Raw genomic sequence first — 143,339 nt, 5'->3', positions numbered from 1 at the left:
GGCTTGGGAGTCAGAGTTCGTGGGTTCGAATCCCTGTTCTGACACCTGTCAACTGTGTGACTATGGGCAAGTCACTTCACTTCTCTGTGGCTCAGTTACCTCATCTGTAAAATGAGGATGAAGACTGAGCCTCACATGGGACAAACTGATTACTCTGTATCTAACCCAGCGCATAGAAGAGTGTGCTGCACATAGTAAGCACTTAACAAATACCAACATCGTTATTGTAGGAAAGCAGTAAGACGAGGTGGGTGAGTAAATATTTAAAGCCAACAGAAAGGAGTTTCAGTTTAATGTGGAGGTGGATGGGCAACCACTGGAGGGTCTTGAGAAGTGGGGTAACATGGACTGAATGTTTCTGTAGAAAAATCATCTGGATAGCAAAATGAAGAATGGACTGACGGGGGAGAGACAGGAGGCAGGGGTGTCAGCGAGGAGGCTGATTCAATAATCTAAGTAGAATAGGATGCATGCCTAGACTATAAGTAGCAGTTCAGATGGTGAGGAGAGGGTGGAGTTTAGTGATGTTGTGAAGGTTGACCAGAAAGGATTTAGTGACAGACTGAATACATGACAGATAAGAAAGATACAAAAAAGAGAGTAAAGGAGGAAAAGGAGGCCCTAGATGTAAGGGTCACTGCCATCCATAGAAGCAGCGTGGCTCAGTGGAAAGAGCACGGGCATTGGAATCAGAGGTCATGGGTTCGAATCCCAGCTCTGCCACTTGCCAGCTGTGTGACTGTGGGCAAGTCACTTAACTTCTCTGTGCCTCAATTACCTCATCTGTAAAATGGGGATTAAGACTGTGAGCCCCATGTGGGACAACTTGATTCCCCTATGTCTCATTGTATCACAATAACCCTGATAATTCCAGCCTCATTTACCCATCCCTGTTTTTCTACCTCAAATCATTCTTCACTTTCACCCTTTGTTTTGTAAACACTTCATTTGCTTATGCTCTAAGTGGATCTTATAATTTTAGAATGCTTGCATAGATCCATTTTTATAGAGCCCAATGTACAGCTGTCTCATTGCTTTTTCTAGCCATGGATGGAAAGCTCCTGAAGGAGATGGTTTCTATCTTAAGGTGGTCCAAGGTGGAAGGCAATTTAATAGTTACTTCAAGCTTTCTGATTCTTGTCGTAAATATTCCTTATATGCCAACCAATATCCTCCTGAAATGCCCGGCTGCAACAAAAAAGAATAACAGGAAATACTTTTTGGTTTGTTCCTGGTTCCATCTAGAATTTTCTGAAACTTCTGGCGTCCTATTATTGGATTGGACTGTCTCGGAAAGGCTCCGATGCACCCTGGCTATGGGAGGACAGATCTAATCTCTCCCGTGACCTGTGAGTTCACGTCTTCTGTGGTGGTATGTTACTGGCTCTTCCCTATGGGTTGCTCTTCTAGTGGAATAGAAGAGAAAGGCAACACATTAAACTCAGAATTCAGAAACCAGCATAAGCTTGTTGTGGGCAGGGAACGTGTCTGCTAATTACACTGTATTGTACTCTACCGAGCACTTCATAAACTGCTGTCCGCATAAAAAATGCTCAATAAATAACACTGATGGACTGAATGTTGTAACATAATAGCTTTAGTACAATCCCACCCTTCTGGTTAGAGTCTTACAAATAAAGAAAGACCCAGTGTCTGTGTCCGTCCTGCTATGAGGGAGGTCTCACCTTTACCTCTTTGACTTTCTCTCATTTTCTGTGACTATACTAAGACAGAAACTTCTCGAACATTCACTGGTTGTGTTTTAATAATTATAATAATAATAATGTTGGTATTTATTGAACACTTACTATGTGCACAGCATTGTTCTAAGCTCTGGGGTAGATACAAGGTAATCAGGCTATCCCACGTGAGGTTCACAGTCTTCATCCCCATTTTACAGATGAGCTAACTGAGGCACGGAGAAGTTGAGTGACTTGCCCACAGTCACCCAGCTGACAAGGGGCAGAGCCAGGATTCGAACCCATGACCTCTGACTCCGAAGCCCGTGTTCTTTCCACTGATCCATGCTGCTTTAGTGTTTATCTGTTGGAAAATATGTGAGAAAATGGACCTCTCTAGTTTCTCATTACAAAATCAGGGATGTTAGGGTCAGTCTCTAGGTTAACCACAGATCATGAGACTTTAACTCATAATAAGATCTCAACGTTATTTAATTAGCTTTGGCAGGGACTCTCAAACCGCCTTAAAAGGCCAAAGATGATGCCTTCACATCATCTTGTGAAAGGTTCCTACATTTGATACAACCAATTTTTTTCTTGGAATAATTTGCCTTCTTCTCTCTTTAATGATTAAAATGGATTCGAAGGATTCAGAAAATGCCTCCTAACCCATACCCAAATATGATCCTATTTCATAAAAATTTCCTCTGATCCAACAAGTAATAAGAAAATTAGATGCCGGAACACAGAGAAAAACATCCATAGCACATGATGGTTAGAAACTAAGATTAGAAATTCAATATTCTGGCCTCCGCTCTAGTTTTCCTTACACATTCTTTCCTGTCGACCGTGTCTCTATTTCCATATTTAGAAGGTTATGTCGCTTTATGCCATCTCAAATGTATTTGAAAAGGGCTTGTAGATATGATGTCTCTTTCTTCACAGGTCTGTGCAATACATTTTCTCTAATGGACGGTGTGTGAATTATTTTCCATGGCGAGAAGAATTTCTACCTGAAAATTGCCTCCAGTCATTGTTTTATATTTGTGAGCTAAAAGCTATATAGACTTAAAAATGCTTAACTTGAAATAATGTTATGAAACAATCACATTTCAGGACATCCTATAAGGTTTCAAAAGCATGCCTGCTTTTCCTTGAAGTGTATATTTTAGAGAATCACGTGCAGGTCAGTGGACTATTACTGTACAGAGATGGGAGAAAGAGAAGTTATTCCCATGGAGGAACAACTGAGAGGACCTGCTAAATTACCCACTGCTGGTGTTATTCTCCAGCTAACGAGAGCTTCCTCTGAAATGCTGCCGCCTGCAACTTTATTCATGAAGAATATATGTAAATTATTATTACACTGATATCATATTAAACAGGAAAATGGACAAACTTCTTGAGAGTTCACTAGTTCTTTGCAAATAATAATACTAATATCATATAAGTGCTTAGTATGTGCCAAACATTTTACTAAGCAATGAGGTAGCTACAGGTAATTAGGTTCAGCATAGTCCCTCTCCCCCATGGGGCCCACTCTCTAAGGGGGAGGGAGAACAGTATTCAATCCCCATTTTGCAGGTGAGGAAACTGAGACCCAGAGGAGTTAAGTAGCTTTCCCAAAGTCACACATCAGACAGGTGATGAAGCCAGGACTAGGACACAGATTTCCTGACTCACAAGGCCTTTGTTCTTTCCCCCTGGTTATACTTCTACCTTATAAGATGGAGTAAATTTATAAACCTTTAACTAAGATCCCAAGAAAATGGAAAGTACATCTGTGTAGGTGGGCCAAATTTATAACTTGGAGTCCACTTCCATTAAACTCCTGTCATTTCCTTCAAGAAGCCACAAGCAAAATCGCAGGCAGGCCTGTAAACAAATTCCACATCTCAACACCAGTCGTGGCACTCGAACCTCTGAGACCTGGAACTACCATGGAAGACACATCCAGTTTCAGGAAGAAAGCCATCAGCATCACCTCCACACCACAGCCTGCCTCATATGAGATGACAAGATTACAAGCCGTGGCCTGCGATTCACTACCAGCCATTCACCTTCTGTGCAGAGGATCGCTAAGAAGCACAGATGACAGCCGATTAGCTAAAGAACGACTGAAGGGGCCACTCAAAAATGGCACGTTCAAGCCATATGAAGGAAATCACAACAAAAAGAATTATTAAAACACAACCTCCAACAACGGCATAAGAATGGACCAACAGAGAAGTGGAAAGTTCAGACCGTGGCAGCAAGAAGGAAGGATTTGCCCTTCCGCAGCAGAGGCTTTGGGAATACGAGAACCCGAGAGGCAGCCTCAAAGACAGGGCCCAATTGTCCAAGCAGCAACCACGTGATCGTAGGAAGGGACTCTATTGAAATTACTTTCCTTGCTCACCGTGGCTTCTTTTAGTGAAACAGGCAGTTAGTTGTTACATCAATCTTGGATGCCATCAATTCTGGGGAAGTGACCAGCCAGTGGAGCTGATTCACAAGGAGCACAATTATACCACCATGTAGGAGGCCAGGATGGGCTCCAATAAACTGTTGGTCGAGATTTGGTTCTGCTTTGCACTAGGCAACAAAGCACACAAAGGGAGACTCCACTCGATTGCAGAAAAACTGCACTCACCAGGCCCACAGTACACACCCGGCCCAGGGAACTCAAAAAATCATGGTGTTGCAATGGAGAAAGTGAGGTAGACATCTTTAAAATAGCAGAAATAAGAATCCACCACATTTCTGGTCCAGGAACGGCATATTTTGTATACCCTTACTAGAAATGGTATGCGGATGTTGAGAAGCATCATGTCCTAGAGGATAAAGCACAGGCCCTGAAGTCAGAAATGCCTGGTTTCTAACCCCAGCTCCATCACTTGTCTGTCGTGGTACCTTGCACGAGTGAATTCACTTCACTGTGCCCCAGTTCCCTCCTGTGCAAAATGTGGATTGAGACTGTGAGGCCACATGGGACAGGGACTGCGTCGCTTTGCTTGTACACCTCCCAGCAATTAGTACAGTGCCTGGCACAGAGTAAGTACTTCAAAAATACAATAATAATGTCTAGTATTATTATTATTGATAATAATGAAATGGGGACTAAGATTGTTAGTCCCATGTGGGACATAGACTGGTTAACTTGAATCTCCCTCATCACTCAACCCAGTCCGAGGCACATAGTGAGTGCCTGACAGACACCATTAAAAAAATAATACTGGGAAATGACTGGACTCCAGACCTCTTCTGAAGACAGTTTCACAGAACCTCTCCATTATCAACATCTGCCATTAGACAGTTATCATGAAGTCAGTAGCTCAGGGAGATGAAAGACCCTTGAGCGTCGAGCGAATACAGTAGATAGACTACACTTCAAACCAGTTACAGTGTGAGGGCTTCCTGTGTGTTCCATTTGGAGGTTTGTGCAGTGAAGATATTTTCTGCCCTCAGCTCATTCTGAACGACTGTTATCGACTCACCAGATCTGCAGTGTTTCTCACTGAGTTTCTCCCTGGGTGACATAGAGTTGGTTGGCTTCTTCAGTTTCTCATCCCTCTCTTGGTCTCCAGGCCCTGCATCCTCCGCTAAAGACGCTGGAAAATCACTTCCCGGAACAGGTATTTGCCTTTTTTCATTGATCTCTCAGTTTGAGAAAAGAGGGGAAAATTTAAATTAAAGGCCTGTTCAAATCTAGGCCAAGTTTTCACCAGGCTTGTCTATTATGGGATTAGAGATGGATTGTTTAGGAATGTTTGGGATGGTAATAATAATAATAATTATAATAATGATGTTAGTATTTGTTAAGCACTTACTATGTGTCAAGCACTTTTCTAAGTCCTGGGGTAAATACAAGGTAATTGGTTGGTCCCACATAGGGCTCACAGTCTTCATCCCCATTTTACAGATGAGGTAACTGAGGCAAAGAGAGGTTAAGTGAATTGCCCAAGGTCACACAGCTGACAAGTGGCAGAACTGGGAGTAGAACCCATTAGAACCTCTGACTCTCAAGCCCAGGCTCTTTCCACTGAGCCATTTGCTTGTATCTATCCCAGCGCTAAGAACAGTGCCTGGCACATAGTGAGCTCTTAACAAATACCATAATTATTATGTTCATTATTATTGTTGGCATTCAGTACTCTGTACTAGGTGTATTTAACATCACGACTTCTATCTCACTGATATCCTGGATACTCAGCAGTATGAAAAATGTCATTTTCTGCAAGGTTATTTACTTCCAGCTCCTTATATCTCAAATATACTTAAAGTCTCTCAAATTTTTTTCTATTCCTTGTTCCTAATCTGTATTCATAATCCCTTGACTAATCAGAGCTGCTTTCAAATTTCTCCCAAGACCACAACCCATACCTTTCAATCAATGGTATTTATTGGACTCTTACAGTTAGCAGAGCACTTAAATAATAATAATAATGATGGCAATGAAGTAATAATAATAATAATAATAATGTTGGTATTTGTTAAGTGCTTACTATGTGCCGAGCACTGTTCTAAGCGCTGGGGTAGACACAGGGGAATCAGATTGTCCCACTTGGGGCTCACAATCTTAATCCCCATTTTACAGATGAGGTAACTGAGGCACCGAGAAGTTAAGTGACTTGCCCAAAGTCACACAGCTGACAAGTGGCCGAGCAGGGATTCGAACCCATGACCTCTGATTACAATGCCCGTGCTCTTTCCACTGAGTCACGCTGCTTCTCTAAGTGCTTACTATGTGCCAAGCACTGTTCTCGGGAATGTAGGGGACAGAATGTAATCAGGTTGTCCCACTTGGTGCTCACAGCCTTAGTCCCCATTTTCCAGATGAGGTAACTGAGGCACAGAGAAGTTGCCCAAAGTCACACAGCTGACAAGCGGCGGAGCTGGGATTAGAACCCATGACCTCTGACTCTCAAGCCCGGGCTCTTTTCACTGAGTCACGCTCCTTCTCTCAGTACTTTACTATGCTCTTGTTATACAGTACAACACATTCATTCCCCACTCATGGTGAATTTATAGGTTTGGTGGGGAGAGGACACGAATAGACAACAATAAATTATGGCTGGGTACACAAGTGCTGTTGGGCTGAGAGTGGAGAGAATACCAAGGGCACAAAGAATGTAGATTTAGTTAATAAAAAAAGGAACACCACTTCATTATTTCTACATTTCAATTATCCATTCAATTAATATTTCAGACCATTTCACTGGAAGTATTTTTAAGTTCCAGAGCGAAAACTCTGCACGCAAGTGATGTGTCTCTTTCTTTTGTTGTACTTTCCCAGAGGTTTAGACCCATTCATTAGATCTAGTGAGTAGCAAACCGTGTTTAATTCCTACCGTGGTTTGGGGGAACAGCTAAGGAGAGTTGTCAGCAGCAGGCTAATTTTAGCTCCCCGTGCCGCCTAAGTGGGTCACTGTGTCTTGAGAGCGTATTGAAAAAATTGAGAAAATTTGATATGGTAGAGGGCAGGGAGGAAATCCTTTCCTGGAAATGCCATTTTAACATTGATTCTTAACCAGTGGATTTCAATTTTGAAGTGAAACCTCTCAAAAATGTATTGTTATAAACTGTTGGATTGACTAGTGATTTACCAATCAATTCATTCATTCATTCGTTCAACCATCATTAAATGCTCACTGTGTGCAGAACACTGCATTAAACACTTTGAAAAGTACAATACAGCTATAAAGAGTGACAGTGAGCTCACACTCCCAAAGAGGGGAGACAGACATCAGTACAAATAGACATCAATATCAAAAATATTACAATCAATCAATGGTCTTTATTGAACATTTACTATGCTCAGAGTATTGAACTAAGCAAAAAAGAGAGTAAAATGCAACAGAATCCATGGACATGTTCCCTGCCCATATTGAGCCTGTTGTGGGATGGCACTGTCTCTCTTTATTGTTGTTTTGTACTTTCCAAGCATTTAGTACGGTGCTCTCAACGCAGAAGGCACCCAATAGATGGAAATAAATGAATGAAGAAATGAGCATACAGTCTCAATCATATTTATTGAGTGCTTACTGATCACACAGCACTGTTCTAAGCGCTGGGGAGAGTTAGAAGACATAGTAATTGGTATAACCGTACCCTCTCCAAGATAAGCTTGTAGTCTAAGGTGAAGATCGACATTAATGTGAATAGATGAATTGCGGTTGTGAACCTAATCAATTAATCTTATTTAATTACTGTGTGCAGAGCACTGTACTAAGCACTTGGAAGACTACAATACAATAGAGTTTGCAGACATATTACCTGCCCATAGTGAGTTTAGCGTCTGGGGGCCGTGGGATGGGGGGCAGACATCGTTAGAGCTGAATATTTTACAGATATGTACCTAGGTCCTGTGGGGGAGAGGGAGGGGTGAAGAAAGGGAGCAAATCTGAGTATAAGGGTGATGCAGGAGTAGCAAAGGAAGTTATGAAGGCTTAATCAGGGAAGGCCTCTTGGAGGGGTCGTGTTTTCAGTAAAACTTTGAAGGTGTAGAGAGAGGTCATTTGTTGGATATGAAGAGGGAGAACATTCCAGTCTGGAAGCGGCAAGTGGGTGAGGAGAAAGTGGTGAGAGAGATAGACGAGTCTGAGGTACCGTGAGTATGTTGGCATGAGAGGAGCAGCGTGTGCACATTGGCTTATAGCAGGAAAGTAGTGAGGTAGGGTGGCAAGGGGCAAGGTGATTGAATGTTTTAAATCCTGTGGTAAAGTGTTCTTTTGAGGCATAGGTTGGATGGGTAACCAACCTAGGGAAGTTGTTGAAGTGTAGGGAGATGTTCCTGAAGTGTAGGGCAATGTGGATTGGACCATTTTATAGAAAAGTGATCAGGGCAGCTGAGTGAAGTTTGGGCTGGAGTGTAGAGAGACAGGAGGCAGGAATATCAGCAAGGGGCCGATTCAGTAATCAAGGGAGTACAGGATAAGCGCTTGGATTAAGGTGGTAGCAATTTGGATGGAGAGAATTACTGACTATATGAAAGTTGAATGAAAGATACGAGTCGAGGATAACCTCGAGATATGGGTTTGGGGGACACGGAGTATGGCGGTGCTGTCTAACGTGATGGAAAAGTCAAGCTGGGGGAAGGGGTTTGGGTGGGAATACGAGTTCTGTTTTGGACATGATAGGTTTGAGATGGGAGGGATACCTGAGTATTAATGATGTGAAGGCAGGAGGAAATACAAGACTGTAGAGAAGAAGAGAGATCAAAGCTGGGGGTGTAGATTGGGGAATCATCCACATTGAGGCGGTAGTTGAAGCGCCGTAGGTATAAATGAGTTCTGCAAGGGAGTGGGTGTTTATGGAGAATAGAAGGGGACTCAGAACCAAACCCTGAGGGACTTTCACAGTTAGTGGGTTGGAGGCAGAGGAGGAGCATGTGAAAGAGGCAGAATATGAGCGGCTGGAGTGACAGGAGCAGACTAAGGAAAAGACAGTGTCAGTGAAGAAACACCGCATTAGGTTTCCAGGAGAACGGGGTGGCTAACAGTGTTGAAGGCAGCTGAGAGATCGAGGTTGCTTAAAGGCCATTGTATCTGGCAAGAAGGAGACCGCTGTTAACCTTGGAGAGGGCGATTTTGGTGGAGTGAAGTGAGTTGAAAACAAGAGAGAAAATTGGAGGAGAGGCAGTAGAGGCAGGTGTAGACAATTCTCAAGGAGTTGGTAGAGGAACGGTAGGCGGGAGAAGGGACGATGACTCAAAGGAGCTGTAAGGTCAAGGGACGGTTTTTTAGGATAGGGGAGACATGAGCATGTTTGAAAGCAGTGGGGAAGAAACCACCGGAGAGTGAAGATAGTGAAGACAGTGGTCAGGGAAGGAGCAAGAGTTTTGGTAAGATGCAGAGGGATGAGGTCAGAGGCAGAGATGGAAGGGCTGGATTTTGAGAGGAGGCAGGCGATTTCCTCATGAGATACTGCTGGGAAATATCGGAGGGACAGTCGAAGAGGGGACAAGAGGAGAGAGGGCCTGGAGAGGAACCAGGGAGATTGTAGGGAGGTCACGGTGGAGGTGTCAGTTTTCTCAATAAAGTATGTCGCCAGGTTATTACGTGGTCGGGGGAGTGAGGAGTGAGTTAAACCTCTGAATAATAGTAAAATTAATGATGCTATTTGTTAAGCACTTACTATGTGCCAGGCACTGTTCCAAGTCCTGAAGTAGATTAAAGGTACTAATCAGAGTCCCCTCTGATGCTCAGAGTCCCCGGCCCATGTGGGGCTCACTTTCTTAATCCCCATTTTACAGATGAGGTAACTGAGGCCCGGAGATGTGAAGTCACACAGCAGATAAGTGGCAGATCAGAACCTGTGACCTTCTGACTGCCAGGCCTGTGCTCTATACAACCTGCCAGGCTGCTTCTCTACTGGCCAGGGCAATATGCCAGGGCGTTACTCATTCATTCTTTCTGTCAGTCATACTAAGAGTTTACAGTGTGCAGAGCACTGTGCTAAGCGCTTGGCAGAGCACACTATGGCAATAAACGGACACATTCCCTTCCCACCACAAGATTACAATCTAGAGTATGGGGAGACAGACGTTAATATGAATATATAAATAAAAGATACATACTAAGTCCTGTGAGACTTGGAGAGGGAAAGGACAAAACGGACGAGTCAGGGCGACGCAGAAGGGAGAGGGAGGTTTAGCCAAGGAAGGCCTCTTGGATGAGGAATTCCTTCAGTAAGGGTTTGAAGTGGGGGGAGAATAACTGTCTGTTGTATTTGAGGAGGGAAGAAGTTCCAGGCCAGAAGTAGGACATGGGCAAAGGGCGATGTGGTGAGAGAGGTGAGATCACGGCACGGTAATGAGATTAGCATTAAGGGAGCGAAGTGTGTGGGCAAGGTTGTAGTGGGAGAGTAGTGAGGTGAGGTAGGAGGGGGAAAGATGATTGAGGGCTCTAAAGCCAGCGGTGAGAAGTTTCTATTTGATGCAGAGGTGGATGGGTCACCACTGGGTTCTTTGAGGAGTGGGGTGAATGTGTTCGGAGAAAAATGATCCAAGAAGCAGAGTGAAGGATGGACTGGAGTGGAAAGAGGCAGGAGGCCAGTGAGGAGGTTGAGAGAGTAACTGAGGAGGGATAGGACAAGGGATGGTTAATGTGAGAGTCTGGATGGAGAGGAGAGGGAGGATTGTGGCAATGTTGTGAAGATGCAACGGGTCAGTCACTACCAGATCTACTTGTTTGTGCTGGTTTGCCTGCCTCTTAGATTTTTCAAAATAACCCCCCCCCCCCACCACCAACCACCACATGCTCACCAAGATTATTTCCTATTTCAGACACCTGTCACTGGCAGAGCTGAGTGAGCAGCATGTGGCCTATAAAAAATGAAACTGTATCAGGAGTCGAAGGGTAGACATATAAGTGCCAAGAAAGAAGGTCTAGCCCATTGCAAACCTATGATAATAGAGATGATTAGACTGATTAGAATGATTAGAGAAGCAGCGTGGCTAGAGAAGCAGCGTGGTTCAGTGGCAAGAGCCTGGGCTTGGGAGTCAGAGGTCATGAGTTCTAATCCCAGCTCTGCCACTTGTCAGCTGTGTGACTGTGGGCAAGTCCCTTAATTTCTCTGTGCCTCAGTTACCTCATCTGTAAAATAGGGATTAAGACTGTGAGCATCACAAGGGACAACCTGACTACTCTGTATCTACCCCAGCCCTTACAACAGTGCTCTTCACATAGTAAGCGCTTAACAAATACCAGCATTATTATAATTGTAATAATTGTGATACTAGTTTAAGTGCTCATTACATTCCAAACACTTAGTACACTGCTCTGCACATAGTAAATGTTTAATAAATACCATCGAATGAATGAACGAATCCCTATCACTCTGCCATTCACTAGGCTAGTCCTTGCCCACATGGGGTCACAAGTCTAAGTTGGGAGAGTAAGAACAGGTATTCAATCCCCATTTTACAGATGAGGATACTGAGCCATAGAGAAGTTCAGTGATTTGCTCAAGTTTGCACAGCATGCGAGTGGCGGGGCTGGGATTGGAACCCAGGTCTCCCGATTTCCAGGTCCATGCTCTTTAGACTAAGACGTATGGCAAATACTTTGACTGTGGATCTATATATTCCTGATATCTTAGTGATATTAAATTCATCATGCAATTGTTCCTCATGCCACTGAATTCCGTGGGCATTATCAATGAACTGAGCGGAGGGGAGAACAAAGTTCATAAACATTCCAAATGGTACTTTGTCTTAAAAAGTACATTTGGCTACTGGCTCCCTGGAAAGTCAGGCTTTCTCAGTGGCATAATATTCCAAGAATCCTTGCTGGATTCTCATCAGTATATATTATCGATCCCTAAATCCCAGCTCAAGGTGTCCTCTGTCCTTGAGGGGGCACTGAAGTTGATATTCATGGAATATCTCAGCAAGTCCCAAAGAGTAAATCAACCTATCTGTGGAAGGAGAGTGGAGAAGAGAATAAGAGGCTCCAGGTTTGTGAAAACCTCACTGTCGTCCCTAATGGGTGATGCCTGCCATTTTGGGCCCAGTGAAGAGGTAGGATGCCACCTTCTTCCTCTCCCTTTATTTACCATGTCCCTTTTCCTTTTTGTCAGATTCCATGTCTACTTCCTGGCGGCTCCTGGCCGGGACTCTGGGTGCCCTGGCCCTGGCCCTCTTAGCGTCTGTGTTAGCACTGGGGATCCTCATGACAAACTGTAAGTAACATCTGGATGAACCAAAATAACGTCCTGCTCCGGAATAGGTCTATGAAACAGCTACTTTTTCCCCCTCTGAAATAACAGGTAGATTAATTTATTCATTCAATTAGATTTACTGAGCTCCCAGAGTGGGCAAAGCACTGTACTAAACACTTGGGAGAGTATAATATACCAATGAACAGGAATATTCCCTACCCACAGTGAGCTCACATTCTAGAGACAGATGATCCCTTTTATCCACTTTCTCCTCATCCTATTTTCATTATCCCTTTAGGAATAATGAAGGTAAGTTATAAAATCTTGGTCATGTTTTTAGACTCTTCTGGCCAAGGATCCGAGAGCCCTTTTTCAGTTCCCAACACCACAACCCAAAAAGGTAAGTGATACAACCTTCTCTTCTCTCATTTTCCAACTGAAGTAGAGAAACTTTCAAATTAAATCCACATTTTTTATCCTTGACCAGATATGCCAGAGCAACTATGAAATAGAAACTAATCTCCTGGAGGAGATTCTATTGGCCTCACATTTTGAAACAAGAAATGCATTAATAGAGCTAAAATCAAACCAACAGAGATGACCAATGCTTCTGTGCCTTTTCTGGTCCCAGGGTTGAAGCCCATCCCTTATATGTAGGCAGGGAGTTGAAGGAAAGGAGATCAAAATATTGTGGCTGTGTAGCAAGAGATGTACAGATGGTGTGGAAGAAAATGATGGTCATGAATCTTTTCTACTACAAGATCTGCCCAAATGTTTAGGATCCCATCATCGGTAGTATCATATTTGAAAAAGAAGGGTCAATGTAAATGACAATGATCATTCAACATAATAAAAGCATGTCCGGAAGTCAGTAGCCAAAATTTCTGGTCCCCATTCTGACACTGGCTATGGTGTGTCCTGGGGAAAATTACTTAATTCATTCAATTGTATTTATTAAACACTTACTGTGTGCAGAACACTGAACAAAGATCTTTGGAAAGTTCACTACAACAATAAAGAGTGACGATCCCTGTCTGCAATAAAATCCCAGTCTGGGGGTCAGCGGAGATAGTCATCAACAGAAATAAATGAAATTACAATATATGCATAATTGTTGTGGGGCTGGGAGAGGGGTGAAGAGCAAAGGGAGAATGTCAGGGCAACACGGAGGGAAGTGGGAGATGAGGAAAAGAGAGACTTTTCGAATTTTAGATGAGATTGTTTGAGTGATTGTATTAACGTGGTAGTACAGATTGAGAGGAAAGGGAGGGGTTTTGGGATGTTGTGAAGGTGGGACTGACAGGATTTGGTGACAGATTGAATTTGTGGATTAAATTAGAGAGAGGAATCATAGATGATGCCCAAGTTATGGCCTTGTGAGACAGGAAGGATGGTGGTATGATCTACAGTAATGGGAAATTCAGGGAGAGGTCAGGGTTCGGCTCTTGACCCCACTTCCCCCTCCAGTTAACGCCCTATCTCCCTACTACCCTTCCTTTCCAAAATCCTAGAATGAGTCGTCTACAATCGATGCTTAGCATTCCTTAACTCCCATTCTCTCCTGGACCCCCTCCAATCTGGCTTCCGCCCCCTCCACTCTACCGAGACTGCTCTCTCTAAGGTCACCCGTGACCTCCTTCTTGCCAAATCCAATGGCTCCTACTCCAGTCTAATCCTCCTTGACCTCTCTGCTGCCTTTGACACTGTCGACCATCCCCTCCTCCTCCATACCTTATCTCACCTTAGCTTCACGGACTCCATCCTCTCCTGGTTCTCCTCTTACCTCTCTGGCCGGTCATTCTTGGTCTCCTTCGCTGGCGCCTCCTCCCCCTCCCATCCTTTAACTGTTGGAGTTCCTCAAGGGTCAGTTCTTGGCCCTCTTCTGTTCTCCATTTAAACTCACTCCCTTGGTGAACTCATTCGCTCTCACAGCTTTGACTACCATCTCTATGCAGATGACAGGCAGATCTACATCTCTGCCCCTGTCCTCTCCCCCTCCCTTCAGGCTCGCATCTCCTCCTGCCTCCAGGATGTCTCCATCTGGATGTCGGCCCGCCACCTAAAACTCAACATGAGCAAGACTGAGTTCCTCATCTTCCCTCCCAAACCCGGTCCTCTCTCAGACTTCCCTATCACCGTGGATGGCACGACCATCCTTCCCGTCTCTCGGGCCCACAATCTCGGTGTCATCCTTGACTCGTCTCTCTCGTTCACCCCACACATCCTATCCGTTACCAAGACCTGCCGGTTTCACCTTTAGAATATCGCCAAGATCCGCCCTTTCCTCTCCACCCAAACGGCTACCTTACTGCTACAGGCTCTCGTTATATCCCGGCTAGACTACTGTGTCAGCCTTCCCTCTGATCTCCCTTCCTCCTCTCTCGCCCCGCTCCAGTCTATTCTTCACTCCGCTGCCCGGCTCATCTTCCTGCAGAAACGATCTGGGCATGTCATTACCCTTCTTAAACAACTCCAGTGGTTGCCTATCAACCTCCGCTCCAAACAAAAACTCCTCACTCTAGGCTTTAAGGCTCTACATCACCTTGCCCCTTCCTACCTCTCCTCCTTTCTCTCTTTCTACCGCCCACCCCGCATGCTCCACTCCTCTGCCGCCCACCTCCTCACTGTCCCTCGGTCTCGTCTATCCCGCCGTCGACCCCCGGGCCACATCCTCCCGCGGTCCTGGAATGCCCTCCCTCCTCACCTCCGCCAAACTGATTCTCTTCCCCTCTTCAAAACCCTACTTAAAACTCACCTCCTCCAAGAGGCCTTCCCAGACTGAGCTCCTCTTCTCCCTCTACTCCCTCTACCACTCCCCTTCACCTCTCCGCAGCTTAACCCTCTTTTCCCCCCATTTCCCTCTGCCCCTCTCCCTCTCCCTTCCCATCCCCTCAGCACTGTACTTGTCCGCTCAACTGTATATATTTTCGTTACGCTATTTATTTTGTTAATGAAATGTACATCGCCTCGATTCTATTTAGTTGCCATTGTTTTTACGAGATGTTCTTCCCCTTGACTCTATTTATTGCCATTGTTCTTGTCTGTCCGTCTCTCCCGATTAGACTGTAAGCCCGTCCAACAGCAGGGACTGTCTCTATCTGTTGCCGACTTGTTCATTCCAAGCGCTTAGCACAGTGCTCTGCACATAGTGAGCGTTCAATAAATACTATTGAATGAATGAAAGATAGGGAGCTCTGTTTTGGTCATGTTAAGTTTGAGGTGATGGGAGGACAAGCCAAGCAAAGATGGCTGGCTTGAAGAAAGGAGGAGACACGACTCTGGAGAGAGATCAGGGGAGGAGATAAAATCCTATTATGCTGCTCTTACTTCATCAATAAAATGGGGATAATAATCCCTGCCTCTCCCCTCATTTGCAGGGATGCTGCCAGGGCCTAAGAACCAAATTGAAATGGAAGGCTTGGAAATATGTACCTGCTATGAAATTGCAAAATGGAGTTACCTGGTGGATAATTTCCTCTTTACTATTTCTAGGCTGCTACACTGGCTCTTGTCCAGAGAACTGGATCTGGAACAGAGGGAACTGTTACTACCTTTCTAGAGAAAACAAGAATTGGTCAGAGAGTCAAACTGCCTGCAGGAGTATGAATTCCAGTCTCCTGATGATAGAAGACAGGGAGGAGCTGCAAGTGCGTTCTCTCATATTTGAATTTCTAATAGTTATTTTGGAGGGTAAAATAATGGATACTTATGTTGTTTGTTGCAATAATCTTAGTAGTAGTATAACAGTACTTGTTAAATTCTTGCTATATGCAAAGCACTGTTCTAAGCATTGTGGTAGATATAAATTTAAAAAGTTGCACTTGTCCCACATGGGGCTCACACTCTTAATTCCCATTTTACGGACAAGGCAGCTGAGGACCAGAGAAGTTAAGTCATTTGCCCAAGGTCACACAAGGGACATGTGGTGGAGCCTGGATTAGAGCCTAGGTCTTTCCGACTGGGAGGCCCATGTTCTATCCACTAAACCACTCTGTTTTTCATAATAATAATAATGATGGTATTTATCAAGCACTTACTATGTGCCAAGCACTGTTCTAAGCGCTGGGGTAGATACAAGGTTACCAGGTTGTCCCACGTGGGGCTCACAGTCTTAGTCCCCATTTTACAGATGAGTTAACTGAGGCACAGAGAAGTAAGGTGACTTGCCCAAAGTCACACAGTGGCAGAGCTGGAAATTGAACCCATGACATCTGACTCCCAAGCCCGTACTCTTGCCACTAGGCCATGCTAGGCACAATGCTTTACCGAGCGCTTACAGTGCTTGGAACACTACACTAAGCTCTTGGGAGAAAAAAATATAACAATGTGACAGAGACATTCTCAATTTTTGACACTTCCTATCCTTCCGCTGAGAAGCAGATCAAAAGTGGGTCGGTTCATAAAACTACCAAGAAGGTGTCAGTTCCCAGGTAAAGAAAGAGAGAGAAATCTTTGTCCTTCATCCATAACAGAGGGATAGTCTAAGAATCAATAAAACAATGGAAAGGGTGACTTAATTCACATTAATCTTCCCGTACACAAGGCTGGCTTTGCCGGCAATAATTGTGAGGCCCTGAAGATATTGGCCTAAAAACTTGGAGCATGATGAGAACCGAAGACTACTCACATTGATGATCAGACTTGGCTATACTTCTTCCTTCTGCTCCTACTAATTGTCAATATGGTTTGTGTGCCTACTGCATACAACAGGTTAAAGAACATACACATTATTTCCCTTTTACTCAAGAGCTTATTATAGATCTCTCTATTAGTAATATTTAATAAATACCACGGATTGACTGATGAATGGAGAATCACTGTGAAGCGTAGCCTAGGGACCAAGAGTGTAGGGGGTCTGATAAACCCTGGGGAAACCAAGGGTCAGACTAAGAGCAGAACCTGAGGATGATACTGTGAAACTGTATTCCTCCTCCTCCTCCTAATAATCATCATTATTATTATCATAATACTAATAAAAAGAATTATAGTGTTTATTGAGCATTTACTATGTGTGAAGCCCCATATGAAGAGTTAGGGTATATACTAAGAGAAGGAGAGTGGCTTAGTGGAAGGAGCATAGGATTGGGAGTCAGAGGACCTGGGCTCTAATCCCAGCTCCACTACTTGTCTGCTGTGTGAACTTGGGCAAGCCACTTCACTGCTCTGTGCTTCAGTTACCTCATCTGGAAAATGGAAATTGAAACTGTGAGCTCTATGAGGAAAGGGACTGCGTCTAATCTGACTATTTTGTATCTACCCCAGCCTGGCACCTAGAAAGCACTAAACAGATGCCATAATCGTCATCATTATTATAACGGACGCACAGAGAAGTTAAAAGACTTGCCCAAGATCATTCAGCAAACCTATGGCGGATCTGGCTTAATACCCAAGTTCTTCTTACTCCCAGGCCTGAGATCCATCCACTAGGCCACACTACTTATCAGTGATTCTTAGTGAAGTTGCTATCTTTATAAGACATATAAGATTACTATTTGTTCTGCCCAAAGTATGTCTGTGTCATTGCTTTTCTCAACATGAATGGAAAGTTCCTGAAGGAGATGGTTTGTGTCTTCAGTTGTCCAAGGCAGAAGACAATTTGGTGGTTATATAGAGCTTTTACCCAACCGATATCCTCCTGAAATGTCCTGCTGCCAGGATAGAGAATAACTGGAAATATTTCTCCATGGTTTGGTTGTGGTTCCACCCAGGATTTTCTGAAACTTTTGAAGTCTTATTACTGGATTGGACTGTCTCGGACTGGCTCTGCTGGACCCTGGCTGTGGGAGGACGGATCTGGTCTCTCCCATGACCTGTAAGTTTATGTCCTTTGTGGCGATTTGTCACTTACTCTGCTCTATGGGCCACTCTCCCATCTGAAAAAAGGAGGAGGGCAGGAACCTAAATTCAGAATTTAGGAACTTTGATATGAGTGTAGCAGGATAACAACTTCGAGTCCAACCCTCCACTTTCCATCTGTGTCACAGAAAGAGAAAAGACTATGTTTCTTTTTACTCAGCTATGAGAGAGGACACATCTTATCTCTTGGGTTTTCTCTCATTTCCCTGGACTTCAGTAAAAAAGCAACTTCTTGTCCATTCATTGGTTGTGTTTTAGTATTTATCTGATAGAAAATATGTGGGAAAATGGACAGTTTCAGATGCTTATTACAAATTCAAGGTTATAACAGTCTTTAATTGCACAGACCTCTCACCATAGATCTTGTGACTTTAACTCAAAACAAAATTTCAGTGTTTTTTAATCAGTTTAGACCGGGACTTCCAATCCCCCTAATAAACATCTGACATGCATCATCTTGTGAAAATGGACATATCTTTAATCCAACCAATACATTTTGGGGGAATCACTTACCTTCCTCTGTTGGAAAATATGTGAGAAAATGGACCTCTAGATTCTCATTACAAAATCAGGGATGGCATGGTCAGTCTCTCGGTTACTTAGCCCGCTAACCACAGATCTTGCTACTTTAACTTGTAATAAGATTTCAATGTTATTTAATTAGTTTTGGCCAGGACTCTCAACCAATTAGAAAGTCAAAGAAAATGCCTTCGCATCATCTTGTGAAAGGGTTTGTACATTTGATCCAACCAACCTTTTTCTTAGAATAATTTGCCTTTTTCTCTCATTAATGATTTAAAATGAAGTCCACAGATTCAGGAAACGCATCCTAATCCATACCCAAATACGATCCTATTTCATAAACATTTCCTCAGATCCATCAACTAATAAGAAAATTAGATGCTGTTATACAGGTAAAAACATCCCTAGTGCATAGTGGTTAGAAACGAAGATTAGAAATTCAATATTCTGGCCTCCGCTCCGGTTTTCCTTACAAATTATTTACTGTCAACTGTGCCTCTATCTCCATATTTCGAAGGTTATGTAGCTTTACGCGGCTCAGATGTATTTGAAAAGGGCTTGTAGATATGTTGTCTCTTTCTTCACAGGTCTGTGAAAGACATTTTCTCTAATGGATGGTGTGCGAATTATCAACCAGGACAAGATGAATTTTCATCTGAAGACTGTCTCTGGTCATTGCTTTATATTTGTGAGCTAAGAGCTATGTAGACTTAAAAATGCTTACCTTAAAATAATGTTATGAAGCAATCACATTTCAGTATATGCTATAAAGTTTCAAAGCATGCCTGCTTTTCTTGAAGTGTATATTTTAGAGAATCATGTGCAGGTCACTGGACTATTACTATACAGAGATGGGAGAAAGAGAAGTTATTCCCATGGAGGAACGACTGAGAGGACCTGCCAAATTACCCACTGCTGGAGTTATTCTCCAGCTAAAGAGACCTTCCTCTGAAATGCTATCGCCTGCAACTGTATTCATGAAGAATGTATGTAAATTATTATTATGTTGATATAATAAACAGGAAAATGGATACACTTCTTTAGAGTTCATTAGTTCTTTGCAAATAATAATAATGATAATACTAATGAATATCATCTGTTAAGTGCTTAGTAGCTCACTCAGGGGGAGGGCTCACTCACTCAGGGGGAGGGAGAATACTATTCAATCCCCATTTTACAGATGAGGAAACTGAGATCCCAAGGAGTTAAGTGACTTGACAAAAGTCACACAACAGATAGGTGATGGATCCAGGATTAGGACACAGGTTTTCTGACCCACAAGGCCTTTGTTCTTTCCACCTGGTTATACATCTACCCTATAAGATGGAGTAAATTTATAAACCTTTGACTAAGATCCCAAGAAAATGGAAAATACATTTGTGTACATGGGCCAAAATTATAACTTGGAGTCCACTTCCACTAAACTCCTGTCGTTTCCTTCAAGAAGACACAAGCAAAACTGCGGGCAGGCCTGTAAACAAATTCCACATACCAATACCAGTCGTGGCACTCGAAACTCTGAAACCTGGATCTACTATGGAAGACAGAACCAGTTTCAGGAAGAAAGCCATCAGCATCACCTCCAAACCACAGCCCACCTCTTATGAGATGACAAAATTACAATCCGTGGCCTGCGATATGATTCATTATCAGCCATTCACCTTCTGTGCACGGGATCTCTAAGAAGCACAGATGACAGCCGGTTAGCTAAAGAACGGCTGAAGGGGCCACTCAAAAACGGCACCCTCAAGCCATATGAAGGAAATCACAACCAAAAGAATTACTAAAGCACAATCTCTAACAACAGCTTAAGAAGGGACCAAGAGAGAAGTGGAAAGTTCAGACCTTGGGCAGCAAGAGGGAAAGGATTTGCCCTTCTCCTGTAAAGGCTTTGGGAATAAGAGAACCCGAGAGGCAGCCTCAAAGACAGGGAAAGATTGTCCAAGCAGAAACCACATGGTCACAGGAAGGGACTCTATTGAAATTACTTTCCTTGTGCACCGTGGTTTCTTTCAGTGAAACAGGCAGTTAGTTGTTACATCAGTCTTGGATGCCATCCATTCTGGGGACGTGACCAGCCAGTGGAGCTGATTCACAATTAGCACAATTACACCACCATGTAGGAGACCAGGATGGGCTCCAAAAAACTGTTATTGATGCTTTGGTTCTGCTTTGTGCTAGGCAACAAGGCACACACAGGGAGACACCCCTCGATTGCAGAAAAACTCACTCCCCAGGCACAGAGAACACACCCGGCCCAGAGAACCCAAAAAATAATGATGTTCCGACAGAGAAAGTGATCTAGACATCTTTAAAATAGCAGAAATAAGAATCCATCATGGTTCTGGTCCAGGAACAGCATATTTTGCATATTCTTACTAGAAATGGTATGCAGACATTGAGAAGCTTCATGGCCTAGAGGATAAAGCACAGGCCTGGAAGTCAGAATTACCTGGTTTCTAATCCCAGCTCGATCACTTGTCTGTTGTGGGACCTTGCCCGAGTGAATTCACTTCACCGTGCCTCAGTTCCCTCCTGTGTAAAATGTGGATTGAGATTGTGAGCCCCCCATGGGACAGGGACTGTGTCCCTCCCAATTTGCTTGTATCCCTCCCAGCAATTAGTACAGTGCCTGCCACAGAGTGAGTACTTCAAAAATACAATAATAATATCTATTATTATTATTACTGATAATAATAAAATGGGGATTATAATTGTTAGTCCCATGTGGGACATAGACTGATTAACTTGAATCTCCCCCATCACTTAACGCAGTCTGTGGCACACAGTGAGTGGCTAACACACACCATTAAAAAATAATGTTTGGAAACGACTGGACTTCAGACCTCTTCTGAAGATGGTTTCACAAAACCTCTCCATTATCAACATCTCCTGTTAGACAATTGCCATGAAGTCAGTAGCTCAGAGAGATGAAAGACCCTTGAGCATTGAGCAAATACTGTGGATAGACTACACTTCAAACCAGTTACAGTGTGAGGCTTCCTTTGTGTTCCTTTTGGAGATTTGTGCAGTGAAGTTATGTTCCACCCTCAGCTTCTTCTGAACGACTGTTATCAACTCACCAGATCTGCAGTGTTTCTCATTGAGTTTCTCCCGGGGTGACATAGAGTTGGTTGGTTTCTTCAGTTTCTCATCCCTCTCTTGGTCTCCAGGCCATGCATCCTCCGCCAAAGACGCTGAAAAATCGTTTCCCCGAACAGGTTTTTTCATTTCTCTCTCATTTTGAGAAAAGAAGGGAAAATCTAATTTAAAGGCCTGTTTAAATCTAGGCAAAGTTTTCACCAGGCCTGTCTATTATGGGATTAGAGACAGGTCATTTAGGATGCATTGTTTAGGAATGTTTGGGATGGTAATAATAATAATAATAATGTTGGTACTTGTTAAGTGCTTACTATGTGCCAAGCACTATTCTAAGCCCTGTGGTAGATACAAGGTAATCGGGTGATCCCACAGAGGGCTTGCAATCTTCATCCCCATTTTACAGATGAGGTAACTGAGGCACAACGAGGTTAAGTGATTTGCCCAAGGTCACACAGCAGACAAGCGGCGATGCCGAGATTAGAATACATCACCTCTGACTCCCAAATCCAGGCTCTTTCCACTGAGCCATTTGCTTGTATTTATTCCATTGCTTGGAACAGTGCCTGACACATAGTAAGCGCTTAACAAATATCATAGTTATTATTTTTTACTATTATTGTTGGCATTCAGCACTTAGTACTAAGTGTATTCAACATCACGACATCTATCACACTGATATTCTGGATACTCTGCAGCATGAAAAATTTATTTTCTACAAGGTTAATTATTTCCAGTTCCTAATATCTCAAATATACTTAAAGTCGCTCATATTTTTTTCTATTCTTTACTCCTCATCTGTATTCATAATCCCACGACTAATCAGAGCTCCTTTCAAATTTCTCCCAAGACCACAACCCATACCGATCAATCCATGGTATTCATTGAACTCTTACAGTTAGCAGAGCAATTTAATAATAATAATGATGATGGCATTTAAGTGCTTACTATGTGCCAAGCACTGTTCTAAGCTCTGTAGGAGATAGAATGTAATCAGCTTGTTCCACATGCCACTCACAGCCTTAGTCCCCATTTTCCAGATGAGGTAAATGAGGCACAGAGAAGTTAAGTGACTTGCCCAAAGTCACGCAGCTGACAAGTGTCAGAGCTGGGATTAGAACCCATGACCTCTGACTCCCAACCTCGGGCTCTTTCACTGAGTCACACTCCTTCTCTTAGTACTTTATTAAGCTCTTGTTCTACAGTACAGCGCTTTCATTCCCCGCTCACAGTGATTTTATAGGTTTGGTGGGGAGAAAGACATGAATAGACAACAATAAATTATGCTTGGGTACACAAGTGCTGTTGAGCTGAGGGTGGAGAGAATACCAAGGGCTCAAAGAATGTAGATTTAAGTTCATAGAAAAAGGAACACCACTTCATTATTTATTTCTACATTTCACTCATGCATTCAATTAATTTTTCAGATCATTTCAGTGGAAGTATTTTTAAGTTCCAGAGTGAAAACTCTGCAGGCAGGTGATGTGTCTCTTTCTTTTGTTGTACTTCCCCAAAGGTTTAGACCCATGCATTAGATCTAGTGAGTAGCAAAACGTGTTTAATTCCTACCTTGGTTTGGGGGAACAGCTAAGGAGAGTTGTCAGAAGCAGGCTAATTTTAGCTCCCTGTGCCTCGTAAGTGGGTCACTGTGCCTTGAGAGCGTATTGAAAAAACTGAGAAAATGTGATATGATAGAGGGTAGGGAGGAAAACCTTTCCTGGAAATGCCATTTTAACATTGATTCTTACCCAGTGGATTTCATTTTTGAACTGGAATTTCTCAAAAATGTATTGTTATAAACTGTTGGATTGACTAGTGATTTACCAATCAACCCATTCATTCAATCGTTCAGCCGTCTTTATTAAGTGCTCACTGTGTGCCGAGCACTGCATTGAACACTTGGGAAAGTACAATACAGCTATAAAGAGTTATCGTCAGCTCACACTCCCAAAGAGGGGAGACAGACATCAATACAAATAGACATCAATATTAAAAAATTACAATCAATCATTGGTTTTATTGAGCATTTACTATGCTCAGAGTACTGTACTAAGCAAAAAAGAGAGTAAAATACAACAGAATCTATGGACACGTTCCCTGCCCATATTGAGTCTGTTGTGGGATGACGTTGTCTCTTTTTATTGCTGTTTTGTACTTTCCAAGTATTTGGTACAGTGCTCTGAACACAGAAAGCACCCAATAGATGGAAATGAATGAATGAATAAATGAGCATACAGTCTCAATCATATTTATTGAGTGCTTACTGATCACACGATGCTGTCCTAAGCGCTGGGGAGAGTTGAAAGACATGGTAGTTGGTATAACCGTCCCCTGCCCACGATAAGCTTATAGTCTGAGTTGAAGATCGACATTAATGTGAATAGATGAATTGCAGTTATGAACCTAATCAGTTAATCTTATTTAATGTGCACTTACTGTACTATACAGAGCACTGTACTAAGCACTTGGAAGACTACAATACAATAGAGTTTGCAGACGTTAAACCTGCCCATAGTGAGTTTAGCAACTGCGGGCCGTGGGGTGGAGGGCAGAAGTGGTTATAGCTGAATATTTTACAGATATATACCTAGGTCCTGTGGGGGAGAGGGTGAAGTGAAGAAAGGGAGCAAATCTGAGTATAAGGTTGATGCAGAAGGGAGTAGGAAAAGAAGTTATGAAGGACAAATCAGGGACGGCCTCTTGGAGGGGGCATGCTTTTAGTAAAGCTTTGAAGGTGGAGAGAGAGGTCGTCTGCTGGATATGAAGAGGGAGAACATTCCAGTCCAGAGGTGGCCAGTGGGCGAGGAGAAGGTGGTGAGAGAGATAGACGAGTCTGAGGTATCGTGAGTAGGTTGGCATGAGAGGAGCAGAGTTTGCATGTTAGTTAGTAGCAGGAAAGTAGTGAGGTAGGGTGGCAAGGGGCAAGGTGATTGAATGTTTTAAATCCTGTGGTAAAGTGTTCTTCTTATGAGGCATAGGTTGGATGGGCAACCAACCTATGGAAGTTTTTGAAGTGTAGGGAGAAGTTCCTGAAGTGTAGGGTAATGTGGATTGAACCATTTTGTAGAAAAGTGATCAGGGCAGCTGAGTAAAGGTTGGGATGGAGTGTAGAGAGACAGGATGCAGGAAGATCAGCAAGGGGCTGATTCAGTAATTAAGGGAGTACTGGATAAGTGCTTGGATTAAGCAGGTAACAATTTGGATGGAGAGAATTACTGACTATATGAGAGTTGAATGAAAGACACAAGTCGAGGATAATATCGAGATTATGGGTTTGGGGGACATGGAGGATTGTGGTGCTTGTCTACCATGATTGAAAAGTCAAGCCCGGGGATGGGGTTTGGGTGGGAATACGAGTTCTGTTTTGGACATGATACGTTTGAGATGGGAGGGACACCCGAGTATTAATGTTGTGAAGGCAGGAGGAAATACAAGACTGTAGAGAAGAAGAGAGCCTAAAACTCAACATGGCCAAAACTGAGCTCCTCATCTTCCCTCCCAAGCCCTGTCCTCTTCCTGACTTCCCTATCGGTGGATGGTACGAGCATCCTTCCCGTCTCTCAGGCCCACAACCTCGGTGTCCTCTATGACTCGGCTCTCTCGTTCACCCCACACATCCAATCTGTAACCAAAACCTGCCAGTCTCACCTTTATAATATCGCTAAGATCCGCCCTTTCCACTGCACCCAAATGGCTATCTTACTGTTACAGGCTTTCGTAATATCCCAGCTAGATTACTGTGTCAACCTCCTTTCTGATCTACCTTCCTCCTCTCTCTCCCCACTCCAGTCTATTCTTCAGTCCGCTGCCCAGCTCATCTATCTGCAGAAACGCTCTGGGCATGTCACTCCCCTTCTTAAAAACCTCCAGTGGCTGCCTATCAACCGCCGCACAAAACAAAAACTTCTCACTCTGGGCTTCAAGGCTCTCCATCACCTTGCCCCCTCCTACCTCTCCTCCTTTCTCTCTTTCTACTGCCCACCCCACATGCTCTGCTCCTCTGCCACCCACCTCCTCACCGTCCCCCGTTCTCGCCTATCCGGCCATTGACCCCTCAGCCATGCCCTCCAACCAACTTGGAATGCCCTCCCTCCTCACCTCCGCCAAACTAATTCTCTTCCCCTCTTCAAAATCCCACTTAAAGCTCACCTCCTCCAAGAGGCCTTCCCAGACTGAGCTTCCCCTTTTCCCTCTGCTCCCTCTGCTCCCCCTCTGCCCCTCTTCACCTCTCCTCAGCTAAGCCCTCTTTTCCCCTCTTTCCCTCTGCTCCTCCCCCTCTCCCTTCCCCTCCCCTCAGCACTGTACTCGTCCACCCAACTGTATATATTTTCATTAACCTATTTATTTTGTTAATGAGATGTTCATCCCCTTGATTCTATTTATTGCCATTGTTCTTGTCTGTCTCCCCCGATTAGGCTGTAAGCCCATCGAATGGCAGGGACTGTCTATCCTTTGCCAATTTGTACATTCCAAGTGATTAGTACAGTGCTCTGCACATAGTAAGCGCACAATAAATACTATTGAATGAATGAATGAAAAGAGAGATCAAGGCTGGGGGTGTAGAGTGGGGAATCATCCACATGGAGGTGGTAGTTGGAGCACCGTGAGAATAAATGAGTTCTGCAAGAGACTGGGCGTTTATGGAGAATAGAAGGGGACCCAGAAGCGAACCCCGAGGGACTTTCACAGTTAGTGGGTTGGAGGCAGAGGAGGAGCACGTGAAAGAGGCGGAATATGAATATTGAAGTGATGGGAGCAGACTAAGAAAAAGACAGCGTCATTGAAGAAACACCGGATTAGGTTTCCAGGAGAATGGGGTGGTTGACAGTGTTGAAGGCAGCTGAGAGGTCAAGGTTGATTAAAGGCCGTTGGATCTGGCAAGAAGGAGACCACTGTTATCCTTAGGATGATTTTGGTGGAGTGAAGTGAGTGGAAAACAGAGAGAAAATCAGAGGAGAGCAAGTAGAGGCAGGTGTAGACAAATCTCAAGGAGTTGGAAGAGGAACAGTAGGGGGGAAATGGGACGATAATTGGGAGGAACTGTAAGGTCAAGGGAGGGTTGTTTAGGATAGGGGAGACATAAGCATGTTTGAAAGCAGTGGGGAAGAAACCACTGGAGAGTGAAGATAGAGAAGACAGTGGTCAGTGAAGGAGCAAGTGTTTTGGTAAGATGCAGAAGGATGGGGTCAGAGGCAGAGATGGAAGGGGTGGATTTTGAGAGGAGGCAGGTGATTTCCTCATGAGATACTGCTGGGAAAGATGGGAGGGACAGTCGAAGAGGGGACAAGAGGAGAGAGGGCCCGGAGAGGAGCCGGGAAGATTGTAGGGAGATCATGACGGGGGTTTTAGTTTTCTCAATAAAGTATGTGGTCAGGTTAGTACGTGGTCAGGGGAGTGAGGAGTGAGTTAAACCGCTGAATAATAGTCATATTAATGATGCTATGTATTAAGCACTTACTCTGTGCCAGGCACTGTTCTAAGTGCTGGGGTAGATAAAAGGTAATCAGGTTGCTCGAAGTCCCCAGCCCACATGGGGCTCACTTTCTTAATCCCCATTTTACAGATGAGGTAACTGAGGCGCGGAGATGTGAAGTCACACAGCAGTTAAGTGGCAGATTAGAACCTGCGACCTTCTGCCTGCCAGGCCCGTGATCTATCCACCCTGCCAGGCTGCTTCTCTACTGGTGTGGGCAGTATGCCTGGGCATTATTCATTCATTCTTTCTGTCAGTCATATTGAGAGTTTACAGTGTTCAGAGCACTATGCTAAGCACTTGGCAGAGTGCACTACGACAATAAACAGACACTTTGCTTTCCCACAACAAGATTACAGTCTGGGTTGGGGGGGGTGTGGAGACAGACGTTAATATGAATATATACATAAATGACAGATACATACTAAGTCCTGAGGGATTTGGAGAGGGAAAGGACAAAATGGGCGAGTCAGAGCAATGCAGAAGGGAGAGGGAGGCTTAGTCAAGGAAGGCCTCTTGGAGGAGGAATTCCTTCAGTAAGGGTTTGAAGTGGGGGGAGAGTAAGCACCTGTTGGATTTGAGGAGGCATCTCTCCTCACCTTGCCGCCCTGTCCTCTCTTCCCACTCTCGACGATCAGGTCTCCGCTCTCAACTCCACCCTCTCTACTCATCTCGACTCTCTCGCCCCCCTTTCCCTCCACCGCTCTCGCTCCACTAACCCACAGCCCTGGATCACCTCCTCCGTCCGCCTCCTACGCTCCTATGCTCTAGCTGCTGAGCGCTGCTGGCGAAAGTCCAAGCACCAAGCCGACCTTTCACACTTCAAATTTATCCTTTCCTGCCTTAACTCTGCCCTCTCCTCCGCCAGACAAAGCTTCTTCTCCTCCCTCATCGACACCCATGCCCGTCACCTCCGCCGATTGTTCCGGACCTTTAACTCTCTCCTTAGGCCCCTGTTCCTCCCCCTCCCCCATCTCTCACCCCCAGTGATCTGGCCACCTATTTCCTCACGAAAATCAACACGATCAGGTCTGAGCTCCCCAAAGTCACCCCTCCGCCTCTCCCCTCCCCCCCACCAACCCCCTCCCCTACTTTCCCATCCTTCCCTGCAGTATCCTCAGAGGAGATCTCCTCCCTCCTCGCAAGTGCCACCCCCTCCACCTGCGCCTCGGACCCCATTCCCTCTCACCTCCTTAAAACCATCGCCCCTGCCCTCCTACCCTCCTTAACTTCTATCTTTAACCACTCAATCTCCAAGGGCTCCTTCCCCTCTGCCTTCAAACATGCCCACGTCTCCCCCATCCTAAAAAAACCCGCTCTTGACCCCACTTCCCCCTCCAGTTATCGTCCTATCTCCCTACTACCCTTCCTTTCCAAAATCCTAGAACGAGTCGTCTACAATCGATGCCTAGAATTCCTTAACTCCCATTCTCTCCTGGACCCCCTCCAATCTGGCTTCCGTCCCCTCCACTCTACCGAGACTGCTCTCTGTAAGGTCACCCATGACCTCCTTCTTGCCAAATCCAATGGCTCCTACTCCATTCTAATCCTCCTCGACCTCTCTGCTGCCTTTGACACTGTCGACCATCCCCTCCTCCTCCATACCTTATCTCACCTTGGCTTCACGGACTCCGTCCTCTCCTGGTTCTCCTCTTACCTCTCTGGCCAGTCATTCTCGGTCTCCTTCGCTGGAGCCTCCTCCCCCTCCCATCCTTGAACTGTTGGAGTTCCTCAAGGGTCAGTTCTTGGCCCTCTTCTGTTCTCCATTTACACTCACTCCCTCGGTGAACTCATTCGCTCTCACGGCTTTGACTACCATCTCTACGCAGATGACACGCAGATCTACATCTCCGCCCCTGTCCTCTCCCCCTCCCTTCAGGCTCGCATCTCCTCCTGCCTCCAGGACGTCTCCACCTGGATGTCGGCCCGCCACCTAAAACTCAACATGAGCAAGACTGAGCTCCTCATCTTCCCTCCCAAACCCGGTCCTCTCCCAGACTTCTCTATCACCGTGGATGGCACGACCATCCTTCCTGTCTCTCAGGCCCGCAATCTCGGTGTCATCCTTGACTCATCCCTCTCGTTCACCCCACACATCCTATCCGTTACCAAGACCTGCCGGTTTCACCTCTACAATATCGCCAAGATCCGCCCTTTCCTCTCCACCCAAACGGCTACCTTACTGTTACGGGCTCTCGTTATATCCCGGCTAGACTACTGTGTCAGCCTTCTCTCTGACCTCCCTTCCTCCTCTCTCGCCCTGCTCCGGTCTATTCTTCACTCCGCTGCCCGGCTCATCTTCCTGCAGAAACGATCTGGGCATGTCACTCCCCTTCTTAAACAACTCCAGTGGTTGCCTATCGACCTCCGCTCCAAACAGAAACTCCTCACTCTAGGCTTCAAGGCTCTCCATCACCTTGCCCCTTCCTACCTCTCCTCCCTTCTCTCTTTCTACCGCCCACCCCGCACGCTCCGCTCCTCTGCCGCCCACCTCCTCACTGTCCCTCCGTCTCGCCTATCCCGCCGTCGACCCCTGGGTCACGTCCTCCCGCGGTCCTGGAACGCCCTCCCTCCTCACCTCCGCCAAACTGATTCTCTTTCCCTCTTCAAAACCCTACTTAAAAATCACCTCCTCCAAGAGGCGTTCCCAGACTGAACTCCTCTTCCCCCTCTACTCCCTCTGCCATCCCCCCTTTACCTCTCCGCAGCTAAAGCCTCATTTTCCCCTTTTCCCTCTGCTCCTCCACCTCTCCCTTCCCATCCCCACAGCACTGTATTCGTCCGCTCAACTGTATATATTTTCGTTCCCCTATTTATTTTGTTAATGAACTGTACATCACCTTGATTCTATTTAGTTGCCATTGTTTTTACGAGATGTACTTCCCCTTGATGCTGTTTATTGCCATTGTTCTTGTCTGTCCGTCTCCCCCAATTAGACTGTAAGCCCGTCAAACGGCAGGAACTGTCTCTATCTGTTGCCGACTTGTTCATCCCAAGCGCTTAGTACAGTGCTCTGTACATAGTAAGCGCTCAATAAATACTATTGAATGAATGAATGAATGAATTCCAGGACGTGGCAAAGGACGTGGGCAAAGGGCGATGTGGTGAGGAAGGAGAGATTGTGGCACGGTAATAAGGTTAGCATTAGAGGAGCGAAGTGTGTGGGCAGGGTTGTAGTGAGAGAGTAGTGAGGTGAGGTAGGAGGAGGGAAGGTGAGTGAGGGCTCTAAAGCCAGCGGTGAGAAGTTTCTGTTTGATGAGGAGGTGGATGGGCCGCCACTGGGGTTCTTTGAGGAATGGGGTGACATGTCCTGAACGTTTTTGTAGAAAAATCATCCAGCAGCAGAGTGAAGGATGGACTGGAGTGGAGCGAGACAGGAGGCTGGGAGGTCAGTGAGGAGGCTGAGAGAGTAACTTAGGAGGGACAGGACAAGGGATGGTAATGTGATAGTCTGGATGGAGAGGAGAGGGAGGATTTTAGCAATGTTGTGAAGGTGCACGGGTCACTACCAGGTCTACTTGTCTGTGCTGGGTCTTAGATTTTTCAAATTATTCCCCCCCACCACATACGCACCAAGATTATTTTCTATTTCAGACACCTGTCACTGGCAGAGCTGAGCGAGCAGCATGTGACCCATAAAAATGAAACCGTATCAGGAGTTGAAAGATAGACGTATATGTGTGAAGAAAGGTCTAGCCTGTTGCAAGCTTATGATAATGGAGATGATAAGATTGATTAGAATGATTAGAGAAACAACGTGGCTAGAGAAGCAGCATGGCTCAGTGGAAAGAGCCCAGGATAAGGAGTCAGAGGTCATGGATTCGAATTCCATATCTGCCACTTGTCAGCTGTGTGATTGTGGGTAAGTCCCTTAAATTCTCTGTCCCTCAGTTCCCTCATCAATAAAATGGGGATAAGACTGTGAGCCCCAAGTGGGACAACCTGACTACTCTGTATCTACCCCAGCCCTTACAACAGTGCTCTTCACATAGTAAGCGCTCATCAAATACCAACATTATCATAATGACAATAACTGTGATATTAGTTAAGTACTCATTACATTCCAAACGCTTAGTACAGTGCTCTGCACATAGTAAGTGCTCAATAAATGCTTCTGAATGAATGAACGAATCCCTATCACTCTGCCATTCACTAAGATAGTCCTTGCCCACACAGGGTTACAAGTCTAAGTTGGGAGAGGGAGAACAGGTATTCAATTCCCATTTTACAGATAAGGATACTGAGCCACAGAGAAGTTCACTGAGTTCCCACAGTTCTCACAGCATGCAAGTGGTGGGGTTGGGATTGGAACCCAGGTCTCCCGATTTCCAGGTCCGTGCTCTTTAGACTCAGACGTATGGCCAGGACTTTGACTCCGGATCTATATATTCCTGATATCTTAGTGATACTAAATTCATCATGCAATCATTCCTCATGCCACTGACTTTCTTGGGCATTATAAATGAATTGAGCGGAGGGGAGAACAAAGTTGATAAACATTCCAAATGGTACTTTGTCTTAAAAATTACATTTGGCTACTGGCTCCCTCGATAGGCTTTCTCAACGGCATAAGATTCCAAGAATCCTTGCTGGATTCCCATCAGTACATATTATCGGTCCCTAAATCCCACTTCAGGGTGTCCTTTGTCCTTGAGGGGGCATTGAGGTTGGTAATCATGGAATGTCTCAGCAAGCCCCAAAGAGCAACAACAACCTATCGGTGGAAGGAGAGTGGAGAAGAGAATAAGAGGCTTCAGGTTTGTGAAACCCTCACTGTCGTCCCTAATGGGTGATGCCTGCCATTTTGGGCCCAGTGAAGAGGAAGGGTGCCACCTTCTTCCTCTCCCTCTGTTTACCGTGTCCCTTTCCTTTTTTGCCAGATTCCATGTCTACTTCCTGGTGGCTCCTGGCCGGGACTCTGGGTGCCCTGGCCCTGGCTCTCTTAGCGTCTGTGCTAGCACTGGGGATCCTCATGACAAATTGTAAGTAACATCTGGATGAACCAAAATAACGTCCTGCTCCGGAATAGGTCTATGAAACAGCTACTTTTCTCCCCTCTGAAATAGCAGTAGATTAATTCGTTCTTTCAATTAGATTTATTGAGCTCCTACAGTGGGCAACGCACTGTACTAAACACTAGGAAGAATATAATAGACCAATAAACAGGAACGTTCCCTACCTGCAGTGAGCTCACATTCTAGAGATAGATGATGCCGTTTATCCACTTTCTCCTCATCCTATTTTCATTATTCTTATAGGAACAATGATGGTAAGTAATAAAATCTTGGTCATGTTTTTAGACCCTTCTGGCCAAGGACCCGAGAGCCCTTTTTCAGTTTCCAACACCACAACCCAAATAGGTAGGTGATACAACCTTCTCTTCTCTCATTTTCCAACTGAAATAGAGAAACTTTCAAATTAAACCCACATTTTTCATCCTTGACCAGATCTGCCAGAGCAATTGTGAAAAGGAAACTAATCTCCTGGAGGAGATTCTATTGGCCTCACATCCTGAAACAAGAAATACACTAATAGAGCAAAAAGCAAGCAAATGTAGACAAATAATGCTTCTGTGCCACTTCTGGTCCCAGGGTTGAAACCCATCCCATATATGTAGGCAGGGAGGCGAAGGCAAGAAGATCGAAAAGCTGTGGGCATGTAGCAAGATACATACAGATGGTGTGGAAGGGAATGATGGTCATGAAACCTTTTAACTACAAGAGCTGCCCAAATGTTTAGGATCCCATCAACAGTAGCATCATATTTGAAAAAGAAGGTTCAATGAAAATGACAATGATCATTCAGCCTAATAAAAGCGTGTCTGGAAATCAGTAGCCATGATTTCTGCTCCCGATTCTGACACTGGTTTTGGTGTGTCCTTGGGAAAATTACTTAATTCATTCAATTGTATTTATGAAACGTTTACTGTGTGCAGAGCACTGAACCTTAGTTTGGGAAAGTACAACAATAAAGAGTGACGATCCCCGCCTGCAATAAAAACCCAGTCTGGGGGTCAGGGGAGACAGACTTCAGTAGAAATAAATGAAATTACAGATACATGCATAAGCACTGTGGGGCTGGGAGTGGGGTGAAGAGCAAAGGGAGAATGTCAGGGCAACACAGAGGGGAGTTGGAGATGAGGAAAAGTGGGACTTTTGAAATTTTAGGTGGGATTGGTTGAGTGATTGTATTAACGTGGTAGAATGGATTGAGAGGAAAGGACGGGTTTTGTGATGTTGTGAAGGTAGGACTGACAGGATTTGGTGACGGATTGAATTTGTAGATTAAATGAGAGGGAGGAGTCATAGATAATGCCGAAGTTACAAGCTTGTGAGACAGGAAGGATGGTGTTATGATCTCAAGTGATGGGAAAGTCAGGGAGAGGTCAGGGTTTGCGAGGGAAGATAAGGAGCTCTGTTTTGGACATGTTAAGTTTGAGGTGACGGGAGGACAACCAAGCAAAGATGGCTTGAAGAAAGGAGGAGACACGAGCCTGGAGAGAGGGAGAGAGATCACGGGAGGAGATGTAATCCTATAATGTTGCAGTTTCTTCTTCAATAAAATGGGGATAATTATCCCTGCCTCTCCCCTCATTTGCAGGGATGTTGCCAGGGCATAAGAACCAAATTGAAATGGAGGGCTTGGAAATATGGACCTGCTATGAAATTGCAAAATGGAGTTACCTAGTTGATAATTTCCTCCTTTGTATTTCTAGGCTGCTACTCTGGCTCTTGCCCAGAGAACTGGATCTGGAACAGAGGGAATTGTTATTATCTTTCTAGAGAAGACAGGAATTGGTCAGAGAGTCAAACTGCCTGCAGGAGTATGAATTCCAGTCTCCTGAAGATAGAAGACAGGGAGGAGCTGCAAGTGCGTTCTCTCATATTTGAATTTCTAATAGTTATTTTTTTGGGGGGTAAAATAGTGGAATCTTATCCTGTTTGTTGCAGTAATCTTAGTAGTAGTGGTAGTATGGTACTTGTTAAGTCCTTGCTATGCTAAGCACTGTTCTAAGTGTTGAGGTAGATACATATTTAAAAGGTTGCACTTGTACCACATGGGGCTCACACTCTTAATCCCCATTTTACAGACAAGGCAACTGAGGCCCAGAGAAGTTAAGTCATTTGCCCAAGGTCAAACAGGAGACATGGTGGAGCCTCAATTAGAGCCCGGGTCTTTCTGACTGGGAGGCCCATGCTCTATCCACTAACCATTCTGATTTTCATAATAATAATAATAATGATGGTATTTATCAGGCACTTACTATGTGTCAAGCACTGTTCTAAGAGCTGGGGTGGATAAAATGTTACCAGTTTATCCCACCTGGGGCTCACAATCTTAGTCCCCATTTTACAGATGAGTTAACTGAGGCACAAAGAGGTGAGGTGACTTGCCCAAAGTCACACAGTGGCAGAGCTGGAATTTGAACCCATGACCTCTGACTCACAAGCCCGGGCTCTTGCCACTGGGCCATGCTAGGCACAATGCTTTACTGAGCGCTTACAGTGCGCAGTACACTACACTAAACTCTCTGGAGAAAAAATTATAACAGTGTGACGGAGACATTCTCAATTTTTGAAACTTCCGATACTTCCATTTATAAGCAGATCAACAGTGGGTCAGTTCATAAAACTACCAAGAAGTTTCCAGTACTCAGGTAAAGAATGAGAGAGAAATCTTTGTCCTTCATCCCTAACAGAGGGATAGTCTAAGAATCAATGAAACAATGGAAAGGGTGATTTAATTCACATTAATTTTCCCATACGAAAGCCTGGCTTTGTCAGCAATAATTGTGAGGCACTGAAGACATTGCCCTAAAAACATGGAGCATGATGAGAAGCGAAGACTACTCACATCGATGAGGAGACTTGACTATCCTTCTTCTTTCTGCTCCTACTCTCAAGAAGGTTTGTATGCCTACTGCATACAACAGGTACAAGAACATAACCATTATTTCCCTTTTACTCAAGGAATTATTATAGATCTCTCTATTGGTAATATACAATAAATACCACAGATTGACTGTTGAATGGAGAATCACTCCCAAGTGTAGCCCGGGGTCCAAGAGTGTAGGGGGTCTGATATACCCTGTGGAAACCAAGGGTCAGGCTAAGAGCAGAACCTGATGATGATACTGTGAAACTGCATTCCTCCTCCTCCTCCTCCTCCTCCTCCTAATAATCATTATCATTATTATTATGATGATAATACTAATAAAAAGAATTATATTGTTTATTGAGCATTACTATGTGTGAAGCCCCATATGAAGGGTTAGGGTATAAACTAAGAGAAGAAGCGTGGCTTAGTGGAAAGAGCACAGGATTGGGAGTCAGAGGACCTGGGTTCTAATCCCGGCTCCACCACTTGTCCACTGTGTGACTCTGGGCAAGCCACTTCACTGCTCTGTGCCTCAGTTACCTCATCTGGAAAATGGAAATTCAAACTGTGAGCCCTGTGAGGGACAGCGACTGCATCTAATCTGATTATTTTGTATCTACCCTCGTCTGGCACCTAGAAAGCGCTAAACAGATGCCATAATCATTATCATTATAACGGAGGCACAGAGAAGTTTAAAGACTTGTCCAAGATAATTCGGCAAACCTATGGTGGAACTGGCTTAATACCCAAGTTCTTCTGACTCCTAGGCCTGGGATCCATCCACTAGGTCACACTACTTCTCAGTGATTCTTAGTGAAGTTGCTATCTTTATAAGCCTTATATAAGATTACTTTTTGTTCTGCCCAAAGTATGTCTATGTCATTGCCTTTTCTCGCCATGGATGGAAAGTTTCTGAAGGAGATGGTTTGTGTCTTCAGTTGTCCATGACTGAAGGTATTTGGTGGTTATTTAGAGATTTTACCCAACCTATATCCTCTTGAAATGTCCTGCTTCCATGAAAGAAAATAACAGCAAATATGTCTCCATGGTTTGGTTGTGGTTCCACCCAGGATTTTCTGAAACATTTGAAGTCTTATTACTGGATTGGACTGTCTCAGAATGGCTCTGATGGACCTTGGCTGTGGGAGGATGGATCTGGTCTCTCCCATGACCTGTAAGTTTATGTCCTTTGTGGTGATCTGTCACTGATTCTGCTCTATGGGCCACTGTCCCATCTGAATAAAGGAGAAGGGCAGGAACCTAAATCTAGAATTTAGGGACTTTGATATGAGTGTAGCAGGATAACAACTTCGAGTCCAACCCTCCACTTTCCATCTGGGTCACAGAAAGAGAAAAGACTACATTTCTGTTTACTGAGCTATGAGGGAGGACACATCTTACCTCTTGGATTTTCTCTGATTTCCCTGGACTTCAGTAATAAAGCGACTTCTAGTCTATTCATTGGTTGTGTTTTAGTATTTATCTGATAGAAAATATGTGGGAAGATGGAAGTCCCAGATGCTTATTACAAATTCAAGGTTATAACAGTATCTAGTTGCACAGACCTCTCACCAAAGATCATGTGACTTTAACTCGAAACAAGATTTCAGTGTTATTTAATCAGTTTAGACTGGGACTTCCAATCCCCCCAATAAACATCTGACTTATGCATCATCTTGTGAAAATAGACATATCTTTTATCCAACCAGTACTGTTTGGGGCATCACTCACCTTCTTCTATGATTAATAATTTCAAAGCTTTCCTTGGATTCATGAATCTCATTCCCTTCAATTATTCAAATGTGACCCTGTTTCAAAAACATGAGCTATTCACTGCCAGAACACGGAGAAACACATCTATGTATCCATGTGAGAAAATAAAATTGGAAATTCAATATTCTGACCTCCTCTCTTGCCTTCTTTATAAATTCTTTCCTGTTGACTTGGCCTCTATTTCCATATTTAGAACGTTACACTGCTTTACTCAGCTCAAATGTATTTGGAAAGGGCTTATAGATATGATGACTCTTTCTTCACAGGTTACCTGTGCAAGACCGTGGAAGCTGTGTGTCTTATGGATTGAAAGACAAATTTTCATCTGAAGACTGTTTCCATTCAACACTGTATATTTGTGAGCGAACAGCTATTTAGGTTTAAGTATGTTATACTAGAAATGATGTAATTAAACATTCTTGTTTAAAGATTTCCTATAAAGTTAAAGGTAATGGATATGCTTATTGTTCTATTGTACTCTCCCCAATGCTTAGTACAGTGCTCTGCATGCAGTAAGCACTCAATAAATATGATGGAATGAATGAAAACACCTCTGGTGGTCACTTGGAATGTAAATGGGTTAGAATCATATGCAGACCAGTGGATTGTTGCTGTTCAGAGATTTGAGAATGACAAGTATTCACATGGAAGAACAACTGACTTGATGCATCAAATTACCCACAGTTAGAGTTTAGGTAACTGCATTCATGAAGAATTTATGTAACTTATGTGTGGCTCAGTGGAAAGAGCATGGGCTTTGGAGTCAGAGGTCATGAGTTCGAATTCCGGCTCTGCCACTTGTCAGTTGTGTGACTGTGGACAAATCACTTAACTTCTCTGTGCCTCAGTTACCTCATCTTTAAAACGGGGATTAAGACTGTGAGCCCCACGTGGGACAACCTGATTCCCCTGTGTCTACCCCAGCACTTAGAACAGTGCTCTGCACTGCACTGCATAGTAAGCGCTTAACAAATACAACATTATTATTATTATTATCGATAGCATTCTAATAAAATGTACATACTTTACTAGATTTCATTTGTTCGCTGCAAATATTATAATAATAAAGACAATAATAAAAACTAGTACTTAAGTGCTTACTATGTGCCAAGCACTTGCTGAGCACTGAGGTAGATATAAGATGATGAGATTGGGCATGGACCCATTCCCCCATGGGCTCACAGTCTAAGGGAGGGGGGGGAGAACAGAATTCAATTCCTTTTTACAGATGAGGAAACTGAGACACAGAGGAGTTAAGTGGTTTGCCCAAAGTCACACAATGGATAGGTGATGGAACCAGGGTTAGAAGACAGATCTTCTGACACCTCAGGCCTGTGTTCTTTCCACTTGGCCATGGTGCTACCCTATAACATAGAGGAAATTTATAAACTTTTGAATAAGATCCAAAGAAAATGGAAAATACATATGTGTACGTGGGACAAAATTTATTTCTTGGAGTTGAGAGGAATATGACAAAAGGGCTCCATCCACTAAACTCCTATCCTTTCCCTCAAGAGGCCACAATAATAATAATAATAATTATGGTATTTGTTAAGCGCTTACTATGTGCTGAGCACTGTACTAAGCACCTGGGTAGATACAGGGAAATCAGATTGTCCCATGTGGGGATCACATTTTTTAATCCCCATTTTTACAGATGAGGAAGCTGAGGCACTGAGAAGTGAAGAGACTTGTCCAAAGTCACACAGCAGACAAGCGGCAGAGCTGGGATTAGAACTAACGACCCCTCATTTCCAAGCCCGTATTCTTTCCACTGAGCCACGCTGCTTCTCTACCCACAATCAAAACCGTGGGTAGACCTGTAATCAAATTCTATCTCCCAACATCAGATGTGGCACTTAGACTTCTCTCTGACTGTGAGACGAAGATCTATTGCAGGAGACATACCCAGTTTCAAGAAGAGAGTCATCAGCAACCCCTACAAACCATGATCTACCACATATGAAATGGCAAGATTATTAGCAAGGGCCTGGAATGCGGTTACCTACCAGCCCTTCACCTTCTCTGCATGGGATCAATAAGAAGCATAGATAACAGCAGATTAGCCAAACAGCTGCTGAATGGGCAATTGAAAATGGTACCCCCATGATGGGGGTCAAAAAGTATCCTCATTCACACACACTATCTCTTTCTTCTCCTATAGGCTCCTTTTAGCCAGTTAATCAGTTTTTCCCAATGATGCGACTATTCCTCTTCACATTTAGGCTCTGGAAAAGGAGTTGAAAAGGCTTTGTACTATACTTATCACTATACTAAACACACTGGAGGGTACTGTACAATATAAAGAGCTTACAGTCTGGAATAGGAGAAAACACATTAAAATTAATTCCTGGAGAAGAAGCGTGGCTTATTGGATAGAGCACAGGCCTGGGAGTCAGAACAACCTGGGTTCTAATCCCAGCTCCACCACAGGTCTACTGTGTGACCTCAGGCAAGTCGTTTAACTTCTCTGTGCCGCAGTTACTTCATCAGTAAAATGGGGACTAAGATTCTGAGCCCTGTGTGGAACGGGGACTGGGTCCAACCTGTTTATCTGGAAACTACCCTGATAATTAGTCTAATACCCGGAACATTATAAGTGCTTAACAAGCAGCGTGGCTCAGTGGAAAGAGCACAGGCTTGAGAGTCAGAGGTCATGAGTTCGAATCCCTGCTCTGCCACTTATCAGCTGTGTGACTGTGGGCAAGTCACAACTTCCTTGTGCCTCAGTTACCTCATCTGTAAAATGGGGATTAAGGCTGTAAACCTCACGTGGGACAATCTGATTACCCTGTATCTACCCCAGAGCTTAGAACAGTGCTCTACACAGAGTAAGCGCTTAACAAATAACAACATTATTATTAATATTAACAAATAACATAAAAAAGTGTATATAAGTGCTGCAGGGAAGTGTCAGTGAATATTCAGTTCTTGAAGGGTACAGATCCCATTTCATAGGCAACAAGAAAGGAGAGGGAGTAAGGGAGATGAGGGCTTCATCGAGGAAGATCTCTTGGAGGACATGAGGTAGCTGAGACACTGAGAAGTTAAGTGACTTGCCCAAGGTCACACGGGAGATGTGATTTTAACAAGGCTTTGAAGGTGGGGAGAGTGATGGTCTGTGGTATAGGGTCAGGACTTTAACTTCTGATCTCCTGATCATTTGCCTGATATTTTAGTGATATTAAATTCATCACGCCCTTATTCATTATACCATTGATTTCTTCAGTCATTATGAATGAAATGAATGATATGAGGGAGGGCAGAACAATTTTGATAGACCTTCTAAATGGAACTTGGTTTTAAAAAATAAATTTTGCTACTTGTTTCCTGGAAAGTCAGGCTTTCTCAATGGCATAGGATTCCAAGAACAACCTCTTTGCATCAATATGTATTATCAGTTCCTAATCCTGAGAATATTAAGGACTGTTAATATTATCAATATAAGGGACTGATAATATTGGCTTATTGGAAGGAGCATGGGCCTGGGAGTGAGAAGATCATGGGTTCTAATCCTGACTCTGCTACATGTCTGCTGTGTGACCTTGGGTGAGTGACTTAACTTCTCTGCGCCTCAGTTCCCTTATCTCTAAAATGGAAATTAAGACTGTGAGCCTTATGTGGGACAGGTACTGGGTCTAATCCGACTATCTTGCATCTACTCCAGCGCTTAGAACGGTGCCTGGCACATAGTAAGCGCTTAACAAATACCATAATAATAATTATTATTATTATAACCGAGGCACAGAGAAGTTAAAAGACTTGCTCAAGGTCATACAGCAGACATGTGGTAGAACTGGGTATAGAAACCAAGCCCTTCTGACTCCCAGGCTCGTGATTCATCCACTAAGCCATATTATTTCTCAGTGATTCTTAGTGAAGTTGGTATCTTTACAAGGCTTATACAAGATTTATTTTTATGCATCCAAAATATGTCTGTATCACTGTTTTTTTGAGCCTCAGTTACCTCATCTGTAAAATGGGGATTAAGAGTATGAGCTCTATGTGGGGTAGGTACTATGCCCAACCTGATTAGTTTGTATCTACCCCAGCACTTAGAATAGTGCTTGGCACATACTAAGTGCTTAAATACCATTATTATTATTATTGTTATGGTATTTAAGCATTTGCTATGTGCCAAGCACTGTTCTAAGCACTGGGGTAGATACAAGCTAACCAGATTGTCCCACAAGGGCCTCACAGTCTTAATCCCCATTTTACAGATGAGGTAACAGAGGCACAAAGAGGAGTTAAATGACTTGCCCAGAGTCACACAGCTGACAAGTTGGGGATCAGGATTAGAACTCTCGACCTCTGACTCCCAAGCCCGTTCTCTTTCCACTAAGCCACGCGGCTTCTAATAACCAGGTCAGGGTGTCTTTAGGATTTAGTCTGTAGAGGATAAGAGAAAGAGAGTGGAGGAGAGAAGAAGGAGGGGAAGCAGCGTGGTTCAGTGTAAAGAGCCTGGGCTTCGGAGTCAGAAGTCATAGGTTCGACTCCCTGCTCTGCCACTTGTCGGCTGTGTGACTGTGGGCACGTCACTTAACCTCTCTGTGTCTCAGTTACCTCATCTGTAAAATGGGGATTAACTGTGAGCCTCACGTGGGACGACCTGATTACCCTGCATCTCCCCCAGCGCTTAGAACAGTGCTCTGCACATAGTAAGCACTTAACAAATACCAACATTATTATTATTAAGAAGGGGTTCCAGGTTTGTGGAAATTTGTAGGCTGGGGTGATTGTCATTCCTAAGGGGTAACGTCTGCCATTTCTAGCCCAGTGAAAAGAACAGGTGGCTCATTCTTCCCATCCCTCTGTTTACCGTGTCCCTTTCCCTCTTTGCCAGATTCCATGTCTACTCCCTGGCGGCTCCTGGCTGGGATTCTGGGGGTCCTGGCCCTGGCCCTCAAGGCATCCGTGCTAGCACTGGGAGTCCTCATGGTAAATTGTAAGTAACATCTAGATGAACCAAAATAACGATTTGCTTCAGAACAGGTCAATGAAATAGCTATTTTTTTCCCTCTGAAATAGCAGAGCGATGATACAGTTTATCCCTTTTGTCCTGATTCTATTTGAATTATCATTTTAGGAATAATAATGATGTTATATTCACTGATCATATCTTTAGACTCTTCTGACCCAGCAACTGAGAGCCCTTTTAGAGTTCCCAACACCACATCTCTAAGAGGTAGGTGGGACTAACTTTTCTCATTTTCAACTTGAAGGAGAGCAAGTTTCCAAATTCATTGCACATTTCAGATCTTTGGCCAGATTTGCCAGAGAAATTGTGTAAAGCAAGCCAATCTCCTGGAGAAGACTATATTAGTCTCACATTCTGAAATGAGAATTGCACTGGTAAACACCAAACAAAACTGACAACCCATGCATCTCTACCTTTTCTGGTCCCAGGAATGAAGCCCATTCCTAATATGGAGGCAGGAAGGTCCTGGAAAGGTGATTCAAAAGCTTTGGGTGGTTAGATATGAAGAAATGGGGTGGAAGGATATGTTGTTCATACATAAATCCACCTTTTCTGACTGGCCTCTCCAAATGTTTAGGATCCCATCATCACTCATGTCATAATGGAAAAAGAAGGACCAATATATATAGTGATGATCATTCAACATTAAGAAAGAGATGACTGTAAGTCAGTAGTAATGTTTGTCTCTCTTGATTGCTGAATTGTACTTTCTAAGCGCTTAGTACAGTGCTCTGCATGGAGTAAGCACTCAAGAATAATAATAATGATGGCATTTGTTAAGTGCTTACTATGTGCAAAGCACTGTTCTAAGCACCGGGGTGGATACAAGGTAATCAGGTCGGCCCATGTGGGGCTCACAGTCTTCCTCTCCATTTTACAGATGAGGGAACTGAGGCACAGAGAAGTGAAGTGACTTGTCCAAAGTCACACAGCTGACAAGCGGCTGAGCTGGGATTTGAACCCATGACCTCTGGCTCCCAAGCCCGGGCTCTTTCCACTGAGATGACTGAATGATTGAATTTCTAGTTGCAATTCTGTCACTGCTTTTCAGTGTGTTCTTGAGCAAGTTACTCAATCCTATTATGCCTCAATTCCCTCATTTGTAAAACGGGGATAATAATCCCTGCCCATCCCCTACTTTTCAGCAATGTCACCAGGACATAGGGACCTAACTGAAATGAAAAGCTACTGACTGTCAAATTGCAAAATGGAATGATCTGAGCCATAATTGTCTCTTGTCTCTTGGTAGGATGCTACTCTGGCTCTTGCCCAGAGAACTGGGCGTGGAACAGAGGGAACTGTTATTACATTTCTACAGAAGCCAAACCTTGGCTAGAGAGTCAAACTGCCTGTAGAAGCATGAATTCCAGTCTCCTGAAGATAGAAGGCAGGGAGGAGTTACAAGTTCGTTCTCTCATATTTGCATTTCGAATAATTATTCTGGAGTTATTAACACTTCTGATTCTTCCACTGAGGGCTTGATTTACAACGGGTTCTTAGCCTTAGCTCTCACTGGAAAGAGCACGGGCTTTGGAGTCAGAGGTCATGGGTTCGAACCCTGGCTCTGCCACTTGCCAGCTGTGTGACTTTGGGCAAGTCACTTAACTTCTCGGTGCCTCAGTTCCCTCATCTGTAAAATGGGGATTAAGACTGTGAGCCCCACGTGGAACAACCTGATTCCCCTGTGTCTACCCCAGCGCTTAGAACAGTGCTCGGCACATAGTAAGCGCTTAACAAATACCAACATTATTTATTATTATTATTAACCCCACCAAAAAATGTTTGACCCTTCTGAGTGAGAAGCAGCATGGCTTAGAGGATAGAGCATGGGCCCGGGAGTCAGGAGGGCATGAGTTCTAATCCTGCCTCCACCATTTGTCTCCTGTGTGGATCTTGGGCAAGTCACTTCACTTCTCTGCACCTGTATTTCCTCATCTGTAAAGTGGGGATTGAGACTGTGACCCTCACATGGGACAAAGATTGTGTCCAACCTGACTTGCTTGTTACAGATTTGCTTATCCATCCTAGTTCTTAGTACAGAGCCTGATGCATTGTAAGTGCTTAAAAATACCACAGTTATTATCATTCTACTGAAAGGCTGATTTACAATGGTTTTATGAGACTACCAAGAATGTGCCACTTTGAAAAAGGGAGAGGAATCTGGGTCTTTTATCTCTATTATAGGGCTATTGTAAGAATCAATCAGACAACAGCAATAGCAACTTAATTTACATGAATCTTCCCATAGTGAAATGCTAAATTTTCCAGTAATTATTGTGAGGAAGTGGAGATATTTTCCTAAAAACACAGAGTATGAGGTATGAAGACCTGTACTAAGGGCTGGGCGATGTACAACGTAACCTGATTTGACGAAGTCCATGACATATGTGGGGCTCACATTCTAAGGAGAAAGAGTATAGTCCCCATTTTACAGATGAGGAAACTGAGGCATAGAGATTTTAAATGACCAGTCCAAGGTTGCACATCATCCAGTTATGGAGTTTGGATTAGAACCTGAGATTTCTGACAGCCGATCCCTCTCTTTCACTAAGCCAGGCTTCTTCTCAAAAGTAGTGGTAACATTCTCTCACACAGTCACCATACCTGGTTGAATTTAGTTTCCATGCCCTCTCTATTTCCACATCTAGTAGAGGTGCACCCTGCTTTGTAAACCAGGAGAAAGAAGAAGACTTAAAAAGGATTTATAATATCTGCATTATTCTTAGTTTAATCTTGAAGACATGTGACTAGGTCTTAATCTCACTTTATCCCCAGAAACCCACCAAAATCCAGCTTCATTCTTCCTAGTGCTGTTTTTCTCTTAAAACTAATTCTTCACTCTTCACTTTAACCCTTCATTTTGTAAACACTTCATCTGCTTACAGCCTGTTTTTCCTTGTTGTTGTTTTAGGGGTTTTTTAATGATATTTGTTAAGTGCTTACTACATGCCAGGCATTTAAATAAGCACTGGGCTAGATTCAAGCTTACCAAGTGAGACATAGTCTCTACCCCACAAGGGGATCACAGTCTTAATCCCCATTTCACATATGAGATAACTGAGGCCCAGAGAAGTTAAATGACTTGCACAAGGTCTCACAGCAGGTATGTGGTGGAGCTGGGATTAGAAGCCATGTCCTGCTTTCAGGCCCGTGCTTTCTCCAGTAAGCAACATTGCTTCTCAATGATTCTTAATGAAGTTGGTATCTTCATAAGGATCGTTTAAGATACATTTTTGTACAGCCAAAATAGGTCTGTATCCTTGCTTTTTCTAGCTATGCTTGGAAAGTTCCTGAAGGAGATGGTTTGTATTTTAAGGTGTCCAAGGTGGAAGGTAATATGTCGGTTATTTACAGCTTTCTATTTCTGGTAATAGATATCGTTTATCTGTCGGCCAATATCCTGCTAAAATGCTCTGCTGCCATTAAAGAGAATAACAGGAAATGTGTTTTCATGGTTTGGTTGTGGTTCCATCCAGGATTTTCTGAAACGTTTGAAGACTTATTACTGGACTGGACTGTCTCGGGTTGGCCCTGATGAACCCTGGCTGTGGCTGCATGGATCTGGTCTCTCCCATGACCTGTAAGTTTATCTCCTTTGTGGAAGTTCCCCACTGACTCTGCTCTATGAGCTTCTCTCCCAGATGAATAAAGGAGAAGTCCAGGACCCTAAATTCAGAATTCATGGAGTCTTGTATGAGAAGAGCAGCAAAACAACTTGAGTCAAATTCTGCATTTCCCATTTGTATTACAGAAAAATAAGACTACATTTCTGTGTAAAACCAGCTACGAGAGAGGATTGCGCTTTACCTTCTTGATTTTCTCTCCTTTCCTGGGACACGAATAATAGAGCAACTTCTTGTTCATTCACTCACCGTATTTTAGAGGTCATCTGAGAGAAAATTTACAAAAATGGACTTCTACAGACCCTCATTACAAATTCAGGGATATTATAGTCTTTAGTTGCATAGAACACTCACCACAGATGATATGACTTGAACTTTCAACAAGATTTCAGTGTTGCTTAGTTTAGACTGGAACTTTCAAACACTCTAACAAAACTATTCATTCATTCATTCAATAGTATTTATTGAGCGCTTACTATGTGCAGAGCACTGTACTAAGCGCTTGGGATGAACAGGTCGGCAACAGATAGAGACAGTCCCTGCCGTTTGACGGGCTTACAGTCTAATCGGGGGAGACGGACAGACGAGAACAATGGCACTAAACAGCGTCAAGGGGAAGAACATCTCGTAAAAACAATGGCAACTAAATAGAATCAAGGCGATGTACAATTCATTAACAAAATAAATAGGGTAACGAAAATATATACAGTTGAGCGGACGAGTACAGTGCTGTGGGGATGGGAAGGGAGAGGTGGAGGAGCAGAGGGAAAAGGGGAAAATGAGGCTTTAGCTGCGGAGAGGTAAAGGGGGGATGGCAGAGGGAGTAGAGGGGGAAGAGGAGCTCAGTCTGGGAAGGCCTCTTGGAGGAGGTGATTTTTAAGTAAGGTTTTGAAGAGGGAAAGAGAATCAGTTTGGCGGAGGTGAGGAGGGAGGGCGTTCCAGGACCGCGGGAGGACGTGACCCAGGGGTCGACGGCGGGATAGGCGAGACCGAGGGACGGTGAGGAGGTGGGCGGCAGAGGAGCGGAGCGTGCGGGGTGGGCGGTAGAAAGAGAGAAGGGAGGAGAGGTAGGAAGGGGCAAGGTGATGGAGAGCCTTGAAGCCTAGAGTGAGGAGTTTTTGTTTGGAGCGGAGGTCGATAGGCAACCACTGGAGTTGTTTAAGAAGGGGAGTGACATGCCCAGATCGTTTCTGCAGGAAGATGAGCCGGGCAGCGGAGTGAAGAATAGACCGGAGCAGGGCGAGAGAGGAGGAAGGGAGGTCAGAGAGAAGGCTGACACAGTAGTCTAGCCGGGATATAACGAGAGCCCGTAATAGTAAGGTAGCCGTTTGGGTGGAGAGGAAAGGGCAGATCTTGGTGATATTGTAGAGGTGAAACCGGCAGGTCTTGGTAACGGATAGGATGTGTGGGGTGAACGAGAGGGACGAGTCAAGGATGACACCGAGATTGCGGGCCTGCGGGACGGGAAGGATGGTCGTGCCATCCACGGTGATGGAGAAGTCTGGGAGCGGACCGGGCTTGGGAGGGAAGATGAGGAGCTCAGTCTTGCTCATGTTGAGTTTTAGGTGGCGGGCCGACATCCAGGTGGAGACGTCCCGGAGGCAGGAGGAGATGCGAGCCTGAAGGGAGGGGGAGAGGACAGGGGCGGAGATGTAGATCTGTGTGTCATCTGCGTAGAGATGGTAGTCAAAGCCGTGAGAGCGGATGAGTTCACCGAGGGAGTGAGTGTAAATGGAGAACAGAAGAGGGCCAAGAACTGACCCTTGAGGAACTCCAACAGTTAAAGGATGGGAGGGGGAGGAGGCTCCAGCGTAGGAGACCGAGAATGATCGGCCAGAGAGGTAAGAGGAGAACCAGGAGAGGACAGAGTCCGTGAAGCCAAGGTGAGATAAGGTATGGAGGAGGAGGGGATGGTCGACAGTGTCAAAGGCAGCAGAGAGGTCAAGGAGGATCAGAATGGAGTAGGAGCCATTGGATTTGGCAAGAAGGAGGTCATGGGTGACCTTAGAGAGAGCAGTCTCGGTAGAGTGGAGGGGACGGAAGCCAGATTGGAGGGGGTCTAGGAGAGAATGGGAGTTAAGGAATTCTAGGCATCGATTGTAGACGACTCGTTCTAGGATTTTGGAAAAGAAGGGTAGTAGGGAGATAGGACGATAACTGGAGGGGGAAGTGGGGTCAAGAGCGGGTTTTTTTAGGATGGGGGAGACGTGGGCATGTTTGAAGGCAGAGGGGAAGGAGCCCTTGGAGATTGAGTGGTTAGGAGCCCTTGGAGATTGAGTGGTTAACTCAACTACTTTATACATCCAAAGTGGACATATCTTGAATCCAACCAATCCTTTTCTGGGGTTCACTTGTCTTCTTCACTGATTAATGATTTTCAAATCTTTCACAAACATGAGCTATTTACTGCCATAACATCCAGAAGCAGTGTTGCTTCATGAATAGAGAAGGGGCCTGGGAGTCTGAAAGTCATGGGCTCTAATTCTACCTCCATCACGTCTGTGTGACCTTGGTCAACTCACTTCACTTCTCTGGGCCTCAATTACCTGATGATGAAGACTGTGAGCCACATGTGGGACAGGGATTGGGTCCAACTTGATTAACTTGTATCTACCTCAGTGCTTAGAACAGTGCTCGACACATAGTAAGTGCTTAATGAGTAACATAATTATTGTTAATTATTAGAACACAGAGAAACATATCCGTAGTTCATGGAACTTAGAAAATAAGATTGGGAATTCAATATTCTGACTGCCTTTCATCTTCTTTACATATTCTTTCTTGTTGACTTTGCCTCTATATCCACATTTAAATGGTTTTATAGCTTTACTCTGCTCAAATGCATTTGAAAAGGGCTTATAGATAGAATGTCTCTTTCTTCACAGGTCTGTGAAAAATGTTTTCTCTCATGGAAATTGTGTGTTTTACAGATTGGGAGGTGAATTTACATCTGAAAAGTGCACCTATCCAACATTATATATTTGTGAGCTAAGAGCTATATATGCATAAAAATGCTCAACTAGAAATAATGTTATTAAACATTACTATTTAAGGGTTTCCTATAACAACCCTGGTGTCTCTTGGAATGTTTGTGTTGTAGAATCATATGCCGGTCGGTAGTTATTATTTTATAGAAATAAGAGAAAAAGAAGTATTGGCATGGAACAACTGACTTGATCTTTCAAATTACTCACAGTTGGAGTTATTGTCCAGCTAATGAAAGCTCTCACCGAATGGCTGTCATCCGTAACTTTGTTCATGAAAAAATTATGTAAACTATTATTATCTCAATTCTCTAGGCCTCAGTTACTTTATATGTAAAATAGGGATGAGAGTGTGAGCCCCATTTTGGACAGGGACTGTGTCTCCTTTTAGACTGTGAGCCCAAAGTGAGTTGGGAATTGTCTCTTTGTTGCTAAATTGTACTTCCCAAGGGCTTTGTGCTCTGCACAAAGTAAGCACTCAATATGTATGATTGAATTATTGAATTATAATAAACAGTAAAATGGACAACTTCATTAAAGTTCATTGTTCCTTGCAAAAATAATAATAAAAAGTTACAAGAATAAAAGTAATAATGAATAGTATTTGTTAAGTGCTTATTATGTGCCAAGGATTTGCTAAAAACTGAGGTAGATACAAGATAATTAGGTTGGGCATGGTCTCAGTCCCCCAAGGGGCTCACAGTCTAAGTATTCAATCCCATTTTTACAGATGAGAAACTGGGGCAGAGAGAAGTTAAGTGGCTTACCCAAAGTCATACAACAGATAGGTGGTGGAGCCAGCATGAGAACACAGTTCCTCTGACCACCTAAGTCTGTATTTTTTCCACTTGGTGATGCTGCTTCACTATAGGATCAAGTAAATTTGTAAATACTTGAATAATATCCAAAGAAAATGGAAAATACATTTGGGTCCATGGGGCAACATTATAACTTGGAGTTGAGAGGACTATGACAAAAAGGTACACATCCACTAAGTACCTGTCCTTTCCCTCAAGAAGCCAAAATCAACACCGCGGGTGGACCTGTAGTCAAATTCCATTTCCCAACACAAGACGTGGCCCTCCTACTTCCATGTGATTGTGAAAACTGGGTAATACCACAGAAGAAACATCCAGTTTCAGGAAGAAAGTCATCAACATCACCTACAAATCATAGTCTGCCTCATACGAGATGACAGGCTTACAAGAAATGGCCTGGAACACAGTCAATTACCTGCCATTTACCTTCTCTGTATGAGATCTATAAGAAGCATAGATGGCAGCAGATTAACTAAACAGCTGCTGAATGGGCAAGACAAAAATGGCACCCTCAAGCCCTATGAATGAAATAACAACACAAAGAAATACTAAAACACAGTCTCAGATAATGATATTGGAATGGACTATTGGAAGACCAAAGAAATGGAAATTTCAAGTTCCTGGGCCGCCAACAGGAAAGGACTTGCTCTCCCACTGCAGAGGCTTTGGGAATAGGAGACACTGAGAGGCAGCACAGAAACGGGCTTTGCAAGCAACAGGCACACGATCGCAGGAAGGAACTCTATTAACATTACATTCCTTGTGCCCCATGACCTCTTTAATACCGGTAGTCTGTTATATTGGTCTCCGGATACAATCCAATCTAATGACATGATCAGCAAGCGGAGTTGATACACAATGAGCTTAGTTATATAAACGTTCAGGAAAATTCGGCCTGTTCCGATAAGCTGTTACTGGAGATGTGGTTCTGCTATTTGTTATGCAACAAAGCACACACAGGTAGCCGCCACACAACTACAAAGAGATTGCACTCACCAAGGTCAGAGAACACAGCTGGCCCAGAGAACTCAAAAACAGTGATGCCGTAACAGAAGTTAACTAGACATCTTTAAAATACCAGCAGTAAGACTCCATCATGGTCCTGGTCCAGGAATAGCCTATTTTGTGTACTCTTACTAGAAATGGTATGCAGAAACTGAGAAGCAGTATGGACTAGTGGATGAAGCACAGGCTTGGAAGTCCAAAAAGGATCTGCATTCTAATACCAGCTCCACCGCCTGTCTGCTGTGAGACCTTGAGCAAGTCATTTCACTTCTCTTTGCCTCAGTTAACGTTTATGTAAAAATGGGGATTAAGACTGTAAATCCCATGCGGGATAGGGACGATGCCCAATCTAATTTATATCTACCTCATCACTTACTGAGTGTGTGGCATATAATAAATGCCCAAGGGAGCGCGCAATAAATACATCTGAATGAATGAACAAATGTCATTAAAAAATAATCTCAAATTGGTTTCACTGAACCTGTCGCTTATAAACATTTCCCATAAAACAAGTGCTGTGAAACAGTAGCTCAGACAGATGAAACACCCTTGAGTGTTGAGAAAATAGGGGAGGTAGAGCAGACTTCAAACCAATTAGAGTGTGAGGGCTTCCTGTGTGTTCTATCCGGACCTCTGTGCAGTGAAGATATGTTCCGCCCTCAGGTTATTCTGAAAAATTGTCACTGAGCCACCACAACTGCAGTGTCTCTAACTGGATTTCTCCCTGGAGGACGTAAAGCTGATCGGCATCCTCAGCTTCTCATCCAACCTACAGTCTCCAAGGTCCCTCTCCTCTGCCATAGACACTGGAAAATCCCTTCTTGAAGTAGGTATTTACCATTTTTTCCATTTATCTCTCTAGTTTGAGAAAAGAAGGAAGAGATCTAATTTTAAGTCCTGCTAGAATCTATGCCAAGTTTTCTCCACCCTTGTCTATTAGAAAATTAGAGATGTGTTGTTCAAGATTCATCGTTTTGGATTGTTGTCATTCAGTACTCTGTACTGGATGTATTTAACTTCAAGACATCTAGCCCATTGCTAATACGGATACTTAATATGAAAAATAGAGTTTTCAGCCAGGGTCCTGTGGGTCCTAAAATGTCATTACTTTAATTCTCTCCTATATTTTTCTATTCCTTAACATCTCAGCTGTATTCATATTCCCAGAAGACAATCAGAGCTGGCTTCGATTTATTCCCCAGACCACAAACCATAGCAATAAATCAGTGGTATTTATTGAGCCCTACTGCATGCAAAACTCTGTACTAAGCATTTGTTGTACAGTACAACAGCGTTGGTGGATAGGTTCCTCGCTCTCATTGGGCTTACAGTCTAATGAGGGAGACAGACATTAATATAAATCAATAAATTATGGACATGAACCCAAATGCTGAGGGGCTGAGGGTGGTGAGGGTTTACTCAAGTGTCCAAAGAGTACAGATTTAAGTGTAAAATAAACCCCACATCAAACCCACCACCAGCATTTTGCTATTCATTCCTACATTTCCTCAACACTTGTGTAATTTATGCATATTCAATTATCTATTCAATTAATTCTTCTGATCACTTTATTGAAAATATTTTCAAGTCAGTTTTCCCCATTAGAGTGCTTGTTTACTTGTGTTGATGTCTGTCTCCACTCCCCTCTAGACTGTGAGCCCGTTGTGGGCAGGAACTGTCTCTCTTTTTTCTGTATTGTACTTTCTGAGTGCTTAAAACAGTGCTCTGCACACAGTAAGTGCTCAATAAATATGAATGAATGAATGATAGTCCTTGTCCCACATGGGGCTACGAATGTAAGTCGGGAGAGAGAGAATGAGTATTCAATCCTCATTTTACACATGAGGACACTGAGCCACAGAGTAGTAAAGTCATTTGTTTGAGTTTGCACAGCATGCAAGTGGTGGAGCTGGGGTTGATGATGATGACGATGGTATTGGTTAAACTCTCACTATGTGCCAAGCACTGTTCTAAGCCCTGGGGTAGATACAGCGTGGCTCAGTGGAAAGAGCATGGGCTTTGGAGTCAGGGCTCATGAGTTCGAATCCCAGCTCTGCCACTTGTCGGCTGTGTGACTGTGGGCAAGTCACTTAACTTCTCTGTGCCTCAGTTCCCTCATCTGTAAAATGGGGATCAAGACTGTGAGCCCCACGTGGGACAACCTGATTCCCCTATGTCTACCCCAGTGCTTAGAACAGTGCTCGGCACATAGTAAGCGCTTAACAAATACCAACATTATTATTATTATTATTACAAGGTAATAAGGTTGTCCCACGTGGGGCTCACAGACTTAATCTCCATTTTACAGTTAAGGTAACTGAGGCACAGAGAAGTTAAGTGACTTGCCCAAGGTCACACAGCTGATTAGTAGCAGAGCTGGGATTAGAACCCACGACCTCTCACTCTAAAGCCCGGGCTCTTTCTACTGACCCACACTACTTTTCTAAGAGTTGGAACTTAGATCTCCTAAGACATATATCAAGAACTTTAACTTTAATTCATCATGCCATCATTCATCATTCAATTGATTTCTTCAGACATTAGGAATTAAATGAGGTGAGAGGAGAAATGAGAATGGTAAATTTGAATTCTAAACATTCTAAATAGTACTTTGTCTTAGAATATATATTTAACTACCGGTCCCCTGGGAAGTCAGACTTTCTGAATGGCATCAAATTCTAAGAGCAACCTCTTGTTGGAGTTGTATCAATATGTATTATCAGTTCCTAATAACCAGGTCAGGGTGTCTTTAGTCCTCAAACGGTCATTGAGGTTGACAGTCCTGGAGTATGTCGAGTCCCGAAGAGCGACAACCACATCACTGTGGAGGATAAGAGAAGGCGAGTGGAGGAGAGTAGAAGGGCTCCAGGTTGGTCAAAACTTATAGGCCAGGGTCACTATCGTCCCTAAGGGATGATATTTGCCATTTCTTCCTCTCTCTCTGATGACTGTGTCCCTTTCCCTCTTTGCCAGATTCCATGTCTACTCCCTGGCGGCTCCTGGCTGGGACTCTGGGAGTCCTAGCCCTGGCCCTCATGGCATCCGTGCTCGCACTGGGGGTCCTCATGGCAACCCGTAAGTAACATCTGGATGAAGCAAAATAATGATTGGCTCCAGAACAGGTTGATGAAACAGCTATTTTCACCCTCCGTAATAGCAGAGAGATGATAAAGTTTATCTACTTTACCCTGTTCCCTATTTTAATCATCCTTTTAGCAATAATAACTAATAATGCCCCTGTTTATGTCTTTAGACTCTTACCAAGCATTTGAGAGCCCCTTTTCAGTTGTCAACTTTTCATCACAAAGAGGTAGGTGATACTAATTTTTCTTTTCTGATTCTCAACCTGGAGTAGAGCAAGTTTCCAAACTGAACCCACATGACTGATCCTTGGCCAGATTTGCCAGAGCAATTCATGCAGTGGTATTTACTGAGCACTTTACTGTGTGCAGAGCACTGTACTAAGCAAATGGGAGAGTACAATACAAAAATAAACAGACACATTTCATGCCCACAACCAGCTAGAGGGGAAACTGTGAAACTGTGTAAAGCAAACAAATACTTTGAGAAAACTCTACTTGCCTCATATGCTGAAACTTCTTAATATGCTGTAAATTCTTAATTACATTGGTTGAGCAAAAACCAAACAAATCTAAAAAACAAATGTCTCTATGCCTCTTCTGGTCCTATTGAAGCCCGTTTCTAATAGGTCATAGGTTCTAACCCCAGGTCTGCCATTTGTCTGCTGTATGACCTTGGGTAAGTCACTTCACTTCTCTGTGCCTCCGTTACCTCATCTGTAAAATGGGGAAGGAGACTCTGAGTTCCACTTGAGAACTTTCTCCAACACAATTTGTGTGTATCCATCCCAGAATAGCACCTGATGCATAGGAAGCGCTTAACAAATATCATTATCATTAGTATTATTATTATTATTATCACATGGAGGCAGGAGGGTGAAGGAAAGGAGGTAAAAGTGTTGTGGTTGTGTTGCAAAGATATGTGCAAATGGTGTGGAAGGGAAGGTTGGTCATGCATCCACCTTTTCTGACAGACTTGCCCAAACGTTTAGTATTCCATCATCATTAGCATCATATTTGAAAAAGAAGGACCAATATATATGTATATATATATAATAATTATAATCATTTTAATATATGATGATGATTCAACGTTAAGAAAAGGATGACTGAAAGTCTGTAGTCATAATTTCTAATCACAATTATTACACTGGCCTTTGGTGCGTTGTTGGGTAAGCTACTCAATCTTATTATGCCTCGGTTTCCTCATCCATAAAATGGAGCTAATACTCCCTGCCTATCCCCACATTTGCAGGGATGTTGCCAGGACATAAGGACCAAAGTGAAATGAAAAACTTGGCTATGTGGACTTGCTATAAAATTGCCAAATGGAATTACTTGATTACTAGTTTTCTCTTTTTTATCTCTAGGATATTACTCTCTCTCCTGCCCACAAAACTGGATCTGGAACAGAGGGAACTGTTATTACATCTCTACAGAAGCCAAGACGTGGCCAGGGAGTCAAACAGCTTGTAAAAACATGAATTCCAGCCTCTTGAAGATAGAAGACAGGGAGGAGTTGAAAGTGTGTCTCTCGTATTTGAATTTCTAATAGTTATTCTGGAGGTTAAATAAGGGAGATCAAGGCTCTGTATTGGAATAGTAACATGACATTCTCAATTTTTGGCTTCTGACCTTTCCACGGAGTGATTGATTTACAATGGGCTTATAACACCACTAAGAAATTTTTGACACTCCTGATCTTTCCACTGAGAGGTTGATTTATAATGAGCTCATAACACCACCAAGAAGGGCCACTTCCCTGGTGGAAAAAGCTAGTGGAATCTGGGTCCTTTATTTGTAAACACTTAATAAATACTAGTGAATGAATAACATGGGGACATTGTAAGAGTCAATGAGATAGTGAGAATAGTGACTTAATTCACTTGAATCTTCCCATACTGAAATGCTGGGTTTTCCAGTAATAATTGTGAGGCACTGAAGATCCTCTCTTAAAAACGAGGAGTATAATGACGGTCGAAGATTATTCATATCGTTGATATAATTGCATCACACCCTGTTTTTAAGTAAGATTTGTTTGCCTACTACCATAATTAGTTTTCTGGCTCCCTCGGGTTAGGGAATATGAACATTGTTTCTGTTTTACTCAAGAGCTTAATAGAGTTCTCTAAACACAAGAGGTGTTCAATGAATAGTAGGGATTCATTGATGACTGGAGAATCATTGAGAAGAGTGGCCCGGGTTCCATTAGTGCAAGGGGTCTAATATGACCTTTGGGAACCCAGAGTCAGGCTAAGGGTAGAACGTGAGGATGAACCTTGGAAATAGTACTAATACAATCATTTTTATTAAGCACTTACTATTTGTAAAGCCCTTTACCGAGGGCCTGGGTAGGTACAGTGTAACCGGATTGCTGAAGTCCATGTCATAACATGCGGCTCTACAGTTGAAAGAGATAGAGTAAAATCCTCATATTTATAGATGAGGAAACTGAAGCACAGAGAAGTTATGTAACTTGCCCAAAAGTGGACAGCACCCCATGGCGGAGCCTCCCAAGCCCGGTCCTCTCCCAGACTTCCCTAACACCGCGGATGATACGACCATCCTTCCCATCTCTCAGGCCCGCAACCTCGGTGTTATCTTTGACTCAGCTCTCTCGTTCACCCCACACATCCGATCGGTTACCAAGACCTACTGGTCTCACCTTTATAATATCACCAAGATCTGCCATTTCCTCTCCACCCAAACGGCTACCTTACTGCTACAGGATCTCGTAATATCCCGGCTAGACTACTGTGTCAGCCTTCTCTCTGACCTCCCTTCCTCCTCTCTCGCCCCGCTCCAGTCTATCTTCACTCCGCTGCCCGGCTCATCTTCCTGCAGAAACGCTCTGGGCATGTCACTTCCCTTCTTAAACACCTTCAGTGGTTGCCTATCAACCTCCGCACAAAACAAAAACTTCTCACTCTAGGCTTCAAGGCTCTCCATCACCTTGCCCCTTCCTACCTCTCCTCCCTTCTCTCTTTCTACTGCCCACCCTGCACGCTCCGCTCCTGTGCCGCCCACCTCCTCACCGTCCCTCGGTCTCGCCTATCCCGCTGTCGACCCCTGGGCCATGTCCTCCCACGGTCCTGGAATGCCCTCCCTCCTCACCTCCGCCAAACTAATTCTCTTCCCCTCTTCAAAACCCTACTTAAAGCGCACCACCTCCAAGAGGCCTTCCCAGACTGAGCTCCCCTTTTCCCTCTGCTCCCTCTACCCGCTCCCCCCACCTCTCCACAGCTAAACCCTCTTCTCCCCCATTTCCCTCTGCTCCTTCCCCTCTCCCTTCCCATCCCCTCAGCACTGTACTCATCCACTCAACTGTATATATCTTCATTACCCTATTTATTTTGTTAATGAGATGTACACCACCTTGATTCTATTTTTTTGCTATTGTTTTAATGAGATGTTCTTCCCCTTGACTTTATTTATTGCCATTGTTCTTGTCTGTCTGTCTCCCCCGATTAGACTGTAAGCCCATCAAAGGGCAGGGTCTGTCTCTATCTGTTCCTGATTTGTACATTCCAAGCGCTTAGTACAGTGCTCTGCACATAGTGAGCGTTCAATAAATACTATTGAATGAATGAATTAGAACCTAGGATTCCTGACAGCCAACCCCTCTCTTTCACCAACTCATGCTTCTTCTCACCATCTAGTTGTCATTCATTCTCTTACAGAGGGACCAGGTCTGGTAGAATTTACCTTCCATTCCCACTCTATTTCTGCATCTAGAATAAATTCCCCCTGCTTTGTAACCCAGGAAAAAGATGAATGTTTCTACAAAACGTGCATAATATCTGCATTATTCCTATTTCATCTAAAGGAAGTAAGTAACTGTGTCTTAATCTTAACATATAGACCCTCAAAATTACTGCCTCGTCTCCCCTATTCCTGATTTTCTCCCACAATGAATTCTTCACTCTTGATTTTCACACTTTCTTTTGTAAACACTTCATTTGCTTATAGTTTTCTTTTTAAATAGGGTTGGTTAAATTCTTACTACGTGCCAGGCACTCGTACAGATGCGGGTTTATCGGATGGATCACAGACCCTGTCCCACATGTGGGTCACAGTCAATCTTCATTTTACAGATGAGATCACTGAGGCACAGAGAAGTTACGTGATTCATCCAAGATCACAAAGCAGAGATGAAGTGGAGATAGAATTAGAACCCAGGTCCCTGACTCTGGCTCCGTGCTCTATCCATCAGACCATGATGCTTCTCAGTGATTCTTAGTGAATCTTATATCTCTATAAGGTTTCTTTAAGATACGGTTTTATAGAATCAAAAGTATATCTGTGTCATTACTTTTTCCAGCCCCAGGAAGGAGATGGTTTGTGCCTTCTGGTATCTGGGGCTGAAGACAATCTGCCAGTTATTTAGAGCTTTCTAATTCTGGTAATGAATAATGTCTATAATAATAATAATGTTGGTATTTGTTAAGTGCTTACTATGTGCAGAGCACTGTTCTAAGAGCTGGGGTAGATATAGGGTAATCAGGTTGTCCCACGTGAGGCTCATAGTTAATCCCCATTTTCCAGATGAGGTAACTGAGGCAGAGAGAAGTGAAGTGACTTACACACAGTCACACAGCTGACAAGTGGCAGATCTGGGATTGGAACCCATGATCTCTGACTCCCAAGCCCAGGCTTTTCCCCTGAGCCATGCTGCTTCTCTGAACTGAGCTGTTTATGCTCCAACCAATATCCCCCCTGAAATGCCCTGCTGCTGTGAAAGAGAATAACAGGAAATGTGTCTTCATGGTTTGGTTGTTGTTCCATCCAGGATTTTCTGAAACTTTTGAAGTCTTATTACTGGACTGGACTGTCTCGGCGTGGCCCTGATGAACCCTGGCGGTGGGAGGATGGATCTGGTCTCTCCCACAACCTGTAAGTTTATGTCCTTAGTGGCGGGATGTAATTGGCTCTGCCCTAAAGGCTGCTCTCCCAGTTGTATAAAGGAGAAAGGCATGAACAAAAATTCAGAATTCAGGGACTTTTGTAAGATTGTAGCAGCATAACAATTTGAGCCCGACCATGCTTTTCCCGTTTGTGTCACAGAAAGAGAAAAGACTACTTTTCTGCTTCTGACCTGCTACAAGGGAAGACACCCCTTAGGTCCTTGATTTTCTGTCATTCCCTGAGGGTTGAGTAATAAAGCAATTCCTTGTCCATTCTTTGGTTGTGTTTTAGTAATTATCTGATAGAAAATAAGTGAGAAAATGTACATCTCCAGGTCTGCATTACAAATTCAGGGATATTATAGACTTTAGTTGCATAGACCACTGACTAGAGATCATGTGACTAATTATCATCAAGGTGTCGGTGTTGTCTAATTCATTTAGATCGGGACTTCCAACCCCCCTAATAAACCTATGCCTTATGCATCATCTTATGACAGTGAACATATCTTGAATTCAATCAAACCTTTCCTGGGAATCACATCCTCTTTTCTGATTAATGATTTTCAAAGTTTTCCATGGATTCAGGAAACTCATTTCTTTTAAGTATCAATATATGACTATTTCATGACTATGAACTATTCATTGTCAGAACGCAAAGAAACACACCTGTAGTTCATGGTGGTGTGCAAATAAGATTGGAAATTCAATATTCTAGCCCTGGCTCTCGTCTTGTAAAATTCTTTCCCATTGACCTTGCCTCTATTTCCACATTTAGAAGGTTATATTGCATTACTCACCTCAAATGTGTTTGGAAAATACTTGTGATATCATGTCTCTTTCTTCACAGGTTATCTGAGCAAGAGCATTTCTTTAGGGGATGGTGTGTACATTATGGATTTTCTAATCAATTTTCATCTGAAGACTGTCACCATTCAACAACATATATTTGTAAGCAAAGTGCAATATAGGCTTTAAAAAGGCTCTATCAACTAGAAATTCCATGATAAACATTTTCATTTAAGAGATTTTCTATAATGCCGCAAAACACCACTGATTGTCTCTTGGAATGTATACTGTGCCGCTTCGCTTCGTGTGAGGTTCCGGGGATTACTGTTATAAATTGTTGAGATAAAGAGAAATAATGACAGAAGAATGATTGAGTTAACCTACCAATTTGCACACAATTAATTGGGTGTTATCTCCAGCTGATAAGGTAGATTTCTACATGACTATCGTTTATTCATGGATTATTTATGTAAACTCTTATATCAACATGACTGTAATAAACCGAAAATATGGAAACTCCTAATTACAGTTTGTTCTTTACAAATAAAATTGAGTACATTTCATCAACTTCAATCTGAGAGCGAAAGAAAATTGAAAATATTTCTCCATTTGTGGTCAAAATAGCAATTTAAAATCAAGTCAGTCAGGAGAAGCAGGATTTCCGAGGGGACGGAGCATTAGCTTGGGAGTCAGAGGACCTGGGTTCTAATTACAGACCTGCCACTTGTCTGCTGTGTGATCTTGGGTAAGCCACTTAACTTCTCTGTGCCTCAGTTACCTCATTTGTAAAATGGTCATTCATTCACTCAGTCATATTTATTAAGAGCTTAGGTGTGCAGAGCACTGTACTAAGCACTTGGGAGAGTACAAAACAATAAACAGACACATTTCCTTCCCACAAGACTGTGAGCCATCTGTGCGGCATGGACTCTGTCCGTCCTGATGATCTTGTATCTACCCCAGATCTTACTAGATTGTCTGGCACATAGTTGGCGCTTAACACACACCACTATAAAAGAAGTGAACAGTAAGACAAATGGCCCCATTCAGGAAATTCCTGCCCTTTCCCTCAAGAGGCCACATTCAATACTTTGGGAAGAGTGGTAATTCCATCTCCCTGGACCAGAAGTGGCACTCAAACTTCTATAGGACTGTCAGGCCCAAACCTACCCCAGAAGACACAGCCAGTTTCAGGAGGTGTGAGACCAACTAATTCTCTTCCCCTCTTCAAAACCCTACGTAGAGGGGAAGAGAAGGCTCAGCTGAGGAGAGGCGAAGGGGGGGCTGGGGGGAGTAGGGGGGGAGCAGAGGGAGCAAAGGGGCTTTTCCCTCTGCTCCCTCTGCTCCCCCTCTACCCTCCCTTCTCCTCTCCTCAGCTAAGCCCTCTCTTCCCCCCTTTCCCTCTGCTCCTCCCTCTCTCCCTTCCCCTCCCCTCAGCACTGTATTCATCTGCTCAACTGTATATATTTTCATTACCCTATTTATTTTGCTAATGAGATGTACATCACCTTGATTCTATTTATTTGCTACCGTTTTAATGAGATGTTCATCCCCTTGATTCTATTTATTTCTATTGTTTTTGTCTGTCTCACCTGATTAGACTGTAAGTCCATCAAAGGGCAGGGACTATCTCTATCTCTTACCGATTTGTACACTCCAAGTGCTTAGTACAGTGCTCTGCACATAGTAAGCGTTCATTAAATACTATTGAATGAATGAATGAACCAGCTTCATCTAAAAACCATACCTTGCCGTACATTTGATGACAAGATTGCCAGCAAGATCCTGGACTGTGGCTAGCTACCAGCCACTTCCCTCCTCCGGATGTGATGAATAAGAAGAATAGATGACAGCAGAGTAGCTAAACAGAGGCTGAATTGGCAACTCCAAAGCAGCACCTGCAAGTCATAAGAGCAGAATAACAACATAAAGTACTAAAGCACAGCCTCAAACAACGCGAGAAGAATGGACTGTTGGAAGCCCAAGAAAGTGGAAAGATCAGCCTGGTGGGTAGAAATTGCAAAAGGGTTTGCTTCCCTACTGCTAAGTGGCCACCTCAAAACCAGGCACAGCAACAAGCAAGCAACAAAAATACAGTCATAGGAAGGAAATCGATTTACATTACTTTCCTTCTACACAATGACCACTCTGAATGGCATCCATTCTGATGACAGGACCAGCCCGTGGAACTGATTCAGAATAAGGAGAGTTATACCAACATTCAGGATGCCTGGAGAGGCTCCAGTAATCTGTGACTGGAGATTTGGTTCTGGTATTGTCTACGCAAAAAAGCACATAGACGTAGCCACCACTCAACTACAGAGAGTTTGCGCTCTGCAGGCACAGAGAACACACCCGGCACAGAGAACACAAAAATAGTGATGCCATAATAGAGAAAGTGACCTAGATATCTTTCAAATACCAGAAATACGAATCCATCATGGTCCTGATCCTGAAACAGCATATTCTGTGTACTCTTACTGGAAAAATATACAGATGTTGTGATGCAGCATCAACTAGTGGATAAAGCAAAGGCCTGGAAGTCAGAAGGACCTGTGTTCTAATCCCAGCTTCACCACTTGTCTGCTGTGAGACCTTGAGCCAGTCACTTCACTTCCTTGTATCTCAGTTACCTCAGGTGTAAAATGGGGATTCGGCCCATTTGTCCCACGTGGGAAGCGGACTGTGTCCGACCTGATTAACTTGTATCTACTCCATCCGTTAGGACAGTGTGTGGTCTACAGTAAACGCTTAACAGATGCCATTAAAAAAATAATGGTGGGAAATGACGGGAATCTAGACCTAAACTCTTAATGGTATCACAGAACCTGCCCCTTCTAAACATCTCCCGTAAGACAATTGCTATCAAGCCAGTAGTTCAGAGAGATAAAAGACATTAAAGCATTGAGGAAATACAGTAGATAAAATACACTTCAAACCAGTTGCAGTGTGAGGGCTTCCTGTGTGTTCCTTTTGGAGGTTTGTGCAATGAAGTTTTGTTCCACCCTCAGCTCGTTCTGAACAATTGTTACTGACTCACCAGACCTGCAGTGTTTCTCACTGAGTTTCTCCCTGGGCGATATAGAGCTGGTTGGATCCCTCATCTTCTCATCCACCTCTCTGTCTCCAGGTCCTGACTCCTATGCTAAAGACCCTGGAAAATCTCTTCTTGGAGCAGGTATTTTCCATTTTTGCAGTTTACCTCCCTAGTCTGACAAAAGAAGGAAAATAACAAACTTTCAAGGCCCACTAGAATATATGCCAAGTTTTTTCCACAGTTGTCTATTACGGAATTAGAAATGTGTTGTTTAGGATGCACTGCTTAAGATTGTTTGGGATTGATGTCATTAAGTAATAATAATAATAATAATGTTGGTATTTGTTAAGCGCTTACTCTGTGCCGAGCACTGTTTTAAGCGCTGGGGTAAACACAGGGGAATCAGGTTGTCCCAGTGGGGCTCACAGTCTTAATCCCCATTTTACAGATGAGATAACTGAGGCACCGAGAAGTTAAGTGACTTGCCCAAAGTCACACAGCTGACCAGTGGCCGAGTCGGGATTCAAACCCATGCCCTCTGCACGTAAAGGCATCTATCCTACGGCTAACCTGGATAGTATACATTATGAAAAATGTAATTTTTAGCAAGGGTATGCATTTCCAGTTCCTTAAAATTCTCTGCTTAAGCGTTCTCCTACACCTGTGGATTATGGAAATCAATTAATCAAGGGTATTTATCGAGCCCTTACTGTCTGCAAAGCACTATTCTAAGTGCTTGCTGTACAGTACAACAGAGTTGGTAGACATGTTCCCAGCCCACAGTGATCTTACAGTTTAGATGGGGAGACAGACATTGACATAAATCAATAAATTATGGATATGTACGTATGTGCTGTGGAGTTGAGGGTGGGAAGAGTACCAAGTGTCCAAAGGCTATGGATTCATTAATTCATTCAATCATATTCATTGAGCGCCCACTGTGTGCAGAGCACTGTAGCAAATGCTTGGAAAGTACAATTCAGGAAGAAATAGAGAGCATCTCTGCCCAACAATGGGCTCACAGTCTAGATTTAAGTGCATATAAACCCCAAACCAATGCCACCAGTGACGCTTCATTATTCATTTCTATATTTCCTCAGCACTTGTGTATATTTGCGTATTCACAGTTATCCATGCAATTAATTTTTATCATCACTTTATAGTAAATATTTTAAGTTTATTCCCCATAAGGGGGTGAAAATTTAGCATGGGGATGTGATTCTTTCTTCTGTTGTAATTTCCCCAGGGATTAGGGCAAAGTGTTACATCCAGTGAGTACCCAGTATGTTTTTTCCTACCTTCGTTGTGGGGAACAGCTAAGGAGAAGTATTAGCTCTAGACTAATTTGAATTCCCCTTGCCTCATAAGGGGATTACTGTGCCTTAAGAGAATAAAAGAATATTGAGAAAATTTCACACAGTACAAGGCGGTTTCCTGGAAATGCCATTTTTGCATTACCTCTTACAGAGTTGAATTCATTCTCTGATGTGAAAACTCCCAAAGATATATTAACAACAATAATAATAATAATTGTGATATTTGTTAAGTGCTGACTATGTGCCAGGCACTGTACTAAGTGCTTAAGATGGATGCAAGCAAATCGGTTGGACACAGTCCCTGTCCCACGTGGGGCTCACAGTCTAAATCCCTATTTTACAGATGAGGTAAATGAGGCACAGAGAAGTGAAATGACTAGCCCAAGGTCATACAGCAGACAACTGTTATAAGTGGTTGGATTTACCGGTGATTAATCAATTGATTAGGGGTAGTTATTGAGTGCTTACTATGCTCAGAATACTGTACTGAGGCCAAGGGAGAGTAAAATACAAAATAATTGGCAGACAGGTTCCCTAATCCTAATGAGCATCCATCTCAGTCATGTTTACTGAGTGCTTACTAGGCACAGCACACTATACTAAGCACTGGGAAAACTTGAAAGACACGGTAGTTGGCATAACAGAGTTGGCCAAACGTTCCCTACCCACAGTGAGTCTAAAGGGGAAGAGAGATATTAATGTGAACATGTGAACTATGGTTATGCACATAATCTCATTTAATGAGCACTTACTGTGTGCAAAGCACTGTACTAAGTGCTGGGTAGAGCACGATATAAAAGAGTAGGAAGACAAGTTACCCATGCACAATGAGCTTAGAGACTAGAGGGGGATACAGGCATTAGAATAAATAATTTACAGATATGTACATAAGTGCTGTGTGGGGTGAGGGACAGGTGAGGGAAGGGTGCAGATTTGAGAAGGGAGTGGGAGAAGAAGAAATGAGGGCTTAATCAGGGTGAAGGCCTCTAGGAGGGGATCTGCTTATAGTAAGTCTTTGAAGGTGGGGAGAGTGAGAGAGATTGCTGGATATGAAGGGGGGTAGGGAGTGGATATTCCAGTCAAGAGGAAACTTATGGGTGAGGAGAAAGTGGTGAGATAGATGAGACTGAGGAACGGTGAGTTGGTTGGCATCAGAGGAACAGAGTGTGTTTTGGGGGTTATAGTAGGAAAGCAGTAGGTGAGGTAGGAAAGGTTAAGGTGATGGAATGCTTTAAATCCTACAGTGAAGCATTTTTCAGTGATGCAGAGGTCAGATGGGCAACCATTGGAGGGTCTTGTGGAGTCAGACCATGTGGACTGAACCATTTTGTGGAAAAGTCATCAGGGCGAATGAAGTGTGCATTGGAGTGTGGAGCGACAGGAGGCAGGAAGATCAGCAAGGAAGCTGAAGCAGTAATCAGGGCAGTAGAGGATAAGCATCTGGATTAAGGTGGTCGCAGTTAGGATGGAGAGGATTGTAGCAATTGAATACGTAGGTTGAATGAGAGACATAAGAGTCGAGGATAATGTCAAGGTTGTGGGTTTATGAGTCAGGAAAGATGGTGGTTCAACTCGAGGGCAAGTTCCATGTCTGCTGTTTTTCACTTTTTGAGTATCCTATACTATACACATTGCGATGACTGTGATCTTAAAGTATTTTTCGAAGTCGGGATTGCATTTGAAAAGCATACACTATACTAAGCCCTGTATTAAGCATTTGGGAGGGTACTATATTATATAAGGAGCATACAGTCTAAAAGAGGAGACAAGTCATTGAAATAAAGTACAGGAAAAGCAGAGTGGTCTAGTGGATAGAACACATGCCTGGAAGTCAGAAGAATCTGGGTTCTAATACCAGCTCCACCAGAGGTCCTCCGTGTGACTTCAGGCAAGTCATTTAACTTCTCTGTGCCGCAGTTACTTCATCAGTAAAATGGGGACTAAGACTGTGAGCCCTATGTGGCATGGGGACTGTGTCCAACCTGATTATCTTCTAACTACCCCAGTATTTAGGATGATGTCTGGCAGAAAGTAAGCGTTCAACAAATACCATAAAAAAATGTACATAAGTGCTGCAGGGATGAGGGTGAGTAAATATCAAGTGCTCAGAGGTTACAGATCCCATTTCATAGGCAACAAGAAAGGAGAGGATTTAGAGTAGATAAGGGCTTCATCGCCGAAGGTCTCTTGGAGGAGATGTGATTTTAATAGGCTTTGAAGCTGGGGAGAGTGATGTTCTGTGGTATATAAAATGGAAGGGAGTTTCGGTGCACAGATAAGATACGGGCAAGGGTTTGCAGCAAGACAGATTAGTTTGAGGTATAGTGAGCACTTTGGAGTTAGATGAGCGAATTATGTGGGCTAAGTTGCAACAGGAAATCAATGAGATAAGATAGGAGCGGGGCAAGGTGTTGGAGTGCTTTAAAGCCAATGTAAGGAGTTTCTGTTTAAATTGGAGGCAGTGGGGTGAAAACTGGGGGTTCTGGATGAGAGGGGAGAAATGAAGTGAATGATTTTTAGAAAAAATGATCTGGGCCGAAGAGTGAAGTATGAACTGGAGTGGGGAGAGACGAGAGGCAGCAAGGTCGGCACTTGGATGAGAGAGATGAGTTGGGGATGATGCCAAGTTTACATGGTCGGGAGACAGGGAGGATGGTGGTGCCGCCTATGATGATGGCAGAGACAGGTCGGGTACAGAGTGTGTGTAGAAGATGTGGTCTGTTTTGGACATGTTAATGTTGAGCTGCTTGGACAGCCAATTAGAGATTCAGATGATCATACTCAGACAATGACAAGACTGTCAGGATTTCTTCAAGGTTGTTGTCAGGGTGCAACACATTTAACCTGCCTCTTAGATTTTTGTATTTGATCCCCCACACATACTCCCAAAGGTTATTTCATATCTTTGAGCATCTGTCTTTTGCAGAGAGGGATGAGCAGAATATAGCCCATGTAATAAAAATAATCATCATCATCATGGTATTTGTTAAGTGCTTACTATATAATAATGTTGGTATTTGTTAAGCGCTTACTATGTGCCGAGCACTGTTCTAAGCGCTGGGGGAGACACAGGGGAATCAGGTTGTCCCGCGTGGGGCTCACAGTCTTCATCCCCATTTTTCAGATGAGGGAACTGAGGCACCGAGAAGTGAAGTGACTTGCCCACAGTCACATAGCTGACAAGGGGCAGAGCTGGGATTCGAACTCATGACCTCTGACTTCAAAGCCCACGCTCTTTCTACTGAGCCACGCTGATCAGGCACTCTTCTAAGTGCTGGGGTAGATACAAGGGACATGGTCCCTGTTCCACATGGGGCTCACAGTCTTAATCCCTATTTTATAGATGAGGGAATTGAGGCACAGAGAAGTTAAGTGACTTCCCCAAGGTCACACAGCAGTCAAGTGGTGGAGCTGGCGTTAGAACCCTTGACTTTCTGACTCCCAGGCCCGTGCTCTATCCACTAGGCCATGCTGCTTCCGGGAAAATGAAGCCATCTCAGGAGTCGAAGAGTTGATGTAACATGTGAAGAAAGGCGGTATAGCACATCGCAAAACTTACGAGAATGGCAATAATTGTGTATTTATTAGGTGTTCTCTATGTTCCAAGCCCCCTGCCATTCACAAGGATAGTTCTTGTCCCACATGGGGCTACCAGTCTAAGTTGGAAGATCTATTCAACACATTAAATCCCCATTTTAGAGATGAGGATACTGAGGCACGGAGAAGTAAAGTGATTCACCCAAGTTTACACAGCTTGCAAGTGATGGAGCTGTAGTGGGAATGCAGGTCTATTGACTCGCAGTCCCGTGCTCTTCACACTAAGACATATCACAAGGACCTTAATCCTTGATCTATATTTTCCTGCTGTCTCGGGGACACTGAATTTAGCATGTTATTGATTTCGTCGGACATCGTGAATGAAAAGTGTGGAGAGGGGAATGATTTTAAAAGACACTCAAAGTGGTAGTTGGTCTTAAAAAACGATTTTGGCTAGTGGCTCCCTGGAAAATCAGGGGCTTCCTCAATGGCATAAGATTCCAAGAACAACCCCTCGCTGGATTTGCAACAATATGTATTGAGAAGCAGCAAGGCATAGCGAATAGAGCAGGGGCCTGGGAGTCGGAAGGTCATGGATTCTAATCCTGCCTCTGCCACTTGTCTGCCGTGTGACCCTGGGCAAAACACTTTACTTCTCTGTGCCTCAGTTACCTCATCTGTAATTGGAGATTGAGACTGTGAGCCCCATTTTGGGACAGGGAATGCGATCAACCCAATTTGTTTGGATCCACCTCAGGACTTTCATTTTCATTCCATCGCACTTATTGAGCACCTGTGTGCAAAGCATTGTACTAAGCACTTGGAAAGTACAATTCAGCAACAAATAGAGACAATCCCTACCCACAATGGGCTCAAAGTCTAGAGGGGGAGACAGACATCAAAACAGGTAAACAGGCAGGAGTTATTACAGTGCCTGGAACATATGTTTACCAAATACCACAATTCTTAGTATCTGCCCCTAATAATCGAATGGGGGAGTCCTTAGTCCTTGAAGGGGATATGTCAATGAGCCCTAAATAATGATAACAACCTGACTGCGGAAGGAGAGTGGGGAAGGAAAGAAGGGGATCCAGGTCGGTGAAAATCTGTAGTACCTAAGGGGTGATGTCTGCCATTTCTGGCCCACGAAGAAGTGTGGCACATTCTTCCTCTCCCTCTGTTTACTATGTCCCTTTCCCTCTTTGCCAGATTCCATGTCTACTCCCTGGCGGCTCCTGGCTGGGACTTCCTGGCTGGGACTCTGGGGGTCCTAGCCCTGGCCCTCATGGCATCTGGATGTAACCAAAACAATGATCTACTCCAGAACAAGTCAGTGAAATGGCTATTTTCCCCTCTGAAATAGTAGAGAGATGATACAGTTTATCCACTCTGACCTGCTTCTATTTTAATCATGCTTTTAGGAATAATCATGATAACTGATAATACTCTTGGAAATGTCTTTAGACTCTTCTTACCAAGGACCTGAGAGCTCTTTCGAAGTTCCCACCACCACATCCCCAAGAGGTAGGTGGTACGATCTTTTCTCATTTTCAACCTGCAGGAAAGCAAGTTTGTCAATTGAACCCACATTTCTGATCCTTGGCCAGATTTCTTACAACAACTGCTAAAAGCAAGCCAATCTCTTTGAGAGGATTCTCTCTGCCTCACACGTGAAGCAAACATTGCACTAGTGAAGCCAACCCCAAATGAGCCTAGGCAACCAATGCCTCTATGCCTCTTCTGGTCCCAGGATTGACACCCATTCCTAATGTGGAGGCAAGAAGAGGAGATCTAATTGTTGTGGATGTGTAATATTTACGATGGATCTGGAAGGAAATCCTGGTCAAGCATCCACCTTTTCTGTCAGATCTGTCCAAATGTTTAGTAACCCATCATCAATAGTATCATATTTAAAAAGAAGGACCAATAAACACAACCATTATAAATTTATCATTATGAGAAAAGCAAGTCTGGAAGTCAGAAGCCATGATTTCACGTGTCGATTCCAACACTGGTTTTCAATGCTTTCTTGAGCGAGTTACTTAATACTATTCCCCATTTCCCCATTTATAAAGTGGGGATAATAATCCCTGCTCCTCCCCTTCTTTGCAGGGATGTTTCCAGGACCTCACTGAAATGAAATGCTTGGAAATATGGACCTGCTATAAAATTGCAAGATGGAAATACCTGACTGATAATTTTCTCTTTTCTATCTCTAGGATGCTATTCTGCCTCTTGCCCAGAGAACTGGATCAGGAACAGAGGGAAGTGTTATTACATTTCTACAGAAGTCAGGACTTGGCAAGAGAGTCAAACTGCCTGTCAAAGTATGAATTCCAGTCTCCTGAAGATAGAAGACAGGGAGGAGTTGCAAGTGCATTCTCTCATATTTGAAATTCTGATAGTTGTTCTAGGGGGGTAAATAATGGAAATCAAGACAGTGTGTTGGAATAGCAGCATGACATTTTCAATTTTTGACACTTCTGATTCTTCCACTGAGGAACTGATTTACAATTAGCTCACTGAGACGTTTTGACACCTCTGATTGAGAAGGAACATGGGGGAACATAGGTTAAGGGCCTGGGAGTCAGAAGGTCATGGATTCTAATCCTACGCCGCCACTCAACTTATCTGTGATCTTGGGAAAGTCACTTCACTTCTCTGTGCCTCAGTTACCTCATCTGTAAAATGGGGATTGAAAATGTGAGCCTCATCCCATGCTCTAACCAGTAAGCATATTGCTTCTCAGTGATTGTGAATGGAGTTGATATCTTCATAAAGCTTATTTATGACACATTTTTGTACAACCAAAATATGTCTGTATCATTGCTTTTTCTAGCTATGTGTGGAAAGTTCCTTAAGGTGATAGTTTGTATCTTAGAGTGTCCAAGGTAGAAGGCAATTTGATGGTCATTTAGAACTTTCTAATTTGGGTAATAAATATTGTTTATTCATCAACCAATATCTCCCAAAATGCCCAGAAGCCATCAAAGAGAATAACAGGAAATAAAAGAGCTCCGGCTTGGGAGTCAGAGGACGTGGGTTCTAATCTCGGCTCTGCCACTTGTCTGCGGTGTGACCGTGGGCAAGTCACTTTACTTCTCTGTGCCTCAGTTACCTCATCTGGAAAATGGAGATTAAAAGCGTGAGCCCCACATGGGACAACCTGATTACCCTGTAGCCACCGCAGCACTTAGAACAGTGTTTGGCACATAGCAAGCCCTTAAATACCATCATCATCATCATCATCACGTCTTCATGGTTTGGCTGTGGTTCCATCCAGGATTTTCTGAAACTTGTGGTGTCTTATTATTGGATTGGACTGTCTCTGAGCAACTCTAGTGGACCTTGGCTGTGGGAGGATGGATCTGGTCTCTCCCATGACCTGTAAATTTATCTCCTTTGTGGCGGGATGTAACTGGCTCTGCCCAATGGGCCATTCTACCAGTTGAATAAAGGAGAAGTCCAGTACCTTAAATTCAGAATTCAGGGACTTTTTTATGAATGGCGCAGCATAACAACCTGAGTACAACTCTGCACTTCCCATTTGTGTCAGAAAAGAGAAGACTATGTTTCTTTGTAAAACCAGCTATAAGAGAGGATGCACCTTACCTCCCTGAGTTTCTCTCATTTCCTGGGACATGAGTAATTGAGCAACATCTTGTCCATCCACTCATTGTGTTTTAATGATTATCTGAGAGAACACATGAGAAAATGGACTTCTCCAGGCCGTCATTACAAATTTAGGAACATTATAGTTTTTAGTTGCATAGACCACTCACCACCAATCATATGACTTTAACTTTCAAGAAGATTTCAGTGTTGTTTAATTAATTTAGACCAGGACCTCTAATCCTGCTAACAAACCTCTGCCTTTTGCATCATCTTGTAAAAGTGAACATGAATCCAATCAACTCTTTTCTGGGGTTCACTTGCCTTCTTCAGTGATTAATGATTTTCTAAGCTTTCCATGGATTCAGGAAACTCATTCCCTTTAATTTTCCAAATATGACCCTGTTTCATAAATATGAGCTACTTACTGCCAGAAAACAGAGAAAAGTACCCAAAGCTCATGGTGCTAAGGCAATAAGATTGGGAATTCAATTTTCTGACTTCCTCTCTTGTCTTCTTTACAAATTCTTTCCTGCTGGTTTTGCCTCTATTTCTACATTTAGACTGTTATATAGCTTTACTTGGGTCAAATGTATTTAAAAGGGGCTTATAGATATGATGTCTCTTTCTTCACAGGTTATCTGTGCAAGACCAGTTCTCTAGAGGAAGCTGTATGTATTATGGATTGGAAGATAAATTCTCATCTGAAAAGTGTTCCCATGAAACATTTTATATTTGTGAGCTGAAAGCTATATGGGATTAAAAATGCTTAACTAGAAATAATGTAATTAAACGTTCTCATTTAAGGATTTCCTCTGGTGTTTCTTGGAATGTATATAGTGTAGAATCATTTGTAGGTGATTGGTTATTACTGTACAGAGATGAGAGAAAGAAAAGTACTCACATGGAGGAACAACTGTCTTTATCTATCAAATCACCCACAGTTGGAGTTAGTGTCCAGCTTTGAGCTCTCACTGAATGGCTGTCATCTGTAACTTTATTCAAGTAGAATTTATGTAAATTTATATCATCTCAATATCATTATAATAAACAGGAAAGTAGACACACTTCATTAAAGTTCATTTGTTTTTTGCACATTATACTAAATAATAAGCATGAATATGATAATAATAATGATCATGAATAGTATTTGCTAAGTACTTACTATGTATCAAGCACTAGCTAAAAACTGAGGCAGATACAAGATAATTAGGTTGGGCATATTCTCAGTCTCCCATGGGGCTCACAGTCTAAGTATTCAATCCCTTTTTTACAAATGAGGAAACAGACCCAGAGAAAGTAAGTGACTTAACCAAATTCCCAAAACGGATAGGCGGTTAGAAGACAGATCCTCTGACCACCCAGGCTTGGATTCTTCCCACTTGGTGATGCTGCTACCTTAGAAGATTGGGTACATTTATAAATTTGTGAATAATATCCAAAGAAAATGGAAGATTCATCTGGGTACATGGGGCAACATTATAACTTGGAGTTGAGAGAGAATATGACAGAAAGGTCCACATCCACTAAGCACCTGTCCTTTCCCTCAAGAGACCAAAATCAAAGCTTTGGGCAGACCTGTAAATCGAATTTCATCTCCCAACACAAGATGTGGCACTCACACTTGCATGTGACTGCGAGACCTGGAAGTACCACAGAAGAAACAACCAGTTTCAGGAAGAAAGTCATCAGCATCCCCCCAGAACCATAGTCTGCCTCATATGAGATGATAGGATTACAAGAAATGGCCTGGAACACCGTCAGCTACCAGCCATTTACCTTCTCTGTGGGGGATCTATAAAAAGCATAGAAAACAACAGATTAGCTAAACCGATGCTGAACGAGCAACTCAAAAATGGCAACCACAAGCCATATGAACAAAACAAGAACATAAAAAAATACTAAAACACAGTCTGAATCAATAATATTGGAATGGACTGTTGGAAGACCAAAGAAATAGAAAGTCCGGCCTGGTAGGCAGCAACTGGGAAAGGACCTGCTTTCCCACTGCAGAGGCTTTGGGAATAGAAGACACTGAGAGACAGCCTCAAAGACAGACAGGCTTTGCAAGCAACAAGCAAATGAATGCAGGAAGGAAGTCTATTTACATTACTTTCCTCATGCACTATGACCATTCTATTGATGCCTGTCCACTTGTTTTGTTTTGTTGACTCTTTCCCCACTTCTAGACTATGAGCACGTTGTTGGGTAGGGATTGACTCTATCTGTAACCGACTTATACTTTCCAAGTGTTTAGTACAGTGCTCTGCACAGATTAAGCGCCTGTTCCCAACTGAATCGGCGACCGCATGGACTCGGGGGCTCTCCTCCCAGGCAGCGGGTCCTTGGACTGCCCGCCCCCCATTTCCAGGCTAGCTCTTTAGCAGACTTTTTGGCCACAAACCGCCAACTTCAGCTGCTTTTTGGACACCGACCGCCGACTCATCCACGCCGGGACCACCTCTCTCTCCCGGGAAGCTGAGCCTTGTCATTGCCCAGAGCCTTTGAGCCACTACCACGTGGGCTGGGGATCTCTGCTCCCCTGAGGCCCAGCCTTGGCCCACCCGGCCCCGATTCCCGACAAGCCCCCCCTTCGCCTGCTGCTCGCCGACTCATCTGCACCTCCTCCGCCTCCCCCGGGGAGCTGAGCCTCGGACAGCCTGGACCCACGCCGGCCTCATCCTGTCTCAATCTGGACCTCCGCACCCCCGCTCGGGAACTCCGACACTAAGGATCTTCGCCCCCACAGACCCCCAGCCACCAGTTCCCATTCCACACCCTCTGCTCTGGCCTGGGGACATTGCGCTCCCCTGCTCGGGCCCGGGGACACTGTGCTCCCCTTCTTGACCCTGGGGACATTGTGCCCCCCTGCTCGGGCCCGGGGACATTGTGCTCCCCAACCGCCCCCCGACTCCGCCTGAAGCGGCCATTTTGGGAAGGCCTCACTCCCTCTTCCCCCTTGAGGTGATTCATCTCTCCCGCCCCCGCCCCAGGCGACGACGTCCTTGTTCTCACCATGTTACCTTACCTTAGCCGCCGCCTACGGCCGCCACCCACCCCGGACAACCTCAGGGCCCCCACCACCGCCTCAGGGACATTTGGTCATGAGCTCTGGGACTCTCTCAGCTGCTAGCCGCTTGACTTTGAGTTTGATCGGGTCGGGTCGACCCCTGACCCTGGTCATCGTCCGCTTATTAACACTATTGTAGTGTATCATACTGTACCATGTTGCTATATTACCGATTTCGCTTGTTATTGTTTATTGTCGTCAGTGCTGCCACCCACCTCTCTGGCCTCACCAGCTGCCTGACTTGGAGTTCGATCAGGTCGACCCTTAATCGAGCCTACCCCCGACCCTGGTCATTGCCCGCTTATTAACACTACTGTATTGTATCATACTGTATCATGTTGCTATATTACCGATTTCGTTTGTTACTGTTTATTGTTGTCAGTGCTGCCATCCACTCCCCGCCTCCTCCCTCCCGCCCCTTCCTATCCTCCCCTTCCCCTTCCCCTCTCTCGCTCAGCTCTTTCCTGCTCTCTCCTCTGTCTCCTCCACCCCCCCCCCCCGTCCTAGAACCCCACTTTACCAGCGCTACCCCTCTTCCCCCTCCCCCTACTCTCCTCCCCACCAAACGCCCTCCTCACCCCCTCCCCCCTTCCCTCTTCCCCACCCACGCCCCATCCCAGTCCTCCTTCGCCACCGCTACCCCTCATCCCCCTCTCCCCATCCAGGGCCCCGCCACCTCCTTCCCATCCAAACCCTCCCCTCCCCCCGCTCTCCCTCCCCTTCCCCCCTTGCACCCACAGCTACTTTCAAGTGTGACCTCTGGAACCCCCGCTCCATTACAGGTAAACTACCTTTCGTCCATGACCTTTTCCTTTCCCACTCTCTCCTCCTCCTCGCCCTTTCGGAAACGTGGCTCACTCCCAAAGACACGGTCTCCGCTGCCGCTCTCTGCAGCGGAGGCCTCTCCTTCTCCCACTCCCCGAGACTCATCGGTAAGGGAGGAGGCGTCTGCTTCCTCCTCTCACCCTGTTGCCGCTTCCTCACTATCCCTCCTACCCCCTCCCTCTCCTTCCCCCCCTTCGAAGCCCACATCATTCGCCTTTACCACCCCCTCCAGATACTTGTTGCTGTCATCTACCGCCCTGCTGGTTCCACCTCTGACTTCTTCAACTACCTAGACCCCTTTCTCACCTTCCTTCTCTCCTTCTCTCTGCCCACTCTGATTCTCGGAGACTTCAACATCCATATGGATGTACACGATGACTCCTCTGCCGCCCGCCTGCTATCCCTCCTCGACTCTGCCGACCTCCTGCTCCACCATACCGCGCCCACTCACCGACTCAGTCACACCCTCGATCTCGTCATCTCCTACCGCTGCACTATCTCCTCCTTCACCAACTGAAATCCCTCTCTCTGACCATAACCTTCTCACCTGCCTCATCTCTCACACTCCCTCCCCCGCAAATCTTCGCTACTGCCCCACAGAGACCTCCGCTCTCTTGATGCCATCCGTCTTTCCAAAAGCATCTGTCCTCACCTTGTCGCCCTGTCCTCACTTCCCACTCTCGATGATCAGGTCTCCGCTCTCAACTCCACCCTCTCTACTCATCTCGACTCTCTCGCCCCACTTTCCCTCCGCCGCTCTCGCTCCACTAACCCACAGCCCTGGATCACCTCCTCTGTCCGCCTCCTACGCTCCTATGCTCGAGCTGCTAGCGCTGCTGGCGAAAGTCCAAGCACCAAGCTGACCTCACACACTTCAAATTTATCCTTTCATTCATTCATTCATTCAATAGTATTTACTGAGCACTTACTATGTGCAGAGCACTGTACTAAGCGCTTGGGATGAACAAGTCGGCAACAGATAGAGACAGTCCCTGACGTTTGACGGGCTTACAGTCTAATCGGGGGAGACGGACAGACAAGAACAGTGGCAATAAACAGAGTCAAGGGGAAGAACATCTCGTAAAAACAATGGCAACTAAATAGAATCGAGGCGATGTACAATTCATTTAACAAAATAAATATGATAATGAAAATATATACAATTGAGCGGACGAGTACAGTGCTGTGGGGATGGGAAGGGAGAGGTGGAGGAGCAGAGGGAAAAGGGGAAAATGAGGCTTTAGCTGCGGAGAGGTAAAGGGGGATGGCAGAGGGAGTAGAGGGGGAAGAGGAGCTCAGTCTGGGAACGCCTCTTGGAGGAGGTGATTTTTAAGTAGGGTTTTGAAGAGGGAAAGAGAATCAGTTTGGCGGGGGTGAGGAGGGAGGGCGTTCCAGGACCGCGGGAGAACGTGACCCAGGGGTCGACGGCGGGATAGGCGAGACCGAGGGATGGTGAGGAGGTGGGCGGCAGAGGAGCGGAGCGTGCGGGCTGGGCAGTAGAAAGAGAGAAGGGAGGAGAGGTAGGAAGGGGCAAGGTGATGGAGAGCCTTGAAGCCTAGAGTGAGGAGTTTTTGTTTGGAGCGGAGGTCGATAGGCAACCACTGGAGTTATTTAAGAAGGGGAGTGACATGCCCAGATCGTTTCTGCAGGAAGATGAGCCGGGCAGCGGAGTGAAGAATAGACCGGAGCGGGGCGAGAGAGGAGGAAGGGAGGTCAGAGAGAAGGCTGACACAGTAGTCTAGCCGGGATATAACGAGAACCCGTAACAGTAAGATAGCCGTTTGGGTGGAGAGGAAAGGGCGGATCTTGGCGATATTGTAGAGGTGAAACCGACAGGTCTTGGTAACGGATAGGATGTGTGGGGTGAACGAGAGGGACGAGTCAAGGATGACACCGAGATTGCGGGCCTGAGAGACGGGAAGGATGGTCGTGCCATCCACGGTGATAGAGAAGTCTGGGAGAGGACCGGGTTTGGGAGGGAAGATGAGGAGCTCAGTCTTGCTCATGTTGAGTTTTAGGTGGCGGGCCGACATCCGGGTGGAGACGTCCTGGAGGCAGGAGGAGATGCGAGCCTGAAGGGAGGGGGAGAGGACAGGGGCGGAGATGTAGATCTGCATGTCATCTGCGTAGAGATGGTAGTCAAAGCCGTGAGAGCGAATGAGTTCACCGAGGGAGTGAGTGTAAATGGAGAACAGAAGAGGGCCAAGAACTGACCCTTGAGGAACTCCAACAGTTCAAGGATGGGAGGGGGAGGAGGCTCCAGCGAAGGAGACCGAGAATGACCGGCCAGAGAGGTAAGAGGAGAACCAGGAGAGGACAGAGTCCGTGAAGCCAAGGTGAGATAAGGTATGGAGGAGGAGGGGATGGTCGACAGTGTCAAAGGCAGCAGAGAGGTCAAGGAGGATTAGAATGGAGTAGAAGCCATTGGATTTGGCAAGAAGGAGGTCATGGGTGACCTTACAGAGAGCAGTCTCGGTAGAGTGGAGGGGACGGAAGCCAGATTGGAGGGGGTCTAGGAGAGAATGGGAGTTAAGGAATTCTAAGCATCGATTGTAGACGACTCGTTCTAGGATTTTGGAAAGGAAGGGTAGTAGGGAGATAGGACGATAAATGGAGGGGGAAGTGGGGTCAAGAGCGGGTTTTTTTAGGATGGGGGAGACGTGGGCATGTTTGAAGGCAGAGGGGAAGGAGCCCTTGGAGATTGAGTGGTTAAAAATAGAAGTTAAGGAAGGTAGGAGGGCAGGGGCGATGGTTTTAAGAAGGTGAGAGGGAATGGGGTCCGAGGCGCAGGTGGAGGGGGTGGCACTTGCGAGGAGGGAGGAGATCTCCTCTGAGGATACTGCAGGGAAGGATGGGTAAGTAGGGGAGGGGGTTGGTGGGGGGGAGGGGAGAGGCGGAGGGGTGACTTTGGGGAGCTCAGACCTGATCGTGTTGATTTTCGTGAGGAAATAGGTGGCCAGATCATTGGGGGTGAGAGATGGGGGAGGGGGAGGAACAGGGGGCCTAAAGAGAGAGTTAAAGGTCCGGAACAATCGGTGGGGGTGATGGGCATGGGTGTCGATGAGGGAGGAGAAGAAGCTTTGCCTGGCGGAGGAGAGGGGCCTTAACTCTGCCCTTTCCTCCGCCAGGCAAAACTTCTTCTCCTCCCTCATCGACACCCATGCCCGTCACCCCAGTCACTTGTTCTGGACCTTTAACTCTCTCCTTAGGCCCCCTGTTCCTCCCCCTCACCCATCTCTCACCCCCAATGATCTGGCCACCTACTTCATCACAAAAATCAACACAATTAGGTCTGAGCTCCCCAAAGTCACCTCTCCCCCTCTCCCCTCCCCCCATCAACCCTCTCCCCTACTTTCCCATCCTTTCCTGCAGTATCCTCAGAGGAGATCTCCTCCCTCCTCTCAAAAAAAAACAAAGCCACCCCCTCCACCTGCGCCTCGGACCCCATTCCCGCGCACCTTATAAAAAACATTGCCCCTGCCCTCCTCCCTTCCTTAACTTCTATTTTTAAGCACTCAGTCTCCAATGGCTCCTTCCCCTCTGCCTTCAAACATGTCCACGTCTGCCCCATCCTAAAAAAACCCTCTCTTGACCCCACTTCCACTTCCAGTTATCGCCCTATCTCCCTACTACCCATCCTTTCGAAACTCCTAGAACGAGTCGTCTACAATCGCTGCTTAGAATTCCTTAACTCCCATTCTCTCCTGGACCCCCTCCAATCTGGCTTCCGTCCCCTCCACTCTACCGAGACTGCTCTCTCTAAGGTCACCCATGACCTCCTTCTTGCCAAATCCAATGGCTCCTACTCCATTCTAATCCTCCTTGACCTCTCTGCTGCCTTTGACACTGTCGACCATCCCCTCCTCCTCCATACCTTATCTCACCTTGGCTTCACGGACTCCATCCTCTCCTAGTTGTCCTCTTATCTCTCTGGCTGGTCATACTCGGCCTCCTTCGCAGGCGCCTCCTCCCCCTCCCATCCTTTAACTGTTGGAATTCCTCAAGGGTCAGTTCTTGGCCCTCTTCTGTTTTCCATTTACACTCACTCCCTTGATGAACTCATTCGCTCTCACGGCTTTGACTACCATCTCTACACAGATGACACACAGATCTACATCTCTGCCCCGTCCTCTCCCCCTCCTTTCAGGCTCGCATCTCCTCCTGTCTCCAAGATGTCTCCACCTGGATGTCGGCCCGCCACCTAAAACTCAACATGAGCAACACTGAGCTCCTCATCTTCCCTCCCAAGCCTGGTCCTCTCCCAGACTTCCCTATCACCGTGGATGGCACGACCATCCTTCCCATCTCTCAGGACCGCAATCTCGGTGTCATCTTTGACTCGTCTCTCTCATTCACCCAACACATCCTATCCGTTACCAACACCTGCCGGTTTCACCTTTACAATATCGCCAAGATCTGCCCTTTCCTCTCCACCCAAACGGCTACCTTACTGCTACAGGCTCTTGTTATATCCCAGCTAGACTACTGTGTCAGCCTTCTCTCTGATCTCCCTTCCTCCTCTCTCTTCCCGCTCCAGTCTATTCTTCACTCCACTGCCCGGCTCATCGTCCTGCAGAAACGGACTGGGCATGTCACTCCCCTTCTTAAACACCTCCAGTGGTTGCCTATCGACCTCCGCTCCAAACAAAAACTCCTCACTCTAGGCTTCAAGGCTCTCCATCACCTTGCCCCTTCCTACCTCTCCTCCCTTCTCTCTTTCTACTGCCCACCCAGCACGCTCTGCTCCTCTGCCGCCCACCTCCTCACCGTCCCTCGGTCTCGCCTATCTTGCCGTAGACCCCTGGGCCACGTCCTCCCGCGGTCCTGGAATGCCTCACCTCCACCAAACTAAATGTCTTCCCCCCTTCAAAACCCTATTAAAACTCACCTCGTCCAAGAGGCCTTCCCAGACTGAGCTCCCCTTCTCCCTCTACTCCCTCTACCGCCCCCCCACTTTCACCTCTCCACAGCTAAACCCTCTTTTCCCCCCATTTCCCTCGCTCCTCCCCCTCTCCCTTCCCATCCCCTCAGCACTGTACTTGTCTGCTCAACTGTATATATTTTCATTACCCTATTTATTTTAATGAAATGTACATCGCCTTGATTCTATTTAGTTGCCACTGTTTTTACGAGATGTTCTTCCCCTTGACTCTATTTATTGCCACTGTTCTTGTCTGCCTGTCTCCCCCGATTAGACTGTAAGCCCATCAAACAGCAGGGACTGTCTCTATCTGTTGCCAACTTGTTCATTCCAAGCGCTTAGTACAGTGCTCTGCACATAGTAAGCACTCAATAAATACTATTGAATGAATGAATACCATTGAATGAATGAATAACCTCTTTTAGTGAAATAGGCAGTGTATTATATTGGTCTCCAGATGCAATCCACTCTGAGGACAAGACCAGATAAAGGATCTGATCCGCAATGAACACATTTATACAAACATTCAGGAACTCTGGGCAGGTTCCAATAATCTGGAGATTTGGTTCCGCTGTTTGTTATGCAACAAAGCACACACAGGTAGCAGCCACACAACTACAAAGAGATGGCACTCGCCAAGCTCAGGGAACACAACTGGGAACACAAGCCCAGAGAACTCAAAATTAGTGATGTAACTGAAGAAGTTAACTAGACATCTTTAAAATACCAGCAATAAGAATCCATCACAGTCTTGGTCCAGAAATGGCATATTTAGTGTACTCTTGCTAGAAATGGAACACAGACATTGAGAAGCAGCATGGACCCGTGGATAAAACACAGACTTGGAAGTCAGAAGGGACTGGTTTCTAATCCCCGCTCCACCTACTATGTGCTGTGATACCATGAGCAAGTCGCTTCACTTTTCTTTATCTCAGTTACCTCATGTGCAAACTGGGGATTAAGACTGTTAGTCCTGTGTGGGACATGGACTATGTCCATCCTGATTAACTTGTATCTTTCTTCATGCTTCACAAATTCCCTTAAAAAATAGCGGTGGTAAATGAATGGACTCTAGACCTATTCTCCAGATGGCTTCACAGAACCCTTCCCTTATGAACATCTCACACAAAACAGTGGGTGTGAAGCCAGTAGCTCAGAGAGATGAAAGACACGAGTTTTGAGCAAATACAGTAGGTAGAGCAGACTTCAAACCAATTCGAGTGTGAGAGCTTCCTGTGTGTTCCATCCGGAGTTTTGTGCAGTGAAGATGTGTTCCACCCTCAGCTCTTTCCGAAAAACTGCCACGGAGGATCCAAACCTGCAGTGTCTCATTGAGTTTCTCCCTGGGGGATGGAGAGCTGGTTGGATTCCTCATCATCTCATCTATCCTGCCTCCTCAGCCAAAAAAACTGGAAAAGCCCATTTTGGAGCAGGTATTTGGCATTTTTTCAGTATCTCTCTAGTTTGAGAAGAGAAGGGAAAGATTTCATTTCACGGACATGTTAGAATCTATGCCAAGTTTTCTCCACACTTGTCTACTTTGGAATTAGGGATGTGTTATTTAGGATGCACTGTTTGGGATGGTTTGCCATTGTTGTCATTCAGTACTTTGTACAAGACACATTTAATATCAAGACCTATCCCACTGCTAATCTGGATAGTACATATTATGAAAAATAGAATTTTCAAAAGAGGTATGTATTTCCAGCTCCTACAGTCTCACTACTTAAAATCTCTCCTACATTCTTCTATTCCTTCCACCCAAGGTGTGTTCATAATCCCACAAACTAATCAGAGCTGCCTTCGATATATTCCCAAGACGATAACCCATGTCAGTCGATAGTATTTATTGAGCCCTTGCTGTTTGCAGAGCACTATATTCAGCCCTTGTTGCAAAGTTAAATAGAGTCGGTAGACCTGTTCCCTGCTCACAAAGAGCTTAAAGTCTAGGTTGGGACACAGACATGAATATAAATCAATAAATTATGACTATGTACCTAAGTACTGTGGGGCTGAGGGGGGGAGAATAAGTGCTAAAAGGTAACCGAGGTCAATGCATATAAACTCAAAACTAGCCACACCAATAGCAATTCAATATTTATTTCTGAATTTCCTCAGCACTTGTGATATATTCATATACAATTATCAATTCAATTAATTCTTCCGTTCAGTTTGTTTTAAATATTTTAATATTTAATGTTTTAAATATTTTAAATTCACACAGTGTGAAAACTTTGCATGGACGGAATGTGTCGCTTTCTTCTGCTACACTTTCCCAAGTGTTTAGACCAATGCATTACATCTTGTGCATACCCAATCCGTGTTTTATTCCCACCTTGGTATGGGGGAATGGCTAAGGGAGGAGTTAGTTCCCCTTGCCTCAAAAGTGGATGTCTGTGTCTTAAGAGCCTGTTAAAATATTGAGAAAATCTGATATGGTATAGTACAGACAGTAAAATCTTTTTTGGTAATGCCATTTTAGCATTAATTCTTACTCAACTGATTCCATTCTTTGACATGGAAACTCTCAAAATTCTATTGTTATAGCTGGTGGCTTTACCAGTGGTTTAGCAATCATTCAATCCATCAGTGATATTTTTTGAACGTTTATTATGCTCAGAGTACTGTACTCTCCCAGAGTACCTGGGAGAATATAATACAACATAATTAGCAGACACACTCCTTGCCCATAATAAGCATAGGGTCTCAGTCATATTTATTATTTTGCACAGAGCTCTGTAATAAGCACTGGGGAGAGTTGGAAGACGTGGTAATTGCTATAACAGAGTTGGTGAAATGTTCCTTGTCTATAATGAGCATATAGTCTATGGGGAAAGATGTACATTAATATGAATAAATGAATTATGGATGTATATATAATCAATCTTATTTAATGCACATTTACTGTGTCCAATGAGAAGCAGTATGGTTCAGTGGAAAGAGCCCGGGCTTGGGAGTCAGAGGTCATGGGTTCTAATCCTAGCTCTGCCACCTGTCAGCTGGGTGACCTTGGCCAAGTCACTTCACTTCTCTGTGCCTCAGTTCCCTCATCTGTAAAATGGGGATGAAGACTGTGAGCCCTATGTGGGACAATGCAGAAGGGAGTGGAGAAGAAGAAATGAGGGCCTAATCAAGTTTAAAGCCTCTTGGAGGGGATGTGATTTTAGTAAGTCTCTGAAGGTGGGGATGGTGATCGTCTGTTGGTTATGAAAAGCGGGGGGACATTCCAGCCCAGAGGCAGCACACAAATGATAATCTGGAGGTGAGATTAGATGCGACTGTGGTACTGTGAGGAGGCTGACATTATAGGAGTGAGGTGCGTGGGCTGGGTTGCAGTAGGAAACAGGAAATAGAGAAACCATGTGGCTTAGTGGAAAGAGCCTGGGCTTAGGAGTCATAGAATGTGGGTTCTAACTAGAGTATGGAGAGGTAGGAGGTGGGAAGGTCAGCAGAGAAGCTGATGTAATAATCAAGTCATTGCAGGATAAATGCTTGCATTAGGGTGGTAGCGATTTAGATTGAGAGATTTTAGCTAATGAATATGTGGGTTGGACAATAATAATAATAACGATGGTTGTTAAGACCTTACTATGTGCCAAGCACCATTCTAAGTGCTGGGGTAGGTGAAAGGTCATCAGGTTCTTAACTGTAAAGAACTCACAGTCTTAATCCCCATTTTACAGATGGGAAACTGAGACACAGAGAGGTGAAGTCACTTGCTCAATGTCACACAGCTGACAAGTGGCAGAGTAGGGATTAGAACCCATGACCTCTGACTCCCAAGCCCGGGCTCTTTCCACTAAACCATACTACTTCCCGTGACCTGTCATGAGAGACATGAGTTGATGATAACGAGGTGACAGGGAGAACAGTGATACCATCTATGGTGATGGCGAAGTCAAAGGAGGGACAGGGTTCGGTTGTGAATATGAGGAGTTCTGTTTTGGACGTGAAACACTCGAGATGTAAGGGGCATCCAATTACAAGTGTCATAAAGGCAGGATAAAATACAACACTGCTGAGTAAATTATACTTTATACATCGCATTTCTATGACAAAGTATTTTTCAGAGGTTAGGATTATAACTGGATCCTTTAATCCTAGAAATTATGTGGGGGTCAAAAAGTATCCCCATACACACACACAAGATCTCATTCTCATATAGGCTCCTTTTATAACATTAATGAGTTTTTACAAAGATACTAACATTCCTAGTCACATTTGTGCTTTGGAAAAGGAGGTGAAATGGTATTATACTATATTAAGATCTGTACTAAGAACTTGGGTATGTACTATACTATGTAAAGAATTTACAGTTAAGAAGAAACAAGACATTGAAATAAATTTCTGGCGAAGCACCGTGGCCCAGTGGATAGAGTACAAGCCTGGGAGCCAGAAGAATCTGGGTTCTAATATCAGGTCCACCATATGTCTGCTGTGTGAGCTTGGGCTAGTCTCAAACATTTCTGTGCTTAGAGAAGCAGCGTAGTTTAGTGGAAAGAGCATGGGTTTGGGAGTCAGAGGTCATGGGTTCTAATTCCGGCTCCACCACTTGTCTGCTGTGTGACCTTGGGCAAGCCATTTAATTTCTCTGGGCTTCAGGTAGCTCATCTGTAAAATGGGGATTAAGAATGTGAGCCCCACGTGGGACAACCTGTTTACTTTGTAAATCCCCAATACTTAGAACAGTGCTTGGCACATAGTAAGCACTTAAATACCACTATCATTATTATTATTCATCCATAAAATGGGGACTAAGATTGTGAGCCCTCTGTGGGACAGGGACTGAGTCCAACCTGATTGTCTGGAAACTACCCCAGCTCTTAGCATAATTCCTGGCATGCAGTGAGCGCTGAACAAACAGCATAAAAAATATGTACATAAATGCTGTGGGGAAGAGTGTCAGTAAATATCAAGTGCTTCAAGGGTGCAAATCCCATTTCAAATGCAATGAAAAGAGAGAGGGATTAAGAGAGATGAGGGATTCATCTGGGATGGTCTCTTGGAGGAAATGTGATTTTAATAAGGCTGTGCAGATGGGAAGAGTGATGGTCTCTGGTATATAAAAGGGGAGAGTTCCAGTCCAGATGTAGGATATGGGCAAGGGGTTGGCAGCAAGACAGATGAGCATGAGGTACAGTGAACAGGTTGGATTTAGTTGAGGATGTGGGCTATGTTGTAACAGGAAATCAGTGAGGTAAAATAGGAGGGGACAAGACGATTGAGTGTTTTCAAGCCAATGATATGAAATTTCTGGTTGAATTGGAAGTAGATAGGCAAAAATTGGAGGTTCTGGATGACTGGGGAGAAATGAAGTGAACATTTTTAAGAAAAATGATCCAGGCAGCAGAGTAAAGTATGAACTCAAGTGGGGAGAGACAGGAAGCCAGTAAGGTCAAAGCTTGGATGAGAGAGATGAGTCGGGGATAACAACAGGTTTCCATGCTTGGGAGTCAGGGAGGGTAACGGTGTTGTCTATGGTGAGAGCAAAAGCAGGTGGAAGACGGCGTTTGTGTAAAAAATGAGTTGTTCTGTTTGGACACGTTACGTTTGACGTGTTGGCGGGACATCCAAACAGAGATGCAAATGATCACACTCAATTACCAGACTCTCAGGGTTTCTAAAAGGTTGTTTTGGTGGCACAATGGGTCACTTAACAGAACATTAATCTACTTGTGTCTGCTCTATTACCTGCCTCTTGGATTTTTCTAATTGATCCCCAGCACGCACTCACCATGATAATTTCATATCTTTGGGCACCTGTCATTTGCAGAGATGAGTGAGCGGAATGTAACCTATGTTGAAGCGACACCATCTCAGGAGTCGAAGATTAGACATATACATGTGAGAAAAGAAGGTATAGTACACTGCTAAACTTACAATAAAGGTAATAATTGTGGGATTTTTTAGGTTCTCACTATGTTTCAAGCACCCTGACATTCACTAGGATGGCCCTTGTCCCACCTGGGGTTACCAATCTAAGTTGGGAGAGGGAGAACAGCAATTCAGTCCCCATTTTACACTGGAGCTACTGAGGCACAGAGAAGTAAAGTGATTTAACCGAGTTTCAAGTTGTGGAGGTGGGGTTGGAACCCAGGTCCCTTGACTCCCAGTCCCATGCTCTTCATACTAAGGTATATGATGATGATGGTATTTAAGCGCTCACTATGTGCCAACAAATACTGTTCTAAGTGCTGAGGTAGATACAAGGTAAGCAGGTTGTCCCACGTGGGGCTCACGGTCTTGGTCATGGGTTCTAATCCTGGCTCTGCCACTTGGCAGCTGTGACTTTAGGAGAACACTTGACTTCTCAGTGCCTCTGATACCTCATCTGTAAAATGGGGATTAAGACTACGACCCTCACGTGGGACAACCTGATGACCCTGTATCTACCCCAGTGCTTAGAACAGTGCTCGGCACATAGTAAGCACTTAACAAATACCAACATTCTTTTTCTTCTTCTTAATCCCCATTTCACCAATGAGATAAATAAGGCCCAGAGAAGTTGTCGCCTGGCCAAAGCCACACTGCTGACAAGAGCCAAGATTAGAACCCGCGGCCTCTGACACCCAAGCCCATACTCTCTCCACTAAACCACAAGGACTTTAAGTCCTGCTCCATATTTTCCTGATATCTTCGGGCCATTGAATTCAGATGCTATCATTCATCACACCTATGATTTCTTTGGGCATTATGAGTGAAAAGAGTGGAGAGGAGAACAATTTTGATAGACATTCTCAAAGGTAATTTACCTTAAAAACTCAATTTAGCTATGGGCTCCCTGGAAAGTCAGGCTTTCTCAGTGTCGTAAGATTCCAAGAACAAACCCTTGCTGGATTCGCATACTTCTGTGTTATCGGTCCCTAAAAATTGGGTCAGGTGTCCTTAAGTCCTTGAAGGGGCATTGATGTTGATTGTCTAGAAGCAACTCAGCGAGCCCCAAAGAATGACGAAGACCTCTCTGGGGAAGGAGAGTGGAGAAGAGAAGAAGAGGCTCCAGGTTTGTGAAAATCTGTAAGCGACAGTCAGTGTCATCCCTAAGGGGTGAGATTTGCCTTTTCTGACCCAATGAAGCCGAAAGTTGCTCATTTTTTCTGTCCCTCTATTTACCTTGTTCCTTTTCCTCTTTTCCAGCTTCCATATTTATTTCCTGGAGGCTCCTTGCTAGGATTCTGGGTGTCCTGGGCCTGCTGCTCTTGGCATCCGTGCTAGCAATGGGGGTCCTCATGGCAAAACGTAAGTAACATATGGATGAACCAAAATAATCTCCTCCAGAACAGGCCAATGAAACAGCTATTTTTTCCCTCTGAAATAGTAGAGAGATGATACAGCTTATCTACTTTATCCTAATCCTATTTTAATCTTCCTTTTAGGAATGATAATGTAAGTTGCTGGTACTGTTTTCTCATTTTCAACCTGGAGTAGAGCAAGTTACCAAATTAAGCCCACATTTCTGATCCTTAACCAGATTAGTCAGGAAAATTGTTCTAAACAAACTAATCGACTTGAGAAGATTCTATCTGCCTCACATGCTCAAACAAGAATTACGCTTGTAAACAGCAAACGAAACTAGACAACCAATGCTTCTATACTTCTTCTGGTCCTAGCCCCTTCCTGATATGGAGGCAGGAGGGCGAAGGAAAGGAGATGTAAATGTTATGGGTGTGTAGCGAGATATGTACAAATGTTGTGGAAGGGAATGTTGGTCATGCGTCCAGGTTTTCTGGCAGACCTGCCCAGATGTTCAGGATTCCATCATCAATAGTATCATATTTGAAAAAGCAGGGCCAATGTATATAATGATGATCATTCAACTTTCAGAACAGTTTGGAAGTCAGGAGCCATGATTTCTATCTGCAGTTCTGACAGTGGTCTTCAGCGTGTTCTTGGGCAAGTGATTTGATCCTATTGTGCCTCAGTTTCCTCATCTGTAAAACGGGGATTCTAATCCCTACCTCTCCCCTCATTTGCAGGGTACAAGGACCTAACACACAAAAAGGTTGGAAAGATGGACCTGCTCTAAAATTGCAGAATGGAATTAAATTAATTATTTTCTCTTTTGTATTTCTAGGATGCCACTCTGGCTCCTGCCCCGCAAAGTGGATCTGGAACAGCGGGAACTGTTATTACATTTCTACAAAAATAAAGACCTGGCCAGAGAGTCAAACTGCCTGCAGAAGTATGAATTCCAGTCTCCTGAAGCTAGAAAACCGAGAGGAGTTGCAAGTGTGTCCTCTAATATTTGAATTTCTAATAGTTTTTCTGGAAGATAAATTAGGGCGATCTAGACTGTATGTTGCTATAGTAGCATGACAGTCTCAATTTTTGATACTTCAGATCCTTCCACTAAGAGGTTGATTTACAATGAGTTTACCACACCACCAGAAATTTTCGATACTTTTGATCTTTCCTCTGCAAGGTTGATTTACAGTGGGCTCATAACACCACCAAGAAGGTGACACTTCCCAGGTGAATTAAAGAAGAGGAATCTGTGTCTTTTATCCATTTGTTCATCTATTCAATTGTAGTTATTGAGCACTTACTGTGTGCAAAGCACTGTACTAAGCAATTGGGAGAGTATAACAATAAACAGACACAGTCCCTACCCACAACGAGCTTACAGTCTAGAGGGGGAGACAGACATTAATAAAAATAAATATATTACAGATGTGTACCAAAGTGCATTCTCACAGAGATACTGTGAGAATCAAATGAGACAATGGGAACAGTGACTTAATTCACATAAATCTTCCCATCCTGAAATGCTGGGTTTTCCAGCGGTAATTATGAGGAACTGAAAATATTTTTTTTAAAAAAAAACATGGAGTATGATGAGAACCAAAGTCTATTCACATCAGATCATACAGTTGCATTACAAACTTGTTTATCAGTCTTCTTCCTTCTGCTCCCACTCTTTCTAAATTATGTTTGTAGGTCTGGACCCCTGTAAGACCGCTGGCTCCCTCAGGTTGGGGAACAGGAAGACTGTTTTACTCAAGAGCTTAGTAGAGTTCTCTAAACACAATAGCTGTTCAATAAATACAACGGATTGAACTGCGGTTAGGGAATCTTTGCGAACACTTACCCAGGTTCCATGAGTACAGTGGATCTGATATAGCCTGCGAAAGCCAAAGTTCGGGCTAAGAGCAGAACCATAAGGTGATACTGGGAAATTATATTAACGATAATAACAATGGTAATTATAATGGTAATTATAGTGCTTATAAAATGCTTACGGTGTGTGAAGCCCCTCTAGATCGTAAGTTCGTTATAGGCAGGGGATGTGTCTTTTATATTGTTGTATGGTAGCCTCCCAAGCGCTTAGTATTCTGTTCTGCACATGGTAAGCGCTCAGTAAATAGGACTGACTGACTGACTAGATATAAATAGCCAAATCTGGCAAAGTCCATGTCACGTGTGGGACTCACATTCCAAGGAGAGAGAGTAAAATCCTCATGTTTACAGATGGGGAAATTGAGGCACAGAGCAGTTAAGTGGCTTGCCTCTGGTTGCATAGCATCCACTGATCTGGATTAGAACCTAGGATTCCTGACAGTCAACCCCTCTCTTTCCCAAAGTGTAGTGGATAGAGCACAGGCCTGCGCGGTAGAGGGTCCTGGGTTCTACTCTCGGCTCCACCACTTGCCTGCTGTGTGACTTTGGGCAAGTCACTTCACTTCTCTGTGACTCGGTTCCCTCATCTGTAAAAAGGGGATTGAGACTGTGAGCCCCACATGGGGCAACCTGATCACCTTGTATCCCCTTCCAGCGCTTAGAATCGTGCTTCACACATATTAAGTGCTTAACAAATGCCATCATTATTATTACCTGATTATCTTGTATCTACGCAGGTTCCTAGAACACAGCTTTGGTACATAGTAAACACTTAAATATAATTACTATTACTATTATTACTATTATGAGTAATGCTTCTTCTCATGGCCTAGTGGTTTACTCATTCTCTCACACATTCACCATGCCTGGTTGAATTTAACTTCCACACCCACTCAAGTTCCACATCTAGAAGTTGCACCCCACTATGTAACTCAGGAAAAAGAGGCATGTTTCTAAATAATGTTTATACATTGGTGTTTGTTAAGTGCTTACTATGTGCCAAGCACTGTTCTAAGCACTGGGGGAGATATAAGGTAATCAGGTTGTCCCATGTGGGACTCACAGTCTCAATCCCCCTTTTCCAGATGAGGTAACTGAGGTGCAGAGAAGTGAAGGGACTTGCCCAAAGTCACACAGCTGACAATTGGCAGGGCTGGGATTAGAACCCACGGCCTCTGACTTCCAAGCCCGTGCTCTTTCCACTGATCCACACTGCTTCTCTATATCTGATATCTGTGTTAGGCCTATTCTTTCAAAAGGACATAAGTGATTAAGTCTAAATCTCACCTTATTCCCATAGATTTGCCAAAATTCTGGCCTCATTTATTCCATTTCTGCTTTTCTCCCACAACTAATTCTTCACTCTTCAGTTGAACCCTTCAGTTTATAAATGCTTCATTTGCTTACCGCTTTAGTTTTTTGGTTGTTTTGTTTCAAATGGCATTTGTTCAGTGCTTACCATGTATCAGGTACTTTACTAAGCACTGGGGTAGATACAAGCTTATCAGGTGGGACACCGATCCCATTCCACGTGGAGCTTACAGTCTTACTCCCCGTTTGACAGATAACTGAGGCACAGAGAAGTGAAATGACTTGCCCAAAGTCACCCAGTAGACATGTGGTGGAGGTGGGATTAGAACCCAGATCCTTCTACTCCCAGACCCATGCTCTTTCCACTATACCATGCTGCTTTTAAGATTTATCAGTGAATCTTACATCTTTATTGGGCTTATATAAGATAGTTTGTACTGTGAAAAATATGTCTATGTCATTGGTTTTTTCTAGCCTGGATGGAAAGTTCTGGCGGGAAAAGGTTTAGATCTTAAAGTGTCCAAGGTGGAAGGCAATTTGACAATTATATCAATAAATTATAATATCGTTTATGCATCAACCTATATCCCCCTGAAATGCCCTGCAGCCATGAGTCTCTATCTGTTGCCAAATTGTACATTCCAAGTGCTTAGTACAGTGCTCTGCACATAGTAAGCGCTCAAGAAATACCATTGAATGAATGAATGAAAGAGAATAACAGAAAATGGGTCTTCATGATATGGTTGTGATCCCAATCCAGGATTTTCTGAAACTTCTGAAGTTTTATTACTGGATTGGACTGTCTCAGAATGGCTCTGATGGACGCTGGCTGTGGGAGGATGGATCCGGTCTCTCCTATGACCTGTAAGTTTACATCCTTTTTGATGGTATATTACTGGCTCTGTTCTTCGGGTCGCTCTCCCTGTTGAATAAAGGAGAAGGGCAGGACCCTAAGTTCAGAATTCAGGGATTTTCATATGAAGGTAGTGGCATAATAACTTGAGTCCAACCCTGCACTTCCCCTCTGTGTCGCAGGAAGAGAAAGAACTGCTTTTCTGTGTCCAAACTGCTACAAGAGTGGATGCACCTTAACTCCTTGATTTACTGTCACTTCCTGGGACTTGAGTAATAAAGCAACTCCATGTCCATTCATTGGTAGTGTTTTAGTGATTATCTGTTGAAAACCTTGTGAGAAAATGAACATCTCCAGGTCCTCATTACAACTTCAGGGATATTAGACTTTAGTTGCATAGATCCCTGTAGAGAAGCAGCGTGGCTCAGTGGAAAGATCACGGGCTTTGGAGTCGGAGGTCATGAGTTCGAATCCCTGCTCGGCCACTTGTCAGCTGTGTGACTGTGGGCAAGTCACTTAACTTCTCTGTGCCTCAGTTACCTCATCTGTAAAATGGGGATTAAGACTGTGAGTCCCACGTGGGACAACCTGGTTCCCCTGTGTCTACCCCAGCGCTTAGAACAGTGCTCTGCACATAGTAAGCGCTTAACAAATACCAACATTATTAGATAATGCAACCAACCTACAACAAGGTCGCAGTGTCATTCAATTAGTTTAGACCAGGGCTTCCAACCCCCTTAATATACCTATGCCTCATGCATCATCTTGTGAGAGCGGACTTATCTTGAATTCAGCCAATCCTTTTCAGGGAATCACTTTTCTTCTCCGATTAATGATTTTCAAAGCTTTCCATGGATTCAGGAAACGCATTCTCTTTAATTATCCAAATATGACCCTGTTTCATAAACAGGAGTTTTCACTGCCATAACACAAAGAAAGATATCTGTAGTTAGTGGTGGTGAGTAAATAAGACTGGGAATTCAATATTCTCACCCCTGGTCTTTTCTTCACAATTTTTTTTCTTTAAACTATTTCCACATTTAGAAGGTTATGCACCTTTACCCGCCTCAACTCTATTTGGAAAGAACTTGAGATATTGTGTCTCTTTCTTCACAGGTTATCTGTGCAAGACCATTTCTCTAGGGGAAGCTGTGTACATTATGGATTTTCTGATCAATTTTCATCTCAAGACTGTTACCATTCAACAGCATATATTTGTAAACAAAGAGCAATATAGGTTTTAAAAAATGCTCTATCAACTAGAAATTCTGTTATTTAACATTTTCACTTAAGAGAATTTCTAGTGTGCCCCCAAATACCACTGGTTGTCTCATAGAATGTATATTGTGCAGCATAGTATGCAGTTCAGGGAATAATTGTTTTAAAGACATGAGAGAAAGAGAAGTAAGCAAAGAGGAACAATCAAATTAATCTCTCAAACTACCCACAATTTAGGGTTATCTCTAGCTAGTGAGAGCATCTTCTGAATGACTGTCAATTATTCATAAATAATTTATGTAAATTATCATGTCAATATCATTAAAATAAACAGAAAAATGGAAACTTACTTTATAATTTGTACTTTGAAAATAAAATCGAGTGCATTCATAAATTTATAACTAAGAACAAAAAAGACTGAAAATATTTCCACAGATGTGGGTCAGATTAGCAACTTGAAGTCATGTCAGTCAAGAGAAGCAGTGTAGTCTAATCAGAAGAACACAGGCCTGAGCCAGAGTTCCTGGGTTCTAATCCCAGTTCCACCATTTTGCTGTGTGACCTTCAGCATGTCACGTACCTACTCTGTGCCTCAGTTACCTCATCTGAAAAATGGTAATTAAGACTGTGAGCCCTCTCTGGGACAAAGACTCTGTCCATCCTGATGATCTTGTATCTACCCCACTTCTTACTATCGTGCCTGGCATATAGAAAACGCTTAACAAATACAACTAAAAAGAAAAAGTGCGCAATAAGACAAATGGCCCCATTCAATCAACTCCTTCCCTTTCCTTCAAGATGCCACAGTCAATACTTGGGAAGAGTGGTAATTCCATCTCTCTGCTCTGGACAAGGCACCAAAACGTCTATATGACTGTCACACCTGGATCTAACACAAAAGATATGCCCAATTTCAGGAGATGGGACCTCAGCATCATCAACAAACTATACCTTGTCTCAAATGAGACGACCAGATTACCAGCAAGATCCTGGAATGCAGTTAGGTACCAGCCGTTGGCCTCCTCTGGGTGGGAAATATAAGAAGACTAAATAAGAGCAGGATAGCTAAATAGCTGCTGAATGGGCAACTCAAAAGTGGCACCCACAAGTCATGTGAACAGAATAACAACATAAAATACCAAAGCACAGTCTCAAACAAAGACAGAGGTATGGACGTGGTCTCCTATTTCAATGGCTTTGGGAATATCAGAAAGCAAGTGGCAACCTCAAAAACAAGGAAAGGTTTTGTAAGGGACAAGCACATAATTGTAAGGAGGAAATCTATTTGCATCACTCTGCTGGAGCACCATGACCCCCTTTAGTTTAAAAGACAGTTGTTAACGTCGGTCTCTGAATGCCATCCATTCGGATATAACCAGCCAGCGGAGCTGGTTCATAACAATCATAGTTATACCAATATTCAAGGATGACTGGGTGGGCTCCAATAAGTTGTATTGGAAATCTGCTATCTGCTACAAGTCAAAACTCACCTGTGCAAGGCAGCAGCAGCATGGGAGAAAATCGAGGGTGGAGACTCAAGCTTTTTGCGCAAAAGTAGGTAATAGTAAACCACTTCCATATTTTTTGACAAGAAAACTCTGTGGATCCACTGCCGGAATGATTGGAGATAGAGGTAGGGCATTTTGGGAGAGATGTGTCAATGGAGTCGCTATGGGTCAGAAACGACTTGACAGCAGGAGACAAGATTAGCTATACAAAATAGTACACGTATACAGAAGGACTGTAATGAATGAATCGTGCTCACCTAGGCCAGAGAACTAAAAAAGCAGTGACACTGTAATAGAAATATTGAGCTAGATATTTTCAAACTATCAGAAAAAATATCCATCGTGGATCCTGGCCCAGATTGCGTAAACTTCAGGATATGATTAATAGAGATGGGAAATGGAAAGAAATAACTCTAGACATATCCTTAAGATGGTTTCACAGTACCTGGCCCTTATAAACATCTCCCATAAGACAGTTGCTGTGAAGCCTGTAGGTCAGAGAGATGAAAGACCTTCAGCCCTGAACAAATACAGTAGGTAGAGCAGACTTCAAACTAGTGGCAGTGTGAGGGCTTCCTGTGTGTTCCACCCGGAGCTCTGTGCAGTGAAGATAAATTCCGCCCTCAGCTCATTCTGAACAATTTTCACCGAGCCACGAGACCTTCAGGGTCTCTCACTGGGTTTCTTCCTGGGGGACGTAGAACTGTTTGGCTTTCTCTGCTTCTCATCTACCCCTTGACCTCCAGGACCTGTTTCCTCTGCCAAAAACCCTGGAAAATCCGATCTCGGGAACAGGTATTTTTGCAATTTATCTTTCTAGTTCGAGAAAAGAAGGAAAATATATGATTTTAAAGGCCTGCTAGAATTTATGCCCAGATTTTTCCAAGTTTGTCTATTAAGGAATTAGAAATGTGTTGTTTGGGATTATTGTCATTCAGTACTTTGCACTAGATCCATTTAACATCAAGGCATCTATCCATCTGCTAAACTGGATACTGTATATTATGAAAACTAAAAATTTCAGGAGTATATATTTCTAGCTCCTAAAATCTCACTCCTTATAGCCTCTTGTAATGCTTATGATCTTACATTTGTCTCTCCCTTTACTCCAACATATTTTCATAATAATGCAGGGTAACCACAGCTGGCTTGAATTTATTCACAAGACCGCAAATCATATTAATTCAACAGCCAACCCACCAGCCCTTCGATATTCATTTCTACAATTCCTCAGCACTTGGGGATATATGAATATTCAGTTGTGCATTCAATGTACTGCGATTAATTCACAGTAAATATTTTAAGAGTACAAACCCCTTGTGTGCAGGAGATGTGTCCTTGGCTTCTGTTGTACTTCCCCAAGTGCTTATTACATCCACTGGGTTCCTAATGCATGTTATTATCTCTGATTTGGGTAGGTGGTACAGCCAAGGAGTGGAATCAGGTTCAGACTTGTTACGGGAGCTGAGGAGTTTCAGAGTGTATTTGAAACATTAAGAAAATTAGATTTGGTATACAGCAGAGATGAAAGTATGCATGGGAATGCCCTTTTAGCATCAATTCTTCACCAGGAAATTTGTTTCTTTGATATGAAAAAATCTCAAGAACATATTGCCGTAAGCAGTTGGATCTACCTGTGACTCAATCTTCTTGTTACAATTTACGAGATTATATCACAGGTAGATCTAACTGCTTATAGAAACTTGAGAGCAGGGGCTATATCTGCTATGCTTTACTTCTTGAGCACCTAATACTTCCCATGTCATGATGACTATGACCTTTAAAGTATTTTTCAGAATAGCTAGGATTATAATTGGGAGGAATTTTCCAGGGGCTACTGATTGAAAAATATTCCAATGTACACAAAAGATGAAATTATCTAGTGACTCCTTTATCGCAAGAGATTATTTCGGGAGCAAAAAGCATCCTCATATTTATATGAGATTTATATGAGACTCTTTTCCTCCAGTTAATCATCCTTTCCCATGGTTGCTGCCTTTCCTATTCACATTTATCCATTGGATAAGGGCTTGAGATGCCTCTTTTGATCATCTCAATTTCAGTTCCATCATGATGCCCTGACAGTGGCAAGACTTAGTTCTTTGAAGCTGTTCTCGTGTTGAGAGTTGGTCACTAACTATATGAAGGTCTTTGCTTTTTGCTGCTTTAACTTTTTCAATTTAATCCTCCCTCCTTCCCCGCCATTCAGACCTAGATCATTTCAGATCCTTGGACATCTGTCCTTTGCAAGATGAGAGAGCAGAATGTAGCCTCTGTAGAAATGAAACCTCCTAAGGAATCGAAGAGAAGACGTATAACTGTGGAGACAGAAGGTATAGCACATTACCAATTTATGATGTGGAAAACTGGTATTTGGTAATTCATTCAATCACATTTATTGAGCACTTTCTGTGTACAAAACACTGTATTAAGCACTTGGGAGAGTATAATGCAAGAACAGACAGAAGCATTCCCTGCCCACAACAAGCTCACAGTCTAAAGGGGGAAGACAGACATAATATATGTATATAAATAAATCTAGATATAGACAAATGTGCTGTGGGGATGGGAGGAAGGATGAATGAAGGGAGAAAGGGCGACACAGAAGGGAGTGGGAGAAGAGTAGAGAAGGGCTTAGTCAGAGAAGATGTTTTAGAGGAGATGTGCCTTCAATAAAGCCTAAAAGTGGAGGAGAGCAATTATCTGTATTATATGAGGGAGGGTGTTCCAGGCCAGAGGCAGGACATGAGCAAGAGGCTGGTGGTGAGAGAGATAGATCGAGATACAGTGAGAAGGTTAGCATTAGAAGTGTGAAGTATGTGGGCTGAGGGTGTGTAAAGAGGCGAGTTAGGAGGGGGCACTGTGACTGAGTGCCTTAAAGTTGATGGTGAGGAGGTTTTGTTGGATGCGAAGGTGGATGGGCAACCACTCAATCTTGAGGAGTGCGGAAACAGTCTGAATGCTTTTGAAGGAAAATTATCTGAGGAGCAGAGTGGTGGATGGACTGGAGTGGAGATATACAGGTAGTGATGGCTTGAATCTGTAGGCTGAATGAGAGAGGATTCAAGGATGATGCCATGGTAATAGGCTTGTGAGGCAGGAAGGATGGTAGTGTCATCAACAGTGATGAGTAAGTGAGCAGGGGACATGACTTGTGTGGGAAGATAAGAAGTAGAGTTTTAACCTTATCAAGTTTGAGGTGACGCAAAGACATGCAAGTAGAGATGTCTTGAAGGCGAGAGGAAATGTGAGTCTGCAGAGAGAAAGAGAGTTCAGAAATGGAGATGGAGATTTAGGTGTCATCAGCATAGAGGTGGTAGTTGAAACCGTGTAAGTGAATGATTTCTTCAAGGACTGTGTGTAGAGGGAGAATAGAAGGAGACCCAGAATTGAACCTTGAGGGCCATCCACAATTAGGAGATGGGAGGCAGAAGAGAAACGTATGAAAGAGACAGAGAATGAGCAGCCACAGAGACAGATGAGAACTGGGGAGGACAGTGTCATTTGAATGCACATATACTAAAATTAGAACGATACAGAGAAGATTAGCATGGCCCCTGCACAAGGATGACATGCAAATTCGTGAAGCATTCCATATTTTTCTTCCCCTTGACTCTATTTATTGCCATTGTTCTTGTCTGTCCGTCTCCCCCGATTAGACTGTAAGCCCGTCAAACAGCAGGGACTGTCTCTATCTGTTGCCAACTTGTTCATTCCAAGCGCTTAGTACAGTGCTCTGCACATAGTAAGCGCTCAATAAATACTATTGAATGAATTTGAAGCTGAGATTGGATAACGTTTCCAGAAGAAAGGGGTGGTCAACAGTGTCGAAGACAGCTGAGAGGTCGAGGAGGGTTAGAATGGAGTAGAGGCCATTGAATTTGGCAAGAAGGCGATCATTGGTGACCTTTGAGAGGATGTTTTCTGTGGAGTGAAGGGGACGGAAGCCAGATTGGAGGGGGTAAATAGAGAAGTGGAGCAGAAAAATTTGAGACAAGGTTGCAGACAGCTCGCTCAAGGAGTTTGGAGAGGAATGGTAGGAGGGATATGAGCAATAACTGGAGGGAGCTGCGGGGTGAAGAGAGGGTTTTGTTGGGGCTTTTTTAAGAAAGGGAAAATATGGGCATGTTTGAAAATGCTTACTATGTTCCTAGCAGCATAATATTCACTTTGATAGTTCCTGTCTCATATAGGGTTTGCAGTCTGAGTGGAGAGAGGGAACAAGGTATTCAATTCACGTCTCATACTTGAGGAAAAGAGAAGCTAAATAATTTTCTGGGGTTAACACATCATGCAAGTGGAGGAGCTGGGGTAGTAAGCCATGTTTCCTGAATTCCAGTCCTGTGGTCTTCACACTGAGCCATACAACCAGGGCTTTGAATCCTCAGCTATATTTTCCAGATGACTTGGTGAAATTAAGTTAATCAGACCAAAATTCATCATGCCATTTGTCTCTTTGAGCATTATGAATGAAACAAATGTAGAGTAGAAAAATTTTGAAAGATATTTAAAATGGTTTTTCATCTTAAAAATACATTTGGCCACTTACTGGTTCACTGGAAAGCCAGTGAGATCTCCTCCAAGAGGCCTTCCTCAATTAATCCTTCTCTTCCCTGACTCCCTCTCCCTTCTGTGATACTTATGCGCTTAGATCTGTGACCATTTGTCATTTGATATTCACCCCATCCTCAATGCCACAGCTCTTATTAAGTACATATCTATCTATCTATCTATATATAGCTTATTAATATTTGTCTTCCTCTCTAGACTGTAAGCTCAATATGGGCAAGATACATGTCTTCCAAGTCTGTTGCATTGTACTCTTCTAAGTGCTTAATATAGTGCTTCACACATAATAAGCACCCAATACATCACTGATGATGAATGATGAAGTGGGAGAGCTGGGATTGGAACACAGGTCTTCTGATTTCCAGTTCTGGGCTTTATATACTAAATCTTATGGCAGGCCCTAAGATAAATTCCCCTGATAATTTGCTGAAACTAAATTCATATGATCAATCATACCATTGATCTCATCATCAATTTTCAGTGCAATAAGTGAGAGGAGAATGATTTTAATAGATATGATAAGCTCTATCTTCAACTAATTTGGCTACTGGCTCACTGGTACGTCAGACTTTCTGGATGGCAAAAGCTTCAAACAACAATCCCTTGGTGGTTGCTCATTAATATATATTATCGGCTCCTAATAGTCAGTTCAAGGTGTTCTTAGTCACACTAAGGATGGTATTTGTTAAGCATTTACTAAGCACCAAGCATTGTTGTAAGCACTGGGGTAGATTCAAGGTTATGAGGTTGTGCCACGTGGGGTTTACAGTCTTAGTCCCCATTTTACAGATGAGGGAACTGAGGCACAGATAGGTTAAGTGACTTGCCCAAAGTCACATGGCTGACAGGTGGCAGAGCCGGGATTTGATCTTCCGACCTCTGACTCCCAAACCAATGATCTTTCCACTAAGCCTCGCTGGTTAGTAGACTGTAAGATCAGTGTGGGCTCAGATTGTGTCAGTTGATTATTGTATTGTGTTCTCCCAAGCACTCAGTAGAGTGCTCTGTACACAGTGAATGCTCAATAAATATGAATGACTGAGAGGACTTTGACGTTGATATTCCAGGTAGTATACTCTTTCATTCATATTTATTGAGTGCTTACTGTGTGCAAAGCACAGTACTAAGCACTCGGGAAATTCTAATATAACAATAAACAGAAATATTCCCTGCCCAAAGTGAGCTTACAGTTTAGAGGGGAGACAGAAATTGGAGAAGCAGAAACTCTTTTATGGCAGAAAGTTCAGGAACATTTCAGTGTCTGTATCATCTTCTTTGGGTAAATCAATAAATTGTGTTGATTGAGCATTCATTATGTACAGAGCACTGAACTAATCACTTGGGAGCCTAAGCACTTGGGAGAAGCAGCATGATGCAGTGGATAGAGCATGGGCTGGGAGTCAGAGGTCTTGGGTTCTAATTCCGGCTCTGCACTTGCCTGCTATGTGACTTTGGGCAAATCACTTCTCTGTGCCTCAGTTACCTCAACTGTATAATGGGGATTAATGTCCCATGTGGGACAGGGATTGTGTCAGAACTAATTCGCCCATATCCATTTCAGCTGTCAGAATAGAGCTTGGCACACAATAAGCACTTAACAAATACCCCAATTATTATCATTATTAATAAATTGCAGATATGTACATGAGTGCCACAGGGCTGGGAGTGGGGGGGATGTATAAATGGAGCAAGTCAGGACAATGTGGAAGAGAATGAGCGAGGGTGGAAGGGTTAGTCAGGGAAGGCCTCTTGGAGGAGATGTGTCTTCATTAAGGATTTGAAGAAGGGGAGAGTAATTGTCAGATTTGAGGAGGGAGGGTGTGCCAGGCCAGAAGCAGGATGTGGGAATGAGATCAGCAGCAAGATAGAAGAGATTGAGGTACAGCGAGAAGGTGAGCATTAGTATACCAGGGAGCCCTTAGAGTGGGAAATGCCTCTCTCTGGAGGGCAAAAGAGGCAGAAAGGAGGAAAGAAGAGTGGACTCCAGATGTGTGAAAATTTCCATTTGCAGCTATTGCCATTCCAAAGGGCTGATTTTTGCCATTTCAAGACCAGTGAGGAGGAAGGGTGGCTCATTCTTCCTCTCCTTCAATCAGTCAATTGTACTGATTGAATGCTTACTGCCTGTGGTGCTCCTTACTAAGCCCTTGAGAGAGAACAACATAACTGGTAGACAGGTTAGCAGCCCACAGTGAGCCTACAATCAGGAGGGGGAGACAAACATTAAATACAAATACATGAAGTGTAGATATGTACATAAGTGCTGTGGGATGAAGGAGGGGTGAAGAAACACTGCAAATCCAAGTTGAAGCAAGGGCAACACAGAAGCAAATGGGAGGAGAGGAAATGAAGGTCTAGTTGGGGAGGGCTTTAGGAGGACATCTGCCTACAATTAGGGTCTGAAGGTGGGGAGGGTGATAGTAAGGAGGGGTTCCAGGCCAGAAGCAGGACATGGGCAAGAGACTGGTGGCAAAATGGAAGAGACTGAGGTAAAGTGAGTAGGTTGACATTAGAGGAACAAAGTGTGCAGGCTGGGTTGAAGTAGGAAATCTGAGAGTTATGGTAAGAGGGAGGAAGGTGATTACTTTAAAACCGATGGTCAGGACTTTCTGTTTGATGTGGAGGTGGATTGAACACCTCTGGTGGTTCCTGAGATATGGGGAAACATGGAAGGAATGGTTTTGTAGAAAAATTCATTCATTCAATTCAATAGTATTTATTGAGCGCTTACTATGTGCAGAGCACTGTACTAAGTGCTTGGAATGAACAAGTCGGCAACAGATAGAGACACTCCCTGCCATTTGACGGGCTTACAGTCTAATCGGGGGAGACAGGCAGACAAGAACAATGGTAATAAATAGAGTCAAGGGGAAGAACATCTCATAAAAACAATGGCAACTAAATAGAATCAGGGTGATGTACATCTCATTAAACAAAATAAACAAAATAAACAGGGTGGTAAAGATATATACAGTCGAGCGGACTAGTACAGTGCTGAGGGGGTGGGATGGGAAAGGGGGAGGAGGAGAGGGAAAGGGGGAGAAGAGGGTTTAGCTGCGGAGAGGTGAAGGGGGGGTAGAGGGAGCAGAGGGAAAAAGGGGGGAGCTCAGTCTGGGAAGACCTCTTGGAGGAGGTGAGTTTTAAGTAGGGATTTGAAGAGGGGAAGAGAATTAGATTGTCTGAGGTGAGGGAGGGCATTCCAGGACCGCGGGAGGATGTGGCCCAGGGGTCGACGGCTGGATAGGTGAAACTGAGGGGCTATGAGGAGGTGGGTGGCAAAGGAGCGGAGCGTGCAGGGTGGGCAGTAGAAAGAGAGAAGGGAGGAGCGGTAGGAAGGGGCAAGGTGATGGAGAGCCTTGAAGCCTAGAATGAGGAGTTTTTGTTTTGAGCGGAGGTTGATAGGTAAAAATGATCCATGTGGAAGAGTAAGTGTGGACTGGACTGGGGAGACAGGAAGCAGAAAGGTCCTTCTATTTACTGTGTCCTATCCCCCTTTTCCAGATTCGCTTTCCGCTCCCTGGAGGCTCCTGGCTGGGATTCTGGGCATCTTAGGCCTGGGGCTCATGGTAGCTGCACTAGCACTGGGGGTCCTCATTGCTAACCGTAAGTCACATCTGGATAAACCAAAACAACAATCTGCTCCAGAACAGGGGTTTGAAAAGGCAATTCTTTATCTCTGAAAACATAGATGATGGAGATCATCCACTTTCTCTAGATGCTATTTTAGTTATCCTATTTGGAATAATAGAAATATCTAATAATACCTCTTTTCTTGTCTTTAGAATCTTATGAGGGATCTGAGAGACCTCCTTCATACGTCAATACCACATCAGAGAGAGGTAGGTGGTATAACTTTATATTTTTCGATGGCAATCTGAATCCAGCCTTTTTTTCCCAACTACACCTATATACCTTATCTTCCAGCCAGACATGGCTCTACTCCAGCTTTTTGGTGATGTAAAGTTAATACTGCTTTGTGAGCAAACACGAAAACTGAACTAACTCGTCAGTGTTCTCACTGAGAAGAGCATATCTGCCTCACATTTTAAGTAAGAGTTGTACCAGTAAAGCAAACACCCAGAAAACCTAGACAATCAATGCCTCTCTGCTTCCACTGGTCCCAGAGTGGAAGTTCATTCCTAATATGAAGGCAGAAGGGTGAAGGCAACGAGATATAAAATTCTGTGAATGTGTAGCAAAATGCATAGAAATAATGCAGAAGGAAATTTTGCTTGTGCTTCAGTATTCTCTTTCAAACTCACACAGATGTTTAGAATCCCATCATTAGTAGCATCACACTTGAAAAAAAAGTACCAATCTACAGAACAATTATCCAACCTGCAGAAAAGCACGTCTGGAAGTCATTAGCCATGATTTCTGGCCACAATTCTGACACTTGTCTTTGGTGTCTTCTTGGGCAACTTATTTAAACTTATTTGGCTTCAGTTTCTTCAAGATGGCTCTCCCCTACTTTGCAGTGATGTAAGGATGTAAGAATCTAACAGAAATGGAAAGCTTAGAAACACAAGCATGTTATAAAATTGCAAAATGGAATTGTCTTGTTTTGTCTTATGCTGTCAAATCATCTCTGACCCATAGACCCATGGACACATCTCTTCCAAAATGCCCTACCATCTGCAAGTGTTCCAGGAGTGTATGCATAGAGTTTTCTTGGTACAAATATGGAAATGGTTTACCACTGCCTTCTTCCATGCAGTAACCTTGAGTCTCCACCCTCGACTCTCTCCCGTGCTGGTGTTGGCCAGCACCGGTGAGTTTTGACTTGTGGCAGACTGCCTTCCATTCACTAGCTGCCCCCCAAGCTAGGAATGGAATGGGTATTCATTCAATAGTATTTATTGAGCACTTACTATGTGCAGAGCACTGTACTAAATGCTTGGAATGTACAATTCGGCAACAGAGAGAGACAATCCCTGCCCAATAACGGGCACACAGTCTGAACGGGGGAGAGAGACAGCAAAGCAAAACAGAACAAAACAAAACAAGACATCATCAAGAAAAATAGAATCATGGATTCTATTTTAAACAGAAGGTATGCCTCTGACTCTCCCTCCCATAGCCGAGACTGGTAGAATACTAGAAACTCTCCAGGTGTTAGGGAAGCAGCGTGGCTCAGTGGAAAGAGCACGGGATTTGGAGTCAGAGATCATGGGTTCGAATCCCGGCTCAGCCACTTGTCAGCTGTGTGACTTTGGGCAAGTCACTTAACTTCTCGGTGCCTGTTACCTCATCTGTAAAATGGGGATTAAGATTGTGAGCCCCAAGTGGGACAACCTGATTCCCCTGTGTCTACCCCAGCGCTTAGAACAGTGCTCGGCCCATAGTAAGCGCTTAACAAATACCAACATTATTATTATTATTAGGTGCGATCCTGGGAGGAGAACATTGTATTACCTGATTAATATTCTTTCCTTTCTATTTCTAGAATGTTACTCTGGCTCTTGCCCAGAGAACTGGATCTGGAACAGAGGGAACTGTTATTACCTTTCTAGAGAAGACAAGAATTGGTCAGAAAGTCAAACTGCCTGCAGGAGTATGAATTCCAGTCTCCTGAAGATAGATGGGAGTAAAGAGGTGGATGTGCGTTCTCACATATTTGAATTTCTAATAGCTATTCAGGAATAGTGTGTTAAGAGTAGAAGTATGGCATTCTCAATTTTTGACACTTCTTGCCCTTCCACTAAGAGGCTGATTTAAAATGGGCTTATAAAACTATCAAAAAGCAGCCACTTCTCAGGTGAAAAAAGATAGAGGAATCTGTGTCCTTCATTCACATCGTAGGAATGTTTTAAGAATCAATAACAGCAATAGTGATTCAGTCCACGTTATTTTTTCCCTTACTCAAATGCTGGGTTTTCTTGCAACAATTGTGAGGTACTGAAGTGGCTGCCCAAATGCGAGGAGTATGATGAGAACTAAAGACTATTCATGTTAATGATGTATCTGCATTATAGCCAATGTTATCTTTGTTGTCCCTTCTGATTCCCGTATTTGAAAATAACGTTTATATGTCTGTTTCCCCAGGTAGAATGTGGCTTTCTCAGGTTATGGTACATGACTGTTGTTTCCACTGTAGTCAAGAGCTTAATCTAGTGCTCTATACTATGTATTTAATAATATCATGGATTGAATGATTATTGGAGAATCACTGAGAAGAGTAGCTCAGGATCCTCAAGTTCAGGGGTCTGAAATGGCCTGTGGAAGCCCATGGCCATAGAGTATTTCTACTACTAATTATAGTATTTATTAAAAATTTACTATGTGTGAAGCACTCTACTAAGGACTGGGGTAGATGGATATAACCAAATCTGACAAAGTCTGTGTCTTACATGGGACTCACAGTTTAAGGAGACAGGGTCTCATCCCCATTTTCACAGATGAGAAAACTGAGGTACAGAGAAGTAAAATGCCCAGGGTCGCACAACACTCAGTGATGGAGCTTGGATTAAAACTCTAAATTTGCTGACTGCCAACTTCATCTTTTCCCCTAAACCATACTGTTTTTCATGTCCGCTGGTCACTCATTTCCTTACTCAGTCAACCAATCCTATTTATTAAACACTCACTGTGTTCAGAGAACCGTGCCAAGTTTTTTGTTCCCCACTCACAAGCTTACAGTACAGAGAATGGGCACCCAATCACCCTAATTGCATGGGAGAATTTTGCTTCCCCTGTTCACTCTATTTCCTCATCTGGAAGAAGCATACCCTGCTTTGTAACTCAAAAAAAAAAGCTTCTAAAAGAGTGTTTATAATTTCTAAAGTTTCTCTTTTATCATAATGCGTTAAGTGATTAGGACTTAGTCTTGCCTCATCCCCTTAGACTTGCTAAAATCCAGTATCATTTACACTACCTCTGCTTTTCTTCCTCAATGCATTCTTCACTTCAAAATGCTTCATTAGCCTGCATTCTTAGTGAATCATATCTTAACAACCACTTATATAAGATGTATTTTTCTACAGGCAAATATGTGTCTCTGTCATTGCTTTTTCTAGCCCTAGATGGAAAGCTCCTGAAACTGATTTGTTTCTAAAGTTGCCCAAGGTAGAAGGTGATTTAACAGTTATTTAATGCTTTCTGATTTTGCTAATAAATACCATGCATGTGCCAAAACGATATGCTCCAGAATCACTGCCAGCACGAAAGAGAACCACTCTTGTTTGTGATTCCAAACAGGATTTTCTGAAACTTCTGTCTTCTTTTTATTGGATTGGATTGTCTCAGAACGGCTCTGATGGACCCTGGCTTTGGGAGGACAGATCTGAACTCTCCCAAGACCTGTAAGTTCTTGTCCTTGGTGGTGGTGTGCTAATGATTCTGACCAACTTTCCCAGTTGGATAAAGGAGAAGTGGAAAGGCAGACCCCCAAAACTCAGAATTCAGGGACTGTAGAATGAATGTAGTGGCCTAACAGCTTCAGTCCTACCCTGCACTTCCCATGAGTCTCAGAAAGAGGATGAGAACAATGTTTCCATGTCCGACCTTTTGAAGGAAGATCCACCATTACTTCCTTGACTTTTTGTCATTTCCTGGGGCTTGAATAATGAAGTGAGCTTCTGTCCCTTCATTTTTAGTGTGTTTCAGTGATTAGGTGATAGAAAATATATAATAAGATGGAGAGATGGATGGCCCACCCATTCTAACCTAGAGGTCCTCATCGTACATACGGTGGTTTTATATTCTTTAGTTTGCATAGCTCAATTAGCATGAATTTTGTGACTCTAGCTTACAAGATAATAATAACAATAGTTTTCATTAAGCTGTCCCTATATATCAAGCACTGTATAAAAAGCTGGGGTAGATATAAGATCACTGTCTTGTCTTATGCCGTCGAGTCAGCTGTGACCCATAGCAACGTCATGGACACATCTCTCTCAGATCACCCCACCTCCATCTGCAATCTTTCTGGTAGTGGATCCATAGATTTTCTTGGTTAAAAAATATGGAAGTGGTTTACAGCTGCCTCCTTCCGCATGTTAAACTACAGTCTCCACCCTCGCCTCTTTCCAAATGCCACTGCTGCCCAGCACAGGTGAGTTTTGACTTGTGGCAGATTGCCTTCCATTTGCTAGCCACTGCCCAAGCTAGGAATGGAAATGCCTCTGCTTGACTCCCCCTCCCATAGTGGAGACTGGTAGGGAAATGGAAAGTCTCCAGGTGTGACCCTGAGTGGGGTTAAGGTAATTAGGATGGACATAATTCCCTTACCACATGGGATTCAGAAACAAGATTTCATTCTCATTCCATTGGCTTGGGCTGGGATTCACACACACCTCCCCTTGAAAAGTACACACTCAATGATCATCTTGTAAAATTAGATGTGTATTATTCCAACCAACCCTGATCTTGAGATAAATCATTTACAGTGAATCAGTGCAAACAAGCTATGATTTTGTGGAGGGGGAATGTGTCTATTGTCATATTATGCTACCCCAAGCAATTGGTACAGTGCTTTGCACACAGTAAGTATTCAACAAATACAATTGAACAAATTTACTGAGGGCTTACCACGTACATAACAGTGTGCTAAGTGCTTGGGAGTGAATAATGTAACAAAGTTGGTAAACACATTCCGTACCATTAGGAACTTACAGGCTAGGGACTTTACAGTCTAGAGAGTTTATATCTGAATAATAACTTTAAATCTTTTTCCATAGGTTCAGGAAAATCATACCCTCAGGCACCCAAATATGTCCGTTGGTATAAACATTTCCTCTTATCCAAAAAGTAGTGAAAACCAGAACACAGATACCGGATCACAGAGAAACATAACTGTAGTTCATGGTGATGAGAAAATGATTGGCAGCTCAAAATTCAATATTCTCTTGACTGGTTTACAAATTCTTTCAAGTTTATATTTGTTACTATTTCCATATTTGCAAAGTTATGTAACTGTTGTGAGGTCAAATGTATTTTTAAAGGGCATTTTGATATAATGAATCTTTCTTCTTCACAGGTTATCAGTGAAAAGCCATTTCACTAGGGGAACCTGTGTACATTATGGATTGAAAAATCAATTTTCATCTGGCAACTGTGACTATTTAAGGTATTATATTTGTGAACAAAGAGCTATATAAATTTAGGAAAATGATGTACCACTAAAATTATTTTATGAGATTCCCCCATATTGTTTGAAATGCCTTTGTTTTCTGTTGGAAAGTATGTTATTCTAAATTATTATGTAGACTCTCATGCAGTTTATTGTGGTAAAAAGATCAGAGTTTGATTTGTATTCAGAATAAAGAACAACTGATCTAACAATTTGTCCACACTTGGAAGATATTCTTCAGCTAATGAGTGCTTTCTTTCAGTGACCATTATCCAAATTTAATCTTTAATAATTACATAAGCTATCATCATCTCAATGTCAAGAGAACAAGAAAATTGAAGCAATTCATTAATTTTTATGCAAAAAATTGGTATCCTGCTTAAAAACAAACTAGCTGAACTGGATTACTGAATGAGCATGTTTGTAAAATAATAAAAGTCTGATTAATTCACATGAATCTTGTCATTTCAATATTTCTCATTAGAAGACTAAACGGTTTAGTTTTTGATTTGTTTGATAAATGCTTTATATTGATATTTAGAAATAGTGCAATCATGCCACCGACTGTTAGCCTCTGACCTAGAACAACTTCCCTTCTCTAACCCCACAGACAACTACTTTCTCCCTGTTCAAAGCCTTACTGAAGGCAAATCTGCTCCAAGGGGCCTTCCCAGACTAAGCTGCACTTTTCATCTTCCTTTTCCATCTGCATTGCCCCAACTTGCTCCCCTTGCTCTTCCACCCTCCCAGCCCCAAAGCACTTACATGCATTCTATAATTTTTTATTTATGTGCATTGATGTCTGGTCCCCCCATCTCTAGACTGTAACCTCATTGTGGGCAGGAAATGTCACTGGATAGTGTTATATTATAGTTTCCCAAGTGTACAGTGCTAAACACATAGTAGGCACTCAAATACAACTGAATGAATGAAAGACCTATTTGGCCTATCTTGAGTCAATTTAGAACTTTTTGGAGACATGAAGTGGGTGAGAGTGGAAGGAAAATATCACTATTTTATAAACACTTCCTCTTATTCAACTACTAGTTAAAGCCACTCGTTGTCAGAGCAGAGGAAAACACATCCAAAGTTTATCGTGGTGAGAAAATAATATTATGAGATTTAAGATAGTAACAGAAATAAGAAAATAATTTTGGTAGCACTTAAGGTTGAGAGTGGGAGGAAGGTATAGAGATAGGTCATTTCCTCTTTCCCTCTCCCTCCTTTATCATCCTGGCACTTGATATTCACCCCATTCTCATCCCTACAGAACTTCTAATTAATTTTAATGTCTCTTTTCCCTTCTATACTAGTAGCTCCTTGGGGACAGGGACCATGTCTCTCAACTCTATTTTATTGTAATGATAACTGTGGTATTTGTTAAGTGCTTACTATGTGCCAGGCACTTTACTAAGTGCTGGGGTAGGTACACTCAAATCATGTTGGAAACAATTCCTGTGCCACAAAGGGCTTACTCTCTTAAACCCCATTTTACATATAAAGTAACTGAGGCACAGAGAAGTAAAGTGACTTGCCCAAGGACACCCAGCAAACGGGTGGCTGAGCTGGGATTAGGACCCAGGTTCTACTGACTCCCAGGCCCATGCTCTATTCACTAGGCCATACTGCTTAGTACAGCCCTCTACGAGCAATAAGTGCTCAGTAAATACCACTGATCAACTGATGGATAGGTCAGGTAAATTTCAAAACTTTAAACGAAGAACCAAAGCAAGTATAAAACATTTCAGGGTATGTGGAACAAAATTACAACCAGGTACCAAGAAAGGAAGAGAGCAAAATAAACCCCAAACATAATTGAATCATGCTTTTCTAAGACCAAACTCCTACCTTTGATTTACTTTCCCAAAGAAAGGCTTCATTCAAATTCCAGCAGCCATCACCAGACCTGGCAGACAAACATCTATGTGACTGTAAAATGCAGAAGACACATCTTAGGTTGACAAGATTGCAAGCAAGCTCCTGGAATGCAGTCAGCTACCACCACAGAAAGCAAGATCATACCAACACAAATTAGGTCATGTGGGAGGGAGAACAAGTGAGAAGAATTAACAACAGCAGGATCGCTTAGCAGCTGGTAGCTGGTTAACGGGAAAAGCGAAAAGACACCTGCAAGTCAGATCAACAGAATAAACAATTAAAACAATTAATAAAGCACCACCTCAAACAATGAGCCATGAGACTATTCTGTTGGGGAAACAAAGCAGCAGGAAACAGTTCTGTTTGAAGATGCTTTGGAAATCTCAAAAACTTAAGAGGCAACTTCAAAAACAGGAACAGGTGCTGCAAATAATTAACCCCTCAACGTGGAAAACAACTGCGTTTACATCATGGAGTGTAATATGGATTGCCAGTTGAGCATTGGTATTTTCAGCCCCATCCAACTCCGGTTTTCATTCTGTGTTCCATGATACTTCCTCTCATTTGATTCATTCAATCATGTTTATTGAGCACTTACTATGTGCAAAGCACTGTACTAAGCCCTTGGGAGAGTACAATAAGAAACAGACACATTTCCTGCCCATAACGAGTTCACAGTCTAGATGGGGGAGGGGGGAGGACACACAGACATTAATATACATAAATAAATGAATAAATAAATTACATATATGTACATGTGTGCTGTGGAGCTGAGAGAAAGGATGAATGATGAGAGCAAATCAGGGTGGCACAGAAGGGAGTGGGAGAAGAGGAGAGGAGGGCTTAGTCAGGGAAAGCTTCTAGGAGGAGATGACTTCTATAAGGCTTAAAAGTGGGGGAGAGCAATTATCTGCCTGATATGAGGAGGGAGGGCATTCCAGGCCAGATGTAGGATGTGGGAGAGAAGTCAGCAGTGAGATAGATGAGACTGAGTTATAGTGAGAAGGTTTAACCATAGAGGAGGGAAGTGTGTGGGCTGGATTATACTAAGGGAGTAATGAGGTGAAGTAGGAAGGGGCAAGATGTTTGAGTGCCTTAGAGTCAATGGTAAAGAATTTAAATTTGATGCAGAGGTGGCTTGGGTGACCATTGGAGTTTCTTGAGGAGCGGGAAAGCACAGTCTGAACATTTTTGAAGGAAAATGATCCAGGCAGCAGAGAGAAGTTTGGACAGGAGTGGGGATAGACAGGAGGCTAGGAAGTCAGCAAGGAGGCTGATACAATAATCTAGGCAGGATAGGATGTGTGTGCATTAATGTGAGAAGAATGAATGACTGCAGGATAGCTAATCATCTAGTAGATAGTCAGGAGGCAATGCAAAGAGACACCTGCAAGCCAGATGAACAGAATAAAGAGTTAAAATGATTTATAAAACACCACCTCAAACAATGAGCCATAAGAGTATTCTGTTGGCGGCCAGAGTAGCAGGAAGCAGTTGGGAGAGGGGCTGCTTTCTTTTTGCAGAGGTTTTGGAAATCTCAGCCACTGAGCAGCAACCTCCAAAACAGGAACAAGTTCTGCAAATGATAAAGCTTTCAACATATAAAGGAACTGTATTTACATCAAAGAAGGTAGTATGGATTGCCAGTTGACCATCAGTATTTTCAGCCTCATCTACCTTCAGTTTTCACTCCGTGTTCCACGATACTTGCCCCTTCTCATTTAAACAGGATCCATTGTCTAATGACATAATGCCAGTATTTTTGAAAGTCCCGCCATATGAAACTTTAGGAAATGAGCGGTTTGATCTGTGTAAGGTTTTGGTCTTTTACAGTCAAGGTAGATTCCATCAGTGATTTTTAGGTAAAAAATCCTGAGAAGATGGTGAATCGATCAATCAGTGGTATTTTTTGAGCACTTGCTGTGAGCAGAAGACTGTACTAAGCTTTTGGAAGAGTAAAATAATGAAAGTGTAGAAAAAGTAGATGACAGATTCTATTACCTAAAACACAATAATATACCTGTACATTTCTTGGTGCTCATTGTTTGACAATAAACCGAACTGATCGCTACTTTCCTTAAAAACTTAATGAATGAGGTTTAGAATGACAAAAACTGCAGAAAAATTTGCACCAACTACCAACCCTTTATCTAATTGATTCCTCCTCTTAGGTTCTTGGTCTCTGGACTGAGGATTCTTAGTTTTTCCTGTTGGGAAACTCCATCTATGGAGGAGAAGATCTGGTTAGTTACTATTATTTTTATCATGGTATTTGTTAAGCACTTACTATGTGCCGAACACTGTTCTAAGCACTGGGGTAGACGAGTTCTTCAGGCTTGACACAGCCCCTGTTCAATATAGGACTCACAGTCTAAGTAGGGAGGAGTAGGATTTAATCCCCATTTTACATGTGAAAAAATTGAGACAGAGAAGTGAAGTCATAATAATAATAACAATGATGATGGTATTTGTTAAGTGCTTACTATGTGCCAAGCCCTGTTCTAAGTGCTGGGAGGGGATACAAGGTGATCAGATTGCCCCACATGGGGCTCACAGTCTTAGTCCCCATTTTACAGATGAGTTAACAGAGGCACGGAGAAGTTTGGTGACTGGCCCAAAGTCACACAGTTGGTGAGTGGTGGAGTCAGGATTAGAGCCTATGACTTCTGACTCCCAAGCCCGGGCTCTTTCCACTAAGCCATGCTGCTTCTCCGATGAGACTGAAGCACATTAATTAGGTCAGATTGAAAAGAGTGAAGTGTGAAGCTGTTACTTCCTGCACAGCCTAGAGCCCAAGTCCTCTGTAAAATGGGTGAGAAGGGCAGGGCCATTTGGGATTGGGTGGGTGAAACTGGCTCAAGGTGGCCAATGGCTGAGAAAGACTTTTAGAAATTAAGTTTGTGGTGAGTTTGGCATGTTGCTCCCTCATGATCAGAGGCAGCATCCACCCCGGTCCTGACCTACTCTCTGCAGTTTTTGATCCGTAAGCAGAAAAAAACTTAAAACCAGTCATTTTTAGTTTAACTATTTATAAAAATCATCTTTAGCAGTTGACAACCCTATTCTGTCCCTTGAACTTTAGGGATAATGTATCTTTCTCTTTCACAGGTTATCCAAGATAGAGCATTTCCCTGGAGGCAATTGCATATACTGTGGACTGAAAAATGATTTTGTACATGAAAACTGTTCTTCTTCAGCATTTTGTATTCATGAACAAAGTGGTAAACATTCTGATGAAAAACACAAATGCTGAATCACAAATCACTAAAAATTTTTATTTGATTAAAAATCTTCATTCAAGAAACTTCCTATAACGCTTCAAACAACTCTATCATCTCTGGGCCTGCACATTATTCTAGACTATTGTGTAGAATCTCATAAAGGTCAGGTCAGTACCAGCATTAAAGCAGTGTTTATAGCAACGCAGCTCCACTGGATAGGACACGTGACACAGATGGAGGACAGCAGGAAACCCAAGTAGCTGCTGGGTAGGGAACTGGAATGCCACACACAAGCCAGGCTAATGAAAACTGTTTCTTCATTCATGCATTCATTCATTCTTTAATCAATCATATTAATTGAGTGCTTACTATGTGCAGAGCACTCTACTAATACAATACTAATACTAATTATTAATACAACAATTTCAACAGTTACAACCATTTCTTATCTGTTTGGCAGTGCTTGGCAAACCCCCAAATTATGGTTATTATTACCAATGGTTTGAAGAGGTATTAAAGGAGCATTTGCAACGGTCTACTACAGGAATGAGCAGTTGGAAGTCAATGCAGCAGAAAGAGCAGCCTCCAGATCAGGGAAATATTACGGTGGAGCCTTAGGGGCTTCAAGCCCAGCCCTGGTCTAAGGCTTGCGTTAAGGAAGGGTCCTGGATTTATAGGGTCAGCATCCCCAGATTACTTTCAATCCCTGCAGGGAAGTCTGTTTAACTGAATGGCTCACCTAGTGCCAGGGCTGTACATACTCGGAGAGCCGCAATCCATCTAAGGTGGCGATAGGCTACCGTGAGCGAGAGCCACCTGCTCAATCCACGCTGACATTTCAGTGAAGGGAGGCACTGTGTTGACAGAAGAGCTTGGAAGCTGAGGTCAGCAGGGCCTGGTGAATTTGAACATGAGCAAGACATTGGAGGTGGGGGAGGTTAGTGCGTGGGGGAGTGAGTGAGAAGTTTGCTGGAGAGAAACAACGATCATTCTTACATTTGTTGAGCATTGACTCCGTACTGGGCTGAAAGATAATCAGATCTTAGGGATCATAGGGAGCTCATAGTCCAAGGGGAAGGGAGAACGAATATTTCATTTCCATTTTACAGCTAAAGAAGGTGAGTCGGAAAAAAGTTAAGTAACTTTTCCAAGGTCACACAGATTAGAAACCAAATCCTCTGATTCCCAGGCCCTGTACTCTTTCCACTCGGCCACACTGCTTTCCATCTAAGGATAGGAGGATTACAGAAGAGAGATGGAGGGACAGAGCTCTTAAGAGGGTTCTGCTTCACGTCTACTTCCCCCTTCTATAAGAAAATGCATTTGCTCAAAGTTAGACCACATTCCTGACACCTCTGTGCATTTTGGGCATTTAGTGTTCACCCCACCCTCAGCCCCACAGCACTTATGTACATATCTATAAATTATTTATTTATATTAATGTCTGTCTCCCGCTCAAGACTGTATGTTTGCTGTGGGCAGGCAACATGCCTACCAGCTCCGTTGCATTGTACTTTCCCAAGCACTTAATGAAGAGTTCTCCACACAGTAAACATTCAATAAATACCGTTGATTAACTGACTGATAGACAACAAATATAGACAATCTGTGTTCACAGCTTACCATGTTGAAATGGCATCGTTTCAGGTTGGGAACCGGTGTGATATGAAAGAAAAAGTGTTTTCTGAATCTCTAGTTTACCGTAACCATCTTTATCCCTATGTGTAGCTGCTGCTTTGGTCTTCAAGTATAATCCATGCTGATGACTTGACCACTCCAACAGAACAGAAGGAGTTTAACACTCATAGAGGTTGATCAGTCTCTAATAAATCATCCGTGAGCAATGGATGAAACATGTGATATGCAAAAATGCACACAGGTGCCAAAAAAGAATGACTGGTGTGTAAATACAGTGAGTTTCCTCTTCATTCATTCTTGAGGCATCATCACCAAATAGTAACTATCCACCTCAAAGGACTCGAGAATAGTGTCAATATTATAGGCCAAGTAAGACAGACATCCACAGAACACCAGAAATACTAAATTTTTGTGGCCCCGGCCCAGAGACAGACTTTTGTTTGTTCTTAATAAAAATTACCCTCATACATTAAGGGATTGGAATTTCATGATCCTGTGCTTTTTCTGAACACTTTTTTACAGAGCGTATCCTTTGTAAACACCTCCTATAAGAGAGTTACTATGAAGCCTGTAGGTCAAAGAGATGAAAGACCTTTGAGCCCTGAGTAAATAAAGTAGGGAGAGCAAACTTCAAACCAGTGGCCCTGTGAGGGCTTCCTGTGTGCTCCATCCGGAGCTCCGTGCAGTGAAGCAATGTTCAGTCCTCAGCTCATTTTGAACAGTTGCCACTGAACTGCCAGACACATAGTGTCTCTCACTGGGTTTCTCTCTGGGGGACATAGAGCTCTTTTGCTTCCTCAGCTTCTCTTTCATCCTCAAACTCCAGGACCTTCCTTTTCCCACCAGAGGCATTAGAAAATCCCTTCTCAGAGCAGGTATTTATCATTTTTACTTAAACTCTTTGGGGAAATGAGGGAGAATGCTTAAGTCTAAAGACTTGTTAGGTTTTGCTTCCTTGGGGCAGTTTGGGAAACCCCTAAGGAAAGAGGTTTACTTACTGTGCCTGAAAAGCACACATGAAATCTGGAGACATTGTGATAGAGAGGGAAGCGACATAGAAAGGTAACCTGGGAAGGCCCTTTTAGTACAGATTCTGCCCCAATTTATTACTAATTTTTGCATGTTGTCTCAAAAACATGTGGTTCCAAACAGATGAATTGTCTGTAATTTATCTTCCCTTAAAGTGTAAGACACCTGAGCTTGGATGGCATATTCTACACTTCGCTGTACCTTCTCCAGGGTCCATGGCTGTGCACACTGTAAATAAAATTTAAGATGTTGAGGATGGTGGTGACCTAAAAGAAATTTTCAAAGTAGTTTTACAATTCAATTAGGATTTCAGACAATGATCACAAATTTTTTTTTGCCAGTAAAATCAAAATATACGTGAAAGATGAAACTACCTAGTGGCTTCTTTAACCAGAGATGATTTTACTATCAGAATTACCTTGGGGCTCCTTCTTTCCATTTGGTCACTTTACCTCTTGTTAACTAATCTTTCCCATGTATGCTAACAGTCCTATAAACTATTTTATGTTGGAGAAATGGACTGGGAAGATTGTTCTAACTAATTCTCACTTTCCTGTCTGCCATGATGCTCTGAGGATGGCACAATTATCTCTTTTCCTTCAGGCTGCTAATAATAACTGTGATATTTGCTTACTGCTTAATCTGTGCCAAGAACTGCACTAAGCATGGGGGGAGATACAATATAGTCAGATGAGATACATTTTCTGTTTATCATGGGACTCACAATCTAAGGATAGACAGAAAGGACAGGCATATCAGGCTCATTTTACAGTTGAGGAACCTGAGACGCTGAGAAGTGAAGTGACTTTCTCTAGGTCACGTAGCAGACAAATAGCAGAGATGGCGATTAGAACCCAGGTCTTCTGACTCCCAGACCCATGCTTTCACACTAGGCCACCCTATTTCTCTGGGTACAAGTTGTGCTGAAGAACGATATGAAGAGTTAAATTGTAGTGGCTATTTTACTTAATCAAGAACTTTTCATTATCACACCTTGCCTTTCTGTCTCCAACATATATACACCCAAGAGAATGCTTTGAATTATGAACTCTCCATGTACCTGTCCTCTACAGGATGAATAAGCTGAATGTAGCCTTTACGGAAAAGAAAATGTCCCACTCAACTCAGAAGCAGAAGAGGGGACGTATGCATGGGACGAGAGAAGGTATAGCATATTGCACACTTCTGTTTCTGCGGTGACTGTGAGTCCTGAGCCAAACTTCTCCTAAATTTCTAGCTGTATATCCTAATTATTCTTGTCCCTAAGGGCTGGTGTTTGCCAATTCTGGCCCAGTGAGGAGGAAGGGTTACTTGTCTTCCTCTCCCTCTGTTTACTGTGCCCCTTTCCCTCTTTGCCAGATTCCTTATCTGCTCCCTGGAAGCTGCTGGCTGGGATTTTGGGGGTCCTGAGTCTGGTGTTAATGGCAGCCGTGCTAACACTGGGGATTCTTATGGTAAAAAGTAAGTAACATCTGGAAGAACCAAAATAGCAATCTGTCTTAGGGATTTTTTCCTTATGATGACGATGATGGTATTTGTTAAGTGCTTACTATGTGTCAAGCACTGTTCTAAGTGCTGGGGTAGATAAAAGCTAATCAGGTTGGACACAGTCTCTATCCCAATAGGACTCACAGTCTTAATCCCCATTTTACAGATGAAGTAACTAAGACACAGAGAAGTAAAGTAACTTGCCCAAGTCGACACAGCAGACAAGAGGTGGAGAAGGGTTTAGAACCCAGGTCCTTCTGATTCCTAATAATAATAATAATAATAATAATGGTATTTGTTAAGCGCTTACTATGTGCCACTGTTCTAAACTCTGGGGTAGATACGAGGTTATCAGGTTGTCTTACGTGGGGCTCACAGTCTTAATCTCCATTTTACAGATGAGGTAACTGAGGCACAGAGAAGTTAAGTGACTTGCCCAAAGTCAGAGAGCTGATAAGTGGTGGAGTCAGGATTAGAACCTATGACCCCTGACTCCCAAGCCAATGCTCTATCCACTAGACCACACTGCTTCCTATCAAATCATGGATCAATGGTGTGGATTTTTTTGGTGGGGGACTGATCCCATTTTCATCATTGGAATAATAATAATTAATATTCCAGGTGATGTCTTAGAATCTTCAAAACAAGTACCTGAGAACTCTTCTTCACTTCCCAGCACCATATCCCAGAGCGGTAGGTGAAAATAACATTATGATTCTCATTTTCATCCTGTAGGAGAGCAGGGAAAAAACAGAAATCTCAAGGTCCCTGAAATACAACATGTATTAGGGAGGCAGCATGGCTCAGTGGAAAGAGCCCGGCCTTGGGAGTCAGAGGTCATGGGTTTGAATGCTGGCTCTGCCACTTGTCAGCTGTGTGACTGTGGGCAAGTCACTTAACTTCTCGGTGCCTCAGCTACCTCATCTGTAAAATGGGGATTAAGACTGTGAGCCTCACGTGGGACAACCTGATTACCCCGTATCTACCCCGACACTTAGAACAGTGCTCTGCACATAGAAAGCGCTTAACAAATACCAACATTATTATTATCCTCTTCATACTTACCCACATAGTTCTATTCTCTGCATTTAATGAGGTAAATCAAGGTGGAAAAAAAAAGCACATTTCCTTGGGAAGAATCACTTACATTAACATTCTGGTACAAAAGCTTCCACTGTGTACAAGATCAAACTTATTTTATGTCTCCTGTGGTGGTAGGAGAGTGAAGGAAAGGAGATTCAGTTCCATGTGCATGTTCACACACATGAACATGTATGTGAAAATAATGTACAAGGAAGTGATGGTCATGCATCTATCTTTTCAGTCACACATGTATGCATATGGAGGATGTTACCATCTGCAGCAGCTCTATATGTCTAGAAGATCTGATGAAAAGGGGTACCCGGGGCTGCATATTGAGGATGTTTCCAAATATAGGAGCAGATTGGGAATGGAAGTGTAATTCGGGATTTTTCTGTGATATATGTTCCTTGAATATTTATGTCTATTGTATTCTATCATACCGTAGACTGAAACTTAAATTGCTAGCTTTCATTCCAGAACTGATCCAAACATGTCAGCTGAGACTTATAGAGAGTTAAAACTTAACTGGAGATCTCTCCCCACTGTCCACCTCCCATCTTCCCTTCCCTTTGGCTATTCCTAGGGAATTTCATTACTCTTTGTACTCAAACATTACCTCCTCCACTGTACCCAACTATCCAGGAACATTTTTTTTTGGTAAACCAGGGGCTCGAGGAGGTCCCCACTTAGCCCAACCAGTGGCAGGCATCCCAGCTGAAAACTTGATGGCCAAATGCCTGAGTCCTGACCCCACCTCCTGGCCCCAAAGGGTGGGGAGCGCATTCAGGTTATTCAGACATGTTCCCTCTCTCCACTCTCTGTCAGTTTGATTCCAAATTCCTCCCTGAAACATCTCTGTCCCTGTGGGTAGACTTTTTGTTTTTATGGTATTTTTAAACACTTACTATATGCCAGGTGCTGTACTAAGTGATGGGGTGGATTCAAACTAATTAGGTTGGAGAGAGTCCCTGTCTCACAGAGGGCTCACAGTCTCATTCCCCATTTTATAGATGAGGTAACTGAGTTACATAGAGGTGAAGTGATTTTCCCAAGGTCACACAGCAGGTATGTGACAGAGGTAGGATTAGAACCCTGGTCCTTCTGACTCCCAGGTCCATGATCTGTCCCACTTGGGCATATTGCTTCTTTCTACTTCTGTCATCTTTGTCACCAAGAAAGCCAGGTGTTAGTTCTCAATATTCTCTAATTTTGAAATAAAACAGCCCAATATCAGGGCAGGAGGGAAAATCCCACCCCAACTGGGTTGCCTCCCTCTTAAGTCCTTACAGAAGCAGGAATTTCAACCTGCAAGCCACAGTTTGGGAAGAAGGTTGACAGAGGATGGGAGAGAGGAGATAGGATTGGGGAGAGAATAGACTTTTTTATTGATTGGTGAAATGTAAGGCTGCATCATCAATTTAGTACATGACGTATCTCTGGATTTTCTTTCTTGTGGTTGTTTGGAGTGAGTGGTTGTCCTTTATACAGTTATTAGACCCTTCGGGAAGTGAAGCAGGTCAAGGAGTCAGGATATCTGGGTTCCGGTCCCAATTCTGCCACTAGCCTTTGAGGTGTCTTTGGACACACTGGATAATCAATCATGGCCCTCAGCTTCCAAATCCATTAGCCTGGGGCCCTAAAGCCTGCCTCTCCCTTCTTATGGGGATGATGTGAGAAATCAATGTAATAACTGAAAGGAAAGTGCTGGGGAAATATGAAAATGCTATAAAAATGCAAGCTAGTATCATCCAGTTAATTGTGTTCTATTTTCCATTTCTAGGTTGTTACTATGGCTCTTGCCCAGAGAAGTGGATCTGGAGTAGAGGAAACTGTTATTACATCTCTAATGACATTATGGATTGGCAAGGCAGTAGAACTGACTGCATGAAAAGGAATTCCACTCTCTTGAAGATAGAAAGCAGGGAAGAGTTGAATGTGTGTTCATTTACATTAGGATGCAAACCTTTACTTCAAGAATCATTGGGGTCTGATGGATCTCTCCATTTTCAATTGCTTTGAATCTGCTCCCGAATGGCTGAATTAAAATAGGCCTGCAGCACACATAAACCATCCCACCATCCAGTGTCTCAGTTACAGTGGAAAACTAGGGGTAGAAAAGGAATATTCTGACAATGGCCGCCTCTTTGTGTACATCAACTCATGCCATTTGGAGGAGAGGATTTTCCTGAGGAAATTCAGACTCAGACTTAAATGTGGAAGGAAACTCCTGAGGAAGTTCACATGCAGTCACACTCAAGGGTCCCATTTTAGAGAAGGAGCATGGCTCAGTGGAAAGAGCCTGGGTTTGGGAGCTAGAGATCATGGGTTCTAATCTCGGCTCTGTCAGTTGTGTGACTTTTGGCAAGTCACTTAACTTCTCTGTGCCACAGTTACCTCATCTGTAAAATGGGGATTAAGACTGTGTACCCCACGTGGGGCAACCTGCTTACCTTGTATCTACCTCAACGTTTAGAACAGTACCTGGCACATAGCAAGTGCTTAACAAATACAATTATTATTATTATTGTGACATGAGTAACTCGTCCCACCACTTCAACAATGGGTCTCTGACATAATAATGTTGGCATTTGTTAAGCACGTACTATGTGCCAAGTGTTATTCTAAGTGCTGGGGTAAATACAAGTTAATCAGTTTGTCCCACGTCAGGCTCACAGTCTTCATCCCCATTTTACAGATGAGGTAACTGAGGCACAGAGAAGTTAAGTGACTTGCCCAAGGTCACACAGCTGACAAGTGGCAGAGTTGGGATTAGAACCCATGACTTTTGACTCCCAAGCCCGAGCTCTTTCCACTAAGCTACGCTGCTCCCAATCCTATCCCCATATCACCTTGCCCTTCATTAGTTCTACGGAAACACTGAAAAGAATAAAGAGGCAATCTGGCTAACAACTTCATTCAAAATAGCTTTCCAAAACTAAAACTATCAAAGAGATAAGGTGACTAGAAGGTTCATATTCATTTTCCAGTACTCAAATACTGGGTTTCTGTGCATCACCTGGAAATTGGTTTTAATACATGGAATGTGATGAGAGGTAAATAATGCTTGCATCATTGACAAATTTTCCCTAGAGACTTCTTTATCCTTTTTCCTCCTCCTACTCCCTCTGTTTGCAAATAATTCTCATTTTTCTGTCCCATCATTATATTGTAAGCTCCTTAAGGGCAAGGGACATGCATTTTGCTTCTATTGTCCTCTTCAAGCACTTATTATAGAGCCAGTCCTCAATATATAGGATTGAATAATTGATGATAGGAAGATCGATCTTAGGAGGAAAGATCGTTGAAGAAGCAGCATGGACCTGTGGAAAAATCAAGGGCCTAGAAGTCAGGGGACCCGAGTTCTAATCCTGCTTCCACCACTTGCCGGCTGGGAGACCTTTAGCAAGTCCCTTAACTTTTATATGTGCCAGTTTCCTCATTTGTAAATTGAAGATTAAATACCTGTTCTCTTTCTCCTTAGACTGTGTGGTACAGCTACTGTGTCCAACCTATAGTGTATCTTCCCCAGTACTCAGTCCAAGACTTGGCATGTAGTAAATACTCAACAAATACCATAAAAAAGAAAAGATCCATGTAAGATCTGTGGGGTAGGGGATCCTGATGTGGCCTAAGGGTGCCCAGGGAGTCAGCCTAACCCCCATCCCTTTCATAATAATTATGAAAATAATTGTGGTATTTGTTAGGTGCTTACTATGTCCCAAGCACTGTACTAATCTCTGGGTTAGACACAGTGCAAGTAGAACAGACCCAGTTGCTATTCTCCATGGGGTAAACAGTCTAAGGGGGTGGGAGCATGGGGATGGGGGAAGGGAAGATGCTATTTAATACTCTTTTTACAGATGAAAGAACTGAGGCACAGAGAAGTGACTTGCCCAAGGTCACACAGCAAGCGAGTGGCAGAGCCGGTATTGGAACCCAGGTGTTCTGACTCTCACGCCTGTGCCCATTCCACTTTCACTCTGAAGAACAAAGCTTGGGCTGTTGTGAGGGAAATTGCTCCTCCCAAACCCATCCTTCCCAAAAATCTAGTTGAAGTCAAGTCCCATGTCCACTCTCTATCTAAACCTGGAAGCAAGATGACCAATTCCTTTGGATAGGGTAGAAGGGGAGAAGACTTAATTAAAAGCACCACTGATTAGGTTGAAAATGGAATCTGCATTAATCTCACTGTAGGCCCATAGATTTTGCCAACCTTGGCCTGCTTTATCTCCAACCTGTCTGTATCCCATAAGGCATTCTTCACTGTTCACCTTTACCATGGCCTACTACGTACTTTGAAAATGCTCCCTTTTCCTTACATTATCACTGAAGCAACTGACGTGAAATTCAGCTTTTAGATAGATGGATGACTATGGCAGTGTGTTCTCTGGTATGGATTGAAAGCTCCTGGAGGGCAGTCAATCTCCAATAAGTGCCCAGGGTCAAAAGTAGGTGACATTTTGTTAAAGCCATTTGATACTTTTTGATGCTTTTTGGTACACCTCTAAAATACCGTGCAACCATGAAAGAGAAGAATAGAAAATATGACTCGATGCTTTGTTTGTGGTTCCAACCAGAATTTTTTGAATCTTCTGAGCGCCATGTATTGGACTGGACTTTCTCATAATGTCACAGCGAGCTCCTGGATGTGGGATGATGGTGCCGCTCTCTCCCAGGAACTGTAAGTTTCTCAACTCTGATGCCCCTTATCTCCCCCTAGATGGTAAAACCCTTAACAACATTACACCGACATCCCCCCAGGCTTGAACCTCCAATCTGGTCACAAGAAAGAGAGAGATGTGTGGTCTGGTGGAAAGAGCAGGGACTTGGGGGACAGGTGATCTGGGTTCCAATCCCAGTTCCACCATTTTCCTGCTTTGCCACTTAACTTCTGGGTGGCTCATTTTCCTAACCTAATAATGATGGTATTTCTAAAGTGTTTACTATGTGCAAAGCACTGTTCTAAGCACTGGGGGGATACAAAGTGATCAGGTTGTCCCACGTGGGGCTCATAGTCTTACTCCCCATTTTACAGATGAGGTAACTGAGGCACAGAGAAGTCACATAGGTGACGAGTGGCGGAACTGGGATTGGAACCCATGACCTCAGCCTCCCAATCCCGTGCTCTTTTCACTGAGCCACGCTGCTTCTCATCTGTAAAATGGGGATTCAATCCCTTTCCTTCCAATCCTCTGAGATTGCGAGCCCCATATTAACTGCGTCTTGTACCTGCCCCAGTGTTTAGGCCTTGGCATATAGTAGGTGCTTAACAAATGCCATTACTTTATATATCCATCCCATTCTGATGTCTTCCATGACTTTCTGTCTTTCCCTGGAATAAGAACTAGAAAGACAGCCCCCCGTCCTTTCAATCTCATAGCCTAGAGACAAGGTGAGAGAGAATGTTTGAGAGAAAGGCAAGAGGTACTTTCCTATCCCCTCCCTTTCACTGACTCGGTAACAATAGCTGTAATAGCATTTACTAAGCACCGATTTGCAAAGCACTTTCCGAAATGCTGGGAAATAATGCACAGGTGGGAATTAGACATGGTGGAGGGCTCACGATATAGGACTTGGTGATCATCATCCAACTTTCCAACTGGATTTCCACTCTTCAGTTCCAAAGTTCTGCCCGTCTAGATGGACAAACTGCACAGATCATATGACTTACCACCCAACCATCTGAACAATATGATGCCTGATCATTGTCTTGGTGGACTACTATTGTTTAGATCCAACCAAAATCTTCCATACCCCTCCCCTTATCTAGCTATCACTTGCTTTCTTAACTGAGTAATAAAATCGTTTTAAAAGTTTTCCATGGTTCAGGGAGCACAACCACTCTTCTACCTAAATATTACCAGACATTCTCCCCATTTCTTCAGACCCAACAAGTAGTTGCACCTTTTAGATGCCAGAACACAGAGCTACACATCCATAGAAGCTGATAGCTACAAAGTAAGATGAAAACTTTCATATTTTGGCCTCGTCTATAATCTGGTTTTAATAATTCGATTTTTCTATTTATTTGAAAAAATAGAGAAGCAGCATAGCTTAGTGGAAAGAGCCCGGGGTCGGGAGTCAGAAGACCTGGCTTCTAATCCTGGCTCCGCTACTTGTTTGCTGTGTGACCTCGGAGAAGTCACTTAACTTCTCAGTGTCTCAGTTAATCTCATCTTTAAAATGGGGATTAAAAGTGTGAGCCCCACTTGGGACAACCCAATTACCCTGTATCTACCCCAGCACTTAGAACAGTGCTTGGCACACAGTAAGTGCTTAACAAATAGCGGAGGCCTCTCCTTCTCCCACTCCCCCAGACTCACCGGTAAGGGAGGAGGCGTCGGCTTCCTCCTCTCGCCCCGATGCCGCTTCCGCACTATCCCTCCTCCCCCCTCCCTCTCCTTCCCCTCCTTCGAAGCCCATATCATTCGCCTCTACCACCCACTCCAGTTACTTGTCGCCGTCATCTACCGCCCTCCCGGTCCCACCTCCGACTTCTTCAACCACCTTGACCCCTTTCTCACCTTCCTCCTCTCCTTCTCTCTGCCCACTCTGATCCTTGGAGACTTCAACATCCATACGGATGTATCCGACGACTCCTCTACCGCCCGCCTGCTATCCCTCCTCGACTCTGCCGACCTCCTCCTCCACCATACCGCGCCCACTCACCGACTCGGTCACACCCTCGATCTCGTCATCTCCTACCGCTGCACTATCTCCTCACTCACCAACTCTGAAATCCCTCTCTCTGACCATAACCTTCTCACCTGCCTCATCTCTCACACTCCCTCCCCCTGCAAATCTTCGCTACGGCCCCACAGAGACCTCCGCTCTCTCGATCCCATCCGTCTTTCCAATAGCATCTCTCCTCACCTTGCCACCCTGTCCTCTCTTCCCACTCTCGACGATCAGGTCTCCGCTCTCAACTCCACCCTCTCTACTCATCTCGACTCTCTCGCCCCCCTTTCCCTCCGCCGCTCTCGCTCCACTAACCCACAGCCCTGGATCACCTCCTCCGTCCGCCTCCTACGCTCCTATGCTCGAGCTGCTGAGCGCTGCTGGCGAAGGTCCAAGCACCAAGCCGACCTCACACACTTCAAATTTATTCTTTCCTGCCTTAACTCTGCCCTCTCCTCCGCCAGGCAAAGCTTCTTCTCCTCCCTCATCGACACCCATGCCCGTCACCCCCGCCGATTGTTCCGGACCTTTAACTCTCTCCTTAGGCCCCCTGTTCCTCCCCCTCCCCCATCTCTCACCCCTAATGATCTGGCCACCTATTTCCTCACGAAAATCAACACGATCAGGTCTGAGCTCCCCAAAGTCACCCCTCCGCCTCTCCCCTCCCCCCCAACAACCCCCCTCCCCTACTTTCCCATCCTTCCCTGCAGTATCCTCAGAGGAGATCTCCTCCCTCCTCGCAAGTGCCACCCCCTCCACCTGCGCCTCGGACCCCATTCCCTCTCACCTTCTTAAAACCATCGCCCCTGCCCTCCTCCCTTCCTTAACTTCTATTTTTAACCACTCAATCTCCAAGGGCTCCTTCCCCTCTGCCTTCAAACATGCCCACGTCTCCCCCATCCTAAAAAAAACCCGCTCTTGACCCCACTTCCCCCTCCAGTTATCGTCCTATCTCCCTACTACCCTTCCTTTCCAAAATCTTAGAACGAGTCGTCTACAATGGATGCCTAGAATTCCTTAACTCCCATTCTCTCCTAGACCCCCTCCAATCTGGCTTCCGTCCCCTCCACTCTACCGAGACTGCTCTCTCTAAGGTCACCCATGACCTCCTTCTTGCCAAATCCAATGGCTCCTACTCCATTCTGATCCTCCTTGACCTCTCTGCTGCCTTTGACACTGTCGACCATCCCCTCCTCCTCCATACCTTATCTCACCTTGGCTTCATGGACTCTGTCCTCTCCTGGTTCTCCTCTTACCTCTCTGGCCGATCATTCTCGGTCTCCTACGCTGGAGCCTCCTCCCCCTCCCATCCTTTAACTGTTGGAGTTCCTCAAGGGTCAGTTCTTGGCCCTCTTCTGTTCTCCATTTACACTCACTCCCTCGGTGAACTCATCCGCTCTCACGGCTTTGACTACCATCTCTACGCAGATGACACGCAGATCTACATCTCCGCCCCTGTCCTCTCCCCCTCCCTTCAGGCTCGCATCTCCTCCTGCCTCCGGGACGTCTCCACCTGGATGTCGGCCCGCCACCTAAAACTCAACATGAGCAAGACTGAGCTCCTCATCTTCCCTCCCAAGCCCGGTCCGCTCCCAGACTTCTCCATCACCGTGGATGGCACGACCATCCTTCCCGTCCCGCAGGCCCGCAATCTCGGTGTCATCCTTGACTCGTCCCTCTCGTTCACCCCACACATCCTATCCGTTACCAAGACCTGCCGGTTTCACCTCTACAATATCGCCAAGATCCGCTCTTTCCTCTCCACCCAAACGGCTACCTTACTATTACGGGCTCTCGTTATATCCCGGCTAGACTACTGTGTCAGCCTTCTCTCTGACCTCCCTTCCTCCTCTCTCGCCCCGCTCCGGTCTATTCTTCACTCCGCTGCCCGGCTCATCTTCCTGCAGAAACGATCTGGGCATGTCACTCCCCTTCTTAAACAACTCCAGTGGTTGCCTATCGACCTCCGCTCCAAACAAAAACTCCTCACTCTAGGCTTCAAGGCTCTCCATCACCTTGCCCCTTCCTACCTCTCCTCCCTTCTCTCTTTCTACCACCCACCCCGCACGCTCCGCTCCTCTGCCGCCCACCTCCTCACCGTCCCTCGGTCTCACCTATCCCGCCGTCGACCCCTGGGTCACGTCCTCCCGCGGTCCTGGAACACCCTCCCTCCTCACCTCCGCCAAACTGATTCTCTTTCCCTCTTCAAAACCTTACTTAAAAATCACCTCCTCCAAGAGGCCTTCCCAGACTGAGCTCCTCTTCCCCCTCTACTCCCTCTGCCATCCCCCCTTTACCTCTCCGCAGCTAAAGCCTCATTTTCCCCTTTTCCCTCTGCTCCTCCACCTCTCCCTTCCCATCCCCACAGCACTGTACTCGTCCGCTCAACTGTATATATTTTCGTTACCCTATTTATTTTGTTAATGAATTGTACATCGCCTTGATTCTATTTAGTTGCCATTGTTTTTACGAGATGTTCTTCCCCTTGACGCTGTTTAGTGCCATTGTTCTTGTCTGTCCGTCTCCCCCGATTAGACTGTAAGCCCGTCAAACGGCAGGGACTGTCTCTATCTGTTGCCGACTTGTTCATCCCAAGCGCTTAGTACAGTGCTCTGCACATAGTAAGCGCTCAATAAATACTATTGAATGAATGAAATACGATAATTATTATTATCATTATATGCAATACAACAAGGCTCAAAAGATTTGACTGAGAAGTTTCATAATGAAGGAAGTGTATAAATATTGGAAAACGTCACCATACCATTTCTTTGCTCTGAACCTGAGACTATAAGTATGTCTTTCTTTTTCACAGGTTGTCAGTGGTAAAAGATTTCCCTAGTGGAAAGTGTGTATATTATGGACTTCAGGATTCATTTGTTCACGATGACTGTAATTATTCAACATTTTATATCTGTAAACAAATGGCTATGCAGTTTCTTTTTTAAAAACGCAAGTGCTCAATTTCTAAAAATTATGTTCTTAAACATCCTCACTTAATAGATCACTTATAATGTTAAAAATTTTCAGGTTTCTGGTGCAATAGACCTTATTCTAGAATCACATAGGCCTCTTGGATGCAGATCAGTGGATTATTGTGGTATTCAGATAGGGGAATATCAGTTTACCCACAGTTTTGAAGATGAAGTTTCCTATCAAGGAGTGATAACTGAACTGTTCTTCACTAACAATTTATGTAAATCTACTTTTATCTAAATATCAGAAAAATAAAGGGAAAAACACAATTCATTCATTGGACTCCTTTTAATGTAATAAAAATGGAGCATGCTCAATTAAAGACAACTGTGAGAAGCACCGTAGCCGAGCAGAAAGAGCATGAACCTGAGAGCAGAGACTGGTATGTTAATGCTAGTTCTGCCATTTTCCTGCTGTGTGACCTTGGACAAGTCATTTAACTACTGTGCGTCTCAGTATCCTCATCTGTAAAATGGGGATTCACTATCTCTTCTCCTTCCCACTTAGGTTGTGAGCCCCACGTTGGGCAGGGATGGTGTCCAACCTGATAATCTTGAGTCTGTCCCACTCTTAAAACTTTAGTGCTCGGTACGGAGTAAGTACTTAACAAATGCCATCATTATTATTTGGCCAGTTGGAACATATTGTTGACCACGGTCACAAATAATGAGGCAAACGTGTCCATTTGCAGGGGGACAGCGAGGAACTGTCAGATACTACAGGGTCGAGGGAGTTCCTGGGCAAAGGTGGGTTGCGGGAAAGGGAATGGCACCAAGATAGATGAGACTGAGGCACAGTGAGAGATTAGAAAGCTAAAATGAGCACGGTGGGCTGTAGTGGGAATTTAATGAGAAAAGATTGGAGGGGGCAAAGTGAGAGAGCCAATGGTAAGGAGTTTCAGGGTGAGATGGATGGGCGACCACTGTAGGTTCTTGAGGAGTAAGGAAAGATGAACTGAACTATTTTTAGAAAACTGATCTGCGCAATCCCTTTTGCCTAAATCAACTTTCAGATTGTAAGCTTCACGAGGGGCAGGGACCATGTTTAATTCCCACTTGTATATTCTCTCCCAGCATTTAGTACAGCGTTCTGCACAGAAAAAACTTAATAAATACTATTATCAGTAGTTCTAGTGGCTCTTTTATCGTTTAGAGGATGGAGTTTCCTGCTGCTCAAGACAGATCTCACAGGGCTCTAAACTTCCTTAAAAGGAAGGTACAGACTACCTTTTCATCCCTGTGGTTGACTTTGAGATCTGAGTCCAGATGAATGCAAGTTTTCTAACCCACAAATTTAACAGTAGTTATCATCAGGAGGAGTTGATTTTCCTCTACATGCTGAAATTTTCCATCGAGAATCAAATCCAGGCTTCACTCAGTGTGCAAATTCCTAGAATGTTCCTTACCCTTTATCCTGGTAATCTAAAAATCCTCCCCATCCCTGAAGATGTCACTGCTGTTCAAAGGTTGTTTGTTCTGTACTCCTGCCCTGAGGAAGACTGACAACTCACTGGAGATAGGGATCATTTTCCTTGAGCCCCGACAGGTTCGTATTTGTTAAGCACTTACTATGTGCTGAGTAGTGGATCCATCCTTGGGTTAGGTCCACTGTAAGGGATGCTGGCCCCAAAAGGAAAGCAGAACTGCGGGATGAACAGACTTCCGATACCCTTCAAACTAGTCCTAAAACACAATCGACAAACGATCAATAATATTTACTTATTTATTTAATCATTCTCTCATTTATTTATTCATTTTATGGCATTTGTAAATTCCTTACTACATACCGGGCAATGTTCTGAGCAATGAGGTATATACAAGGTAATCATGTTGGACGCAGTCCCTGTCCTGTCTGGGGCTCACAGTCTTAATCCCCATTTTACAGATGAGGGAACTGAGGTACAGAGTTAAGTGACTTGCCTAAGGTCACTTAGCAGACAAGAGGCCAATCTGGGATTAGAACCCAGGTCCTTTTGACTCCTGGGCCTATGCTCCATCCAGTAGGCCATGTCGTGGCTCAGTGGAAAGAGCCCGGGCTTGGGAGGCAGAGGTCATGGGTTCAAATCCCGCTCTGCCACTTGTGAGCTGTGTGATTGTGGGCAAGTCACTTAACTTGTTGGTGCCTCAGTTGCCTCATCTGTAAAATGGGGATTAACTGTGAGGCTCACGTAGGACAACCTGATTACCCTGTATCTACTCCAGTGCTTAGAACAGTGGTCTGCACATAGTAAGCCCTTAACAAATACCAACATTATTATCATTATTATTCTCATTCTATAGGTCTATCACCTTGAAAATGATGAGAGAGGGAGAATGAGGAAAAAGAGGATGAAAGTGTAGAAACAGTTGACTCGTGAATGATGAATTTGGGTGACAGGGGGTGGAGAGTGAGAATGGCAACATCCTCAGAATTACCTGTCAACTGTACCTCTCCCTGGGCCAATCAGAAGGTAGGAATTATTAAGCTTCTTCAAGCTCTAGCCTTAAATTTTGAAGAGGGGAGTAAATCATTTGTGGGGGAAATGAATTAGTAAAGGAAAGAAAAATGAGGAACAATCAACCAATCAATCAAACATATTTATCGAGTGCTTATTGTGTGCAGAACACTGTACTAAGCACATGAGAGTTGGAGATTTTAGTAGAAGAAGGGTTACATTACTACAACAAATAATAATAATAATTGTGCTAATTGTTAAGCAATCATTACATGTTAAGAACTATACTAAGCACTAGGGTTACTATACTATAAGCAGATCAGACATAGTTCCTGTTCCACAAAGATTTATTTATTTTTTTTAGCCTTGACTTTGAATTCACATTTGTGTACATGAACTATGTACCTTAACAAGGTTCTGACCCATTTGTCTCTTCACTTGAATTCTTCAAATCTGGAAAACTTACAAATTGAATAATTAATAAAAAAATGTAAAAAAATTTTCCAAACAGTATTACCACCCAAAACTATTTTCCAAACTTGACTTTTTCTACTGGCTGTAGAGGCCGAAGTTTATAGCATCATTTATTTTCACCATTAGTCCCAATAATGTCACATCCTATCTGAATTCCCTTCACGTGCCTGGAAGAGTGCGTGTGGGAGGCTTTGAAGATTCTGCAAGCAGAACAGTACCTGCCCCGATTAGCTTAAAATGGAAAACGTTGCCAAAAGGCAGGGCAAACAGATGAGTGGCTAGAAACTATATGCTCTTAAATACAGACTCAATCAGAGTTATTCACTGAGCATTGACTCTCTGTAGAGCTCTGTAATAAGTCCTTGAGAGAGTACAACAGAGTTGGTAGACACGTTTCCTACCCACAGTGAGCATAGAGTTTATAGATATGAGCACAAAGAAGTATGAGCACATATAAAAAAACCCCAAACATTTTACCTAATCTGCCATAATCCATGACCTTTCAAACATTTCTTCTATCGTTGCTACGGTAAGCACTGTGGCAGATACTTGCTCAAGGTCTCATAGCAGACAAAATGGTGGAGCTAGGATGAGAACCCAGGTCCTTTAACTTCCAGGCCCATGCTTTTTCCACTAGATCACCCTGCTCTAATGTCCTTCTATTATTTCTCGATGCTTCCTTCAGTGCTTTGCACACAGTAAGGGCATAATTTAAAACATCACTTTTACTTTGTAGGAGATGATTGCTAAAATTCAATGGAAGAGAAGAGATATGGAGGGGGAAGGAAAACAGGAAAGAGGGAGTTGGGGCTGGAGACACACACTCTCCAATTCCACCAGTACTATTTTAAGCTTCTGGGAGACTGATTTTTTTCATAATCTATGTAAGGAGAATCTATGGAGAATCTATGCAAGGGGAAAAAGGAGCTATCGAACAGGGCCGGAAACTGGGTCTTTTCTTCTGGAAATACTTAGGTACCTATGCTATTGGGCTGAGTGCTGGGCAAAGAAAATCTAGATACATAAATTATTTATTATCTGCCTCCCCATCTAAACTGCAAACTCACTGTGGGCAGGGATCAGACCTACCAACTTCATAGTATTGTACTCTCCCAAGCACTTGGTACAGCGTTCTGCACACTGTAAGCACTCAATGAATCCCATTGATTGACTGGCTGAAATGGTCCTCACTGTCACTGATTTGCCCTTTCAAAAGGAATCATTAATATAGAAACAATAAATGAGTCAGAACTATGAAATAATACAGTGGAAAATTCAGTAGGACGAAACAGTCCAATGAGGTTTAAAAAACTATGAAAGAGTGGATTCGAGAGGTTGTAGGAGGGAGAGAAAGAGAAGGAAAGAGAGCAGAGGAAGGGAGAAAGGGAAGCAAGGAGGGAGGAAAGGGAAGGAAAGAAGAAGTGAGGCGAGGTGGAAAGGAAGGGAATGAGGGAGGAAGGGAGGAAGGGAAGAAAGGAGGAAGTGTCCATTCTTCCTCTGTAGCACAACACCTTATTATCTATTCAAACAGCTATCACCCTATTTCAATCTCTGGGCACCAGTACATTACCGCATTGGATCCCTTGCTGATCTCAGTGCCTCCAGATTCTCCCTCAGTGCTGCTGCACAAATCATCTTCTTCCAGCATTTCGCAGCACACATCAAAAACCTCATCAAAAAACTCATCAACACCCTCTAATGGTTAATCTCCCTACACGCTAATCAGAAACACCTTGCCATCAATTTCAAGGATCGCCACTACTTCACTACATCTTACTTTTTGTACCCACTGCTTACTAGCATACACTCTTCATATTCCCTAAGGTCCCTGACGGACTACACCTTGCTCTTGACTCTCCCACCTCAGAATCCTAGTTCATTATAGTCTACCAGTTTAGAGCTCTCTTTTTCCCCAAATCTGCCAGACGACAGTTTTCTCTGTCTCTAAAGTCCTACTGAAATCCAACCTAATAATAATCCTTTCCTGATTCATTCAGAACACACAAATCTGCCCCCCCATTTAGACTGTAAGTCCGTTACTGGGCAGGGATTGTCTCTATCTGTTGCCGAATTGTACATTCCAAGAGTTTAGTACAGTTTTTCCACATAGCAAGCGCTCAATAATTACTATTAAATGAAATCAATGGATCAGTGGGATTTATTGAGTGATTACTGTGTGCAGGGAGCTCTGAACAAACGACTTAAGTGAGGCTACAGCATCCTTAGCATTTAAGTACTTTAATAATACCTTTAGCAATCATGTTCATATATCTGTTTTTACCTTTTTTATGCTTATCTGCATATTCAAGGATTTATTCAGCCAAAATGTCCTGAGATGTTTGAAATGCTTCTCATTTATATTTGTTCTTTTTCTGGTTTTCATTAGTCATAAATAATTTCTATCAATTTCCTCATTATTTTGTAACTTAAAAGGGGAGAATCATGTGTCTTGCTACTGTTAGACACTCCCAAGAGCTTGTCAAAGGCCTAACATTCAGTAGGTCTTCAATAAATACCAGTGACTGATTGACTGACTGGAAGGAAGATGAAAGAAGGCAAGCCCCTGTTTGCTTTGAATTTCTCCCAATGTAGCACTAATTTTGAAAATATAAAATCAATCTCTCATTATCATTACAAATTAATGCACCCTCTAATTTCAAAATACACGTGGCTCTCTTCTAAACTGTTTCTGGAACATGGAGATGCAAAGGTCTCTGTTTAGGAGGAGTTGATTTTTACAAGGAAGTAAGTTGAACAATGGGAAATTGTTCTTTCTTCATATTTTTGTATGAGTGTGGGTGTTTGAATTGAATTGTCCAAGGAACCTCAACTCATCCCACCAGACTGGCAGGAAGCTTTTCCTACTAGAAATAATGATAATAGTCCTCATGATATTTGTTAAGCATTTATTACGTTCCAATGGTTGTACTAAGAGTTTGGGTAGGAACACTCAGCTGCCTTTGACACTGTCGACCATCCCCTTCTCCTCCACACCTTATCTCAACTTGGCTTCACAGACTCTGTCCTCTCCTGGTTCTCCTCTTATTTCTCTGGCTGGTCATTCTCGGTCTCTTTCGCAGGTGTCTCCTCCCCCTCCCAGCCTTTAACTGTTGGAGTTCCTCGAGGGTCAGTTCTTGGCCCTCTTCTGTTCCCCATTCACTCCCTTGGTGAACTCATTCGCTCTCACGGCTTTGACTACCATCTCTACGCAGATGACACGCAGATCTACATCTCTGCCCCTGTCCTCTCCCCCTCCCTTCAGGCTTGCGTCTCCTCCTGCCTCCAGGATGTCTCCACCTGGATGTCGGCCCGCCACCTAAAACTCAACATGAGCAAAACTGAGCTCCTCATCTTCCCTCCCAAGCCCGGTCTTCCCCGAGACTTCCCTATCACCGTGGCTGGTATGACCATCCTTCCCATCTCTCAGGCCCACAACCTCGGTGTCAACTTTGACTCGTCTCTCTCGTTCACCCCACACATCCGATCCGTTATCAAGACCTGCCGGTCTCACCTTTACAATATCACCAAGATCCACCCTTTCCTCTCCACCCAAATGGCTACCTTACTGCTACAGGCTCTCATTATATCCCTGCTAGACTACTGTGTCAGCCTTCTCTCTGATCTCCCTTCCTCCTCTCTCTCCCCGCTCCAGTCTATTCTTCACTCTGCTGCCCGGCTCATCTTGCTGCAGAAACGTTCTGGGCACGTCACTCCCCTTCTTAACCACCTCCACTGGTTGCCTATCAACCTACGCTCAAAACAAAAACTCCTCACTCTAGGCTTCAAGGCTCTCCATCACCTTGCCCCTTCCTACCTCTCCTCCCTTCTCTCTTTCTACTGCCCACCCCGCACGCTGCGCTCCTCTATCGCCCAGCTCCAAACCATCCCTCGGTCTCGCCTATCCTGCCGTCGATCCCTGGGCCACGTCCAACCATGGTCCTGGAACGCCCTCCCTCCTCACCTCCGACAATCTAATTCTCTTCCCCTCTTCAAATCCCTACTTAAAGCTGACCTCTTCCAAGAGGCCTTCCCAGACTGAGCTCCCCCCTATTTCCCTCTGCTCCCTCTACCCCCGCTTCACCTCTCCACAGCTAAACCCTCTTCTCCCCCCTTTCGCTCTCCTCCTCCCCCTCTCCCGTCCCACTCCCTCAGCAGTGTACTCGTCCGCTCAACTGTATATATCTTCATCACCCTATTTATTTTGTTTATTTTGTTTAATGAGATGTACATCACCCTGAATCTATTTAGTTGTCATTGTTTTTATGAGATGTTCTTCCCCTTGACTTTATTTATTGCCATTGTTCTTGTCTGCCTGTCTCCCCCGATTACACTGTAAGCCCATCAAAGGGCAGGGACTGTCTCTATCCGTTGCCGACTTGTACATTCCAAGTGCTTAGTACATTGCTCTGCAAATAGTAAGCGCTCAATAAATACTATTGAATGAATAAACTCTAATAGCGTTAAAAGACACGGTCCTACCCTTCAAGGATCAGAGGTCTAGCAGGCAGTATAGCTTAGAATGATTTAAAGGACCAAAGTGTTTACAGATGGGAGGAAAAATAAATATCTGAATAAAATCAAGATAATATCAAGATAAATATCTGAATAAATAATGGCTTTCCATCTCCCCTAGTGTCTTCCACTAAAATCTGTCCAACCATTTAATTGCTATATCTAATTTATGAAATGAAAATGCAGACACACTGTATATGAGCATAAAAAACCTGACACTGGCCATCATTGATTTTTAAATGATGTTGGTACATATGATAAACTTTCAGTGCGATTTCACTGTGTATACTATAGAGGGCAAGAATAATTTTCATGAACATTCCTTCTAAGCAAAGCACAATATATTGTGACAATTTCAATAAATAGCGATTAAGTAATAACAATTTGACATATGAAGTTCTCTTTTATCTGGTTACCAATCGACTAAGGGTGCAAGTTTGGACATTCACATCTGCTTACAACCAAGCAGCTGAATGTCTAATGCTTTTCCCTTTGAGGCTCTGTGGCTTCTCATCATCTGGAAATAGGTTGATCTGTAGTGGTTCGATAGCTTATCTCTTTCTCGGAAACCAAAAATGGAAAGAGTCAACACGTGGTTCTGGACAGTGATGTCTAATGGTTGTTAAGACTGAAATGGAAAGAGGTTGAAACTTCCTCTTGGAATGTTCTTTTCAATGATATGTAAGCATTTATCATGTGCCAGGCACTTGTACTAAGTTGGATTCAGTCCCTGTTCCACGTAGAGTTCATAGTCTTCACCCTTAATTTACAGATGAGGTAACTGAGACACAGAGAAGTTAAATGATTTGCCCAAGGGTACACAGGAGACAAGTGGCAGGGCCGGGCTTAGAACCCAGGTCCTCTGACTCCCAGGCCAGTACACTTTCCACCAGGCCGCACTGCGCAATTTTCTGGAAGTTGCTTCCTACCTTCATGCCCCATTTTATCGTCCCCTTAATTAAGATTTGGAGGAACCTTTGGAGGTAAGAGAACACAAGGGTCCAGGAGTGTTTGGAGAAGTTCGTTTCCCGCCTATACATTTTTTTGTTGCCGTTCTCTCATTTTCAGTGTGAAACCTGAATCCTTGATTCAGGACATGTCACTTCCTAGGTAGCTCAGAAGACATTTGCAAGTGTGCCTTTTTGATATCCATCTTCCATATTAACTCTTTACAATGGGTACCCAGGACATAAGGAAATTGCTTTGCAGTTTTCTACTGCTCAGTACTTTCATAGGTATGATCAAGGGTTGGTAGCCTGAAAAGCATTAGCAAAAAGAAATGCATTAAAACCAGAGTGATGTCATTCTAGTCAATCTCCATTTGTTCCTCTATTCTTAGATGGAATCCTTTCTTTCCATTTGATGGATTATTGAGGGCATAAGAGTAGAATCACAACTTTTCTGAGAATTTCTGAATCAGGTCAGTGTGGTGAGCAAGAGCGACTCCATCTTGGAACGCAGAACTCGTTTCCTAGGAGACTATTCTTTGACCCCGTGAGCAACAAGTTCAAAGGAGGAATTGGGGGAGAACCTGAATGATCTTGCTGAGAAGTCTGAGGAGGGCCTGAGTTGCTGAGGTGAAACAGAATTGTTTAGCAGAGAATTTTGAAGGGGAGCTAAATTGGGTAGGCGTAGTGGGGAGGGAGTAGCCATCCCCTCCTAGGTTCAGCCCATCATGAGCTGAAGACAATGGGAAATCAGAGCAGTGAATCGGAACCCTACGCTGCAAACTCCTCCCCTCAACTCTGAAACAACCGATAAAAGGGGGAGAGAACTGGTGTCCCAGGCACTTGGCTAAACCATATAAACCAAGACACTTACAGCATGGCCAAACCATTGAAGTCATGCACTGAGAATCAGGCAGCCGGACTCCTTGACTCCTCCGAAGTGGGACCGTCTGCATGACTTTGGAGAAACCCAAAGGACGGGTAACAATATTTGTCATCATTTGTGTGTGAAGGTGTGTGGGTATGCATCTACCCCTGCTTTAATTAGGCGAAGTATGGAATAAAGCTTTCCACCATACACAGTGGTGATTTGGTTTCACTTTGAACTTGTCAGGGAGCACCTGACTGACACACTCTAAAGGAGGGGGTTTGTGGGCACTTGGATCCAGGCGCAGACGAATGAAACAAAGGGACTCACTGAATGTTGCTGTGAAAACTCTGACTTTAAGGCATAATCCTACAAAAAAGCTATGGATCCAATGCATAAAAGATACCCAAACCTTGAGTGAAAGGAATTATATCCCGTAGTGTCCTACAAGCAAATTTATTACATACCCCAACCTCCAACAAAAGGGAGTGCATCCCCTGGGGGTCTCAATGTCTCTATCCCACCACGGAGCGGTTCCTGCATATGGACCAATCTCTATCCCGGATGGACAAGTCCTCAAATGCCCATTTTACCGATTGCCATGAGACCGTCTCTGGGGATTCACCTCCCCCTGTGGTCAGGGGCTCAAATTATGAGCCGGTCTCCGGGAATTTATCTCCCTCTACTGTCAAGCACCCATCTTTGTGAATCTGTCTAGGAGGATTACCCTCCCATAATGGCCCCTACCACAGAGCCAAACTTTGTCAGGTGCCCAATGACAAGTTCAAAGTGAAACTAAACCCCTACCGAATACATGCAAAACTTTATTCCATGCTCAGTCCAATTAAAAGGGTTAAATGCATGCGCAAACACCCACACTGTCTGCTAAAATAAACATAGCTACCTATCCGACCGCTTAACCCAGGTTCATGAAGATGGTCCGACATTGGAGGAGTTCAAGTAGTCCACCTGCCCGCAGCACGTCATCCTGGCTGGAGTCCTGGCTGATTTTGGTGCCCCTTGGGAACTGGTTCTTTCCCCCTTTTACCCACCCATGGGAGTTATTTGTGTGGGGGGAGGGGTTGCAGTGTGGGTCCTGATTCACTGCTCCGATTGCCTGCTGTCTCAAACATGTTATCGGCTAAAACCAGGGGGGATGACTACCTCCCCCTGACACACACACACACACACCCCGTGGGCTATCTTTGCAAGAAGAATTTGGCGGTCTTTCTCCTGTCTGAAAGCAAGACAATTCAGTTCCTCCTCAAGCTCTTCTGCAAGGCAATTCCCTTTCTCCTCAAATTCCTCAGCAATTCAGCCGATATTAACTGTTAGAAAATTTAAGCCAGTTTAAAGCCAGCTTTCTATCTGGATCACTTTTTCTGTCAGCTGTTTGTGCATTTTAGGAAAATAAATAGTTCATGACCATTATGTTTTTCCTGGGCAGATAGGCCACTGACTTCTTGCAGGAATTTTCCTGCAAGAAGTATCAAAAAAAGTATCAATCGATTGATCATTTATACCAAGTGTTATTAGTAATAGCTTGGGAAGCAGCATGGCGTAATGGATAGAGCAGAATCCATCCACAGAATCAGTGGTATAATGGATAGAGCACCGGTCCCAGTGTCAGAGGGTCATGTCTCCTAATCCCGGCTCCTCCACTTGTCTGCTGTGTGATCTCAGGCAAGGAGCTTCACTTCTCTGGGCCTCAGTTACCTCATCTGTAAAATGGGGATTGAGACTCTGAGCCAAATGTGGGGCAGGGACTGTGTTCAACCCAATTTGCTTGTGTCCACCCCAGAGCACAGTACAGTGCCTGGCACATAGAAGAGTTTAACAAATACCATGAGTATTATTATTATCATTAATAATTGGAGAAACCAAAAGGATGTATGGGAATTGATAATATTAATTAATTGTGATATCAATCAGAACATTAATAATATCATTAATTATTAATCATAATATTTAATAGTGGAAATGTAATAAAAGTTGTAGAAATATTATCATTAGTGGTAATAATAGTATTTTAGCACAACCAAATGCAAACCAATGGGCTAAGCCCTTGGGAAATTACAAAAAGAAAATGGGAGATACGGCTGACACTCTTGCCGAGCTCCATTTTCTCCTCTCCCTTTGTAATTTGTGGATGTAAGGGACACTCTCATGATAATTATTTCTATGCAGTTCACAACCCTCTGTAGCTCTTTGGCACACAGCCGACTTTCCATTCTGTTCTTATCATTTTAACTTTACTGTGGATGTGTGGAAGGAAACTTAACAGAATCTGTGTGATGTTCAAAAGGGTATGACAGAAATGAGTTTCTTTTTTACTACTAGGACTTTTTCAAGCACTTGTAGGGAGAGGTGCTTTATGGGCAGAGTTCCCTCCTCCAGTCAAGGCCAGCTCAGCTTCAAACAGTACAGAATTTCTTTACACAGAGTTGGTAGAGTTGTCACCACCATCCATCCTGTCTCACGAGCCCTTAACCTTGGCGTGGGCCTTGATTCAAACCACATATTCATTCCATCACTAAATCCTGATGGTTCCACCTTCCCAACATTGCTGAAGATCCACCATTTCCTCTCCATCCAATCTGCTGCCACGTTAATCCAAGATTGTATCCTATCTGCCTTGATTACCGTTTCAGCCTCCTTCCTAACCTCCCTGTTTCCTGACTCTCCTCACTGCGGTCCATACTTCACTTTGCTGTGCAGGTCATATTTCTAGAAAAAACATTCAGAACATGTTTCTTCCCTCCTCAAGAACCTGCAGTGGTTTCCCATCCACCTGTGCATCAAACAAAAGCTCCTCACCTTTGGCTTTAAAGCAGTCAATGCCCTTGCCCCCTCCTACCTCACCTCACTACTCTCATTCTACATTCCAGCCCCTACACTCAGTTCCCCTAATCAGAACCTTCTCAGTCTACCTCAATCTCACCTATCTCACCGCCGACCTCTCGCCCACATCCTGGGTCTGGCCTGGAATGCCCTCCCTCCTCATATCTGACAGACAGCAATCTTCCCTCGCTTTCAAAGCCTTAATGAAGCCCCATCTCTTCCAAGAGGCCTTTCCTGACTAAGCCCTCCTTTCCTCTTCTCCAACTCCCTTCTGCATCATCCTGACTTGCACCCTTTATCTATTCCTGCTCCCAGCCCCACAGCACTCATAAAAATGTCTGTAATTTATTTATTTATATTCTCTCTCTAGACTGTAAGGCCACTGTGGACAAGGAATGTGTCTGTTTATTGTTATGTTGTCCTCTTCCAAGTGATTAGTACAGTGTTCTGTCACAGTAAACACTCAATAAATACAGTTGAATGAATTGAATGAGTAAATGAATGAATTCAGCATTCAGAAATGCACAATAAAAGATTCATACTTAATGACAGGCAGCAATAAGTCACACTGGGCATGTCCCTGGGCCTGCTTTCTTCTCCAGGTGATCAAATATAGAGAAGCAGCTTGGCTCATTGGCAAGAACCCAGGTTTAGGAGTCAGAGGACGTGGGTTCTAATCCCTGCTCTGCCACTTGGCTGCTCTGTGACCTTGGGCAAGCCACTTAACCTCTCTGTGCCTCAGTTACCTCAACTGCAGAATGGAGATTAAGACTATGAGCCCCACGTGGGACAACCTGTTTACCTTGTATCTATACCAGCGCTTAGAACGGTGACTGGCACATCGGAAGCACTTAATAAATAACATCATTATTATGAAATACCTTTGATTAGTAAGGCCAGGGGTTCTGACTTTGCTAAGAGAGAGGTACATCTTCATCCTGTACTGAGTCACTGTGTTAATCTCCCTGATAAGAGAAGTGCTGGTCTTGAGTAGTTGAGAGTACTTGAGTAGTTCCTAGTTATGAGCAGCATGGCTCAGTGGAAAGAGTCCGGGCTTGGGAGTCAGAGGTCATGGGTTCGAATCCCAGCTCCGCCGCTTGTCAGCTGGGTGACTTTGGGCAAGTGACTTAACTTCTCTGGGCCTCAGTTACCTCATCTGTAAAATGGAGATAAAGACTGTGAGCCCCGCGTCGGACAAACTGATCACCTCATATCCTCCCCAGAGTTTAGAAAAGTGCTTTGCACATAGTAAACACTTAAGAAATGCCATAATTATTATTATGAGGCAATCAAGCAATCAAGCAGGTCTAGGATTGAGACAGCTCAGAGGAGAAGTGAGAGAAGGGGGAAAATGCAGGACCCTGACCATTGTATTCCCACATAGGTCTCCTCTGATGGATTGTAAGCAGGGATCATGTATTCTAATTCCACTCTACTTTCCCAACTTATTACAGAGCATGGGACAATGTTTATGAATTCCACAGTACCCTTCTATGGGCTTAGGACAGTACTCAGGAGACAGTAAACCCACAGTGAAAAGTACTGACTAATTTAGGTGCTCAATTAATACTATCGATTGATTGATTGAAGGAATGCAGTTTGTTTCCACAGGATTCTCCAGTGCAGTTGGGCATTTCCACTGAAAAAATTTTGATGCAAAAGAAAGAAGCTCTAACCTAAGAAATAGGATGTGATTTCCTAACTTGGGTAAATGAGAACTCATCTCCTCCAAGAGGCCTTCCCAGACTGAACTTCCCCTTTTACCTCTGGCAAGGTCTGGTGAAAAGGGGCAATTTTCAAGCAATCAATCAATCAGTGGTATTTTTCCAACACTTACTGTGCGCAGAGCACTGTATTAAATGCTTGGGAGAGTACAGTAGAGTTCATTCATTCATTCAATCGTATTTATTGAGCTCTTTCGGTGTGCAGACCATTGTACTAAATGCTTGGGAGAGTAAAATACAATAATAAACAGACACATTCCCTAGGTGCTTCAAACCAGGGAAGGCCTCACAGATACTCTTTCTAAACCCAACACAGCATGTTGTAAGGAGTTTACTAATAATGATCAGCAAACAAGATAAACCAAAAGGGAATTGAACACAGGGGTTCTTTTAGTTCTTTCTGTAAGCAATTAGTTAAGAACCTGATATTGGGTGTTGACACATGGGTATAATCAACAAATCTAGCAGTTTATGCTTCTGCCTTTGATGCTCTGTGGGTTTTCACTATCTGGAAATAGATTACTCTGTAGTGGTTCCATAGTTCACTTCTTTCTCAGAAACTAAAAATGCAAATACCAATATGAAGGAGTCTGAGAAAATGATGCTAAACAGGGCAAAGCGGAAAAGCTTTTAATTTTCTGGGAATCTTTCCCTCAAATCATGCTACAACCTGTTTCTCCTTTAAGATCAAGACTTGGCAGAGCTAAGGAAAGTAGGGAAAAGGAAGGAGACCCTTTCCACTGTACGTTCCTTGTGGGCAAGGATCATGGCTACCCACTCTACTGAGCTCTATATGGTCCAGGGACTATGTCTGATCTGCAAGCATTCTAACCCAGTGCTTAGCACAGTTCTTAGCACATAGCAAGTGCTTAAAAGATACCACAGTTATTACTGTACTCTTTCAAGTGCTTAGCTCAGTTCTGGGCATATGGGCAGCACTCAATAAATACCATCGACTTGGTTGATTGAGAAGTCCTTTCTTTGCCTATGATTTTTATTTCATTTCCAAGGTAAAGCCTGAATCAGGACAATAAGTCACTCAATATCTGGTTCTGAACATATTTACTGCTCTTTTTGTCAGGTAGTCTTCTTTTCTAGACCTGAGAATTCTGCTCTGTACTTAGCTACTATTTGGCAAATGCATAAAATTGATTTTATGTCAACGAATGTTGTATCTCATTTTTCGATGTCCACAACGTCGAGATTTGGGTATCGTCTCCGGGTGATTAAGAAGTACCATTTCATCACCCTCGTTTATAGTTACCCTCTTTCATCTCTCAAACTATTTATGTTTGGATAATCATTCAGTCCCCTCTCCTATTTTACTCAGCTTAACCAAAATATGCTGAGCATAGGACAATCACATCTGTGTCCAGCTCCTTGGTGGCCGATGGATCAACTTGTAATGAACCAGTTTGCACTCTCCTCTCCTTTGCCTCAGTATTTCTTCTACTGCCTGCCCTTTTGCATCACTGAGGAGAGGATATGCAACTGAAAGTGATCTGGTTCACTCAAGGAATCATAAGCAAACCATGAAGCAAGGACCTCTCTATTCTTGAAGCGTCAGGAGCCAGTATAACCAACAAGCAAGCAGCAACTCGAGAGCTTCCTGTGAAGTCAGTCAGTCACTCGGGAACATTACAGAGCCAAAGAGGTTCCGTTCTGGTTATTTTACAGATTTCTCTCTGAACAAACAGATGTGATCGCCCAACTCTCTGTCTGGCCTTTAGCCGTGGCGTCACAAGCGGAGACAACAATCGTTTTCTACTTCAAGGGTAATTTCAGGATCCCAGCTCCCTGAAGACACATTCGCACAGGTATTTTCCAGTGTGTTCTTTATATTCACCTAACACGGTAAAGAAAATTGTTCCAATCAACGCTTAGATTTAGGATAGATCAGGACATAGTTTCTACCTTATTTTACTCTGTAACAATTTAAACTGAACTTTATAAGAAATGTGTGATGACCTGTACCCTTTGAGTAAATACTTATAGCAAAGGGAGAAGAAGAAGAAGAAACATGTGTTGAGATTCGAGAGAGGTTTGGATTCAACTTTGACCTGAAAAAGTCCAAGTTTTGTTTTCTATTCCTCTCAAGATTGTTCACTGCCAGTATTTTGAGGGAAACCAGTAGTCCAAATTTCATCTTCATCCTTAGTAGAATTGTTTGGGAAATAATCCTATGAGTCTCGATGATCATTTTATTTTTCCACAGTTATGGAGTGACTTCTACTGAGACTCTTTTTTTTAGATATTTTCCCAATTTTGCGTCAGAGTTCAGATCTCCAGATCTGGCCAGCTGATGGATTTAAAATGACAACATTCTCGCCCGTATCCTGATTGATTCAGATTTCTAAAGGTTGCATTGCTTGTTATGGATATTCAATAGTTTTGCTCGTATTGTACCTCTGTGAATTCAGGATCTCTTCTGCTCTTACCTACTCTCTACTGTAAAATTGTTTCTTAGGTGGTAATGGAGACC

General features: G+C 43.7%; 6 protein-coding genes and 1 non-coding gene across 9 annotated transcripts; all 7 read left to right on the top strand.

Annotated features, from left to right (window-relative positions):
• The first annotated feature begins 12,242 nt into the window (after positions 1-12,242).
• Positions 12,243-19,674, top strand: LOC114817935 (natural killer cells antigen CD94-like). Its single transcript, XM_029082609.2, has 5 exons — positions 12,243-12,341; positions 12,661-12,720; positions 15,813-15,967; positions 18,029-18,132; positions 19,286-19,674. Exons 1-5 carry the CDS (start codon positions 12,245-12,247, stop codon positions 19,404-19,406), a joined length of 537 nt encoding a protein of 178 aa, XP_028938442.1. The 5' UTR covers positions 12,243-12,244; the 3' UTR covers positions 19,407-19,674.
• A 31,351-nt stretch (positions 19,675-51,025) lies between these two features.
• On the top strand, positions 51,026-59,653 carry LOC114817875 (NKG2-D type II integral membrane protein-like). The gene is made up of 6 exons (XM_029082428.1): positions 51,026-51,162; positions 53,306-53,407; positions 53,586-53,642; positions 54,783-54,937; positions 58,202-58,305; positions 59,167-59,653. The coding sequence occupies exons 2-6, from the start codon at positions 53,311-53,313 to the stop codon at positions 59,285-59,287; spliced, it is 534 nt and encodes a 177-aa protein (XP_028938261.1). The 5' UTR covers positions 51,026-51,162; positions 53,306-53,310; the 3' UTR covers positions 59,288-59,653.
• An 8,796-nt stretch (positions 59,654-68,449) lies between these two features.
• Positions 68,450-70,386, top strand: LOC114817943 (NKG2-D type II integral membrane protein-like). Its single transcript, XM_039914442.1, has 4 exons — positions 68,450-68,519; positions 69,215-69,413; positions 69,835-69,838; positions 70,216-70,386. The coding sequence occupies exons 1-4, from the start codon at positions 68,450-68,452 to the stop codon at positions 70,384-70,386; spliced, it is 444 nt and encodes a 147-aa protein (XP_039770376.1).
• Positions 70,387-80,629: 10,243 nt separating this feature from the next.
• On the top strand, positions 80,630-92,446 carry LOC114817669 (natural killer cells antigen CD94-like). The gene is made up of 6 exons (XM_029081656.2): positions 80,630-80,856; positions 85,197-85,280; positions 86,558-86,659; positions 87,495-87,649; positions 90,609-90,712; positions 91,818-92,446. Exons 1-6 carry the CDS (start codon positions 80,691-80,693, stop codon positions 91,936-91,938), a joined length of 732 nt encoding a protein of 243 aa, XP_028937489.1. The 5' UTR covers positions 80,630-80,690; the 3' UTR covers positions 91,939-92,446.
• A 1,104-nt stretch (positions 92,447-93,550) lies between these two features.
• On the top strand, positions 93,551-107,519 carry LOC103170742 (natural killer cells antigen CD94-like). 3 transcript variants are annotated; one of them, XM_029081658.1, is made up of 7 exons: positions 93,551-94,222; positions 95,637-95,760; positions 101,498-101,599; positions 101,779-101,835; positions 103,443-103,597; positions 105,194-105,297; positions 106,974-107,519. In XM_029081658.1, the coding sequence occupies exons 2-7, from the start codon at positions 95,679-95,681 to the stop codon at positions 107,092-107,094; spliced, it is 621 nt and encodes a 206-aa protein (XP_028937491.1). In that variant the 5' UTR covers positions 93,551-94,222; positions 95,637-95,678; the 3' UTR covers positions 107,095-107,519. The 3 variants fall into 3 exon arrangements, with proteins under 3 accessions (XP_028937491.1, XP_028937492.1, XP_016083409.2); XM_029081659.1 differs by having other exon boundaries at positions 93,551-95,760; positions 103,443-103,591; XM_016227923.2 differs by having other exon boundaries at positions 93,551-95,760.
• On the top strand, positions 96,925-97,029 carry LOC114818047. The gene has a single exon (XR_003765868.1). It is a non-coding gene; the product is annotated as a U6 spliceosomal RNA (small nuclear RNA).
• Positions 107,520-114,557: 7,038 nt separating the features above from the next.
• LOC114817926 (natural killer cells antigen CD94-like) lies at positions 114,558-127,330 on the top strand. Its single transcript, XM_029082594.2, has 7 exons — positions 114,558-114,678; positions 115,906-115,997; positions 116,192-116,293; positions 116,942-117,013; positions 119,184-119,338; positions 121,981-122,084; positions 126,897-127,330. Exons 2-7 carry the CDS (start codon positions 115,907-115,909, stop codon positions 127,027-127,029), a joined length of 657 nt encoding a protein of 218 aa, XP_028938427.1. The 5' UTR covers positions 114,558-114,678; position 115,906; the 3' UTR covers positions 127,030-127,330.
• Positions 127,331-143,339: the final 16,009 nt, after the last annotated feature.

Source organism: Ornithorhynchus anatinus, chromosome 17 (genome assembly GCF_004115215.2).
Source record: "Ornithorhynchus anatinus isolate Pmale09 chromosome 17, mOrnAna1.pri.v4, whole genome shotgun sequence".
Classification (NCBI taxonomy): Eukaryota; Metazoa; Chordata; class Mammalia; order Monotremata; family Ornithorhynchidae; genus Ornithorhynchus; species Ornithorhynchus anatinus.
The sequence above is the reverse complement of the archived record's forward strand: the minus strand, read 5'-3'. Positions and strand labels throughout refer to the sequence as shown.

What these genes read in the sequence shown, in the direction of transcription:
- LOC114817935 (XM_029082609.2), top strand. Translation starts at nt 12,245, where the DNA reads ATGTCTACTTCCTGGCGGCTCCTGGCCGGGACTCTGGGTGCCCTGGCC. An exon ending in AAGACAGGGAGGAGCTGCAA is followed by an intron (nt 15,968 to 18,028) that starts GTGCGTTCTCTC and finishes GGTTCCACCCAG; the next exon opens with GATTTTCTGAAACTTTTGAA. An exon ending in TCTGGTCTCTCCCATGACCT is followed by an intron (nt 18,133 to 19,285) that starts GTAAGTTTATGT and finishes CTTTCTTCACAG; the next exon opens with GTCTGTGAAAGACATTTTCT.
- LOC114817875 (XM_029082428.1), top strand. Translation starts at nt 53,311, where the DNA reads ATGTCTACTCCCTGGCGGCTCCTGGCTGGGACTCTGGGAGTCCTAGCC. An exon ending in CAACTTTTCATCACAAAGAG is followed by an intron (nt 53,643 to 54,782) that starts GTAGGTGATACT and finishes TTTTATCTCTAG; the next exon opens with GATATTACTCTCTCTCCTGC. An exon ending in TCTGGTCTCTCCCACAACCT is followed by an intron (nt 58,306 to 59,166) that starts GTAAGTTTATGT and finishes CTTTCTTCACAG; the next exon opens with GTTATCTGAGCAAGAGCATT.
- LOC114817943 (XM_039914442.1), top strand. Translation starts at nt 68,450, where the DNA reads ATGTCTTTAGACTCTTCTTACCAAGGACCTGAGAGCTCTTTCGAAGTT. An exon ending in CACCACCACATCCCCAAGAG is followed by an intron (nt 68,520 to 69,214) that starts GTAGGTGGTACG and finishes TTCTATCTCTAG; the next exon opens with GATGCTATTCTGCCTCTTGC.
- LOC114817669 (XM_029081656.2), top strand. Translation starts at nt 80,691, where the DNA reads ATGTGTTCCACCCTCAGCTCTTTCCGAAAAACTGCCACGGAGGATCCA. An exon ending in AAAAGCCCATTTTGGAGCAG is followed by an intron (nt 80,857 to 85,196) that starts GTATTTGGCATT and finishes TGTCATTTGCAG; the next exon opens with AGATGAGTGAGCGGAATGTA. An exon ending in TATACATGTGAGAAAAGAAG is followed by an intron (nt 85,281 to 86,557) that starts GTATAGTACACT and finishes CCTCTTTTCCAG; the next exon opens with CTTCCATATTTATTTCCTGG.
- LOC103170742 (XM_029081658.1), top strand. Translation starts at nt 95,679, where the DNA reads ATGAGAGAGCAGAATGTAGCCTCTGTAGAAATGAAACCTCCTAAGGAA. An exon ending in TATAACTGTGGAGACAGAAG is followed by an intron (nt 95,761 to 101,497) that starts GTATAGCACATT and finishes CCCCTTTTCCAG; the next exon opens with ATTCGCTTTCCGCTCCCTGG. An exon ending in TCTGAACTCTCCCAAGACCT is followed by an intron (nt 105,298 to 106,973) that starts GTAAGTTCTTGT and finishes TCTTCTTCACAG; the next exon opens with GTTATCAGTGAAAAGCCATT.
- LOC114817926 (XM_029082594.2), top strand. Translation starts at nt 115,907, where the DNA reads ATGAATAAGCTGAATGTAGCCTTTACGGAAAAGAAAATGTCCCACTCA. An exon ending in TATGCATGGGACGAGAGAAG is followed by an intron (nt 115,998 to 116,191) that starts GTATAGCATATT and finishes CCTCTTTGCCAG; the next exon opens with ATTCCTTATCTGCTCCCTGG. An exon ending in GCCGCTCTCTCCCAGGAACT is followed by an intron (nt 122,085 to 126,896) that starts GTAAGTTTCTCA and finishes TCTTTTTCACAG; the next exon opens with GTTGTCAGTGGTAAAAGATT.